This window comes from Mixophyes fleayi, chromosome 1 (assembly GCF_038048845.1).
Source record: "Mixophyes fleayi isolate aMixFle1 chromosome 1, aMixFle1.hap1, whole genome shotgun sequence".
Classification (NCBI taxonomy): Eukaryota; Metazoa; Chordata; class Amphibia; order Anura; family Limnodynastidae; genus Mixophyes; species Mixophyes fleayi.
This window is the reverse complement of record NC_134402.1, coordinates 430,087,684-430,211,168: the sequence shown is the minus strand read 5'-3', so window position 1 is coordinate 430,211,168 and position 123,485 is coordinate 430,087,684. Positions and strand designations below refer to the sequence as shown.

At 40.8% G+C, this 123,485-nt stretch overlaps 1 protein-coding gene and 2 long non-coding RNA genes across 4 annotated transcripts; 2 read left to right on the top strand and 1 right to left on the bottom strand.

Moving 5' to 3' along the window:
- Positions 1–5,278: 5,278 nt before the first annotated feature.
- DAB2 (DAB adaptor protein 2) lies at positions 5,279–63,341 on the bottom strand. 2 transcript variants are annotated; one of them, XM_075184169.1, is made up of 14 exons: positions 63,217–63,341; positions 56,252–56,391; positions 54,305–54,403; positions 46,930–47,061; positions 45,839–45,922; positions 40,666–40,692; positions 39,583–39,636; positions 32,218–32,280; positions 26,084–26,755; positions 21,853–22,045; positions 20,426–21,064; positions 17,726–17,838; positions 10,239–10,329; positions 5,279–8,685 (listed from the first exon to the last, which is right to left on the bottom strand). In XM_075184169.1, exons 1-13 carry the CDS (start codon positions 63,296–63,298, stop codon positions 10,261–10,263), a joined length of 2,367 nt encoding a protein of 788 aa, XP_075040270.1. In that variant the 5' UTR covers positions 63,299–63,341; the 3' UTR covers positions 5,279–8,685; positions 10,239–10,260. The 2 variants fall into 2 exon arrangements, with proteins under 2 accessions (XP_075040270.1, XP_075040277.1); XM_075184176.1 differs by lacking the exon at positions 26,084–26,755.
- Positions 48,166–63,440, top strand: LOC142100247 (uncharacterized). Its single transcript, XR_012678785.1, has 2 exons — positions 48,166–48,390; positions 63,244–63,440. It is a non-coding gene; the product is annotated as an uncharacterized LOC142100247 (long non-coding RNA).
- Positions 63,441–67,090: 3,650 nt separating this feature from the next.
- On the top strand, positions 67,091–72,149 carry LOC142109681 (uncharacterized). Its single transcript, XR_012680433.1, has 3 exons — positions 67,091–67,173; positions 70,036–70,120; positions 72,047–72,149. It is a non-coding gene; the product is annotated as an uncharacterized LOC142109681 (long non-coding RNA).
- Positions 72,150–123,485: the final 51,336 nt, after the last annotated feature.

The following is a 123,485-nucleotide window of genomic DNA, read 5'->3' as shown; positions in this document are numbered from 1 at the left end:
TGTAACTGTCAACCTTTAAAAAATAATTAGCAGCTTATCAGGTCTTCCAACACACCCATTAGGTGGCTGCCCAGTGTCGCTTTTGTTTTTATATTAAATGTCATTGAAATCCATCAAGTGGATGGCCCAGAACAGGCTCGCCAGGTCAAAGTTCTGCCCAATGGGAGGGACTGATGTGAATGAGTTCTCTGTACAGCGCTGCGGAACTAGTGGCGCTATATAAATAATTAGATGATGATGACTGGGGAGTCACCAGACCCATTGTGGTTAATAAGGCCACATAAGTAACCTTGAGCAAAATATACAGCATGGGTATATCCAAGTACTTTTTAACTTAAAATGTTAATTAACACTAAAATCTGTACATATCCTGGAGAGGTGGTTAAGTGTGAGGACGGAGGGGAGGGGAGGGAATGGTGTCATTTTGGTACCGCCCCCAATGATGCATTTAAGCAGTTGCGTCAATATGACCCAGGTGGCAAAGCCTACATTACGTGGTTTGCCGTGACTCACGTCATGGAGGTCCCCATCCTGTCCACTTCACTGTGAGCTGGCTAAATACCCTTCCAATTCATGACCCAGCCAGCAGGAGGTCAAAAAGGTACCTTCGGTGAAGGGAACTAGCTGGCTCACACTGGGTGTGCTATTTCCCATGCAGTGTATGTACCAGGTACCTACGGTGAAGGGTAACTAGAGACATAAGTCCAAGCTGGCTAAATCCCATCACTCAGAATGACCTGGGCTCTGTTGTAAAATAGCACATTATGGAGGTAATTAGTAATTTTAGTGTGAGGTAGCTGAATCCATCACTAAAAATGACTGCAGCTGTCTGATGTAAACTAATATAATATAAATGGAAAGGTGATTGTAGAAGTAAGGAAATAACCATTTTTATGTGGGCTGGCTAAATGCCTTTAACACAAAATTGCATCAGCACTCTGGGGTACATTGGTATAATATAAATGTAAAAGATGAGTCTTTAGGTAAATAAATAGTTATCCCCCTCTGAGCTGGCTAAATCCCCTTCCAATTAATACACTTTCAGTGAAGGGTTCTAGCTGCCTCACACTGGGTGTGCTATTTCCCATGCAGTGCATGTACCAGGTACCTACGCTGAAAGGGATTTAGACACATCACTGTGAACTGGCTAAATCCCCTTCCAATTCACGACCTGGCCAACAGGGGGCCTAAAAGGTACCTTCAGTGAAGGAGATTTATCCGGCTCACACTGAGTGTGCTATTTCCCATACAGTGTATGTACCAGGTACCTACGGTGAAGGGGAGTTAGTCACAACGCAGATTACAGCTGCACAAGCACAGAAGAATTGGATCACCAACTGACAGGTGTTCCGATCAGCAGGATGCCGGCGACAGGGGGCCCGGGGCACGAGCCCCCTTGGTCCCCCCCCCCCCTTAATCCGGCCATGACCGCGTATCCTGTGTATAGTCCTTGGGGTAACAAGTTCCCATGAAAGTTTTCTTGGCGAATTCTTAGACAAACTGCTCTGTAATGTCAAATAAAAAAACCTCTAAAGCGTTTGTGCTCATTGCAAATAAACTAGCAGACACTCCCCTAGTTCTAAGACTAGGAATAGGCACCTTTAGCTGCAATTATAGCTTTATTTGTGTAAGTGACAACCAGGTCTGCACATCTGGCTACTCCGAAACATGTAAACCACTCCATTGTTATAGAAACAGTTGTGCTATACTATATACTATATATATATATATATATATATATATATATATATATATAGCCACTGTATAATATTTGATATATATATATATATTGCTTCTCATTGAGCAAGAATAAATCAGTGAATGGATTAATCATTTTGACCGAAAATGATGTTCATGGCTCTTTCTGTTGAAAAATGATTATAACAGGATTCAGACGCTCACAAGTTAACCTGCGGGTGGCTGACTTACACATAAAGGGCCTGATTCATCTTTGTACGTAAGTCCCATTGCGTCTTGAGTGAAATTGCTCTGCACATGCTCTAGAAATGGACCTCACGCCACTGAGCGCAACAGCATCCAATCCATGTCCAAGCACAAATTACACTTTCACCTGCCTACGATTTGAAGGGCGACACTGGGGAGTGAAGGGGCGGACACACGTAGGCAATGTGCAGTAAGGGGATGCCGCAGTATAGCGCACGCACATTCGTCCGATTTGAGCTCTGGGCACCTCTACCGTACGTGTTTATCTGTATCGCTTGTACCAGCTACAGGGCAGGTGTAAGTGCTGACTGATAGTGATGACTGAGACCTATGCACACCAGAACATGAGAAACTATAACAATGCATTTTATGTCCAGTGGGGCAACACAGTGGCTTAGTGGTTAGCACTTCTACCTCACAGCACTGGGGTCATGAGTTCAATTCCCGACCATGGCCTTATCTGTGAGGAGTTTGTATGTTCTCCCCGTGCTTGCGTGTGTCTCCTCCGGGTGCTCCGGTTTCCTCCCACACTCCAAAAACATACTAGTAGGTTAATTGCCTGCTAACAAATTGACCCTAGTCTGTATGTATGTTAGGGAATTTAGACTGTAAGCTCCAATGGGGCAGGGACTGATGTGAGTTCTCTGTGCAGCGCTGCGGAATTAGTGACGCTATATAAATTGTGATAATGATGATGATGATGAAGTAAGAACACCCTGATTTACATATTTAATGTAAAAAAAAATGTAACATGTATTTTTATTAATGATTTTGGTCTTGAGAGTTATTAATTATTAATAGTTTCTTGCCTGCGTTCTAATATATTGCACATATGCATGTGCGTATCCTGCAGTCTGTTGTGTCTGTGCGCGTATGGCAAGTCATGTATACCCACAGCGTACTTATGCCCATATTCAAACGAAAAACATTTCTTGAGATTGTACTTGAAGACGGACGTACGTGTGTGCAAGTTGCGTTCACATTGACTTCGAAGGTGAATCAGACCCGAAGTGTATAGGTTAAAGTGCACACAATAGAGATGTTTTGTGCGCTGAAGCAATGCTTATAATAGCTTATCACTAGTTCCTAGTGACATCATGAGACATGTGACACCTTCCTGAAGGGACAGGCCGTAGCTTCATAATCAGTATACAAAATGGCTGCCTCCACTGTGTGGAGACCTATACATTTAAGTACAGGGTGATTCAAAAGTCGCGGTACACCCTTTTATTTCAAAAACTCTACAGGAAATTGGGAAACCTGAATACTCCAGTAAGGTATGGGTGACGTGGTCTATCTTTTACGGTATGTACCAAACATGGGCGCCATCTTGAAATCGGACAATCGGCCCAATTCCTGTAGAGTTTTTGAAATAAAAGGGTGTACTGCGACTTTTGAATCACCCTGTACAATAATCTCCTGTAGTGATACAAAAACGTAACAGCTTATTAAATGATATCTTTTAATACATTATATAAGGAACACAATTTGAGTTTATAAGAACATGTCAAAGCATAACGTAAGATTTCAAAGTGTATTATATATCCAGTTTAACAGAAAAAAAGGCAATTTAAACATCATAGATTTTCTTTTACAAAATAAAAAGTGCATTGCTAGGATAGGTATATGCAGGGTGTCACTTAGAACCTGCTTGACAAATCACTTTTAAAATTATAATGTTTCCAGTTTAGAAAGTGTTTACATACGTTTGATTTATTTGTAATTACTAGTTCAAGTTCATAGACTGGACTATTAGGAACCAAGAATGATTCTTCAGCTGTGTTTTCCAAACTGATACCAGATCAACTACAAAAAGCAACGTACTAAAAAATATTCCTTGTCTTTATTGGTTTTGGCTGTCATAGAAATGAAAGTCACTGTGGAATCAACTCAGAACATCCTGTGCCCGTGGATGAGTTTCATCGTTAAACCAATTACCCAGCTTAACAGGATAATTTTGTTCTCCTTTGACAAAGATTTTTAAAGTCCTTCAGTTAAAAAAAATTCCATGTGTGTTACACAATGTCTCCCACAATCCTGGAGGTATTTGAGAATAAAAGTCCATTAAAATCCAGAGGTCGGGTGGTCAGCAAATGATTTATCGGTGATATTGCACAGTGTTGGGGGGAAAAAAGAATATTTGTTGTAGGACCTCGTTATTTGAATGTAATTACTGTGAAGAAATGAGCTGATAGCGAGTTCTCATTTCCTAGTAATCCCAATGCAATTTCAGCATTTTACATTCACTGTACATACTGGTCTGAATTTTAACAGAATGTCTGTCGATAGGTTAATGGAATGAATATGTGATGAAAACTATATGCAGGTATACATTTCTTTATGTACATATAACTCATCGGAAAGTACTCATAGTTTTTTGGTGTTTTTTGGAGAGGCAAAGACAACTATTGCACTGACCAAATCCGTCTGCCAGTCAGCGTGAACTCAACCAACTGACCACAACTTCTTGTGACATCATTTTAAAGGCGTTTTACGATACGATGCATAGCAGAAACAACAAGCTTGAGACATAGAGGTCACAGGAGCATCATCGTTTTACCTTCTAATATGCTTAATGTTTCAAAATTTTAATTAACATTTTTTCCACAGAGTAATATGTTGCTGTTAAGAATTGCTGACAATGATCATTCACTTACTATATTTAGTAATGTGGATTACAACGATTACCATATAATCCATCAGACACAACCTGTTTATATTTAGAAAAACATGAGACTATGTTTATCTTTTTTATAATAACTGCTAACTGTGATCTGATTCATGAATAGACAATGCCATGATTACATTTACATGTAACAATTCCAAGGCATACATATATTACTTATGAGCAATTGTGTGACAGAGATAGATTTATCAAATTCACTAAAATGGAAAAGTGGAGGTGTTGCCCATAGCAACCAATCAGATTCTAGCTATCATTTTCTAGAATGTGCAAGGTAAATGATAGCTAGAATCTGATTGGTTGCTATGGGCAACACCTCCACTTCTCCTTTTCAGAATGTTTGATAAATCTTCTCCTAAAGGTTGATTCAACATTTATGGAAAATAAACATTTACAACTTTGAATTTTTTTTTCTTTTACAAAGCCTTACTGCCAGACATAACGCTTAAAATGTTATTGTTCATGTTGCAGGATAATTGTAAATTCAGCCATAAAAAACAGTGAAGAGCGAGATGGTAGAGCTATTCTCATTGGCATTTCACAAAAATGGTTAAACCTTGGCTTTTTAGTAAAAAGCTGACTGTACTCATGACCATTTTACACCGCTAAATTAAGCCTTTTTCAATTAGCAAAATAATCACTCCTTTATTGGGGGGGGGTTGGGGAGTAATCTATTCCTAATCCTTGATAAAATTTGTCTTTAATTATCCATTTTCTAAATAAAACATGAAAGCATTTTTTAACAAGAGATTTTTCTCAAACAAAAATGATATAGGGTCAGTTTAGATATATTTATGAGCCATTTCCAAATATAAGCCTGGTAATTTTTTACTTGAAATAGGAGAAATGTAATATAGGGATGGAAAAGTACTAGGACTCAACGCTTTATTTAAGTGCAAAAGTTGACAGACTTCTAGATCATGTAGGATAATTATAACATGGCTAGACATTGTCACTCGGGATAATTATAATATGACTGGATGTTGTGTTAGCCTTTCTGTAAAACTAGCTACGTCCTACAATTAGGTTAAAGGAATTAGTAGAGACGCTAACATTTTCTAGCCTGATTGAGATTCCAATGTTTTTACTAAAAAAAAAAGGCAGCGTTTTTGAATATGTACAATTATCGTGCAGCATTTAAATTGACATTGCAGGCATTCATGACACTGGGGAATGTATCTGTACTTAAACATATTAACATTAGAGACTCGGGCAAAATGACGTCCTACAGCCATCGTGTTGATCCCACCACAAGACCCATAGCGGTCGTGGGGTGCTCACTGGCATCGGTGATGGTGAGTGAACGGAGCTGCATGGCTTTTACCATTTGAAAAAGGGTTGTACTCTTAAAAAAAAAATCCTTCTTTAAAGCTTCAACTTGTTTAAGCAGAAAACCTGCTCACCCATGTGATATTAATATCCGCAAATGTCACTCGTTGCCTCCTTTTGGTTACCAAGCAAAGAGACACAGTTACAGGTGTGTATGGAGATACTTCTAGGAAAATTAGCAGAAACTGTTCCTGTTTTTAAAAAAATGAGACACATTGGAGTCATACCCATTGCACCAAGGATTATAATCAGAGATGGGAATAGTGAGCTGTGGGCTCCGGGGCAGGGAAGCGGGGAGGAGGGAACCGGTGCCCACTGCTCGCTAGTTAACAGTGCAGCGGGCCCCATAATCTCCATGGGCCCCGGTGCACCGCACTTGCTGCAACAATGGTAGTTGCGCCACGGATCTGTGTGTTATATGCATTGACTAGTGTAATTTGTGGACTTGAAAGGGACAGAGAGTCTTGGACAGCGAGCAAGAAGCATGTTTAGAGAGACGCTAGGACATAGCTCAGAATGATGTTATTTACTCTATCATTTTGGTTATATGCAAAAAAGTAGGTGGGGCTTATTTTAGGGAACTGCGTTTGCCCACAATTTTAGTGTTTGAAAGAAGTACAGAAATAACATTAACCAGAAGCAGCCGTTCTACATGGGAAGGACAAGGTTTCTGTAGACATAAGTCTGACATATTTACATTTTGTTTAACAATGAATCTCAGAAACACGGGCCTTTTATACATCCAAATTTTGTCTGCATATTATATTTTTTGAGTGCAAATGTTATTTAAATGTCCTGTGCTGTTTTAAAACAAACTCCACTTGATTTACAAAAAAAAGACAAAAAAAACCCTAAATAATAATTACCTATATAAAGTAGGTAATATTATGAAACTCTACTTGGGCAGCCAATCAGCCTATCACATGGTAGATGGGGGCAAATGTAGGTTCAAACATCGGATATTGCCATCTATGGTTGTCTTGGCAACAAGAGGAAATGAGAACAGATAGTATGACAAGGGACATATAGTGTAATCATGAATGGATAGAGCCAAGCACTGTAAGTATGATGACAGATGTTGGACATATTCTTACCTAGGTCAGGCTGGACATTTATAGTCAGGGTTTATTTTTTACTAAAGTGGAGAAAACAAATATGCTCCACAACTCAGCAGCCTTACATCCTTCCTCTAGACCAGGGTTTCTCCACCTGTGGTACGTTTACCCCCAAGGGTGGTATCAGACAGATTACAGGGGTACTGCCAGCAGTAAAACTAAATTCAAAGTAACTGTTTAATATATAAGTGATGAATAAAGCATCTTTAAAACAAAACAGAAGGGATATTAATTTAAGTAAAGACATAAAGGGTTACTTGGCAAACAGATTTGGAGGCTCTTGAAATAAATTTGCACTTTTTGGGATGGGTACTTGGTAATCATATACCGTCGCATAGGTACACGAAACAATAAGTGTGAGAAATCCTGCTCTAAACCACTCTCCTCCATCCTTTCAATATCACTGTTTTATATCCAGAGATGTCAGGCTTATGTTCGCTACTTTCTGTAAAATATTTTGGGATTGAGTAGATTTCAAACAGCCTTAGGCTGGGTACACACTACAGAAAATTTCTCCCAATGCGGTATCGTTAACGATTTTACCAACAACTGAAGAAAAATAAAAAGTCCCGATCAGCAGCCGATTCCTGTGTACACTCTTTATCTGTCATAACCATCGGCTGAAAAGATGGTGACTCTGCACACTCCATAGAGATCTATGGACACTGCCGGTCCTGAGTGCAGACACACTGCAGAATTGGAACGACATTGTTCCATCGTTGATTTTTAGTTTGGTTTAAAAGTCGAATCAAACGATACGATGAGCTTTAGAACGATAATCGTTCATCGTTGGAGCGTACACACTAATGCGATATAGGGCCGCGCGGTCGTTTATCGTGTGGTTGGTCCAATAACCAGCTGAAAAACCTGTAGTGTGTACCCAGCCTTACACATGATCAGATAATATGGTGAGATACACTGACTGAAGTGTAAAACAGATTTGCCTATAGGTAAATCATTGGCTCAATGATATTAATCTACATATAGTACATGCAATTGCAAATGTTTTCCATGAAAATGGAACTGGATGGGACAGTGCTATTTAGAGTAGGCCTGTTTCATGATTCTCTTTATTCTGTCCTACAATACTGGTGTGGTTTTCTTATAATCTTTACTTTCTTGTATTGTCCTTTATACGATTACTGTGTTCTCTCCTTATCCTGAAACCGTACACATCTGGTACTGTACATCTTGTCCTCCCGCTAGAAGACTTCTCCTGATACAAACTTTGCAGAGATGTTTGCAGGTGAGATGACTGAGCTTGGTAGAATGAGGGAAGGAAGAGGGTGGTTTGCTAAGTGACATGGGTAATTTTGGAGAATGAACAAAGGATGTGTGTGCGAGATAGAAGGGAGTGATAGGAGAAAGGAACAGTGAGTTTGGGATTGAAGGTGATGAGCGTTTAACGAGGAAGACGTAATGGACATATTCTGTTTTCCGGTATCCTGCTCAAAGTAGATTCAGTTGCACCTTATTATGAGTGTGAAAAATAAAAAAAAATATACGGAAATCTTTGTGATATCGGTGCAAATATAATGATCATTGTCACAGACAAAAGGCAAGGAGATAACGTGATGCCCCTGGAGGTTTCAGAGTACTTCTGGTGATTCGTGGCTGTAACAAACAGAAAGAGATTGTATGTAATTAACTTCATAGACCATACGAAGCAACAGGAACTAAGATGATGAGATTATCTAACACGTTGATCATCAAATCATTCAGACATGTAAAAATAACATACAATAAACCTTTAGACTCTAAATACACCTTTATACAGTATTGACAGACTGCTTTGTTCTGTTTGGATGTCTGTCAACATGATACTGGGAATTGTTTGATTGGGAATCAATCAGGATAAGGACAATGAACCATCGATAATATATCTATATCTTGTAGTGGGCCAACCATTACGATAAGTCAGATTTGCAAATGTTTAACCCTGCAGACATATCTCTATAATTATTAGAAGCTGCCAATACCTTGTTTACTGTCTGCATAAGAAACTGCAATGACAGCTTGCTGCAGATAAGCACACCGTAATATTACTTAAGCTAGGTACACACTACAGGGTTTTTGTCCAATAATCGGCTCAACCAGCTGACATACGACCGCTCGTTCAAAAGTCGGGTCAGTGTGTGCAGTGACACGATGGTCGAAAGTCTGCCCAAATGGACGATTGTCGCCTCATTTGGTTGGTCGTACCGTTTAATATTTTCGTTCCAATCTCGTTTCCGTTGTGTAGTGTCTATAAACTTCCGACCGATGTGTACGAAATTGCAATCATTGCTCACAACAACATGGCTGTAAAAAGTCGCTGAAGGGACGTTCGCTCTTCCCTTTATCTTCTTAAACAAGGCTAGCGTGTATGCAGTCCATGGACCAAATGATCGAACCATCGATCGCATGTAAAATCGATCGGCATAAAAAGTTGGTGGAAAATTCTGTAGTGTGTACCCAGCTTTACACATTGCAAATGAGAGTATCTTTGTATGTATGAAGCATGTCACCAGGGGCACCTAGGAGGGGGGCGGGGAGCAGGTACCAAGTACTAGGGCCCAGGCCTGCCTGCGTAGTGGGAGGAGCCACCAACCTGGTGTGAACACACCGCTTTCAGGGGCTAGTGAAGGGCACCAAGAAGTTGCTGTGCCAGGATCCGAAATTCTTTTCGGCGGCCCAGCAGGTGACGTCCACCATAAGGGAGTAGGTAGTATAGGGACCCCAACATACATTTTTTTATAGGAGGACTTCAGTCTCCTGGCTACATTTGGGCAAAACATTCCCCTACATGTAAATCCATAGGACTGGCTTCTCTGGAAAGTTAGCAGTTCCAACCACACATTGTTCTATTCTCCAGGCTGCAGTGCCTGGAGAATTTTGAAAATAAACAGGTCTTATGCTGATTGTCAGAATGCATCTGAATTCTGTGATTCGCCCAATCAGGCGCGACTTGAAATGTGAGCTGAAAATAAATCACTGCAGGAAATCCAGCAATGACTGACCAGAGTTTTGAATTAAGTTCATTAAAAACTGATCACGGTGAATCATTCTTATAACAACGTGATGAAACACAGTTATATGTTTGGCTTCTCATACGTCACTTTTTAAAATTCATACTGTTAAAGTTAAAAAAAAAAAATATTAAGCTGATAGTATTTCCGTTTACTTACAACAAAAACTAAAGACACATTCCTAAGCAAATGGATTTCCAAATGGATCCCCAAATGGATCAGAAGATGTTATTTGTTGCGCTGTGGGTTTCTGCAAAAGAAGAAGTATATTAGATTTTGCTACAAGGGATTACACATGCCAACATTAAAGAGAAATACCTAAAAATGCTAATTATTCCCATATCAGATGCTATTTTCTAACACTGGCCACACAAGCTGCAATCCAGTTCTTGAGCTGAAAATATACAAAGATGAGAGTCATTGACTGACCCAATTTTTAAGGACAAATAATTTGGTAGAAAACAACCAAATTTGCAAACCATTTTGGACAAAATGTATTTCTTTAAGCAGAATAGAACAAACTGAGAATGGTATATCAGACCTGCTACTGTGCAGCTAGTCAGTATGTAACACAGAAACATTTTTACATATAGGCATTCTATAGAAAAAAGTTGAATGTGTCAACTTCATCATCTAACCCTAAAAGCTCAAGCATACCGGAGGGGTGGGGGATAAACCGCGTTTCACTTCTATGTCATATGTATAATGCTGCTTAGTGTGGGAATACTAAGTGTAAGTTGTGGGTCCCTTCGCCTAATGGCCATATAGTAAAGAAGCAGTATTCCCAGGCGCAATGGATGTGGAATGGGTGAAAAAAATGTATTCAAACAGAAGAATAATAAAACATATACAGCATATATGGTCCGGACCACAAGGAACTTTGTATAAATAAATATGCAATAAAGTAATATTCAGAATGACCAAATTCCAATATTAGTCCAACAAGTTTAATACTCAACATATACATCCTCTCCGGAGGTAAAGGGAAAAAAATAGAAGTCCAACATCTCAATAAAATATGGCAAGTTCAGTAAGGATAGGTTTCCAGTGTTTAAGCCTAGAGTCCGGTTACAGTAAATCAATAAGAATAAAAAAGCTCAATCGACTAACTGGCCAACCAAGATACCCAGAAAATCCCTGATGTGTCCTAGTGCAAGAGGGCCCCACCTCCTACCCTATGTATACACAGATATAATATATGGTGTTGTGGTTGGAGAGTGGACTATTTACGTGCCCGCCCTCTGTGGGCTGACAACGCCCCCTCCGTGGACTGGCCACACCCTCTCCATGAACTGACCATAACTCTTCTGGCGGCATGCTGTTTTCCTAGTGGCTCCATCATACACCAGTCTGAGTGAACCTGTCATCTACATACAGAGGAGGCAGCCATTTTTGGGTTGAACTAATATTTATGAGAATGTAGCCTATGAATATACTAGAGACCAGTAGCTCATGAATATGTCAGGCCATGTGAATAGTAATCAACCAGTGCCTTAGAGATGTCACTTGTTCCTAGCAAATAAATAGGTGACATACTGGTTCTGGCCACAGAATGGATGCATCCACTGAACCTCATTTCTGAAATGCAAAATAACTGAGTAGCAGTGTGAAATCATCTATGTCAGATGTCTGCACCAATGGGTGAGAGTGAGAGGAGTTGTGGGCGGAGTTAGGGCGTCCCTGGGAAAGTGCGGAGTAGGAGTTTTGTGGTGCTTAGATTTGCGGAGCAGTGGAAAAATTAGATTTCAGATTGCATATCTTACTGTACTGAGATAAAGGGGTGGAGAAGGCTCTTTAGTAGGGGCGTTTCTTGATTTTTGAACGAGCATTTAGAGGTGGTAAAGGCTAATACAATAGAGCAATTTAAACATGCTTGGAATAGATATAAGGATATTCTTACAAAGAATAAAGGATCAAAGAGAGTTTAAGGTTACCATAGGTTGAAAAATGGGTAGACTAGATGGGCCAAGTGTTTCTTATCTGCCATCAGAACATTCAGAGATCTAGGGGTATATTTACTAAACTGCAGGTTTTAAAAGTGAAATGTTGCCTATAGCAACCAATCAGATTCTGGCTGTGATTTTGCAAAATGCACTAAATAAATAAAAGCTAGTATCTGATTGGTTGCTATAGGCAACATCTCCGCTTTTTTAAACCTGCAGTTTAGTAAATATACCCCCAAATCTCATCCTATACTTTTAATGGGACACCTCTTATGTCTTTATGTTGCACTTCAGTGGACAAGCACGTTTCTGGACACACTTTGACTAATGTAAAAAAATGCTTTAAGCACACAAAAGTGCCATATGTAATAACTACAATCCTCATTTATACTTACTCTGATAATTATCTTAAATGGTGCCTGCTGTTCTGTGAGCCATTGGAACTCTCTGAAATTCAGCAGCCTCTCAGACATTTCGGGAGAGTTGGTAAGTATGTTCTAATCACCTAGCAGAGAGTTTAAGAACTTATTGGCTGTTATCATGTGTGGGCACAAAGACTGCAGATCCCCATCAATGTCTGGTGAAAAATGTGTTTGAGTGATGATGACTACATCACATGTACTGTCATCCTCTGATCGCCATAGTTGCAGCTAATGGGATCCAGCCATCTTGGCACATCACACAACAGCCATATCTGTCCACTTTGGCAACATACAGTCATGGCCAAAAGTTTTGATAATGACACAAGTATTGGTTTTCACAAAGTTTGCTGCTTCAGTGTTTTTAGACCTTTTTGGCAGATGTTGCTATGGAATACTGAAGTAAAATTACAAGCATTTCATAGGTGTCAAAGGCTTTTATTGACAATTACATTAACTTTATGCAAAGAGTCAATATTTGCAGTGTTGACCCTTCGTTTTGAAGACCTTTGCAATTCACCCTGGTATGCTGTCAATCAACTTCTGGGCCACATACTGACTGATGGCCGCCCATTCTTGCCTAATCAATGCTTGGAGTTTGTCAGAATTTGTGGGTTTTTGTTTGACCACCCGTCTCTTGATGATTTACCACAATTTCTCAATGGCATTAAGGTCTGCGGGGTTTCCTGGCCATGGGCTTAAAAATGTTGATGTTTTGATCCCCGAGACACTTAGTTATCACTTTTGTCTTACGGCAAGGTGCTCCATCATGCTAGAAAAGGCATTATTTGTCACCAAACTGTTCTTGGATGGTTGGGAGAAGTTGCTCTTGGAGGATGTTTTGGTACCATTCTTTATTCATGGCTGTGTTCTTAGGCAAAATTGTGAGTGAGCCCACTCCCTTGGCTGAGAAGCAACCCCACATATGAATGGTCTCAGGATGCTTTACTGTTGGCATGACACAGGACTGATGGTAGCGCTCACCTTTCCTTCCCCGGACAAGCATTTTTCCAGATGCCCCAAACAATCTGAAAGGGGACCCATCAGAGAAAATGATTTTGCCTAGTCCTCAGCAGACCAATCCCTGTACCTTTTGCAGAATATCTTTGTCCCTGATGTTTTTCCTTCTTGACACCAGGCCATCCTTCAAAAGTCTTCACCTCACTGTGCGTACAGATGCACTCACACCTGCCTGCTGCCATTCCTCAGCAAGCTCTGCACTGTGGTGCCCCGATCCCGCAGCTGAATCAACCTTTTTGTGCAAAGCAATGATGACTGCACGTGTTTCCGTGCAGATAACCATGGTTACCAGAGGAAAAACAATGATTTCAAGCACCACCCTCCTTTTAAAGCTTCCAGTTTGTTATTCTAACTCAATCAGCATGACAGAGTGATCTCCAGCCTTGTCCTCGTCAACACTCTCACCTGTGTTAACAAGAGAATCACTGACCTGATCTCAGCTGGTCCTTTTGTGGCAGGGCTAAAATGCAGTGGAAATGTTGTTTTTGGAATAAAGTTCATTGTTTTGGCAAAGAGAGACTTTGAAATTAATTGCAATTCATCTGATCACTCTTCATGACATTCTGGAGTACATGCAAATTGCCATCATAAAAACTGAGGCAGCAGACTTTGTGAAAAATAATAGTTGTGTCATTTTCAAAACTTTTGGCCATGACTGTACATATGCAGTTAAACTGGAAACAGATCGGGCCCTATGGCAATCGTTGATCAGTTGGATCTGCCAGTGTATGTGTACCATAAGTTTCACACTATTGCCTGTCTGCTTACTCCAGAAATACAGCAAACGTGAAAGCTTGTATAATCTGTGAACTTTTTACACTTTGTTCTGTTATAGATGTATCCATAAATATATACAGGGAGTATACAAAAAGTGGAAACACCAATATAAAGTAGTTTATTAGGATGTCGGGCCACCAAGTGCAGCCAGTATAGCTGGTGTTAAGTCTAAAAGTGTACAGGAGGGATGCAGCACAATTCTTCCACAAGAAAGTCACTCAACTGACGCCTGGCGGATGGTGATGGAAAATGTTGTGCAAGGAATTGTTCCAGATGTACTGGATTGGGCTCAGATTTAGTGACTGAAAAGGTCATAAGTTACGGGTAACATTGGTGTCACACCAATCAAACCACTGGGCTATCACACATGCTCTGTGGTTGTGGGCATTGTCCTATTTGAAGACACTCCTCTCCACTGGAATGAAGTGCTTCGACATGGGGTGAAGATGATCACTCAAGGGAGTGACTGCACCCAAACAATGCCAGGGAGATGTGCCCACAACATTACAGAACCGCCAGAACTCTCCACTGTTGGAAACCAGCACTCAGGGCTGTAGAGCTCTGTAGGTTGGTGCTTGATTATCTCTATTTGTCGGGAGAGTGGTGAAGAATAATTCCTCTGACCATATCACTCCATCTTTTGGTAGACCATTGTCTGTGGTATATGCACTACTTAACTCACACATTACTAGTTGTGAGGAGCAGTTTATACACTACAACCCAACTCCCCTCTGGGGAGGTCTCTTGGAACTGGCCACTTGCAAGACAGAGTAAAATCTGCATTCAATTGATCTGCAGTTGCTCGCCTTGCAGTGCACTTCAAATCAATGCACCATGATCTTGGAGTATGTGCTACTGCCCACTGATGTCCGTTGGAGTTCTAAGGTGATCTCATCTTAGACTCCATTGCACGTGAAACATTAGCAAGTTAAGCTGCCTTGGTCACTGAAGTTCCAGCCAATTCCAACCAACAATCACCCCTTTTTCAAAGTCACTGAGGTCTTCTCTTGCAGCCATGCGAACATACTTATAGGTAACCACAGCGGTACAGCATGTTAATACATGAGTTTGACCATACTGAGATATTATTTCCTTCTATGCTTGGCATTCCTTATTTACCCACATGTTCAATTTTTTTTTTGTACACTACATGTATATACTGCATACTGTCTCTCACCCAACCTGCATAGCGAGCATGTAGGCCAGGGTTTCCCAAACCCAGTCCTCAGGGCTCCCCAACAGTGCAGGTTTTCCATATCTCCTTGCTGGAGCACAGGTGTATTCATTACTGACTGACACATTGTAACAGATCCACAGGTGGTCCTAATTATGTCACATGTGATCCAGAAAACCTGCACTGTGGACTGGGTTTTGGAAACCCTGATGTAGGCTAAAAAACTATCACAGTATCGCAGTTTTTTGTCATTTATCATTTCACTCAAATGGTCGCTGAAATATGTGGATGGCTTTCTAGGTTATGAAAAGCACGTACACAAATCTACAAAATCCACTGTGTACAATCTCAGCACCCTTTTGACCCCCTCCCACATAAAGTTATTTCACAAGAACAGTTTTGTCATCTGTAAACACCTGATTACCTGGCTAATACTGGAAAAGTGCATGTCTGTGTTTAAATATGATCCATGCGTGATCTGAGTATGTGATCACTGTGTTGATGTTTAGCATGAGCATTGGAGAACAAAGTAAACATAAAAAAAATTATTAAAGGTGGCTAATTCCAGTTAACTGACACAAGGGCTACATTTTTTTTTTAAGTATTAGCAAAAAAATAACTTTACCATGTCAGGTATTTTAACACAAGTACTACGCCACCTTTTAGCTTTGGATAACAGATTAAAAAGGACGACAAGCTCAGCCTCATGTGCTCTGCCTTCAAGATCTCCTACATCTGTATTCGTTTTTTGATTCAAGTTGCTGAAACTGTTTCAGCCACTCTGCCAGGACATGTACTTTAACCTTAGACAGTCTGCAAACAGACCATTTACTTTGCTCTGCCAAATAATGCATTTGCAGAAATGTGGTAGGAAAAGCTATTCAAATTTAAATTACACCGACTTTGGACAGACAATATGGACGTTGGGGAGGGCAAATACGCCAAAGTGATTTCTTTAGAAGGAAGATATTTTTAAATACAAGGATCTTAACTTGAGAAATGTCTTATTTCAGTCTCCTGGACAAAACCATGTTACAATGCAAGGGGTGCAAATTAGTATTCTGTTTTGCACATAAGTTAAATACTGACTGTTTTTTCATATAACACACAAATACTTGATAGCTTATTTGTACACTGAAATTTAAAGTTGATATTTGTGTGTTACATGAAAAAACAGTCAGTATTTAACTTATGTGCAAAACAGAATACTAATTTGCACCCCTTGCATTGTAACATGGTTTTGTCCAGGAGACTGAAATAATACGTTTCTCAAGTTAAGATCCTTAATGAATCAGGTCCAAGGTACTGATAAACTTACTCTGCTGAGAGTGTTTTACAAACTAAACAAGATAGACAGGGGATAAATCATTTCCAGAAATGACACTTCGGGCCTAATTAATCATCATCATCACCATTTAATTAATTAGCGCCACTGATTCCATTGGGGCTCACAGTCTAAATTCCCTAACATACACACACACAGACTAGGGTCAATTTGATAGCAGCCAATTAACCTACTAGTATGTTTTTGGAGTGTGTTAGGAAACCGGAGCACCCGGAGGAAACCCACGCAAACATGGGGAAAACATACAAACTCCTCACAGATAAGGCCATGGTCGGGAATTGAACTCATGACCCCAGTGCTGTAAGGCAGAAGTGCTAACCACTAAGCCAACGTGCTGCATGTCCATACCTTGCTTACAATAGCTCTGCGCATGCTCAGAAATGGGTCTCACGTCAATGATCGCGATTACAAATGACGATTACGACTGCCTACTATTCAAGAGGAGGGAAGGGTGAATGTAGGCCACATTCACTAAAGCCATGCCAAGGGTGCGCAGATGCAGATGAGGCGTTTCAAGTCCTGTGTTTCTCAGAAGTATGGCAGCTTTCAGCCATATCATTTTCACCAGGTGTAAGTGACGACTGATAGTGATGATTGACACATTGCATAGTCTTTATTTTATGCATGCATGCGTGCTACTAGATGGCAGAGAACATGTGTATGCAACGAAAATTGACTATATACACTAAATGTATGTACAGTATGCAATAAAAGCATCTTGGTTTATGTATTTAATGAAAAAAAATAAAATACTGTTTTTACACTTATACCCAGATTCAAATGAGATCGACTTGAACTTGAATACGGTCGGAACAGCGTTCAAGTTCCGTGTTATTTTTAAAACGCAGCTGGCATGCAGGTTGCGTACGAACTTGAATCAGGCCTTTGGAGTTCTATCAAATGCAATTGCAGTATAAAAAAAAAAAAGAGACATTGCCTTTAAACATTGAAAATACATTGTTACTTACAGAGTTTCCCAATGAAGCACCAAATGAGTCTAATCCAAATGGGTTTTCAAACAACCCTTCCGTGGCTTTGGATACTGGCAGTGTATGTGCTCGTAGGGCAGGCTTTGGTGGTTCTATCAAGCAAACATATGTATACAAGTATTATAAATTGGACTAAGAAAACGAATGAATGGGTTTATAGGAAGATACATAATTTGCAAATGTAACTTATTTACTATCTATAGTCATTGGATAGATACACTCCCTAGCAGAGTGTATCTAACTGGTACCTTCTACCGAATCTCCCTCATATGCTTGGCACCAGTGATTTGAAATTACTAGCACAAAGCTAGTAAAAGATATAAATACACTCTACTAGACAGCGTATCGAACCAACAACAGGGCTATATTTCCATATTGGGGGTCTACTTTGCACATATAACAAAAAAACAATTCCACAAAGATGGACTAATCCTTTAAACATCTTTAACGCTTATGGTTTATTCCTGACAGGATCCAAAATAATTTGACACGGAGTGACTGACAATATAGAACAGTATTTTCAATTCTCATTTATCTGTAAACTCAGTGCAATGTTATAAAACCTCCCCTAATTAATCTATACTGACATGAAAAAAGGGAAAATCAGAGTATACAAATCATACCTTCCAATATTATCCAACTGAAACGCAGGATAAACTGTGCGCGTCATCATGCAAAAAGGAGGCGTGGCCACTAAGCGATGGGGAGTCCCCTGGGGTCATGCCTAACTCTTCCAGCATGCTGTGCCACCCCCATCCCTAAAAACAACTGTGCTTTGCTGTGCATACCAGGGGCAGGTACGCATGGCATCTGCTCACCATGGTGAGAGGTGACATCCATCCCAACTTCTCAGGAGTTGGGACAAAATGTGACGACTGTCGGAGGTGAAAAGAGGGGTGCCGCTTAAAAATCAAAGTGCTTTAATGTAAACCCAACCCAACACCTAGTGTATTTTTGGGCACTCCTGGCTAAGGCAGCATTGGGGACACTTAGCAGCTCGGGCTTCAAGTATCTAGCCTTTTAGGCAGAGGATCAGGTGATGACCCATAATCTACAGGGGGCACCTTTATACCCCACTGCGTACATGGGCATCTACACCTGACCGTAGCCAACAGAAGGATGACACATATTTGTGTTAACACAGAACATCCACCTATAGGGAGAGCTTCCAGCCTTATCTGACCTCACCAGCAAGGCCTCACTAGAAATATGGGGAGATTGAGGGAGATTTTCAGGCTACACTCTTTTGGAACAATACGCAAATAAGCCTCTTAAAAAGGAGAAAGGAATTTTTTATCTTTAGAACAAGACCTAGAAGAATCGTTTTCGTTTTTGAAAGACGTATTTGCATATTGTATATTTTTCATAGGTAGAATAGCCTTTAAATCTCTCTACATCGTAACTGAGTTTACTGTGGTCAAGTACACGTCTCCTGATTCCTCAGCGGGAAATCATAAATAGGTACAGGCTTGTTGTAGTAAAGATCCGCTGAAAGCACAATAATGTATTATGTAACTTTTATAATTATCCAACGCTGAAAAGCGTGTGTCTGATTAAACATCAAATTCTGTCTAATTTTCACACTTTTTTTAACTGACTATTTTATCAGTTACATATACATATTATATATATTAGATTTCAGAATCTGGGTTTCTTTTGATTCCTAGGGAAAATCATCACATTGATATTACTTCCGGGGAGCGGGCGGCCCTAACAGCCGTGATTCTGAGCGGCCCAGGGGGGGCGATGCCCCCCTGCCCCCGGCCCAGCCCGCCCCTGACCTAGTTCCAACTCTCTCATTAAGCCAGTTTTATGAAATTTGACAATTTTGTGATTTCATAAATGGAAAAGGAGTACTAAATGCAAAAATGGAAAATGATTATTTGGAAAATCATGATTAGTAATATTTTCCTGTGCATCATACCTCTATATTTATATGCTCCTCCTGTTCCTCTGCAATAATAATAATAATAATAATAATAATAATAACTAACTCACAATAGATTTATATTGCTTCTATAATCTTACCTACTAAGCCCATTGACTCAGAAGTGGATTGTGACTATTTACTGGGAGGAACTGCAGGTGTGGAATCTTAAGACCCTTCAGCGCTATACAGAATTCAATGTCCTTGTTGGAACCAGTGAACTAGCTAATTTTTATTCAACTTTTTATTTCCAAATATACTATTATTACAGGTTATGTTTTTGGTTTGAGATACTAGGGTTTAGGCATTTTTTAAGGACATACTGGTAAATATCAAAGCAACAAAGCATCAAATTCGAACTTTTGCATTTTGGCTGTGCAACATTTCTACTGTCTGTGTAGTTCTACCTTTAGAATAAGCTTGTTATGCTTTTTTTATTTTCTGCAAATACAAGCTGGATTAGGCACAATTACAATTTGTATTATATTGATGCTGGGTGCTAAAACATGTAAGGTGTTCCACCTAACCCCTTTATGGGGTCAACAATAAAGTCATCTGATCACACTAGCCAATAGATAAGGCAGTGGGCCTTTTTAGTTTGCAAACGTATTTCGAAATGTATTGGGTGGATGTAGTATGAGAAGATTTTTTTTTTGTTCTTCAATACATTAAAACCATGATTTTATACTAGTCTTGAGGGCAAGTTTGAAAAACACAGTTCAAGTGTACCTATAAAGAGCATAGCATATTACCATTAATTTTAGAAGAGAGTTGACTAATTTCATAATCGTCGTGGTCCACGCTGTCTTGGGGAATTCCGACTTTACTGTTAAAATAATTGGTAAAAGCTCCAGATGTGCTGACAGCGTTGTTCTGCTGTTCTCCTCTCCTCGCAGGAACGGCTGGTGGCTTAGCCAGTTGATAGTCTTTGAACATATCCTTCACATTCTTCCTTTCCTTCTCTCCCAGTGGATCGAGAGCAGTGAAGGCATCACTTTCTTTCTTAGGTGACTCCTCCAGTGGAGCTGGTCTAGGTGGTATCTGAGGAGGGCTGGCTAAAACTGGACATGATTGAATTAATCCAGAGGGTAACGTTGTTGGCCTAGGTGGAAACATGTTCATTTGGAATGGGTTACTTGGTTGTTGAGGCCATCCGTGTGGCTTCGCACCTACTGGCTGGTTCCACAATGCAAGATTTTGTAGAGGTGGAAGACCTGCAACATTGGTTGGCTGATTCCAGGATACCATTGCTGGTGCCGATAGAACACTTGGTTGATTGAAACTAGTCTGAGCACCCAGTATTGGGTTAGGGAGAGCGGCTGCTGGTTGGTTAAAAATTAGAGGCTGTGGATTCCATTGCTGAGTCTGAGATGAGTTCAGTGGTAGAGGACCTACAGTCGAAAATAAGATTGTAGTTAAGCATATTGATTTAAACGCCTAAGCAATGTTATAAAAATATATTGCAGATCGATATGTACTTAACTAATCTGCTTTCTGAAAGACTATTTTAATAATTTCACATCTGCTTCAAGTACTACGACAAACTGATCTATGTAGGCTAGGCCAGTTGTGACCAGTAGGCAAGAGGATTATTGGCAGGACTAGTGGCAGCATAATATCAAATCTATATTAATAAGAAAGACATTGGGAGGGCTAGCATATTGGATCTGCAGAACCATGCTCTTTCCCCACTGTGCTTTTCATTAAAATTGGTCAGGGAGCAACAGTGGGTTCTTAAATTGAAAAATATATGTTTAACAGAAAAATAACCTTACTAAGAGTAAATGTAAGTCTCTTGAAGCAAATGTATATTTTATTTGCAACATATGAAAAAATTATGAATATTTGTATATTATATGGGGGAGGGGAAATGCTATAAAAGTTGAACAGGCAGAAAGTTGAGACAAACTGTCAAAATTATAGTAAGATATTCTATACAATAAATACGTCTTTTACCTTGGTGGATATGTTACCAAGGTTAAGGACAATTTACTGTAACTTTCTGTCACCTCCACTTTCAGAGAATTACCCCATGAAATGATCTGCTTGGTGGGTACAGCTACCACATTAGGATGAGTAGATAAGGAGTAGATAAGAACTGAGAAAAATATGGGCGTCAAAATATTAAAAATCCTTTACAGATAGCAGGTTCATAATATGAGCCAATATCTCCACTTACCAGGACCTCCTGTTGTTGGCACAGCGGAAAAGCTAGCAGAATTGAAAAGATCCAGAGGATTGGGTTGCAGTGAACTTGATGTGGGAGGAACGGCTACCGGAGGGGCTGGTCCGGCTACTGATGAGGCTGGTCCAAGATTTGTCCCAGAATTTGATGAAAAGAGGTTTGACCCAAATAAGTCATCAGAGTTTGGCTGTATAGAAAAATATTATTAGAGACTTCACAGAGTCCCCAATGAGCTACAAGTTTGATCGATCATTAACTAATACCAAAGGCAACACCAGAGGCGGAACTAGCAAGCTGTGGGCCCCGGTGCGGGGAAGTGGAAAGGAGAGAACCAAGGCCCACAGCTTGCTAGTTCCCCGTGCAGTAGGCCCCGTTATTTCCATGGGCCCCGGTGCACTGCATCTACTGCACCAGTGATAGTTCCGCCACTAGGCAACACATACTATTGGTCAAATAGTCATGGTTATATATAAAAATATTATACACACACACATATATATATATATATATATATATATATATAGTGTGTGTGTGTGTGTGTGTGTGTGTGTGTGTGTGTGTCAAACTACGCATGCAATCTATCTGCACCCCCAGTATTCTGCCTTCTTTTTGAAAGCTCTTTCTTTCTCCTTAACGCTTGACTTATTATACAATGCTTTAAGTCTTGTATCAAACTCCTTGAGCCAATTTGCTTCACTCTATTATAGTGGAGTATAACTGGTGGGTCAGACCCCATCAGGGTCCCAGACTTTACTTGGGGGGAGAATTCAGGGTCAGATATACGATATATTCTATTAGAAACTGCCTCTTTTGGTGTCCCAGAACAATTGCACACTGACACTTGGTTTCCCTGAACAATCGCACACCGATACTTGGTGTCCCGAGCAATTGCACACAGACACATGATGTCACAGAACAATCACACACTGACAATTGGTGTCCCAGAGCTATCGCACACTGGCACTTGGTGTCCAAGAGCAATCACACACTGACACTTGGGTCACAGAACAATCACACACTGACACTTGGTGTCCCAGAACAATTTGCACATTGACATTTGGTGTCCCAGAACAATCGCACACAGACACTTGATGACTCAGAACATTCGCACACTGACACTTGGTGTGCCAGAACAATCACACACTGACACTTGGTGTCCCAGAATAATCACACACTGACACTTGGTGTCCCAGAACAATCACACACTGACACTTGGTGTCCCAGAACATTCGCACACAGACACTTGACGATTCAGAACAATCACACACTGACACTTGGTGTCCCAGAACACACACTGACACTTAGTGTCCCACTGACACCTGGTGTCACAGAACAATCGCACACTTACACTTGGTGTCCCAGAACAATCGCACACTGACACTTGGTGTCCCAGGACAATCACACACTGACACTTGGTGTCCCAGAACAATCGCACACTGACACTTGGTGACCCAGAACAATCGCACACTGACAGTTGGTGTCCCAGGACAATCGTACAATGACACTTGGTGTCCCAGAACAATCGCACACTGACACTTGGTGTCCCAGGACAATCGCACACTGACACTTGGTGTCCCAGGACAATCGTATACTGACACTTGGTGTCCCAGAACAATCGCACACTGACACTTGGTGTTCCAGGACAATCGTATACTGACACTTGGTGTCCCAGAACAATCGCACACTGACACTTGGTGTTCCAGGACAATCGCACACTGACAGTTGGTGTCCCAGGACAATCGTACACTGACACTTGGTGTCCCAGAACACACACTGACACTTAGTGTCCCACTGACACCTGGTGTCACAGAACAATCGCACTTACACTTGGTGTCCCAGAACAATCGCACACTGACACTTGGTGTCCCAGGACAATCACACACTGACACTTGGTGTCCCAGAACAATCGCACACTGACACTTGGTGACCCAGAACAATCGCACACTGACAGTTGGTGTCCCAGGACAATCGTACAATGACACTTGGTGTCCCAGAACAATCGCACACTGACACTTGGTGTCCCAGGACAATCGCACACTGACACTTGGTGTCACAGGACAATCGTATACTGACACTTGGTGTCCCAGAACAATCGCAAACTGACACTTGGTGTTCCAGGACAATCGCACACTGACAGTTGGTGTCCCAGGACAATCGTACACTGACACTTGGTGTCCCAGAACAATCGCACACTGACACTTGGTGTCCCAGAACAATCACACACTGACACTTGGTGTCCCAGGACAATCGCACACTGACACTTGGTGTCCCAGGACAATCGTATACTGACACTTGGTGTCCCAGAACAATCGCACACTGACACTTGGTGTCCCAGGACAATCGCACACTGACACTTGGGGGTAAATGTATCATAGTCCGGGTTGTACAAGTCGCCGGAAATCGGCGAAATGACAGCTTAAATTTAAAGCGGCTCTGCCTTGTAAAGGGAAACTTCCCTTTACAAGGCAGCGCCGCTTTAAATTTAAGCTGTCGTCTCGACGATTTCCGGCGACTTGTACAACCCAGACTATGATACATTTACCCCTTGGTGTCCCAGGACAATCGTACACTGACACTTGGTGTCCCAGTGGCATCCCAGCTAAACTAAGGTTGAGCAACGCTGCCCTATTTTATATTTTTGTTATTCACTATCCATTGTACTTTGCTGTTTACCCCTGTTGATATCTATATATTGCATTTCAATCTTTGCTTCACTATGCTATGTCATGTTTTCTTGAAAAATCAAATGAAAAAAAAAATACCACAATGTATTACAGCAGTAAACTGAGAAAAACGCAGAGTAATGTTATTATTACTTCTGGTATTTCAGTAACGGGATGGAGTTTGTAAAGGATGCCACTCGGAAAATGCTTTGAAAAACATAAAAACTTTTACATTTTTAATATTGTTTTGCCTGGATATTCCCTTTAAAGGAAGTCACATACAATGGGGATGATAATTCAACATTAAAGGAAAATAAGACTAAACATATTGGAATAAGTACACAAAACCACTGTACTTACCATTACTACACAAGCATTGGAAGCATAAAGCAACAGATGTAAAATAAGTTATGAGTCATTTTTAAAAGAATTATACTAAGAATATTAAATACAATATTAACAAACCATACACATTAATTAATTTAATTAAAAGCATTAAATGATTGTTGGACTTTGAATTCATACTGTAGTTAGTGGCAAACATGTAAACAATCTATATCTATCGGTGTATTTGTGTTTTCACCAAAATGGTCCGACACCATAGATTTTAATAGTGGTCCAAAATTTTGGTCAGCCAATGAGTGTGTGCATGAGATCATCAGAGATCTAGAACCTAGATTTCATGTGATGCAGTCTGACCAAGCAGTGGCTGAATATGTGCAGTGTTGGTTATTCAAGAGTAAGTTCAACTACTTGGTTGGTCAACCTAAGGGGGGATGGAGACCCCCAGCCGCATGGTCATGTCTATGGCAGCTGGATGGTGGGCAAAGAGGGCATCCCAAGTTGCATTGTGGGTTTGTCTCGTGACACTCACATCCAGTCTGGGATGTCCTCGATGACTAGGGACATCCAACTGCTGCCAAGTCCCCCAGACACTCGCTATAACACTGTAATGTGGACAGAGGTTGTTATCCCCACTAGCTGTCATCAATTAACTCATCAACAAGATTATAACAAGTTTTCCATATTTTGATTATAATTCCAGGTAATGTCTGGGTAAAGGTATGTCTTTAAGGACATGTCCACTGAAACCAATATTATATTATTGACAATTTCTTCTCTCTACTAACAAATTTGTGATTCAAGTGTGCCAGGGTCAACGAGATATAGCAACGGAGTTTTCGGGAACTTCAAGTGTAACCACTATGCCATGAATTACTTCCGTTAGGTCAGTAACGGGAGGGAATTTGAAAAGGATGCCATGGCGAAAATGCTTTGACATAGGTTTTGCAATTTTAATATTGGTTTGCCTGGACATTCCCTTAACAAGAAGTTGCATGCAATGCGGATGATATGCACAGTAATTTCATGGGAAATGATAAGAATAATTAAGTAACATTGCACTAGGTTTTTAAGTGCTAAATATTTGTGCAATACTTTGATGCACACTTGATATCACAGAAGAAGGATGTCTCCGCAAGGTGGGGAAACACTGAGTTATTGTAAGTTTTTTACTTTTAGATAAAAAAAATTGCTAAAGGAAAAGTTGGAAAAAAAATCACCTTTACACTTCGCCTTCCTCTTCCAGGTTTGGCGCTTTGCGGCGGAGGACTAATGGCTATAGGGTCAGAAGAAAGTGGACTGACATTGTCTCTCTTGTAACTGGAATTCCCCTCTGAGTTCCTTCTCATTCCATTTGGCACACCCCCTCCATTGGATGAGCATTCGGTAAACGGGTTTGACTTTGGTGTGCTTGGTGAACCAACCAGTTTCTGTCCTGCTACGCCATTGTGAGTCCTTGTAATAGGAGCTGACTGACTAGTTTTAAAAGGCCACTGGTCCGACTTCACTTCCTGTTTACCGGACTGGCCAGTAATTTGGTCAAACTGCTGCCCAAACTCAATATCATTCGTTAGAATGCCATTGCTGTCGGGACCGTTTGTTACACTTTTTACATTTTCCATTCTACGATTGACAGATTTTGAAGAATCAAGTGAAGAAGAAGCTGATTGGCTGATAAAAGGATCATCGCAAAAGGGATCTGGATTAGGTGCAGGAAAAAAGCTGAGATTGGTAGAAAATGAGTTTTCAGGCAAGAAAGGTGACTGCGCTTTGGGATGAGGAAGAGAAGAAGCGTGGATGATGCCGTTTGATAAAAAAGGATTTCCTTTAACACAGTTTTGATTGGTGTCGATTTCAGTGTTTAAATCCACTAAAAGGATATCATTACTTTCCTATTAATGTGGAGAGAAATGAAATTAAACATTATGAAATTAAACATGCACGGCATAAAAATCATGCAGTACCATTTTACACCAGGGGGTAAATGTATCAAGCTGAGAGTTTTCCAGCGTGTTTGAAAAGTGGAGATGTCGCCTATAGCAACCAATCAGATTCTAGCTGTCATTTTGTAGAATGTACTAAATAAATGATAACTAGAATCTGATTGGTTTTTCAAACCGGCTGGAAAACTCTCAGCTTGATACATTTACCCCCAGGTAAAGATATATATATATAAATTAACACTAAAATTCAACTCAATGAATGTAAGCACAGTATTCAAGATAAAGCAAGAGAAGCAGAGGAAAAAGCAAAATAATTATCATAATTTTATAACAATAAATCAATTTATAAGATCATGAAATCTTTTTTTTAAGCTGGATTCATTAAATCCAAATGCAGATCAGACCATGCTAATCACAGTAGGGCTTTCATGCATAGCAACAATTTAATATCAATATATAATTTAGTAATAGATTGCTCATCTATAAAGTAACAAGGTGCAATCAGTGGTGCATTTAAGTGGAACGAGCAGGACCTGAGTTCCTGTATCTATAGAGAAGACACCTTCATCGGGTATGCAGTGAGGGCAGCATCTCATTGGCCAGACGTGATTGGCCGTCCAATCAGATGCCACTGCCATCCAATCATATGTCTGCATTCAACCAGGGCTTAGGACCATGGGTGATGACAGTGATTGCAAGGAAACAGGGAATCAAAGAGAAAAGATATCCAAGTAAGTGTTATATTTGTTGGGTAGTAAATAGCCACTAGCTAGTGAGAGGGTTTTATCTGAATACTTACAAGCCCTTACAAGGTGAAAATGATTTCTGTTTATAGGCTATTCCTGGAAAAGAAGTATTAGATGTTCTGCAAGGTATATTTGTCAATGGGTAGTTGGAACAAAGTGCTGGTGGTGTTGTTTGGGGGGTGGGGTAGGGTTGTTATTTACTAAAATTACTGAAAGTTGCAAGTAAATGACACGTCCCCTAGGTGTTCACAAACATTTATCTGTGCTTCCTCATCTCCATCATCTCCATAGACATCTACATCAGGATGTCTACACAGGAGATGACTTACAATAGTTGTATCTCAAGAAGCAGCAAAAATAGAGGAGTGTGACAAATGACTTGAGCTGCTATAAAACAGCACACACAATCTCATACAGTTCAGCTGAAGTGGTGTCATACTTTGGATTTTTAGTGAAATATTGGCTCATTCCAGAATTCCACATGTTCCTCTGGTGAAATGTGACCTTAAGTGAATTGCATCGATTCCCCACGATCAAGGGTGTAACTATAGCCATAGCAGCCCATGGAACTGCAATGGGACCCAACTACAAGGAGAAGCGGCCGTATGTAGTTATATTTCTGTTCCACATCACTTTTTATTCTGCCTGGGAATTCCTCTATCATTTCTGATCTGCCCAGACTGTTCCCCTATTGGTTCTATTCATGATCACAGTGTATCAGATTCTGTGCGGCAAAATGTGAAATGTAGAACACACTTTAAAAGGCTGAGTGACACAGACTGGGAAGGCAGGAGATTTACAAGTCTATTTTGGTTTTTATTTTGCCCTATACGTCATCACTGGCGTTTTCTCTGTAACGCTGTCTCGTAAAACTCTACGTGGATAGCAAAAATTCTCTCTTTTTGAAAAATGCCTCCTCCATAGCTAACGCCATCTCTGGATGGCAGTAACTATAATAGAGGATGTACAGACCCCGGAGAATCTGTGAGTCCTTGTTCCTCCTCTGTAGGGTGAGTATCACACAGCACAAAATAAATAATTTTATGTGTACAAAGTAAATATTGAAAACCAAAGAGAATGCTGGGAGTAGGGGTGAAGGTGAGGGGCTGATTATAGTATAGTAATATTTATATAATATGTATTCTGTGCTGTATGATACCGACCAGGAAGAGGTAACTTTTGGCTGGGTGATAAAGCTAAAGATAGTTTTCCCTGCAATGGGGCAGTGATTGATATATAGACCTGAAGAAGAGAAAGAGAGAGCGAGAGGGGAGAGAGAGAAAGAGAGAGGTAGAGAGAGAGAGGTAGAGAGAGAGAGAGAGAGAGATGTAGAGTGAGAAAGAGGTAGAGAAGAGAAAGAGAGAGAGGTAGAGAGAGAGAGGTAGAGAAGAGAAAGATAGAGAGCAAGAGAGGTAGAGTTGAAAGAGAGAGAGAGAAATAAAGAAAGAAAGAGAGAGAGGTATGGATGAGAGACAGGTATAGAAGAGAGAGAGGAAAGAAAGGTAGAGAAGAAAGGGAGAGGTAGAGGAGAGAAATGGGGCAGTGACTGATAAATAGGCCTGAAGAAGAGAAAGAGAGAGTGAGAGGGGAGAGAGAAGTAGAGAGAGGTAGAGAAGAGAGGTAGAGAGAGAGAGAGAGGTAGAGAAGAGAAAGAGATGTAGAGAAAATATAGAAAGGAGAAAGAGAGAGGTAGAGAAGAAAAAGAAGAGAGAGAAATAGAGAGCAAGAGAGGTAGAGTTGAAAGAGAGAGAGAGAAAGAGAGAGAGAGAGGTATGGATGAGAGAGAGAGAGAGAGAAAGAGAGAGAGAGAGGTATGGATGAGATAGAGGTATGGATGAGAGAGAGACAGGTATAGAAGAGAGAGAGGAAAGAAAGATAGAGAAGAAAGCGAGAGGTAGAGGAGAGAAATGGGGCAGTGACTGATAAATAGGCCTGAAGAAGAGAGAGAGCGAAGATAGAAATAGAGAGAGGTAGAGAAGAGAGTTAGAGAGAGAGAGAGAGGTAGAGAAGAGAAAGAGAGGTAGAGAAAAGATAGAAAGGAGAGAGAGAGGTAGAGAAGAAAAATAAGAGAGAGAAAAAGAGAGCAAGAGAGGTAGAGTTGAAAGAGAGAGAGAAAGAGAGAGAGTGGTATGGATGAGAGAGAGAGAGAGGTATAGAAGAGAGAGAGGAAAGAAAGGTAGAGAAGAAAGAGAGAGGTAGATGACAGAAAGAGTGGAGAGACAGAGAGAGAGAGAGAGAGAGAGTGAAACAGTCAAAAAGAGAGAGAGAGAGCAGGATAAATTAAAGGTGAGAGAAAAAGAGTGAACAGAAAAAGAAAAGTAGAGATAAAAGGGGAGAAAATAAAAGAGAAAAAGTGAATACAGTGTAAAATAAAACTCCATTTTTCAAAGTGGCCTATAGTACTGTGAGACTCCATTCATGCAAAAGTATTCTGATCATTCAGCCTGATCGCTTAATGACTGGATCTATGGAATCTGGCTTACCATATGTTTGGCAAAATTGGACACCGATCCTTTCATTCTGTGATCCATCAACATATCTCCAAGTATGGCCAGATTAACGGGTCTATTCATGACAAGGAGATGTGCCCTTTCTCCAGCAAAAATGGGAGTTAGGGCCCCTATGCATCAATTAAGAGATTAGCCGGCTTTCTACGTGCAAGACGTGGAAGCCTATTTAGGAAGGACATCTCATGAAGCGTTAGCAAGGAATAATCATAGAAAAAAAAATATCTGTTTATTTAAATATTTTCAAATATTAATAATGGTAAATTATTACAGTTTTTTAAAAATATGTTGTAACTATTTTTATTCTATAAATGGAACTGAAAGCCCAAGTCATGCATAGACATGTGCTGATGTATGCAGGGCTGGCTCGTCAAGCAGTGAGTCTCCTCTTCCAGACCATATCGCTGGGGAGCTGAGTATAATGCAGTTGCGCCACTTATATTTACTGCGTAAATTGCAGCAATGCAGATTTTCTATCACTGCGTTAAGTGGCGATAGAAAAATCTGTGTTATCACAACATATTGATATATAGTGATCTAAGTCATAGGGGGTATTCAATTGTCAGCAAGATTTTTTTTTTACAATGCCGTGTTAACAACAAAAATAAAAATATCCCGCGGGTTTTTGCTGGTAATAGCGACCGTTTTGAGTTAGCGCAGCGGGTAAACTCATGCAATTCAACTGAAAAACAGGGACTGCTGCCCCCGCGCGTTAAAACTTGTGTTTGCGAGATTTTAGGGGAGTGAAGGGGAATTTTAACGCGGTCATGTATAACACAAAAAAAAGGTTTTGCATACACTTCCATACATTAGATTGCATTACACATTGATAATATCTACAATACAGTACTTTCTTTAGCATATTTTTTTTATCATACAATCATCTATACCATGTCAAAACACATTACTACATTCATATTTGTATGAAAAACATACATAAATATAATTAATTAGTGATTTTATTTTTTTATATTTTTTTAATGGTTTTTTTATTTCAATATTTTTTCACAAAAAAAAATCAACTTATACAAGTTAGGCATTAGTGATAAAGGTAAGTTTAACTTTTTTCAACATTTTTACATGATTTCAAATACTTAGGGGCATATTCAATTGTTGTTTTTCCGCGCCGATAATACAGTAATTTGCTCAGGGAGCTGCGAGCTGAAATCCAGCGAGTAAATTACCGTATTAACGGTTTTTCTGCCCACGATTACTGTGATAACGGTAATCGTGTGCGGACCACGGGATTTTTGGCAATCCCGCCGACAATTGAATATGCCCCTTAGTTTTTTATTTTTAACACACCCCATAGAGGTGCGAGATAAAACAGCATATTTGCCTGTTTTACCAGCCGCGTTAAAAAACAATTGAACAGCTTTTAACGTGGCTGCCTCTCGCACACCCTATACTTTCAATAGACCTACTGGAGCGCGAGAGGACAGTTTGATGAAAAAAAACGTAGCGTTAAAAATGGAATTGAATTGTGGGTAAAGTTAACCCGCTCGAAAAGGATAAAAAACAGCGTTAAAATGACTTAACACGCTCAAAAAAAAAAACAACTCACTGACAATTGAATACCCCCCATAATGCAAGTATTGTGGGATAACAGAGCCTAGACATACAATATGCACACTGTGGGCCAGTAGCTACATTTTTCAACATATAAATGGCTGAATTTATGCAAGATTACACTGTAAACCCTCTTGGTTTATTCCCACTCATAATCTCTGAAGCCAAGAACAGTTACGCAAATATAAAATTAACCACACTTCTTGCTAACTTGAGCAATATGTGCCGTGTGAACTTTGCTCATTGCCCCAAGTACACAAACACCTGACTTTCTGAAAAATCACATGGTCGAAGGTTAATCAATGCCATTTGTAGTTACAAAGTTACTATGTGCCAGAGAACAAACATTAAAAAATAATTTTTGGGAAATGTGAAATGTTCATATTATTGGACTAGAGTAATCCTAAACTAACCTGACTGTCTAAAATTTAACAAGGTTTGCACAGATCAGATGTCAAGAACAATTGTAGTCTTCTTGGTATGATACATTTCCTGTACCACTACACGTTAACATTTAACAATCTGAAAATAACGAATCTCCGAGTTCTCCTAGATAGAATGACCTGGAAGATGATGATTCTATACTTACTGATGGACTGTTGAGATCTGGTGGTGTGGACATATCACCAAATAAATTCATCTGGTCAACACCCTTTAAAAAGAAGCAACATGTTAAAAATTGATTTACTACTAGGAAACACAATGATGAAATATTGCATGGATGAGACAGTAAGTGAATGGTATAGGAATCGGTGGATGAACTAAAAAAAGTAATTTTTGCCCTCTTTTTTAACTTGAAAGCACTACTGCAAATATAAGCGTACAATCTGGAGTTTAAGTTAAGTTCTCTGTGTATAAATTCAGGTAACTGAAACAACAACAGCTGAAGTAAGATCTTTTAGAGGGGTATAGTAGACAACTCAAAACAGGTCATACCGGATGTTTTCTTACAAAGTCTGGATAATGCAAAGAAGTTTTTCGACTCCCAATATAACCACTTTAAAGTGTATTTTGCTATACAGACAACAGAATTGGTTAGGGTGATGTACCCTAAATAATTGCTGATATCAGCGGATCTACTGATGATAGCACTTTTTGAGTATGTTTTTTTAGTGTACTACCTCTTTTAAACTAATAACATACCCTGTAGTATGACCAACACTTTTCTTCAGTTAGATTGTGTACTTGAAATAAAAGTCCTCCTGGGTCAATTTTGGACAGAACATCATATAATTACTGAATCCCCTGTTTCGTGGGATTGGATACCAAGAGCAAGGCAGTAGAATGTTCTGTGATGTGTTCTATCAGCAAAACTTGCATTCCGACAAAATATTATACAAGCAAGTCTTAAACAGAGCCAACAACACATTCTATAGCGGAGGCTATCATTTATCAGTTCATGATAACAAATAGAACTCTTGTCAGCAAATAGTTTATGTTCATAGAGAGAATCTTCTGTTTCTCTCCAATATGGGAGAGGAGGAACGACTGTGCTGGCTCTTTTTCCAGCAGCGAGCATGACACTAGAGGAAAAATGCTCGCTGCGCAGTTAGTCCAACCTGACAGATAACCACAAGAGTGCCTGCGCAGCACAAAACCAGCAGAGGAAGGACTCGGTTATGATGAATGGCGAAGGACAGTCATAGTTAGCAGCAGCTGACTGTTACAATCCCTATAGAGACTGGCACAAGTTTTGTGTCTCTGCCTTTTGATGTCTCTCCTCATTCCAACCACACTGTAACACAATAACGGCACAGGAACGCCAGACGCCCGTGACCGCTTTAGTAATTATTATCTGAGGCTAATAATGTTGTTGCCTAGCAATAGCCAACCGCACTTGCCCACTAATTGGTATTCTGCTACCTTCTGTATCATGTGTTCCCTAAACCTTTTAGATCGCAAGCTTATTTGAGCCATAATTTATGCTTTATGTCATTTGTTTGTGTCATGATCCACTCAATGTGTACATTGAGTGGATCATGGCACAAACAACGCTGTAGCTCTGCGTAATATATCATCACATTAAAAATAAGAAGATAATAATAATATGGTTGTGAGTTCCTCTGTGAAGTACAAGGTATTACAAGGAACTGTATATAGGGTCTGATTTAGACTTCGGTGCCAACCAATGGGCAGCTTTATTTTTTGAAGTTCGGCTAGGCCGTGGCCCTGTCACAACTCAAAATCAGATAGTGTAATTTCCATTTTCTCCCCTCTTGCACCAAAAGGGTTTTCCAGGTGCAAAATTTAGCTGTATCTGCTACTAAATCAACCCCATTGTGTCTACAAACTGCCTACATAGTGGAGGCAGCCATTTTGTGAGCTCGGCTCATGAGAATGCACATGGAACTAGTACTATCCCTGAGGTGGGACGTATAACGTCCCTACAAAATGGCTGCCTCCACTGTGGAGATGGGTACACTGAATATTGTATGACGTTTATACGATGATCCATAGGACAGGATGGGCAGTTACTTTGGTAATGTGTCTCACAGTTAAAAAAAAACAAAACAGTAGATGTTGATATAAAGTCAATGTTCCAATATCCTTTCTGCTCTGGTGGGTATGGTCATGTGTCACTGGGTGTGTCCAGTGCTTCCAAGCAATGGCCGCCCCCAGCCCCTTCAAATACACCTTTCGTGCACCAATGTCAGATGCTTTGCAGTGCAGCAGTGAATGGTACAACCTCCTCACCATGGAGCATCTGGGACAGTTGGGGGGAGGTAGGATATGCATTCATAGGTAACTGCGTGGAAAGGGTTATTGCCATAGCCTTTTCCTAGCACAGATTAGTGAATAAAAGAAAAAGTCTAAACGTATGGCAACATCACCTTTTCTGCACAGTCGCCCATAGAACAGTTTTTATAAATGCCCCCACCCCCCATTGTGACTTATCTCCACAGTTAAACCTGAAACTACTTTTCAAGAGTTGGACAAATGCAAAACAAATTTCGTTTAATCTGTACATGGATTGTAAGCTCCTCAGACGAATACGTCACATAGTAAATATACATATATATGCCACGCAGTAAATAACAATCTGTGCACAGAAGATGAGCATGCTTTAAATAAATGGAAAATAATGCAAACAAAAGTGAGGTGTCCACAAAACTACTAAAACCAGTGAATGTAAATGGTTCTCAGAGGTTCTCAAACTGCAATCTTAAAATGCCAAAACAAGCCAAACCCAAAATGGCGTCACTTCCTGGACCTTCCTTGTTTCACTGCCATGTTGCTGGCCTTTGAGTACTGCAGTTTGAAATCATGCACCCATGGCCTACAGACAATGGCAGCCGCTTTGTGGTAAAGAGAAAATGGCAGCCATTTTGTGACTATACCAGTATGCACGGGCAGACGGCTAAGAGTGACAGACACCGTGTGTAGATGATGAGCGCTCTCTATATTAGAACTGCCGTTCGAGATATTCTGAATGAGATCTATGAGTAAAAGCGCCAAATGAACAGAAAACAAAATTGTTTTAAGCATCCTCCTAAATAAAACATGTTAATAATAATAATGGAAACTAAAATTGTAAACGTGATCAGACCTGTGATACACAGCAGTGCTTAGTGCAATAGTGACATAAAATAGAAGAAAACATTTGTCTCCTAAGAAACATGGGAAGCTACACAATTGCCTTTCATTACAGATGGTTTAGGCTTCAGTGCACATTCCGCAGAAACCATTCCTTCCAAAGGAAAAGGCGTAATAACGATCTGATTGGTACTAATGCGTATGCCAAGCAAGATAAATGCACTAAACTGTAGATATCTCTAACTAATGCTGTGCATGTTAGGATCTTCATCAGGAAGGTCTAATTTATGCTGTGTTTAATACTATTAGAAAACATGTCATAAAATAGAGGCTCACAAGACTTGTGGCCTCCTTAAGTTCCATGAAGGATTTCTACCTCTTCCTGATTAGTGAAGGGCAATATCTGAATGCACGGTAGGTTTATCACATGTAAATGCATATGTGACTTCCGTGTTTGTGGCTTAGACCTCTGACTGTCATAATGACGGTTCTTCTCAATGGTTTTTAGCACTGAAGACAGGGCCAAAACATGAAGATAAGAATGCGATAAGCCGTTAAACCTATCCCCGCGGCATAGTAAATAGGCCTCTATGTGATAACATAAAGCTTCGCTAGTGATGTTGGGAAAAAATTATACTAGGGGAGCAACATCACCAAAGTTACTTCCTTGATGGAGAAAATCCATTTGATCTCGGACAATGTATTGGTAGATAAATGATTACAGGGTTCTTAATACACTATGAATGTGATTTAAATAGCAAACATTGTATCCATAGCTCAAGTAGCTAAAATTAATGTCTGGAGATCAGAAGAAGTAGGTAAGCAGCCTGGGTGTAATTAGAGGTGAATTTGGAGGAACTTATGTTGCCTGGTTGTTATCAGAGTTGATTAGGAGGGAATCTTGTGCAGCCTGGCTGTTTTCAATCAATAAGAGAGGCCTATTAAACATGAAGGTGCAAGAACTTGAGTTTCTGGGTTGACTGTAGAGTTGCAGCTACATAAAGGCAGTATTATTACTAATCAGACTTGATATTAAAAGTTTTTAATTTTGAGATGGCCTCATCTGCATAGATAGGTAAACATAGCTTGGAAAACAATAATTTTACCACTGTACCATGGAGAAGTGTCACATAATTTTCCATATTAAGCGTTGCAATTAATTTTCCATTTTTAGTTATGTCACTATTGCACTGTGTACTATTACACTTACCGACACATATTTGCAGCCTTAACAAGCTTTGTTTTTGTTCTGACAAGGGAAGGAGAGATTAGGATTTAGTAAAGAGATGGGGGACAAGGGCGTGCAAAGAAATAGCAATGACGCCCATGTTTGGGGAAGGAGAGATAAAAGGTGTTAATTTGCAAACAATGATATGTAACCAAGATTTATACCTGTTATGTAGAACATAATCTGACTAAGGAATAAAAACGTTATTACGTCTACAAAAGTCTAAGACACCAAAAGGTGTATGTCCACTTTCTGGTCTTTCAATCTAACCCAATAAAAAGGGGGGGATCTTTGTGGAAATGCAAGTGGTGGAAACAGTATCAACGTTACTTCAAAGTTCAACCTTTGCCCTCTTCAGGACCACCCCCTCATATTTTTAAAAGGTCACATTTTCCCCCCTAAAATATTATTTGGTTTAGCTTCAATTGTGTCTTACATTAATCATCAGAGTGAGGGGACATCCGGCTAGTCTTTATTACATATATTACTTATGTGTGTTCTAAAGATTTTCCACTTTGGTGACAGTGCGCCACGTGGAAAAGTGCAACTAAAAGGTGCAAAATGTATCTCATTAAAATTGTAAAAGGAGGATTAATGTCCGTCACCTCGTAACTGAAGTCCTTTTGTTGAGAACAAAAGGCTGTAAACTGTCCCGCAAAGCAGGGAAAGTTTCCCTAAATGTTCCTTCTCCGTTCCATAATCCCATTTAAATAATCTCATTAGCAAAAGTAGGTGCACTCATGTGCCAGATCCGCCCAACTCCTCATCGGACAGTGCAAACAAGGCCATCTTGGATGGCAAATTCATGCATTTACTTGGCCAAATTTTCACAAGAATCGGTGCTCGATATCACAAAACAGCATTTAGACATCCGTGAATTACACTTAGGGGCGTATTCAATTGTTCCAAGATCCCGCCGTGTAAAAACTACTACCGTTATTACGGTAGTAGTTAGCTGGATTTCAGCTCGCGGCTCAGGGAGCTGCGAGCTGAAATCCAGCGAGAAAATTACCGTAGTAACGGTTTTTCCGTGCACTAAATAACGGTAATAGTGTGCGGACCGCGGGATTTTCTGCGTTTCCGCCGACAATTGAATACGCCCCTAAGAGTGTAGTTGTTTATCTGCTGTCTCCTACTATCTAATAAATATTTATATTAGATTACCGCAAGTGCTGGCTGATGATTGATGGTATCCAGGAAGAACACATGACCTAACTGTCAACTGATGTTTAGACTCACAGAATCCACATAATATATAGGTGTAAGATCCTCTTCTAAGCAATATGTGGGCCACGCCCTCATCAGACGTGTGTCACAAGGGTTGGGCAATTTGTAGGAAGAGGCAAATACCTCTAAGAAACATGGCTGAGTTGCGATACTGCAGGTGAAGAGGAGTGACTGGGAGGAGCTGGAGGGATAACTGGAAGCAGCTGGAAGAGTTGCTGGGAGGAGATGGAGGAGTGACTGGAAGGCCTGGAAGAGCTGCTGGGAGGGGATGGAAGAGATGCAGGGGGGAGCTGGAGGAGTCACTGGGAGGGTTGAAAGAGATGCTGGGAGGAGCTTGAAGAGTGGCTGGATGGATCTGGAAGAGCGGCTGGGAGGAGCTGGAAGACCATCTGGGAGGATATGGAACAGCTGCTTGGAGGAGTGGCTGAGTGGCAAGATTTGAAAGCCTTGGGAGCAGATCCACTTGGCCATGGAGTGGCAGTCTGGGGTGCAAGAGAGGAAGTAAGTTCTATGGGAAGCTAATCTGCTGGAGAACACTGAGGATAAAATATTTTTCTTTTATCATTGCAAACGCTAAGCTACTGTATATGAGAAGGAGGAAATGTAAATGGATATTTAATTTCTGCAACTCATGTGTTGGAGGATTTACTTAAGTACAAAGTTTTCTTGGAGAGATGATTTGAGGCTTCTTTTTCTTAGCAACTGTGAAATGTGCTGCACTCTAGGCCTGTATCATACTAGTGGTTTAAACATACATTGTTCCGGGGCCCTTTTACATCAACACCTAAAGAGCCTGAGGAGGCCCAAGAGACTGAGTGAGCCAAAGGGGGAAGTTACATTCAACCCACTGCGGAAGGATCTACATAGGCAATGTCACGTGATCTCCTAATGCCAATCAAGACCTTGCACTGTACAATCTAGGTTTCAAGTTTATTCTTAGTGCCTGAGAAATAGAGGAAACATCACCATGGCACGTCCCTGCCCTCTTAAACGCCTGTCCAGGAGAGCTGCCCTAATCCTGGGGTTTCCTGGCCTTTCCTTAAGACTAGACAACTATCTGTAATGTACAGTTCAGAGATGAATATAAAAGACATTCTGTAACAGTATAGCTCAATTCTGAAGCTGCAAAAATGCTGATCTGCACCACAAATGATGCTTTGTGATGTCATGCACCTATTCTTGTGAAAACAGTTTTTACATGAAGCACATCAAGATGATAAAATGTTTCCTTCCCAAGAATTGGGTGGAGAAGGGCATCCTTAATTAATTGTGAGCTGGACGCACCTAGTATTGTGCCCACATTTAAAATTTCATTTTGTTTTGTCGGACAAAATATTGAAATTTGAGTGATTTTCCGGCACAGATGTCACCAGTGCACCTGTATATGCATTAGCCAGACAACTAGGAGCATTTAATCAGAAGGACATGCACTGTGCAGAAACAGGTTTCCTTTTCCTAAATAACCCCAGTGTAAAATAGGCTTATTTATATATATACCGTCTCTTCATAGATCTGTTACCTGTGTCCACTTTAACTAATTTAAACACATACTTTATCCATAGGGTCAATACAGCAAATGTCTTTGTGCATTTCACTTTCAAAGCATGTTAATTTGTCTTAATGTTTCTTTGATGAATTATATATGAAGGAAGTGTTTCACTAGCCCGCTAAGAATAGAACATTTTAAAATATGAAATTTTAAGAGTTTTTACTGAGGTTTATTTTTTAGATTAATAAAGTCATACAAGTGATGGCTATTTTTATATTTGTTACATGTGCCGTATATTCTAAGAGAGAAGTTCCGACATAGCTGCTTATTCTCAGTATGACTCTGTTACTCCCCATCAATTAAATGTTTCCATACTCTTAAGATAATTAAATTTGATCAAATATATTTTCCAAAACACAACCACAATCTCACAAAAAATAAAAATAATAAGTATATATGACCATCATTTTACTTACTAATTTGGTTTTGTCAACTTCCTCGCTAATACTGAGCAAAGCATCGCTTCCATTCTAGGAACAAAGAAACATCCTGTTAGCTGTGACAATGTATCACTGGTCTGTTCTAATGCTTGTAGAGTAGTACATCCAGATTCATTAAGTTAATGCATGAATTATTTTATTTAGAGACTTAAACATTACATCTGGCAGAAGTATGTACCGATTGTATGCGTTTCCATTTACATGTGCTGGGGCATTGTTGTGTGAACCCATGATATACTTGTACACCATAGACCAACATGACATGCCAATTTGTTTCATCGTGAGCCAGCAGGAAAATATCTATTTAACTGTTTAACTGCTTATACGGTCAGGGGCTGGCTGGCAAAATTAAGCCGAGATTCGGAACAATTTAAAGTAAATGCAGGTGACGCAGCCCAATATAGCCCGCTATGGGTTCATCCCAGGAGCAGATGCCCCCTTGTCCCACCAGCTCCTGATTAAAGTAGTGATTACCGTGTATTGTAGTACCATTTGGCTGCCAGGGATCCATGCAAAAATTTGCACCTCAGGGGGCCCCATCAACAATTTTCACACTGCGCTGAACCACAGTAGCTAGTAATTGCTTTTTTATTTGTTTATTCTGCCCAAACGACTTTAATATATTCTTCTCACGGAGACAACGCTTTATTTCGGTACCAGTTTAGAAAATATCTTATTCATTATGGTTATTTATTTTTAGAAAATACAGACAAAAATAATCAACCCCCAAAATATTATTTTGCAGGTTGTAACGATCCTAAATATGTGAGAGCTGGATCCACTTACAGTGACCCCCCCACCCTGTGATGACCTCCAGATGTATAAATAAAGACTCTACTCAAACACACTATAGAAAATACAGGTATTAGGCTGGGTACACACTATACAAAATTTCTCCCGATGTGATATCCTTAAATATTTTACCAAAGATGAAAAAAAAAAAAAAAAGTCCCGATCAGCAGCCGATTCCTGCGTACACACTAAACACGTTTTATCGTTTCATTGGCCCGATAATCGGGTGAAAACACTGTAGTGTGCGCCCATCATCAGGAGACTTACCTCAACTGGCTGACCACTTTCATCACTCTAAAAAACAAACAAATCAATTATATAAATATCACTTAACGTACATTGTTATATATAATTTAAAGATTTTTTTGTAAAATGATTTATATGTACCCGAGTCACATATTACCTTTAAACACCAAGGGGTAAATGTATTAATGTCCGGATTCTTCAACTCCGGCGAGTTCGGCGCTTAAATTTAAAGCGGCGCTGCCTTGTAAAGGGAAACCTTAGAAGGCAGCGTCGCCTTAAATTTAAGCGCCGAAGACGCCGAACTCGCCGGAGTTGAAGAATCCGAACATTAATACATTTACCCCAAATTGTTTTTACAAGTATTATTTATTAACATTTATTTTTGACATTAATTGATATAGCGGCAGTAAATTCCGTAGCGCTTTACAATTGGGAACAAACAAGGTAATAAAACAATACTGGGTAATACATACAGACAGAGAGCTTATAATCTATTGTAAAATAGGAGTTTGATACATAAGCCAAGTGCCACATATTGCATATAGGTCCAGCCAGATTGTTACATTGTACAGTGGCACTTGTAGTGCCCTCATTTTGAAATAATAAGTGTTGCCCCCAAAATAAATAAATTCTTATTGCCTCATTGTAAATCAAATAGTATTGCCCCCATAATCATATATTTATATTGTCCTGTTATAAAATAATACATTGGCTAAATAAATACATTACTATTGCCCCCAAAATTAATAAGTCAATGTTTACCCCCTAATAAATACCTTTACCCTATCCATTGTTCTATTCCAATAGCCCAGATAGATCAAATGTAAATGGCAACTATCATCGTCAATTTGAAAAACACCCCCATTTTGTACAGAGGCAGGAACGTACCTCAAAGATATGTGTCACCCAAAATAAGACACTTCTCAATGGGCCGTGTGATCTTATGTCTTCCTGCCCTTACTGCGCTCACACATGGAACCCACTGATCCACCTCTCCCAAGCGCCAGGGGCCGCAAGTGTCAGATATGGGGATGCATAATGTGGATTCAAAATATAGTACTAACCATACTCACAATCTATTGTAATGTAAGAATGTATTTATGCCAGAAGCCTGGACTAGTGTCATGACTGTGTGTGGCCAAAATTAAAATGATAGGTTATTGTTGGGGGAAAAAGAGAAGATACATATGGCTGTATCTATCTTTGAACGAAATGTGAATGCAACTTACGTTTCAAAAAAAAAAAAAAAAACAACACATGTAACTTGTATGCACGTATTCAAATACAACTCTGAATACTGTAATCATTAATAAAAATATGCTTGTTTATTTTTTTTTAACAAAAAAACAAACATTGTTTTGTTTATTATTTTTACATAAAATCCATAAATCAGTATATTCTTAATGCATATTGTACATAAAATGCATTTATACAGTTTCTCGTACTTGCATACACATGTTCTGGCATAGGTGTCAGTGATCACTATCAGTCTGCACTTACATCTGTCGTGTACCTGGCTAAAAAACTCGTACTCAGAAGACGCCCTGAACTTGATTGGGCCGGATGTGCGTACTCCCACCCTCGGTGTGTCCTTAATGTACATTGCCTACGTCCATCTGGCCGTTCCCACCCCCGTTCCGGCCTTCAAACCGCAGGCAGTCGGAAGTGTCCGTTGTGTTTGGACATAATTTGGATGCAACTGCGTTCACTGATGAAAGTCCCGTTCTGGCGCATGCACAGAGCTTTGTCATACAAAATACAGCACGTAACGGGACTTATGAATCAGGACCATATTGTGCAGGATTTATGTATATAAACAGAATATTATAAAAAATAAAATAAATATGGTAATTATACTGCCTCTAGAAACTCCAAACCTGGGCCTGTTTTGTGAAGGTTTTTATAGTTGAGTAAATCCCATGTCACTAAAATTCAGTAACCCCCAATTTACAGTATATATTATTGGTTGTCATATTGTTAGTGTACATATTACACATGTATATAAGTAATAAAATCTGGAAGTAGGTGTTGCTCAAACACACATCAACATAACCGAGTCCGCAGTCTGTATATTAAATTAATTGTCTCCCAGTTTTGTTCATAGTTCACAGTTGTTCTCTCTATGTCTAAGGTAATACCATGTCCTATGTACTACATACTAGGGCAAGTATGAACCTGTGTACACTGCTACTGATTATCATGGCTGTAAATGTCACCGTGAATGTTCTGCCCTTCAACGTGTTACTGAATCTCCCTTTTAATTATAATGAACAGTTTTACAGTAATTGTAAAAAGATTATCATGAAAATACACCCGCAATAAAAGATAGTTTGTGGATATCCCAGGCATACCTCATGACAATGCATAAGAACAGCACGTTATTTAATTATTGGTGGAATAGTCAGAGACGACTTAATTAGCAGTTGGGTAGAATCCCAGCATTTAAATCCTGCAGAAGCAACAACAGAGAACCTATATAGGACCTGAGTTGTAGTTGGATATAGCGGGTGTCTCACAGTGATCGCTTGTGATTGGCTGAGTGGGGTATCGACTCTCCAGGTCAATCCAGTTATATTATCATTAACCGTTTTTCATATAGGGCCTACATATTATGCAGCGCTTAGCAGAGAATATGTAATCATTTACACATGGTCCCTGCTCCAGTAGAGCTTACTATCTATATTCCCTACCACACTGGTCAGACTGGAACCCATAACCACAGCGCTGCGAGACAGCTATGCTAACCACCGTGCCACAGTTCCATCCATGTTATTTAGCAGAGGAGCTATGTAAGGAACTGCCACACTGTAAGTGAATGAGTTTTGTTTTGGGGTTTTTTATTACAATAAATAGTTTATTGCCAAGTTGGTGTTTCTTAAAGCTAATTCACAAGGAGGGGAACCAAGACAACCCCTTGGTGAGGGGACTACCTAAAGTACCGAGGGCAAAGCTCACAAGCTATTGTATGGTGAGAGAATTATCACACCTCTTTTAGACTTAAAGGAGAAGTGAAGTAATTCTGGAAAATAAAAAGCAAACAATGGAACTGTACTAAACGGCGAGTTCTGCAAGACAGCTTACTAGCACCATCACAGAAGCTAGGTGGAGGTCTATATAAAAATATTGTATACATTAGCTCCTTAATATTTACATTAAGCAGATAAAAAGGTAAAATAAAAAGAAACATAAAAAAATATATATTTAGGAAGGGTTCCTTGTGTTTGTAATCGTTTACATCTGCCACTTTTTCTGGCTAAATTTAACTTTTATTGTAAACTTCACTTCCTCTCCCATAATAAGCCAGAACCCCCTCCTTCCCCCTTGGAAACCCCAGCTCAGTATATAGAGAGACTTGTACTCTTAACACTTAGGTCGGGGGAAACTGAGGATGTAATTGGTGGAAGGAATGCAAGTCACTATAATGGTTGTATTCAAGGAGAGAACTCAGCTATGAAAGCTATGTGCAAGGGTATCATGAACTCTAAATACACATTTTAGCCACTTATATATACATTTTAATCATTGGAAATCATAGCAGCGTAAGGTATGAAATGAGACAATGATATAGCGATATTTGGGCATATCTTCCCACAGTCCCAATTCTCAGGCCCTAGCACTACCTATTCGAAGCGGGACATAGCTTCTCAGGAATGTGCTCATGGTTGGGTGGATCTCTGAGAAGTTTGGGTGGATTTGGCAAACATTGGGCGTTTCAGGGTTATTTTTTAAGGTTTAATTTTGTTTTTTAAATTGTTGAATGGTATGAAATGTTACCCTGGTTACATTATTATATCATACTTGCCAACATTGAGTTATGGAGCCAGAGGAGATCCCGGACAGGGGGCGTGGTGGGAGGGCGTGAGGGGGAGGGTCACGGTAAACCGTGTCATTTTGGCCCCACCCTCACGACAGAATCTTTTTTTGGGAGATGCTCCCAGCTTTCCGGGGAGTCCGGGAAACCTACCCGGATTTTGTGAGTCTTCCAGATATTCCAAGAGAGTTGGCAAATGTGTTATATACTATTATAAGAGAAGGTAAGCAAACAACTTATTGACTGTAACTGAGTGGTGCTATGGCAACTGAAAAGTGTCAGTAAAAGTGCTTGCTAAATGTTTTTACTGGCTGGCTGTATGATCTATTTGTAAGGTTACAATGTGCATAACGTGCAATCTGTTGTGATCTGTGCCATTTCCAATCAGTTTCTTCCATTCAGCATGAAATCTCTGTCTGAAGAGCTATATTTTCCATTAACTACATTATTTTAATGGGGCTGTCCACGTTTAGTCTCCAGCTGTTACCAGAACTAAGCCGTCGTCCGGCAGCCTCTGATGGAGCGGCCCAGAGAGGAGTGGTCAGTACTTGCAGATTGAACCCATTCTGGCTATTCAAGTGGCTCGGACAGGGGTGTGCAGCGTACGCTGGGCCTGATTGGACTGTTCGCTATGTCATGCTTCCAAACTAGCCAATCAGATGTGCTGACATCAGTCTCTGTCATGGAGAGAACCTAACTAGAATGTTTTTCCATCTTTCATTTAAATGATCTATTCTACAGTATTAGAGATGAGCAAGGTTGAATTAAACTGAAAATGAATTTCCCATAGGAACAGGCTGTTTCACAGACGTGTGAAGTTCCGGTCACACAATCTTGCAGTTGTGGTTTTGTTTACCCATTCAGCACTGTATTTGCAATTTCTGCATTTTGCAAACAACACAGTTTGTTAAAAGGCAAATTCAAAACTGGGACGATCAAAACTTAAAGAGTTAAATCCACGTGGAACACTTAAAGCCAAACTGCAGCACAGGAACATACACAATTTTGATGACTGAATGCATACATTGTTCATCTCTACGCATTATTTACTCTACTGAAAGGTATGAGAGATTGTACCTGGAGAGATTAGTACAGACAGCTGCATCACTAACACACCACAAACACAGCATGTTAGATAGCTCAGACACTAATCACTTCGCTTTCATCCTTAGCTGGTACAGAGGCTTAAACACCCAAAACATTGGTTCCGCATTATTAATCAGCTCTAGTGCTCTGTTCAGCACAGCTGTGGAGGTTGAGTTATTTTTAGGTTAGAAATGAACTGCAAAAACTTTCCCTCCCCTGTGAGTTATGTGAGGCTGTTTATATTGTATCTACACCTTACAGGGAATATTTTATTTAGGATGCTGTAGGTGAACATACCTTCTTCTTGTCCTCATCTTCCTTTTTCTTTGTGTTATATATGACCTGGAAGAGATCCTTCAGATCCACAACTAAAGGTTCAGCCTTGATATAAAAAAAAGATAAAAATAACTGAAGGTAAATTGATGGACATGATACACATATCAGACCTGGACCAAACAGTGTCCAATCTGCCATAATTCTTTAAAGCAACAATCCCACACTTTTTTTTCCTTAAATAGTAAGTTAGCTACCTTTTGAGCATGCATCTAACAGTCAATTTTTCGCTTAGCTATCCTCCTACAAATTTGTATCTCTTTTTCAAAAGCTCTCTGGTTGGTAAAGAAAAATGCCTGCCAGACGCAGACACAGTCAATCTGCTACACAGACACAGGCTCTCAGTATGTCATGTGATAGAAAAGGGGAGAGAATGGGAATGTCACAATGCAGAGAGAGCTCACAAGGGCGTTCCAAAGCCTCTCTGCTCACTGCATCGTGTGCCATGTGACTGTGGTTGCCATGGTAGATCAGAATCATGAATCATTATAAGCAGCCTGAAGAAAAAAAAACAACTATTTTTTCCATAGGATTGCTGCTTTAACTTAATAATTTTCCAGAATCCTGATTTGTAAAACTAAATTTATCAGATAAGCACCTGTATACACTACAGTTCCTGCACTATTATTTTACACCAGATCTTATAGTTTTGATTTGATTACTTTGAAAGTTATTTCCATATGTATTGAACAACTTGCATTATGTACAGATAGAGCTGTGTTTGTTGATGTATTTGGTTTGCTTGGCGTGTTCATTAGCACCAATAAGAGAGAGTTTTCACGTTGCTTTCATTGAAATCAAAAGGCTGCCTCAACAGAACAATGGGAAGGGTTAGGGAGATTGTTACACCATCAGGAGAATATAGGAAGTCTAGAAATAGGCTTCCTCAGGCTTTGAATGGGGAAGCATCACAGGAAGTTCCCGGTGATGGTTAATTTACTGGCCAGTGGTTTTGGTAAATAAGCAGAAGCCCTAAATCCTGTGAAAACTCCAGGTTTTTTTTTGCTCCATTTAATAAATATCTCAATACTATTGATAACCCTGCCATACTCTACCTGCTGTGCTGTTTTTATGGCAAAAAATTGATGTTGTCCTTCAGCTCCACAGACGTATCCAAATGCTCGGTTGTCTGTCACATCCCGGGCAATGAAAGAAATCTTATTAACTGGATGTTCATGCTCGATTACCTAGAAAGTAATTAAAAAGCAGACACCCTAAGGATTCACACAGCATACGATAAATTGTTTGAGTAATGACTAACAAAATTCTAAACGTAATTGTTGAACTGGAACTAAAACCCCCCAAAATGACATTTTTTAAACTCCATGTAAGAAGGTTCAGTGTTAACCGGTTATGACCTGCTAATTATAAGTCTCTCTGAAAGTGGGAAATAAAGACATACAGGGACTTTCATAATAACTGGCAACATGAAAAATGTACACTAGCCCCTAGCAACCAATCAGAATCTAGCTGCCTTTTTTTCTAGTAGAAAATGAAACCAAACATCTGATTGGTTAGTCTGAGTTCATCTCCCCAATGCTATTCTGAGCTCGGAAGAGTTAATCTGTAGCTCTCTACTCACACTCCAATATCTATCGAGCGTTAGTAAAAGATTTGTAAACCCAAAGGGGTATATTTACTAAACTGTGGATTTGAAAAAGAGGATATGTTGCTTATAGCAACCAATCAGATTCTTGCTGTCATTTTGTAGAATGTACCAAATAAATGAAAGTCAGAATCTGATTGGTTGCTATAGGCAACATCTCCACTGTTTTAAACTCGCAGTTTAGTAAATATACCCTCTAATGTTGCCAGATTATGCTGATTACACCACACGCCTGGCAAACAAACCAAGTACGATTCATCTGAAAAAAAAAGGTAACAAAAAGCCTACTACAGCCTCCACTGCTGATAACACGGACGTTTATAGGAAATTCTGATATATGAAATAAAACTTTCACAGTTGCCGAGTGATGTTCTCAACAAACAAAACTAATCTGACGAGGAAGACAGATCACCTTGTACTACAAAATGCACTTTTACTGTTTGATAAAACGCTCAGAGATTAATTTAAATAAAATATACACAGTTTTGTTGTCATTTGCTGCCACTTTTTCCTAGACTGGATACACCAAAAAAATCAAACATTGACCAGTTACAGTGTACCAGCCACTTGGAAAAGTGTTGGTGAGTATTTTAGAGATCAGTGACCTCCAAGCTGAGTCAGATTCCACACAAGTAAAATAAACACAGAAACACAAACTAAAACACAGATTAGTTTGTAGCATTAGCATGTAAAAACACAGGTTAGACGCATGTCTAACCATTGTGTGAATATATACTTATGGCTGAAATAGCAGAGAGATGCAACATTGTTGCGAGATAATAAAACACTCGCTGTAGTTGTTTCTGCCTGTCAGGCTGTCTAGCAGTGAAGTGGGAACAGGGGGAAGTGAGAACTCAGACAGAAATCTTTTTCAACTGAATCAAGACATGTTGAGAACTCCAGCTTACAAGTACATAGGTTAGAAAACATAATATATGTGCATATGTCTTTTTACAAAAAAAAACAAAAACAGAAAAGTTAACTACAAGAAAAAATAAAGCTAAATATTTTTCAATTTTGGGATCTGGATGAAAATTTCCTTTCAAGCAGGAATAGATGGAGTGGGATAAAACATACCACTCACTGGGAAAATGTGTTGAACTGGTGAGAGATAAATGCAATATTTACCTTTAATGGGACCATCAAAATGTACAAATTGAGAACAAAACTGTTCAACATAACCCTATACTAAGGGTAATAACCATAATATAACATTGCTGTGTTGCTCGCTTGGTCTAGGTGAAATGAAATATCAGCCAGAGACTTTAAAGGTATAGTTCCAGATGACAGAATAAACTTATTGCCTTTCATCATCATCAGCTATTTATATAGCGCCATTTATTCCGTAGCGCTGTACAGAGCACTCACTCACATCAGTCCCTGCCCCATTGGAGCTTAAAATCTAAATTCCCTAATATACACACACACACACAGACAGAGAGTCTAAGGTCAATTTAATAGCAGCCAATTAACCTACCAGTATGATTTTGGAGTGTGAGAGGAAACCGGAGCACCCGGAGGAAACCCACGCAAACACAGGGAGAACATACAAACTCCATACAAAAAATATATATATGAAATGAATTGCATATGAACCCCTGTCCATGTAAGACTGGAAGCCAACACTCCATATAGAAATAAATCTTTTCTATAGCTCCTAAAGTCCTAAGTGTAGCTGCTCCACTATACCGTCCATAGCAGCAAGTCAAAAAAGACAGACAAGCAGCATGAAGCACAATATGCTCATCTTAAGCTGGCATTGATGGAACAAAGCACAGTGTATATAATGAAATACCCAACAGCCGTTTCGGTGCTATTGTGGCACCTGTATCAAGGGGGGAAAGGTAGGTGCCAAGATCAATCCTAACTAGATTTTGATTTAATTAATAAACTCAGATGCACAAATGAAGTCCAGGTACCAGTGTACCCTGCTTTGCAGTTCTAATGATTGATAATTAAATTATTAAAAAGTAGAGGAAAAAAACAAAAAATAGTTTTAAAATGTTTACAAACTACCAAAAAACTCAGCTTTTAAGGGCACAGAAGAGACCGTGTTACAGTCAGCAAAGATATGTCCACAAATACATATTATTATTACAATAAATGATGTTTAAATATAATGGCCCTTTAAAGAAATTAATTTTTTTTCCCAAAAAGACATATGAGAATCTCCTATAATATGAACTTTACATCATCAACTGAAGCCGGCCCAGAGCTGTAGGGCAGCACAGGTGTTGGGGGGCACGTTGCTCACTTTCTATATTATTCATTTGTTTGATGTACTGAAGTAAGTATCCCAAGTATTTCTAAATCAGGACAAGCCCACAAGGAAGAAGGGGTGTGGTCATATTACTGTAGGGGTGTCACCAGGCCACAATGAGCTTGGTCACGCCCCCAGGTGTGTGTAGGGATTCTAAAACCGCCCCCAACCTCCAGCAAAACACCCTTGAATGGCCATGAACTCCAGAGGTACATTCCTCTGGTGTGTGCTGCACCCACGCGGCCTACCAACTACTGCGTGCTTAGACACAGGTGCCGATTGCGGGACGGAGGGGCAGTACCCTCATATTGACGCTGTCTGCTGAAATTGGGCAGCTTGGAAGCATATTATTTCCATCATTATAATTGTACAGATATAATGTAGTGGGAATAAAGTTGATGGAGAGATTTTATGGTGTGGATGTCATAGGCAAACCGAGGGTGGGGGGTATCCTAGTGCCTGGAAACCCCCCTCCAAGCATGGGGCACTGTATAATTGAGGTGGCTGCACCCTGCTCCCGCTTCACATGGCTCTGCTTAAAAAGAGAGAGCTGTGTGTACCTAACAGTAGTGCACGCAGCATTGCCTGTATAATATGGGCATAGGAAGAGTTGGAGAGCAGCCAAGCACTGTCTAACATTATAGCCATGCCCTCATGCATGCTGGTCATGCCCACTGGCGGCGTGGTGTGGAAACCCCCTCTACAAATCCTGGGTTTGCCCCTGGATGTGGGCCCTGGGGTGGTAATGAAAGAAGTGGCTAAGGGTGGTAAACGACTTTAAAACAATATCTGACTTAAGCATAGACATTAAATTCATAAGTAATTGAACCAAACACAATTTCAGTGGCTGCCTTACAGAACATGGAGCTGGTCTGGATTCCATACAATATTAAAACCAGCTTTCTTAAATACAAATTTTAAAAGGGTCATATAAATTGAACACAGCCATATTAGTGGAAATATAACATTATTGTACTGCCCAAAGTATATAATGTGGGTACATTACTGCCTTTATATGTTAAATCTCAAATGCCTTTTGAAAGCTGAATCCCTATTCACACCATCACTTGATGCAATATTTAAACAGCTGTGGACCATAAAAGTTAGTGAACTCCTAACAGCTAACGTGTCCAGTGACAGCATGAAGCTACATTTACTGGAATGTCATATTCCAGATGACTAAGGCTGTAGCTGGCGCAAGTGTTCGAGTATTTGTGTTAAAATGTTCTCCTACTTCATTTTTTATTCCAAAGAATGTAGAGGGTGGAAGTTTTGGACTAGGCTCTGTACAAATCTTAGCAAAGTCCTCAAAAACATAAATATATATTAATTCTAATACATCTGTTCTATCATTTCCAAAGTCCTTACAGACTTGCATAATGCAATTTACCGGTAACTGGAATTATTTTAATTACAAACATATTACACAGAAACCTTACACATTCTGAACACAATGTATAATGATCCTTTGGTCACTGCAGACATCATTTCAATGAAGCCTATGGTGATATCACATTTTAAAGGTTAAGTCCACTCAGTTGAACTTGAAATTTCAGGTGCGTGTGGAATATAGTAAGTAAAACCCAGCAGCAAAATATTACTTAGCTGGTGTGCAGTGGTTAGGCTATCAGACAGGTTCTCTGATGTCTTGTGTGCACCCTCTGCTAATCTGTTTAGGTTAATAGACAGCCCATCTGATGCCTTGTGTGCACCCTCCGCTAATCTGTTTAGGCTATCAGACAGGTTCTCTGATGCCTTGTGTGCACCCTCCGCTAATCTGTTTAGGCTATCAGACAGGTTCTCTGATGCCTTGTGTGCACCCTCCGCTAATCTGTTTAGGCTATCAGACAGCCCCTCTGATGCCTTGTGTGCATCCTCCGCTAATCTGTTTAGGCTATCAGACAGGTTCTCTGATGCCTTGTGTGCACCCTCCGCTAATCTGTTTAGGTTATCAGACAGCCCCTCTGATGCCTTGTGTGCACCCTCCGCTAATATGTTTAGGCTATCAGACAGGTCCTCTGATGCCTTGTGTGCACCCTTTCCTAATCTGTTTAGGCTATCAGACCAGTTCTCTGATGCCTTGTGTGCACCCTCCACTAAACTGTTTGGGCTATCAGACAGGTTACCTCATGCCTTGTGTGCACCCACCGCTAATCTGTTTAGGTTAATAGACAGCCCCTCTGATGCCTTGTGTGCACCCTCCGCTAATCTGTTTAGGCTATCAGACAGGTTCTCTGATGTCTTTTGTGCACGCTCCACTAATCTGTTTAGGCTATCAGACAGGTTCTCTGATGCCTTGTGTGCATCCTCCGCTAATCTGTTTAGGCTATCAGACAGCCCCTCTGATGCCTTGTGTGCACCCTCCGCTAATATGTTTAGGCTATCAGACAGGTCCTCTGATGCCTTGTGTGCACCCTTTCCTAATCTGTTTAGGCTATCAGAAAGGTTCTCTGATGTCTTTTGTGCACGCTCCACTAATCTGTTTAGGCTATCAGACAGGTTCTCTGATGCCTTGTGTGCATCCTCCGCTAATCTGTTTAGGCTATCAGACAGCCCCTCTGATGCCTTGTGTGCACCCTCCGCTAATCTGTTTAGGCTATCAGACAGGTTCTCTGATGTCTTTTGTGCACGCTCCACTAATCTGTTTAGGCTATCAGACAGGTTCTCTGATGCCTTGTGTGCATCCTCCGCTAATCTGTTTAGGCTATCAGACAGCCCCTCTGATGCCTTGTGTGCACCCTCCGCTAATATGTTTAGGCTATCAGACAGGTCCTCTGATGCCTTGTGTGCACCCTTTCCTAATCTGTTTAGGCTATCAGAAAGGTTCTCTGATGCCTTGTGTGCACCCTCCACTAAACTGTTTAGGCTATCAGACAGGTTACCTCATGCCTTGTGTGCACCCACCGCTAATCTGTTTAGGTTAATAGACAGCCCCTCTGATGCCTTGTGTGCACCCTCCGCTAATCTGTTTAGGCTATCAGACAGGTTCTCTGATGTCTTTTGTGCACGCTCCACTAATCTGTTTAGGCTATCAGACAGGTTCTCTGATGCCTTGTGTGCACCCTCCGCTAATCTGTTTAGGCTATCAGACAGCCCCTCTGATGCCTTGAGTGCACCCTCCGCTAATATGTTTAGGCTATCAGACAGGTCCTCTGATGCCTTGTGTGCACCCTTCGCTAATCTGTTTAGGCTATCAGAAAGGTTCTCTGATGCCTTGTGTGCACCCTCCGCTAATCTGTTTAGGTTATCAGACAGCCCCTCTGATGCCTTGTGTGCACCCTCCGCTAATATGTTTAGGCTATCAGACAGGTCCTCTGATGCCTTGTGTGCACCCTTCGCTAATCTGTTTAGGTTACCAGACAGGTCCTCTGATGACTTTAGTGTACCCTCCGCCAATCTGTCTGGTCCTCCATGCGCCAGCTTAAAGAGTGTTGTCAGTGGACAAAGCATTATTTGTCTGAAGAAAGACTGATTTGATAGGAGATAGAGGGTGTGGAACACCTCAGGTAAATTAATTTTGGGAGCAGGTTTTCAGTTTTGGGTGAAATTATCCTTTCATTTGTATTGCATTCAAATATGCATATTAATATGGTTTTCAATTTGGAATGACTTATGCCTATATGCTTTACTGAATATATACTAAATAATGAAGAAAATGTTCCTAGTAAATTATATTTACAATATACAGTATGTAGCTTATAATGTCTTTTAAAAGGGATGGAAACTCCCAGTGGGATCAAAATGTATTTAGCACTTGGCTGGGAAGCTTGGTAGCAACAGTGCGTGTCTGTTCGAAGAGGGAACGCCAAGATTTGATGTGAGCTGGTCACATGACACACACATCCAATCCCGGGGCACCCTATTTGGCCAGATGCTGCCGAGCCTCCAAGCCAATGCCGAAAAAATATTGTGATTTGGCCTGTTGTTTCCATCCCTTCAGGGAAGAACTACAAGCAAACTTATTTTATAAACTAACCTTCCTTCCGCAAAGGATGTCCATGTTCAGGACCCTCACAGTAACAGAGAAAGTTGCCCTGCCTCGAGAGGGAACCATTACTCTCCACAGCTAAACTCCATGGAGCAGGAATAGGCATAAGACTCACCACAACTAGACTCAGAAGTCTAACACTGAATACAATCCTGGAGGAGAGGTCAAGTGACAGTAGGGGGAGATCGCAAATCCTCTCATTTGGTGACCCCACTTCACTAGGAAGTGGCTGGGATCTGGTAGAAAGGTCTGCTCTTCCAGGGGTCCGGTAGAACTACCCGAAATTCGTGAGTATTACACCATGATGCAATTGCACCATATGTATGTATGAAGGCCTAGACAGATGGGTGTAGTTTTGACAGCTTTGTGTTGGGCGCCAAAACACTGTATCCAGCCACTGCTCTGAAGAGCCTAGAATGCTCCTGCTCATGGCAAATATATGAAACTGAGTGGACATCGCTGAGATAGAAAAAAATAATAGTGACATTCATTTTGCATTTGTATTACAAAAGGAAAACTTTCAAGAAAACAAGTTTTAAAAAAAATAACAAAAAAAATAACATAAATATAACTTACACCAGTTTTTTCATCAACTATTTTTATACCAGAAAGGGAAATGTTCACCCAGATTCTCTGCTTGTGTTGTCCCTGAGAACGAGCTGCCGCTGCCATTCCCTGGAAAGGAAAAGTATAATATAAAATAAGGAGGTCTCTTTATTTTACTGTGCAAAGAAAAACGTGCAACTTATTATGTATGATAAAAGTACTTACATCATTGCCAAAACATATACTGCCATTGTTGGATATATAAGTATGTACCCCAAGCATATGCCTAGGGTGCCTGAATGTATATCATCATTACTGCATTTATAAATAGGCACCCCAACCATTTGCCTAGAGAGCCTGAATATATGCCGTCACTGCTGGATTTATAAATAGGTACCACAAGCATATGCCTAGGAAGCCTAAATATATACCGTCATTGCTGGTTTTATAAACAGGCACCCCAAGCATATGCCTAAGAGCCTGAACATATGCCGTCATTGCTGGATTTATAAATAGGCTGTATTTTGTTTTACTAGCATACTGGGGAGAGTTTTCCGGTCTGCTTTAGATATTTTACGTTTAAGATAAGTATTGTTTGTAATCTATCCATATATAACCTCCACTACAAAACATTACTCCTCCAGAAGATTGTGCAATGGCCACAATTGCCAGAACAATATCCAGCGTGGCAAGAGGTAGGTTGGTAGTAGGTTAATTGGCTGCTATTAAAAATTGACCTTAGTCTCTCTCTGCCTGTTTGTCTGTGTCTCTTAGAGAATTTAGACTGTAAGCTCCTAAGGGGCAGCGATTTATGTGAGTGAGTTCTCTGTACAGTGCTGCAGAATTAATGGTGCTATATAAATAGATTATGATGATGATGGAAGGCTGAGGGTATTTTCCTGACCATCCCGTGGGTGCAGGCCTGGGGAACAATGGGGTGCTTCTTAGGGTGTGTGCTGCTTTTCAATGGCAAGTGCATTGGTGTTTCATCAAAATGTTCAATATATATATATATATATATATATATATATATATATATATTTATACATACTGTACAAATTCTCATATTTTACATATGATATACATCAACATCATCATCAACATTTATTTAGATAGTGGCAGCAAATTCTGTAGCGCTTTACACCTCGGGACAAAAACAGTAATAAAACAATACTGGGTAATACAGACAGAGGTAAGAAGGCCCTGCTAGCAATCTTACAATCTACAATTTTACAATCTATGGGATTTAAAAAAGTATTTGCAAACAGGAGCCAGTGACATTGCTTGTGCTGAGATACTCATGCAGGAGCTGTACTCTATATTTATGGCGCATTGAAATAACATCACACGGCTTCATTGTATTCAATCTTTATCTCCTGCTTATCCAAGATATCTATCTGAAAAGGACGAGGATAGAACAGCTTGAACCTTCAGAATGTTCACAGCAGCAGCAAGTATTTTGGGGATTATAAGTGCTGATCTCAGTGGTGGCAGCGATCTATCTACTGACGTGATTGTGTAATTGAGGACAGGGCTGCATGTGACAAGGGCAGGGTCATGATGTGGGGAGAGAATGGGGGTAAGCAGGAAGCCACCCACTGAGAGTTAGGCAGCAGAAGGCACAGGGTCCACTAACAACACAGAGAGGTGAAGTAAGGCTCATATCAACCTGATGCATGAAGATTGTTGTGTTCAACACACCTCTAATTGAAAGGAAGGTCCAGCATCCTTGATTAAATAGTATTTTGGTCTTGATGGGGTGTTGCAGGCATCTGTAATTCTTTCCTCTACACTTACTTATTCTGCCTGCTCTGTAAGTAAGCTGTGCAGGGAAAAACGCACAGCAGAAGTGGTGGGCAAAAGAAAAAAGCAAATCTGAGCGTCTTCCAAAAGGAAAAAAATGTTGTCTCTTTTAGAACATATCGTCTTTAATATTAAATATATTGTCTGTTATATAAAACATTCTACTACACTTACCTTTAGCTTCATCATGGAGTCCTGACTCATTTTATCTCCCCGTGCTTCAGGAACATCATCAATTCCAATTAATTTGGCTTTATAACGTACTCCATCTCCTTTAAATCTGGCCATAAGGAATTCATCTGTTTTTTCTGGACCTGCGATAATGCCGAAAACATTAGATAATCTTCCGAAATCACAGAGGATCTCAAAGGTAATATCCTAGTCAGTTGCTGCAACTGCATTGCTCCTTTATGTCTAGAGAACTACAGTGCCCAGCAGGCTCAACCGGTAATATTCCCAAACTATTGAAATGAGTTTAAAATGTGGTGATTTCATATGTCGTATAGTTTATAGTTTAAAAATAGATCTGGGACAATGGCAGTCTATTTATTCTGCTTTGTGGTGTTTTTGGGGTAACAGTAAGGTTACAAATGTACAACAAAGCATTGGATTAGTAATAAATACAGCTGCTGAAAATCATTCAGTTGATCTGGATTTGGTGTAACGGAGCTAAAATTACTAGTACTGTTTATTCATTTTTCTTGACAACCGGCTGGCAGGGGCACAGTATATTGTCAGTTCAGGATAGCACAGGTACAGCTGTGGTACAGCAGATGAAATTCATACGATTTTGATTTGGTGCACCACAATTAATAATACTACTGCTAATGATTTTTTGGGCCACTAGCCAGGACGTATTGATCACTGTGTAATTGCTGTGTGAGAATTGCTCTGTCCTGTTGTACTTAGTAATTATATTTCACAAACTTATAAAGGAGTGTCTGTGGTCAAATGCACTTGCAAGATGCTGGTCAGATTCACTGTTTCCGACTGTGTGCACAGCGTACTGCAATTTAATACTGCTAGTTCAGGACAGCATAGGTAAAGCTGTAGCACAGCTCAGTGGCGCACGCAGGGGGGGTTTCTGGTTCTCCAGAAACCCCTCCCCTCCGGGAACCAACGACACTGTACAGTAGCCGCGGCGCTGTCAAAGAAGCGCCCGCGGCAGTGCTGTATTATAGTATAATACAGCACTGCCACGGATGCTTCTTGACAGCGCCGCGGCTGCTGTAGAATTCAGCCTCGCTGAAATGGAGCTCTCTCTCGCTCTATTTTTTTTTTCCCCGGGGGTGGGGGGCGTTCGCCCCTGCAGCTGTATAGCAGCTGAAATTCATACAATTTGATCTTCATCTTTCAGTTTGCTCTATTAATACTAACATTAATTAAACATCCTGACAAGTTAAGAGTGTGACAAAAAGCAGGCCCAAAACATGGCTGTTAAATGAAGTCAGCAACTAAAATTTAAGCAATCAAACTCAAAGGATTACAGCAGCTGTACTGGCTGTAGCAGAAATTCATCTAGCTTTCGTGAGGTAAATGAGGAAAATGGTCAGGTGCATTCAAGTTTCATGGGACAAGCCGACTTGTGCATCTGGGACATTAAAATATTGCACGGCGTCCCCATCCTGCCATAGCAGGAACATTACCTGAAAACCAGAAGAGTATAATGGCCTTATGTAGTGTTGATAATGACACTAAAAACAGCAGCATATGGTTAAAAAGCAAGACATTTATTTACTGCAGGGACTAGTGACACATTTGTCAATCATTAGAAAAAAGTAACAGCATTGGCAGCCAACAGTGTACAAATCCCCAATCCTGAAAAACGATTGCAAAGGTTCTGATTCTGAAGGTGGTAATACTGATGATGATGTGGAGAGGGAGATTAGGAGGTTACTTACATTTGGATAACAATACAAATACAGATATACAAAGTGGGGGTTTTGGTGGTGATGATAATGAGTCAGTTAGTTTGCGATTATCTCCCTAGTCGTTATCCCGAAGGCTGGCAGACATCCACCCAATATCTCCCCCCAGCTTGTGATGTTGAAAGCATTTTGTTGCTGCACATAAACTCTGCTCTGACTGTAATCATTGTCATTGGACTGCTTGAAATTGTAGGAGCCCACCAGTTGGAATAACACATTCAATATGCTCGTAGTTCGGTTTCATGAACAAAAACCCATCAACCACTAGGGAACAGATTTATAAAAAAGACCCTAATCATGACGATTAGTTTGATACATTGCTGCTACAATTTATCAAAAGATATTGCTGAGGCAGCTGAGCGATACTCAGCTTCCCCGGCAATACTGGCCTGGAGTGGTAAGAGTTAACCTTCTCTAAATGTGCTGGCTCGCCAGTGAATGCATGCACAGATTTGGTCGTTAAGTTCCACTTGGAGGAAAAAAAATGTTTCAAAATAGATCAAATTTATTTTAAAAATTCCAAAAATATATTTTAAAACATTAATGCATTAAAATATATTCTTTGTTCAAAGAATACTTTTTTAAAATGTTTTTGGTCTGTTATTGTGGTTGTTCAAGGACTTCGGCAATACTTAATAAACTTCCACATTCAAAGGCAAACGGCGGTGAATATATCCGTCAGCTGGGTTAGCGCAGTAACCCCTTTGATAAATTTGGCAAAGTGAAAATAAGCCATTTTGCCGGCAAACATTCCAGGTTTCACCGTTAATAGGGCTCTCTGCCCTGTCATGAATATGCCCCATGTTATGGAGCATTTCAGGCTGCTGGATTGGGCTACTACCGAAACCCTAGGCAATGGCATTCCACTAGGGGAATTTTAACGTCTTCTTGAGATGCTGATCTCAGTATGGTGTGTTTGCAATGGATGAAGAATGTGCTGAGCAGCAGTAGTCATTAAGTCCATCCTGTTGCCAAATAAACAGCGACCACCAGGCTCCAGCAATATGCACTGCTCAAATAAACCCACAGATGTTAAATTTGATTCTGAATTGTCACCAAAACTATGGCCTCTACTGAAACCTAATTTCTTGTGTTAGCAAATAAATACTGATAGATTCTAAATGTGTGTTATCTGGAAAATTTACAAATATTGCCATTTTAGATTCTTAAACGAACACTTAGTTAACTTTCACATTTCTAGCTATAGGCATCTATTTTGAAACCCCAACTAAAATGATCAGACATCTTTATTGAAAATGTAATTCAGCATCTATTAGCCTAAGGTGAATAGTTTAAATAAACAATAATGACAATAATATGGTAAAATATGGTGGCCTAAATTGAGAAAGTATTTTGACTTCACGCCAGATGGCGCAGCAGAGGTCAGAAGAAAAGAGCATATTTGGCAGGATGCTGGAAGATAGAACAAAAGGTCATGGGAAAGTAACAGAAGCTGGCACAACAAGGAAATAGTGATTTCAGTAAAGTATGGGATTGAGTAATACCTAACACAACATAATTATAACCGGTACTTTATCCACCTCTGCAAAAACCAGAGACAGTGCTAGTGTCAACAGAAACAGATTCCACATCTTTAACACCTATGGCTCTTTCATATTTCATGTGTAACCTCTAGTGACAGCCTCATGCCTAGAAGCAAAAACTCACATTCTAGAGAGGCCTACTGGTCTTCGTCCACACCACTACTCCCAGTCTCATAAATTTGCTTATCAAGCTAAAAATCGTCTTTGCCTCATCTAGTACTGTTTCTAGTTGAAGCAACTTCTGCAAGAGAGACTGAACGAGGTAAAACCTGTTTCCTTAAATCAGACTTGACAACAATTAAAACAACTCAGACTGTTTGTCTGTCAACAACATCTCTAAAGTAGCCAAAGTCCCTTCTCATTCTACATCTCCTGCCAACATTTTTTGTTAAACATTTATTTAAACTTTTTTTAGTTTGCTTTTAACCGTCTTTTCCACTATTTCTCAGTCTTTTTTTTCTTTCACTTTTCCCCACACTTTTCTCTCTCATTGGAATCTATTTAACATTTTTTGCAAATTCAGCCCCATTAAGTTTTCACCGCGATGACAAGTGACATAATGGAGCAATTTATAGTCACTATAGTCATGGTGCAACAGTGCATCCGATAAGTGGCGGTCCTGGTGATGACTGTGTGCCATTGACATTTCTTCCACCACTTGTTTATTGCAGTGATAAAAGAAGGAAATTCCAGGTTATGACCCAGAGTCTTTGCCGCGTATACCCGCCCATCGGGAGTTCAGCGGGAGGGATCTAAAAATCCTTCTCTGGTGATGCTGTAGCCTGTAGGTCTGGACTTGGGCTTTCAATTCCACTTGTTAAAAAATGTAGAAAAATATTTTTAAAAATAATTATTTTAATATAATTTGCAGTTAAATAAATGTATTTATTTATTTACTTAAGTTTTATTTGACCATAGCAGAAGTATTGCGTCAGTACATGTGCTTTGCATGGGGAAGGCACGGATTCCAACTTCCATGAACAGAGAAAGCCAGCGGACCTTACCACCGGTAGGAGTTACCTCCCGTTGACCCCTTGATAGCGACAAGACCTGGTTTTCCGCTCTCTTCTTCACACTTTTTTGTCTCCGTTTCACTCTTTCTCTATGTCTCTCTGGTGTCTATTTATATGGTGTGGCAATATCATAGATTTTTTTGATCATCATCATCATCATTTATTTATATAGCGCCAACATATTCCGTAGCGCTTTACAATTGGGGACAAACATAGTAAACTAATAAACAAACTGGGTAAAACAGACAAAGAGGTGAGAAGGCCCTGCAGCAACAGCATACCTACTATTGACGTAATTTACCATAAACATATTGTCTGATGAGTGATACTGACTGGCATGCTAACTCCTACCACTTCGCCAGCCAGCCCTGGATCCCTCTGTGCATGCGTGATTTGGCTTAGCGGTTTCACCCATGTGCAGTGTAGTTGGCTTTCCAGTTCCACTGCCATCAAAATTAAAAAGTGTAAAACAATGTAAAACCATATTTATAAAACAACTAATTGAAACAAATAAAACATTTTTCCCATTCATTATTGGTGCTATCTCCATCCTCAGATGGCAATAGCGATAAGGGCATGGCAGGGGTACTTGATATGGTGCTGTGCTATAAGCCTTGACAGACAGCACAGACACTGTAAAACTCAATCACAAACAGGTCCGCCTGACGTAATCCGCTGCCTTCTCACAGCCGCAGTTAGTGTGACTGAGCCTTGTGTACTGCGTTCAGCGTGTTCTGCAGCCTAATGCGAAATAAGACGAACATTCCACTTAACCGCTTTGAAAAAGTTGTTCTACTAAACTACTGCATTTTCCACCTTCTCAAACTACAACCATGTGATATCACTTTCCATAGTTAGTTATTGTACAGAAATCTTATATGTCGTGTGTAAGTATCAAATACAAAAAAGTTTAGATAAAAAAACAACAAAATAATTTTCTATTTCTACGGAAGGTATAGTAATAGTCTAATGGTTAGGTGCTGTGCTATAAACCTGGACAAACAGCTCCGAGACTATAAATCTGCCCAGACAACCAGGGCTATCACATTTCTATGGTCTCAGTGGGTACTTCATTCAACACTTTACATGCAAGCCAGATGTTTGTGGGTTTCAGCAGACATGGCTCGGGTTAACTGTATAACTACCATAGTGATCTCTTTGCTATGTGTACTAACTATACTGTATATTGAACGGCTGCCCTCAGTCTCAATATGCTACTATCCCCATTCCTCATTCCTGCCACTGATGTAATGGCTGAGCAATGGATAAAAATAAGTAACAAATCATATGGTATACTGTATCTACAGTTATCAATAGAGTATATCGACACACATTACTTTATTGAAATATTGTGGTATAGTGATTTATTAATTAGCTATGCTAACACAGACAACTATATATATATATATATATATATATATATAGAATACTAGTGGGTGCATCTAAAATCTCAAGCAGGTAGGATGATAGTCCATACTTGCCAACACTCCTGGAATGTCCGGGAGACTCCCGAAATTCGGGCCAGTCTCACAGACTCCCGGGAGAGCTGACAAATCTCCCGCAGTCTGCTACTGGCGTCGCAAAATGACCCGATTCGCAGTGAATTGCATCACTTAGGCCCCGCCCCTGCGACAAAACGACACACCCCTCTCCCGGAAAGAACTTGCCCAAAATAGGCTAGTATGGGGTAGTCCCATCCTGAAAAATTATTCTCAGGATCTAATTTTTACCTTTGTGTAAGATACGGAAAATAATATCTATGTAAACAGTGAATTCTGATGTCATTGCATATAACTGGTGAGTTGTGATGTTATCACTTCAATGTTTATTAGGAAACAGCCCTGTGCTTATATAGTCACATAACTCCTTAGTGACTTCTAACAATCATATCATATACAGTGGCGAGTGCACTGTGCCATATATATATGTTTGGTTACAAGGTTTCTCCGTCTAAAAGGTAATAATTAGGTAGTACAAAATAAAATTATTCAAATCTCCCCTGTTGCTGCCTATGTATGTTTACTACAACTCCCGGGGGGTATATTTACTAAACTGCGGGTTTGAAAAAGTGGAGATGTTGCCTATAACAACCAATCAGTTTCTAACTGTCATTTTGTAGAATGTACTAAATAAATGACAGCTAGAATCTGATTGGTTGCTATAAGCAACATCTCCTCTTTTTCAAATCCACAGCTTAGTAAATATATCCCATGGTCTGTGTTCTTATGCTAATTGCACATAGTGAGCTTTAATGTGAACTAGAATTCATTGGACCCAGTACACCCGGTACACGGCTCAGATTATACTCCCATCTGTATACAGAGGGCTAGGATCTTAAACTGAAGCTATGCTGGCGTCTTCGCACCTAGATGCTTAGAGGACACCGCTGAATGGAACTAGCAGTGGCTCATAAGGCAGTCTAGCCATGTGTGATTATTTTACTATATGCGGCCCACGAGGGGGACAAAGGTCTTTTTTACTTTCGGGTAGACAGCTCTGCCTATAGGGGGGTTCAATCATGATTACCTACGGTAGTACAACCGCCGATGCAGCCATACCTGCATGTCGGCTGCCGATTGTCTTTTTAAAAGTTGACATATTTATAATTTTAGTCTTTGCGAAATATATCTCAGAATAGATGTTTGTGACAGTACCTTTTTTCTTTTCCTTCTTTACTGCAGGTTTGGCGACTGGAGCCACATCCGTGCTGGCGCTAGATTCTACGTCCGCGGACATGATTGGAGGAGGGTGTCACAATGCCAGTATCATTAAAAACACAATGTATCGGTGATAGAGGAAATCCCAAAAATCAACCCTCAGCAGAATGCCATATTTACACCTAAAAGACAAAACAAATAAAATCTGTTATGAGAAACTATTTACAACCTACACAGAATAATTAGATAAAATAATATAGATATTATCAGTTTTTGCCTAAAATACCAGTAACGCCAAGAAACAAAGCCGCACTTGTTATTGGAACTAATATCAGGACCCAGTAACAGGCCATGTGTGGCTTCAGAGATCGGCATGCCCAAGAAAGATCGGACTGATAGATCCCTTCAAAAAGTTTTTGGGCTAGATTTACTAAACTGCAGGTTTGAAGAAGTGGAGATGTTGCCTATAGCAACCAATCAGATTCTAGCTTTCATTTTGTAGAATGCACTAAATAAATGACAGCTATAATCTGATTGGTTGCTATAGGCAACATCTCCACTTTTTCAAACCCGCCGTTTAGTAAATATACCCCTTTGCGTTAAAATAACTACCAACATTTCTCAATTAAAGAAGGACATTTGTCAACATTTTTATGTTGTCACAGACTTAATCAAACCTTCTAAAAAGTAAAAGTGGAGGTGTTGCCAATAGCAACCAAACAAATTGTAGCTATCGTTAATCTAGTGCATTCTAGAAAATGATAGCTGGAACCTGATTGGTTGCTATGTGCAACACTTCCACTTTTACTTTTTAGAAGGTTTGGTGAATCTGCCCCAATGTGCTGTGATGGAGGTAGAGCTGGGAACATATAAGGCTAAATTTTGCAGGTGAAATGTCCAAAATTTTGCATCCAAATTCAGAATGAGACAAAAAAGTCATGCAACAGCTTTGAAAATGAACTCATCTCTATGCACCAAGAATACACATGTAAGTTTATATGCAGAAGTTGTATAACATTGTATCTAGGCAACAAAATACACAACACATCATTTTTATATTTGAATGTAGAGTCTGGTTTGGCAATATATATTACTAGATATGTAACTACACGCTATGTTTTGCCTAATGACGTAATCTAATAAAAACGAGTCTCTAGTCTTGAGCACAATTTCACACCATCATAGTAGACCCGGCTTACAGAATATAGGAAACATTCTGGGAAACAGAGAGATTTATGCTCCTTCATAAACGTCTGTCTGGTTTATATTAGTACTGAGCTGGACAGAATGACATCATACAAGCCAATATTTCTTGATTTATGTGCGAAATAAAAAAAAGGTACTACATGAAGATGGTTGCTATTAGTTATGGGTGATGTCAGAAATTACTACAGACAGGCAGAACGTGCACAGGGCAAATTCTGACATTGTTTTCCGCTATTTGATGTTGGTCATGAGAACAAGATGGCGTCTTTGTGTGTGAAGATGAAAGGCTCTTCTAAAAGAGGAAAAAATAGGGTTTAACGGGTGTCATTCTGGAACGTGCTGTAGACATTGCTATAAAGTCTGCCCCATCTGTATTTTTAGGGCCTGTTATGTCCAATCTTGCCTGCAGCATAACATTCTGAACAATATAATTAGGTTCTAAAGAAGCGCTTCTCCAAAATACTGTCCATGGGAATGAGAATGAAAGGCAATTGTCAGGCAGTGAAAACAGACGTCATATATTTATATATTGATATTTCTGAATCTCAAATAAGGCACTTAGGAAAAATATATTATTGTGGAAAGTGAAAAAAGAAATAGTTCTGTTCACTCTACTAAGTTAAAGGTCTGACTCTGTTGATTTCTAGTTCAATAGCACATTAGTGCTGGGGACATAAAGAGTTCACACATTAGTAGTGTAAAGGCAGGGATGTGCCTATAGTGAGTTAATCCATACATTACATCTGTCCTGATTTACTGGGCACAGATCCAACTCTGGAGGTCTGAATCGTCTTGCCGATAGCAGCACATTGGATCCAAATGCCTGGTAGCCTGTCCTGAGCAGAGGGAAGTGGGTGCCACACTCACATTCCACTGAGTCGGCACAGGGGTGTTCTCAAGGGATGGAAGGGTCTTAGAGACAGCCTGGCACTTCGGAGGTGCCAAGTACTACTAAACATAACTACACCCCCATCGCGACATGGCCACGCCCCCACAGTAAGGTAGGCACACCACTGTCCCAATTCCAAAAATGTTATGGTTGGGAGGTATGGGCAATCTGATCCTTTTCCATGATGCAAGTGTATAAATTAGTGGTATTTACCTTTTTAGTAGGGATGTTCAATGACCCCCCGTGTTTTGGTTTTAGCTCTGTATTAACTTCGTGTTTTGGCAAAACTGCCCTCACCTGTTTAGGTTTTGGATTTGTTTTTTGTTTTGTTTTTTAAATGCTAAAAAATGCTAAAATCACATAATTTGGCTCTTTTTTTTGTTCCTGCATTATTATTAACTTCAATAACATTAATTTCCAGTCCTTTCCAGTCAATTTTTGGCAAGTGACAAAAACACTGCTACCCCTCCTGTTTCTGTATGAGCAATGTCACTGGAGAGTGACAAGAACACTGCTACCCCTGTTTCTGTGTGAGAAACGGCACTGGAGACTGGAGAGTGACAAGAACACTACTACCCCTGTTTCTGTGTGAGAAACGGCACTGGAGACTGGAGAGTGACAAGAACACTGCTCTACCCCTGTTTCTGTGTGAGCAATGGCACTGAGCAATGTCACTGGAGACTGGAGAGTGCCAAGAACACTGCTACCCGTTTGTGTGTGAGCAATGGCACTGGAGACTGGAGAGTGCCAAGAACACTGCTCTACCCCTGTTTCTGTGTAAGCAATGGCACTGAGCAATGTCACTGGAGACTGGAGAGTGACAAGAACACTGCTACCCCTGTTTCTGTGTGAGCAATGGCGCTGGATCTCCTGGGGAGGGAGGTACTTATGGAATCCAAAACCTGCGAGATCTTACAACGCAATGATGACTTTTGCCTCGATTTAGATCCAGGAAGCGGGAAAGTAGGTACTCAGACTGGCGATGTTCGGGAATTTGGTTTTCGCAAAACCGAGCTTGAGCATCTCTACTTTTTAGCTTATCTAATATTTGTGCACACAACTTTATTTAAATCTGTTCATGGTAGTTTGTATAGAGGATGAGAACACTATTTCAGTTGCCTTCTAATTAAACAGGAAGGGTAGCACAGCCCTTGTTTATGTTTTACCATATATTCAACACTTAGACCTTATATCTACTGTAGTTTGATTTGTTTAAATACGCAAATGAAAACAAATGTTAAATGCGGTTAATTATCACTTAAGTTGCATTGGTGAAGACATTGGAGGATGCTTCATTGACCTCCACGTCTTTATGTGGGATAAGGGAACATGAACAGTCAGGAAGAACACAAGCTGAGTAGGAGAATTTAAATAAAAATAAGAAATAGAAAATGTTGGTGATAACAGCCTTCTGCCAATTATCTGAACCAAATGAATCTGTGACAAACTGCACTATGCAGTCAGGAAAACATAACAATTAGAAAAAGGTTTTTCACTGAATTTGAAAAAAATGTATTAAAAAGATTCTTTCGAACTCCTTAAATTTAAAAACTTCAATTTACAGGGATAGTAAAAGCTCCAAATTGAAGTGTCTGCTCCATTCCCTGCCGCTGACAATATAAAGAGAGGGGTAGATTCACTAAAACTTCTAAAAAGGAAAAGAGGAGGAGCTGCCCCTAGCAACCAATCATATTCTAGCTATCATTTATCTAGTACATTCTAGAAAATGATAGCTAGAATCTGATTGGTTGCTATGGGCAACACTTCCACTTTTCCTTTTAAGAAGCTTTACTATATCTACCACAAAGTCTTTTACTTCGTGTAGCTCCACATTACATTTACTACAGAATGACACACAGGTGGGCAAATAATTCAGCCATAATGGTAGCCAACCTCTAGTAATGAGTGTGACTGATAAAACTGAGAGTCTGGCAACATCGTAGGGGCAACTCGATCAATTATGTCAGGAATGGTTATACCGATATTATTAGACAGTATAGAGGGACCTTACAGTCTCTTTGACATGCTTATCAGGTGCTCATATAATATGGCGGGAAAACAGTCATTTCTAATGGATCCCTGAAATGTCAACTTAAGTCAATATTCTGAAACATAGGTATGTGCCCAAAAGCCGAGCACATGGTAAGTTGGAAGTCGCAAAGGGCATCACAAGCTGTCCAGTGATGGCGCCATCGGAAGATCAGGGTAGCACATACTTACCAACTTTGTAGTGTTGTTCTCTGGGAGATCCCGATGGGTCAGGGGGTGAAATGGGAGGGTGGAAGTGGGTGAGGCGAGGCAAATAGCGTCATTTTGGCCCCGCCCTTAGACGCAATGACGCAAAAGCGTCAAATTGCCACGGGGACACGGACAAAATTACGCCATTCACTGCAAACTACGTCATTGAAGCTCCCATCCTGCCCACTTCACTACATCCTACCCTTACATAACTTTATTAGTTTGTACAACCCTTCGTCATACTTGCCAACTCTCCCGGAATGTCCAGGAGACTCCCGAAATCAGGGTCGGTCTCCTGGATTCCCTGGAGAGCAGGCAAGTCTTCCGCATCCCGCAATTTCCTGGGCAAAATAACGCAATTCGCAATGAAACGCGTCATTTTGGCCACTATGACGCAATTGACCGCGCCCGCCCCCTAGTCACGGCCCTCTCCCGGACTGCACTGCCTGAAAGTAGGCAAGTATGCCCTTTATGCAACTTTAACTTAACCTATAGCTCTATTTTTATTGGTTTCTTTTTGCCTTTCAGATAGGCTTTTATATATAATTATATCCACAGATAAACTTTATATAATATATAAATTGAAAGGTGGAAATTCCATTTAAGTGCGCTTGTTAGTTATTCCACAATACAAACATCATCTCACATATTGGGCATACTGTACCTGCTGTACTTTTATGATATTGCAGAGATAACCCATAAAGAAATCCCTTTGCTCTCTCTGCTGCTTGGTCTTCTGTTACCTCAGGAAACTGACTGGAAATTTCCAAGAATTACCATTCAGACTGAAACTGTGCATAACAAGAAAACCATGTTACACCGCACACGGCAATAGTGTGGTAAACAATCCTCAGCACAACTGAATTGCAGGAGATGAACCCCTGAGACTGAGACTTCAGAACAGCTGTCAGTGTTACGTAAGAATCCTCCTTTGAAACATTCTGTACCCTCCAGCAATACAACAGAAGTTCCCTTGCAAATTGAATATCAAACTCCGATCAACCTTCAGGAAAAATATTTCCGCATAAATAAGCAGAAAGTGAACACGATGATGACTCGAGAGGTCTATGAGACGACTTTGATAGCATTAACGCTTTCATTTCTTAAAGTACCGTTTAACTCCAATTTGATATTTACAGATATAAATCTTGAATGTCATATACATAGTGCAGTATTAAGGGGCCTAGGTATCATTATAGCCCCTTCAGTTATTGCCAGCATTTCTGAAAGCAATACTGACAAGACTGCTGAGTATTTGCCCTTCTGTCCTCAATGAGCTCGCCTTAGTTCACCTGCATTATGGTCTAGCGCAGTGGATCCCAAACTCCATAATTTTTTCAAGGCACCCCTAAGCCAAAATAATTACCAAGTAGTCCCGCACCTTGCTTAGCACCGCCCTGTCCGTGGCACTCCTGTGACATCACTGAGACACCCCAGGGAACCACTGGTCTAGCACATACTTGCCTACTTTCGAAGGCAGCTGCCTGGGAGGGAGGCCGTCGAGGGGGCGTGGCCACGCGTGGTGCACTGTTAGGGCCACAATGGCCCATTTTGCTCCTCCTCCACCCTCTTTAACAACGAAGATGGCTGGATCCAGGATATTTGCCTGCTTTCTTTGGAGTCCGGGAGAATTCCCAAAAATTCGGGTGTCTCCCAGACATTCTGGGAGAGTAGGCAACTATGGTCTAGCAGGTTTACCTCCCCAGTCAAACTCCCCACATGCCACTGGAGTGCTACTCAGATGCCCCATCTATACTGGCCAGGAGCGGTAACAGTGAGGGCCGTCTTAACAGCATTATAGGCCCCCGGGCAACGCAGAGAACTTTGGCCCTAACCGTAGCATGTGTGTGTGGTGGGGGGAGGGTCAATTATAAGGAAGGGAGAAACAGCAGATTTAAAAACATTTTTGCATCACAGGTTGCAGAGCAGAGTCAAAGAAAACCGAAACAAAGCCACTGTCACGTTTTTATTGCGCTCTGCTCCATTTCTTTCATTATTTACATTTATAGTGAGAAGTCGGCAAGCCTATGGGGCCCCTATGCTCGTGTGGCCCCTGGGAAACTGCCCAGCGTGCCTTTGTGTTAAGACAGCTCTGATAACAGTGACCCCCCATAAACTACACAATGCATTTCTGCACAGCAAGTCTGCAAACCTGCCATCCACACTTGCTAGCACAGATAGAGTAGCTCTGTCTTAATAGGATAGCATCTGCAGAGGGGTGAAGGAGATCATGATGGAACCCTTAGATTATAAGCTTGCGAGCGGGAGCTTTTTATCTCTTTGTCCGTATTATCCAGTATTGTATATTATTGTGTTTGTAAAGCGCTATATAATTAAATGTTGTTGATGGATAGAATTAGCATTCCAGTTATTTTTGTATAATATTCAGCTTAGTATACCACAGCCTTTGATATCTATTATTGTAAAATAGTGATTTTATGTTTTTGCTTTTTTTCAAAAAGTAACATTTTTGATGTACTTAGATATCAAAACATAAGAAAGGAGAACATACCTTCATTGTCCCGATGCTAGGAACCCACCAATCGGATGAGGATCAGGGTAGGACAGGTAAATACAGTTTTCTAATTTTAAGACTGTTACATAAGTCCACCAAGAACAAATCCTTTTGTTGTGGGGGGGAGATATATGTATATCATCATCATTTATTTATATAGCGCCACTAATTCCACAGCGCTGTACAGAGAACTCACTCACATCAGTCCCTGCCCAGTTGGGGCTTACAGTCTAAATTCCCTAACATACATACACATACACACACACACACACTTACACACATACTATGGTCAATTTTGTTAGCAACCAATTATCTACCAATATGCTTTCGGAGTGTTGGAGCAAATCGGAGCACCCGGAGGAAACCCAAACAAATATATATATATATATACTAGCTGAAATGTGTGTATATATATATATATATATATATATATATATATATATAGAGAGAGAGAGAGAGAGCTGAAGTATCCAGCGTTGCCCAGGTTTAAATCCTCAAGTTATTAAGTTATCAATGGATTGGATGTAACTGCCAACACTTTAAAAATAATTAGCAGTTTAGATGTCATCCAAATCGATCCAGAGGAAGACCCAGAACAAGCTCCATGTTTTAAAGTGCCAAACGTACACCAACGTACAGTGGTAGGGATCCGACCGGGACCCCTACCACTCCATTAGGCACCCCAGACAAATTTCCACCCCTCTGTGAAGGTGTCATCCAAATCGATCCAGTGGAAGGCCCAGAACAGGCTCCCCTGGTCAACGTTCAGCCCAAGGTACACCAACAGAAAGTCCGTCCAGGACCCTAAATCCACTAATACCTGTCCAGGATCCAACTGGACCACCTCGCATTGGTTTCATCCCAATCAGTGCAGGGATGTCCGAATGCATAACCAGACAGAAAAACATACCAATGATTTTATACATAAGATATATATATATATATATATATATATATATATATATATATATATATATAAATATATATATACAGTGTTTAAAGTGGAGGTGTATACCACCACTTCTAAATCTGCACAATATTTATATGTACTCCATACTGTAAATTATTACAGATATTGTAAGTCACTTTGCAGTTCCATGACCTATATAACAGGGTCATGGAACTCCTCAGGCTCTTCTAATATACTTAAAATTTACCCTAAAATGTAGCCCATATGTATTATGCAGTATTTTTACAATGTTTACATAACAATGTACAAATACAGATAGATGTGAACAGACAGTGCATATACAAGTACAATCCTGAAACAAGAGTGTATAGAGGGCTGTGTTTGTGAGAGATGTCAATCTAACCCTTATTACCGTGGGTACAGATCAGCTGCATGGAACGCTCCCTAAGGGCGTGTTTGAAGAAGTGGAGATGTTGCCTATAGCAACCAATCAGATTCTAGCTTTAATTTTGTAGCATGCACTAAATAAATGACAGCTAGAATATGATTGGTTGCTATAGGCAACATCTCCACTTTTTTAAACCCTCCGTTTAGTAAATATACCCCTAAGTGTAAGGAAAAATGTAAAGTGATTTCAATGGATGGCTGAGGACTCGTTCACATATATGCCCTGGGAAAATGGATAAAAACAGGAGAACTAACACAAGCTTCAGATGTGTTTTAGTGCTGTGTTTTCAATGTGCTTTTAATGCACTACACTTTTACCAATGCAACCCCCTGCTCTGAGAAGCAGGGAATGCCCTGTTCTAAAATTTTAGTACGTAATGGTGAGGAGAGCACCATCGACTCTCATTTATTTATTGTTTGTGCTCTTTTAAAATGTGTGAAGAGCGCCAAAAAACAAACGCAGAATGATGTAAATCAACATCAAAGCTGTACGGGGAAATATATCCCTTTTGCATCCTTCTTGAAACAGACTTTACTTGCAATCTGTATGGTAGCGTGTAAACTGCTGCATGAGCTAAACACTGCGATACTGTCCTGTACATGACTGTGTATTTTCCCACAGTTCTATGGAATCTGGTTCTTCACGGCGGTCATGGTAAAAGGCTGAGTCATCGTAAAACCTACAACGCGTGAGATGCAAAATGTAGTTATTGAATAGAGGACAAAACCACAATGTTTTGAAATTATGTTAATGAAATCAAAACGATTAAAATCTTTCCATTGGCACCGAATCTGAGGTATCCATTTCTGCATGCCTACATATGATTATTCTAAGTATGCCTTTATACTTATATATTTGCAGTGTATAAAAACTGTTGAAGTGAAGCATGGAAAGTGGCCTTAATGGTGGTAGTGGCAGCAACAAAATAAATCAAAATAGCAAAGAAGTTCAGATAGTAAAGAAGTATTTATTGCAGACTTGTCCATGTCTGGGAGACTCTCAAATTCCAGCTAGGGGCTAGATTTACTAAGCTGCGGGTTTGAAAAAGTGGGGATGTTGCCTATAGCAACCAATCAGATTCTAGCTTTCATTTATTTAGTACATTCTACAAAATGACAGCTAGAATCTGATTGGTTGCTATAGGCAACATTCCCACTTTTTCAAACCGCAGCTTAGTAAATCTAGCCCTGGGTCTCCCGGCTTCCTGGGAGAGCAGGCATCTTGCCAGTGAAGTGGGCTGGACGGGACGTCGATGACACAATCACGTCATTTCTCTGCAGTAGGTGGAGCCAAATTACACAAATCTGGGCGCCCCGCCCTGTTCCACACTTGTAATTCACCTGCCCACCAGGATCTCCCGAAGGGGAGAAATATAAAGTTGGCAAATGATTTATTGTCTTGTAAGCGGTGTGATATTTTTAGCTGACCTTGATGAATGTATTCTTGTCAGTGAACAATCAGCTCATGTTACAGAATATAGAGAATATCTTAGCACTGGACTCTACGTTGTGTTCCATGGAATGCTGCGGTAGATCAGGGCCGCCGAGAGGAATCTGTAGGTCAGATGTGGATGGATCTTGGCCTAGGAGTGTGACCATACAGGTCAATCGAAAGCTATTGGTTAGCTCAGTCACTCTCCTCACCAATAATCCATACTTGCCAACTTTATTAAGTTGGCTTCCGGGAGCGGTGGGCGTGGCTACAAAATTTGCGTCAACGTAATGACGCAAATGCATCATTTGACAGTAGGGGGCTGGGCCAAATACCGCAATTCACTGTGAATCGCGGCGTTTTGGACCTAATTCTGCCCACTTCACTAGGAAGTTGGCAGAATTTTGCCACATGCAGGAGATTGCCACACTCTCCCGGGAGTCCGTGAGACTCTCGCAAAATGCGGGAGTCTCCTGGATATTCTGGGAGAGTTGGCAAGTATGCAATAATCTGGCTGAGCTCCGGGCGTAGATGAGTGGATAGGCGAACATAATTTTCACCCCATGCCCTCAGCCTGTGACTTCGCTCCATTCCCCTCCTAAATTCACGCCCCTGCTCCTGTCACATGCAGACCTGTCCTCACTAACATTAACACACAGGTCACCAGCTTCCAAGATCAGCACACCTACCTCCTGAACACTCTGTACTGCTGTAAACATTCTGATTATCTGATGGATAATTGTAGGTTTCCAGATTATCTAGGCATGTGCAAAACCTTTTTAGCAGTGTAAAATATCTCAGCCCCCAGCCAAACCGGAACTGCCTCCATAAACGCACACATTGGCCACCCATGAATCTCATTTAAATATTTTGCCCTACAAAACAAAATCCTATGGCGGATCGCGTCATTGTAGCTTTGCAGCGAAATGCGTGATGCATCATAGCATTGCGTGACGGAACCGACATAAAGTGATACACATAGCTGCCCCTTCTCTCAGTCGCACTTTGCCTCCCCTCCGGGATCTCCCAGAGGGGTAACAGAAAAAGTCAGCAAGCATAAAGTAAATTTTAAGGCAAACAATAACCGCAACATGAGATACTTCAATATTTCATCAACTGAATGTCTTATATGAGCCTTTGAATACAAAAATGCAAATACAAAGTGTTGGTGTTGCAGCGTGCCATTAAACAGTCAAGGAAAACGAGCTTCTAGTTTAATAGGATATTGGTAACAAATGGAATTCTGATGGTGAAAACAGCAGGAAGAGTAGGTGGAGGTCAGAAGATGTTTTTGCAGCTGGACATAGGTACAAGCAGCTGTGACATTACCCCTACAGAGACAGGTTACAGTGATGATTAGGAAGTGTATTGAGAGGTCTATTTATTAAAGGGTGAAAGCCCTATCTCCGGAGAAAACATCCGCTTTCACCCTATACCTCCAGAGGTCACCGCCGGTGATAGCAGTAGATGTGCTGCACAATATTTCATTCAACAGAACTACTTGTAAAAGGAATGCACAGTGTGCACATTTTATATGCACACATAGCTAATTGTCCAAGTTTCACTGTGACTGTCCCTCTGTTATAACCCCACTAATGTACCTTTAAAAATTTTTATAAAAATATATTTGGCTGTATATATACAACCACAAGAGTTATTCTGGCATAAGAACGAGTTAAACAGAATTTACCTTCTATATAGTGTTGGGCAACCAGATATACTTCAGGGTCCGCATGGTGCAGACCTCTAAGATTTAAAAGGGCCTCATATTACAGGGCAGGACGGTGGCTAAGTGGTTAGCACTTCTGCCTCACATCAATGGGGTCATGAGTTCAATTCCCAACCATGGCCTTATCTGTGTGGAGTTTGTATGTTCTCCCCGTGTTTGCGTGGGTTTCCTCCAGGTGCTCCGGTTTCTTCCCACACTCCAAAAAAAACATACTAGTAGGTTAATTGGCTACTTTCAAAAATTGACCCTAGTCTCTCTCTCTGTCTGTATGTATGTTAGGGAATTTAAGCTCCAATGGGGCAGGGACTTATGTGAATGAGTTCTCTGTACAGCACTGTGGAATCAGTGGCGCTATATAAATATATGGTGATGATGATATTACCCATAATATCAGAAATAAGTTAAAACAATCAAAGAAACACTGATCTATAATAATACATCAGCAGACATTTTATACAAGTGCTACAAGCTATAACAAACAAATCTGTCACTACAGCAGGAAGGAGCTGGGGCCGCAGGTGATGGCTCAGAGAGCTGCCTGTCGCCCATAACTGCTTGTTTATTTTAGTGTTTTCTGGTTAACTTACCTGTTGGACGAAAATGGAAATGTATGTAAATTTGTAAAGTGCATTTATTTATGATGCAACTCATGTTAATCAAGGCACATAGGGTCTGATGCAGCGTTGACAATAATTCACCAATCGCAAGTGCAAATTGCATTCACTAAAAAGAGTGCATCTGTGGGCATTAGGAAAGCTGCAACTATCGCCAGATAGGCCTACACCAGTAACATATGCGCGCGGTTACGTCAGGCATACGTCACATACATTTACGCCCATGTTTATGACCATTTCTTTTGTTTGTAAAATAAATATTCACTATCATGTGTCAATAAAACTTCAGAAACCTCTCTCATACAGGAGGAACAACTCCTTTTCTCATGTATGTGAAAATAAAATTTTCACATAAACAGCAAAATACTGGATATGTACATACAACAAAGAAAGCACCTATCAGAATCAGCGGAGCATTCACAAACAGCCAATCATAAGAGGCCCGCTATTGTTGGTGACCGTTATCATCCGCTTTTTGCGCCAGCCCTTGTCCATCCTCAAATAATAAGGCTTGGACAGCCATATATGAGCCAGTCTCCCGGTTTGCTTCTGGTCACAGGTGTGTAAACACATCCTTACAGTACTCAGCCTATGTTAGTACACCCCTTCCCTTCCCTGGGCAGCCTCTCCAGATGCAATTGGGCGTAAGTGCCAGAATCACGCAAGTGTGCACTGGTGCATGTGCGTACAGCCTCTTTTCTAGGCGTGCACAGACTGATTTCATCCTATGCACACTAGAGTAGTACTCACCCTGTATCAGCCCCATAAGGTGTATGAATTCTAAAATTGGTGGTTTAACCTAATCTAGAGCTTCTCTGCCTATACCATAGTTGCCTACTCTCCCGGAATGTCCGGGAGACTCCCAAATTTTTGTGAGTTCTCCCGGACTCCCGAGAGAGCAGGCAAAAATCCCGGATCCAGTTGTCTCCGTTGTTGAAGATGGGTGGGGACGGGGATAAATGCGGCATCGTGGCCCCGCCCCCTGCTGCTTTTGGCTGAATTACATAAGATTCACAGGGGCGGAGCCTAACGGTGCACCACGCGTGGCCACGCCCCTTCGACGGGCCCCCTCCCGGACAGCTGCCTTCAAAAGTAGGCAAGTATGGCCTATACCTGCCAGATGTTCCGGACCCATGGTCTAATTAACAAGTGGTGAAGGGCCAAAATACCGGCATAAACGTTGGCAAAAGGCTCTTTCACCACTTTTTGTTATTTAACAAGGAGTTAACACTAATTAGAGATTTCTCTGGCCTTAACCTAATAACCGACATATCTCTGTCTCCATAGACCTCTATGGGAACAGAGGTTTATTAAAAGCTTCAAAAAGTTTGTGTACATCGGGCATTACTTGACTGTTAAAATGGGATCCAGCTAAAGCATCTCCAGATTTGCTGGATCCCTCACTCGACACAACGCTATGCTCATAGTACTTCCCCTATTCACCGGCAGCATTAGGCTGCTGGTTTACAGGAATAAATCTTCCTGGAGCCCCGGCATGGTAAACAGCAGTAGTACTAAATAATAATAATAATAAATAAACCCTTTAGGCTTTCAGTTGCACTTGATGGAAAAAAAAAAGTTAAAAATAGATTTAAATTTTTTAAAAAATAATAAATATTTAAGGAAATAATAATAAATACGTTTTCATAATGATAACAAAAATGCTTTATTAAAGACGGGGCCCCTAAGTATTGCTATCCAAGCTCTTAGTTACACCCTGAATTTATATCTATAATGAATGGATTGTACAACGATACACTCGACGGGCCACGATCGCTGCTTGTGGCCTTCATAGTCAGTTAAGCTTTGGAGAACTTGTCAGTGAGTACTGCCATACCATTCCCTATAGAGATCAATTAGCTCTATTTTCACAGTCGTTTAAGCAAAGCAAGTGGCGTGTGTCTCTGACCTAATTGCAATCACCGGCACAAGCTGCCTCCCTGGCTCTTCACATTTCCCTTTCTAGCATTGTGTCCGACAAAGAAATAAAATTCAAAATCATCATCATCATCATCATCACCATTTATTTATATAGCACCACTGATTCCGCAGCACTGTACAGAGAACTCACATCAGTCCCTGCCCCATTGGAGCTTACAGTCTAAATTCCCTAACACACACACACACACACAGACATACAGAGATAGGCAGACAATGGTCAATTTGTTAGCAGCCAATTAACCTACCAGTATGTTTTTGGAGTGTGGGAGGAAACCGGAGCACACGGAGGAAACCCACGCAAACACAGGGAGAACATACAAACTCCTCACAGATAACTTGAACAAAATTTGCCCTATACAGTCATTACATAAAACCGCTATTCATATCCCCAAATTGTATAATATGAACACAGACAATATAAGCTGATATAACGTTTAATATTACAGTATTATTATTGCTCTTTAGTTTGTAGCCCCTATATATTTTGCAGCACTGCACAGCAAAGGTTTATTCATTGACATCAGACCCTGCACCATTAGAACTTACAATCTAATCTCCCACAAACACAGACACACACAATAGGGATACTTTAGTTAGAAGCCAATTAACTTTCCACCATATTTTTCGTCCCTGAGAAGAAACCCAGAGGAAACCCACATGAGAACATACTGGGCCTGATTCATTAAGGAAAGGAAAGAGAGAACATAGGAGTAACTTTGCACTTTGGCAAAACCATGTTGCATTGAAGGGGGTAAATTTAGTTGTTACAGGTTTATAATTGGGGTAGGACATGTCCCAGTTCAACTTTAAATTTCAGTGTAAAAATAAAGCTATCAAGTATTTTTGTGCTATATGAAAAACAGCCAGTATTTATCTTATGTGCAATATAGTAAACTAAGTTGCACCCCTTGTAATGTAACATGGTTTGTCCAGGAGAAAACATACTGCTTTTCTTGCCTTAGGCTAGGTACACACTAGAGTGTATTTGTACAATAATCGGGCATATCAGCCAACATACGACCGTTCGGTCGGAAGTCGGGTCAGTGTGTATAGTGACACGATGGTCGAAAGTCGTTCCAAAGTGTCGATTTGCACCTCATTTGGTTGGTTGTACTGTTTAATATTTTCCGACCAATCACAGACCGATCATGTAGTGTGTACTCATGCTGACGATCTCCATAGAGGTTACAGAGTCGGGCTCTTTTCAGCCGTTGCTAGCGATGAATGTCCCAGTGAATAAATGTAGAGAGTGCTGTAGAAGGAATATTTCATTTGTTCGTTCTAAGACAGAATGTTTCGTTTCAGAGTCACAGAAGCTAACGAAATTTGTTAGGACATGTGGATAGCTATAACAAATCATTTAATCAGTGTGACAATGCGACAATAATGAATGAATGAATATTGTGCTGTCATTCTCTGAAGACTGGAGGACCAGATGAAGAGCACAGATCTGAAGGTAAATCGGGTCAGTGTGTATGGATGAATCGTCAGACTGATCAGACTTTCAGTCATAGGTACAATCATTTGAGATAACACATCGGTCGGAAAATTCTTCAGTATGTACGTTTACCTTCCTTAATGAATGAGGCCCAATAACTCCATGAGAATAGGACTCCTGTCTGATTCTACCATACTTGTCTACTCTCCCAGAATGTCCAGGAGACTCCCAAATTCCGGGTAGATTCCCTGGAGTGGACACTTACAGTGATCTGCGTCATTTTGGCACTGTGATGATGGGATTATGGCATGGCGTCGCAGGGAGTGGGGGCCAACATTTCATAAATTACATGGTCCTCCCCTCATGATCTCTCAGGGAGTACAGGAGTCAAGTTGTCAAGTACAGAGTCTACCCTAAAGGCCAGTTTCACAAGGTAGCAATGCTAACAAATGTGCCACAGTATAGAATATTTCTACATTAAAATGCAGAGGAAATCTACTCGCAGAATTTGGAATGTTCTCACTTCATAACGTACAATTACTGTAAATTTTATTAGTGGCAATTTGGGGTTGTTCTCATTATGAGTTGTCACAACACAGAGCAATAAATACACAGTACACACTGACTTCCATTGAAAAACATGTCTAGAGAGAAAGATTTATGACTTAGATTACATGACAGTGAGAGGAGATTTACGTCCTATCCTCATGTTTGTCTGCACGGTGCCGAAAAATACTGCTGATTATCCGGTTTTAAAATGTATCCTATATCCAGGAAACAGCCCTGTTTTTTCATGGTTAACCTGCCGTGCCCCCGTTTTACACACTGTCAGCAAAAGACTTGCAAAAAATGTGATGACTAAGTTAGCGTTATGGTAAAATACAGTTAATAAGTGAATCAATGGCCACAACGATTACTAAATAATTGTCACAAACACCTACGTTACCCAGACTTCTAAGTCACACTTTAAATCTGTTATTGTAATAGAAAATTGTATATAACCGTAAATATATTTCACTGATTGCTTTATCACATGTTAATGAATAATAACACACACACTTTTCAATTATGTATTAAGTATAAACACTTTAGTTTAGTGTATTTGGCTCCTAAGTTTAATGCGACTGCAATAAGCTTTGTGTAACTTTTTACATTTTGCTCTTTTGTAGCTGTGTATAGCAAGATGTGTCTTATAGAAATTTCTATACAAAAAAAACCTTAGGAGGGTTTCTCTCTTGTGCCCCTAGGCAAGAATGAAAGTACGTGTCCTTGTAGACAATTTAATTTTCTACTTATAACTTTACAGAAATTTAGAAGGTTACAATTAAGCTGTGTACACACTACAGACAATTTCTCCCGATGTGATATCTTTAACGATTTTACCAAGGGCTGAAAGTCCCGATCAGGGACTCTGCACACACCATAGAGATCTGCCTACACTGCTGGTCCTGAGTGCAGACACACTGCAGAATTTGCCCGACATCATTCCATCGGTTGTAGTGATTTTTAGTCCAGTTATAAAATCAAATGAAAAGATATGATATGCTTTGATGTGATAAAACATGATGGTGGTAGCGTACACACTAATGCAATATAGGACCTAACAGTGTCTATCGCATTCATGCCAATTCTCCCGGAATGTCCAGGAGACTCCTGAATTTCGGGTAGGTCTCACGGACTCCCGGGAGAGCTGGCGATTCTCCCGCATCTGGCCCATCTGCTCACTTCAATAAAATTAAAGCCGGAATGTACGGGCTGAGGGAGGCGGGGCTTCACGATTTGTGTCATTTTGGCCCCGCCCCCAGTGATGTAATGCTTGTTTGGGGTCTTTATACACTGTTAAAAGACCCTTAACAGGCTTTACGTTACCGGGGGCAGGGCCAATGTGACACAAATCACGAAGCTCCGCCTCCTCCTCCCATACACTCCTCCTGCCCTCCAGGATCTCCCGTCCCGGCCAACATAAGGTTGGCAAGTATGGTTTATCGTGTGATTTGCACAATAATTGGATGAAAAACCTGTAATAACATGAAAGACATATGGAGTACAATAAAAGTGATCATACCAAATAATAGTATTGACATACTTGGGGTGGTCAAGTGTGAATTGCAGGGAGAAACGTGATGAAGCTAATCGTGCCATTTTGCCCCCATGTTAGGCACTGTCCCCGAATCTCATCCATAGAGCGGAGACTGCTGCCTGTCATTTCCATCCGAGGAAGCCCTGTTGCTAAGCAACAGGGACACTGTTCCCCCGGTCGTCTGTTCGCTCCCAGGAGAATGTGCAGTAGCGCGTCCTGTTGCTAGGCAACGAGACGCCAGTTCTAGACCCGTCGGCGGTCAGTGACGTCAATGACGGCCGGCCTATCACCTAGCTGGCACCTCTATGTAAACCAGTCTCTAATGCCATTAGGGTCTATCAGGTCTATTCCTGTCTCCAGCGTTCCATGTGCTACCTAATTGCTTCTGACCTCCAGTTTGACCCGGATTGTACTCTGATTTCTCTCCTGGATCCTGATTCCATTTGCTTGCTCTTCAGGTTTGACCTCGGCTACCCTGACTACACCTCTGGATCACCCTCAGTACTGCATTGTCTGATCGGCTTGACCAGGATTGTCCTGACCACTTTCACCACTACTACACTGGTAAATGTCATGGAGAACCGCGACCTGCGCCACCCTTTACAGCAAAGCCCAAACCTCCTTACGAGGATCCCTGGTGAATACCGGGGGGTGGGTCAGACTCCACGCCTCCTTGTTTAGCAGCGCAAATACCAGTTAGTAGCTCCAAATTCACTATCCTGACACCCCATGACCGTGGCATTGTGCTGTGGTCGGAGGGATGACACAATTTGCTGCGAAACGCGTCATTGTGGTCTGCTATTCTGGAGTCATTCCGGGAGCAGAGGCAAGTATGAGTATTGTATAGGAGTCTCTCAAAGGCTAAGGGGAAAGAAGAGTCAATCAAAAATGGGGATATAAGAAATGTAAGTGCTGATCATATATGTCGTGGTTTCCCAGTCTGCATTCATCTGCCATAAATTTGGGCAGCTCTTGTCTTTGAACGTATCAGTTGTTGGAAGTAGGAAGCTGTGATAAAGATTCACACACCCAGAATTTACTTTACTATGCTATGAACTTAATAACAAAACACAGAAAGTAAAAGCCATCCCATAGATTGTAAGCTTGCGAGCAGGGTTCTCTTACCTCTCTGTCTGTATCTATTACCCAGTATTGTCTTATTAATATTTGTTCCCAACTGTAAAGCGCTACAGAATTTGCTGGCGCTATATAAATAAATGTTGATGATGATGATTGCTGTGTACCTATTTTCCACAATAGCAGCGTACATTGATGCACTAGTGTTTATTTTAGAAGTGTCTAATTTGGTTAGTAGCTCAGAATGAAGATAATGCACTTGGCAGGAAAGTGAAACATTTATATAGCTGACATCAGCATGTCCCGTTTGCAAATTATAGATGCAATCCCTAGGAACACAGAACGTGTCCTCCCTTTTCACATTCTGTCAGCGTTACAATGCAGCTACAGCAAAACACAAACTGCATCACCATCATCATCAACGTATATTTAAAGGATGCTGTAGCGTTGGACATTGCACACATGATGTGACATACATGAACACAATAAAGACAATAACAGATATATGGATATAGCTGAGTATAACAACACATCCATGGATATCCATAAGCTAACAACTACATCCAGCATGGATACAGGTATGAACTCAATGTATGTGAGTGCGCCGACGGCAGAAGATTCAGCTTACGGTATGACAAGAGGGTCGAACAAGGGGGACAGACATGAGGCATAGAGGGACTCTGCCCATGAAAGACTGCATGGCTACATTTCCCAGTCCCCATTCCCGGTTACAGGACTTTTTTCGGGCTGCACCCACTATATGGAATTCTCTCCCTCGTACAATAAGACTCTCCTCTGGTCTACAAACTTTCAAGCGTTCTCTGAAAACCCACCTCTTCAGACACGCTTATAATATTCCTCAACCACCCTCTTAACCTCACTATATTGCCCTATTACCACCCGTTACACAATTTCACACAAGACAACTACCCCCTGACCAACATTGTTATGTGACAGGATCATTCAGCTTATGAGTCACTTTTACCTTTGCAGTCTGGCTGGGCCGAAATGCAAAATGTAGACTTAACCTCATGTGTCAAACTCCCATTGTCCCATAGATTGTAAGCTTGCGAGCAGGGCCTTCTCACCTCTCTGTCTGTTTTACCCAGTTTGTTTATTAGTTTACTGTGTTTGTTCCCAATTGTAAAGCGCTACGGAATATGTTGGCGCTATATAAATAAATGATGATGATGATTTCCCAAGGAAATTATACAGTATATTTTGTCATTATTATTTTTTTTTAAAGAAGAGCAGCCATTCAGCCGCAGTGGTCACAACACTATAAATATAGTTTAATTACTGGATGGACACATTATTAATCCCTTCCAGCCATCCGGTGCTGCAAGACCCCCCCTAGCATCTGTTCCTGCTCCCATAAACCACAAACGCTGCTGTTCCTGAGATAGAACAGTTACTACTGAATCCAGCATTGTCATACACCATTCTGATACTGCTGGCTTGGGGACTGGAAAGAGGCTGTCTGCATGGAGACACATCCGATGCTGCAAGACCCCCCAGCATCTGTTCCTGCTCCCATAAACCACAACCACTGCTGTTCCTGAGATAGAACAGTTACTACTGAATCCAGCATTGTCAGTCATTCTGATACTGCTGGCTTGGGGACTGGAAAGAGGCTCTCTGCATGAAGACAAATGTACTGTCAGGGTGTAACGGGGGTAATTGGGGTAGGGTATTTTTTGACTAAATAAAAAAAAATTATAATACATATTAATATGGTCATATTATATTTAAAGCAAAATTAGAAATCTGCGAGGTTACTGATAGATCAGCGCTTTCTGAGATTAGATATTATCAGGCGTTTGTTATCTAATTATTATTAACAGCCCCTTCATGGCAGTTAAAATGTTTATTGCCACACCTCGCGTCATTAATAAATATTTTATCGCCACGATTTATAAAAAAAAAAATCGCCCGGGCGGCTAAGAGATGTTCACCTGATCCAGTGAGACTGGCCCAAAGCCGTTAGAGTTAAGTATCCTCTTTGCCAGTCCAATCTCACAATTGTGCACATGTGCGGTGGAGGGGATGGGCCAGATTTGGGCTGTAAGCTCCACTTGGAGAAAAAAATAAAAATAAAGTCTAAGAAAATATTTTGAAACTACATTATTGAATTTTTTTTTTTAAAAAAAAAGGTTTTATTCATACTTGCCAGCTCTCCCGGAATGTCCGGGAGACTCCCGAAATCCAGGTTGGTCTTCCCTGGGCTCCCAGGAGAGCAGGCAATTCCCCCACAGCTGGCAAATACCTGGCCAAAATAATGCGATTCGCTGTGAATCACGTCATTTTGGCTCCGTCCCCCAGAACAAAACATCATTTTCGACGCGGGGGAGGGGCCAAAATGACACGATTGACCGCGCCCTGCCCCCTAGTCACGCCCCCGTCCGGGATCTCCTGGACTTCTGTGCCTAAAAGTAGGTACATGTAAGTATGGTTTTATTCTCGGAATAATGCATTTTTGTAATGACTCTGATCTGCCATCCTCCCTGTGTTTGCGTGGGTTTCCTCCAGGTGCTCTGGTTTCCTCCCACACTCCAAAAACATACTGGTTAATTGGCTGCTATCAAATTGACCCTAGTGTCTTTCTGTGTGTGCGTGTATGTTAGGGAATTTAGATTGTAAGCTCCAATGGGGCAGGGACCAGGGGCGGATCTAGATAATTGGTGTACCGGGGGGGCGATGTATGGGGGGGGGGGATTTAGGCCCCGCCCCCTTTCTGCCTTCTGAGGCTGCCTGCGGCTGCACACTATGTGCAGGTCCGCTCGGCAGTGACAGTGTGCTGCCCCGCTGCTCTGATTGTGTTTAAAACACAATCAGAGCAGCCGGGCAGCACACTGTCACTGCAGAACGGACCTGCACATAATGTGCAGCCGCCGGCAGCAGCCCCCCCCTGAATCCGCCACTGGCAGGGACTGATGTGAATGAGCTCTCTGTACAGCGCTGTGAAATTAGTGGCGCTATATAAATAGCTGATGATGATGATGAAGATTTCTTCAGATGTAGACATAAATTATAGATGCCATCCTCCCCCCCCCAACTAGTGACATCTAAGAATAGGATTTCCCCTCCATTACTTGGTAAACGTCAAGCAATATAATCAGAAAGGATAGAAAACATGACTGATCTGTCACTGCTATAGAACATGGAATATATAAGACTTCTAATACTGAGTGGACATTATAGTGACTGAATAAAGGTAGAGCTGATTGTCCCTTGCAGAGTAAATGCAGCTACTAAGGTCATTCCTTAAGGTCCTTTTACACGATCATTATATCTATGTATGTCAGCATTGTATGGCAGCTCATAATACTATGACCTATAACACACTGTCTTCATGCATACAGCGACCCCCTGCATATGGAAAGTGCAAGTGGAATTCACAACACAACAGCACATTAATGCCGTACAATGTGGGGCGTGACCTGCACAGAAGTCATAAAATACTTCAGTATAATTCATTCATTCATTATTGTATAAGCAGTGATCAGACTAGATAATGATCAGGCTATTACCCCTCCTGCTCCTGCATTCCACCCACTCCCTTAGTAAAATCTTTTATTGACTAATAATACAGCTCAACGCTTACCATACATAAGTTCCTAATGAAGTGGTAATATCATAGTATATCATGTATCATAGTAAAACTCCCATATTTTTGAGCTCCCGCATCCTGCCCATTTCGTCAGTGAAGTGGGGGTCGGGCTAATCACGTCATCCTGGTCCTACCCCCTGCTGTAATAGGCCAAAATTGGTATAGTTTGACGGAGGGGCGGGGACGAGATGATGCAATTTTCATGGACACCCCCCTAGGATGTGGCAGCTTTGGAGAGCTCCCCTCGGGGAGCTCTCCAAAGTTGACAAGTGTGGGTAATATGTCAAGTAGCGGTTTAGAGAGATATAATACACATGTGATTAAACACCAGAGGTCATTTAGAAAGTGCAAAGTCAGCAATATATACGTACACCTAGATTTTCGCCAGGGTGCATGGATCTGCGGAGCAAGATGGTGGCTTTTGTAGAGGAACAGAAGTTTGCACAGGTTCATACACATATAGCAATAAAAAGAGAGCCTTACATGATTCATTTAACCCATATATGAGGTTAAACCAACCAGTATTTTAGGAGAAGAAAGGAAGAGTTTAACTTGATGATACAGGTGGTTTTGAAAAAGCAGGAGGTTGATTGTTGTGACGTTTACAATTTTGCACGGTGGAGAGTTTCCTGCTTTTCCCCACTCCTAGGTGTTCTTCACCTGAGAGCAGAGTGTAGGGGCCTGATTCATTAAGGATCTTAACTTAAGAAACTTCTTATTTCAGTCTCCTGGACAAAACCATGTTACAATGCAGGGGGTGCAAACTAGTTTTCTGTTTTGCACATAAGTTAAAGACTGACTGTTTTTTCATGTAGCACACAAATACTTGATAGCTTATTTGTACACTGAAATTTAAAGTTGATATTTGTGTGCTACATGAAAAAACAGTCAGAATTTAACTTATGTGCAAAACAGAAATCTAGTTTGCAGCCCTTGCATTGTAACATGGTTTTGTCCAGGAGACTGAAATAAGATACCTCTTCATTAAGATCCTTAATGAATCAGGCCCTAGGTGTGCACCTACTCCAGGTGCAAAGCCAGAGTAGTGTAATACACATCCAGTGCAAGTCGCAAGGGACGCCAATGGACTTTTAATCTTAACGCCTATAATCTGTGATTTGTCATGTTTTCACCTGTGTGTTATAAACTTATCTTCCAACATTTAAAACTTTAAAAAAAAAAAATGAATAAATAAATAAAAAATCGGGACACAAATAAGCCCATCAAATGATCTGCCCAAACCACACCCTGATCCACCTGAGCCACGCCCACATCCATCCAATCCTCTCCCAGATAAGCCCAATCATACCAAGATTGTTTAGTTACCACACCCCTTCCTGAGTCCACCAATTGGTACAGTCCTGATAAATTAGGTACTGTAATAAAGTATATGGTCATAAATCTTCTATTATATCCTTATCATTTATAGTAGGGGGGCATATCCCATATATTAATTACAGGAATTGATTTTCTTGTTATCATCTCTTGTATATAATGATAATAATAACAATAATAATAATAATAATAATAGCAGTTTCAGTAAAAGCTGTATAATCTAAATTCCATAATAAAAAGAAAGAAGACAGTTTATTTATACAAGCAGAACTCCTGCTAGTCTAGTTTTCTTCCTACAGGGCCAACACGACCTATTGTGTTAGGTTAAAAACGCTTCTTTAATGATTCTCTGGTAAGGAGCGTATTTACTGTAGGTTAAGAACAGCACTTGTGCCGAATTAGGAAGGAACTTCTGACCACAAATTCCTTCCTACACACATTCTTGTGCGCAGCTTTGTCTCTTAAATAAAACCCTGAGTCTATAATAGTCACAGGGTGGATAAGTGCTACTGATTGTGAAAGAACAGTGAGGTGCGTAATACAGGGAGGGAGTACACACCTGTAAGATGTCATATGTAAACCACACTTCTCTCAACGCGTGTTCATGAGCAAACCTCCTGCTACTTCTACTATATACATTTATTTATCATTCTTTCTTCTGTGCTTCTTAGCCATGTGTTTATGTTATCATTCAGAGATGTTTATTTTAGTTTCCCTGGGATACGACACAGGTCACTTGTGCGCTCTGCATTGGATATAATTGTATCCCACGGCAACGGAACTAAAACAACTCTGCAGGGAGATATAAGGGCATGGCTGAAGAGCACCGAAGGAAGGGAGAAAGCTAAAGTAATGTTGTCAGCACAAGCAGCAGTAAAGTATTTACAAGCCTCTAAAGCGACGCATGCTGCCCCCCGATCCCTCACCTGTCAGATGTGCTTGTTATAGCGTGTCACACGTGTTTACAATACCCGCTGATGGTATTACAGAGACATGTCTCCTTCTTTGATTAAATGGTTTGTTTGAACTTATTACTGATATTAAGGGTAATGTGCGGCCCTATTGAAGATTACAGGGCCGTCCACGCTACCCCTGTAGTGTATCAGGTTGACGGTCACTGCTATAAATAAAAGTCATCACAGGGTGGGATAACCCACTAAGGTATTGTTTTCAAGCCCAATGTTCTCAAAAACTGATTATATACTGTTGTATTTTCACCTGAAACAATAAGTGGATTTAATTAGCTGTGGTGTTCCATAATAGACTTTCTCATTAAGTTTCTGCAGAAATTATGGCAATTAAGGTAATGATAACATTGCCCATTTTTGCTGATACTCCTATGAGGCTCAAGCAAAAATGACCGAATATCTTGTATCCAAACATCAAACAGAAACATAACACGTAAGACTACTACGGGACCTCGCGGCTCACTGAATTGCCCCCTTAGGGTCCTTTAATAGGTTATAAGACATAATAAAGCTTCTATCAATGTGATCAAGCGTGTTTGTGTGTATTCCCATGTGGTCGAGAGTCCTCCTGATGGAAATGGCTGGTTGTAGATGTTTAAACAAGTACACCACAAAAACAAAGTCCAGTCTAAGTACTGGCTGCCTCTGCGCCACTTCCAACAAATCTTTATGATTGGGATTGTTCATTTAGAGGGGGATTTATATCGTAACCCATTGTATTTCCACACTTGTACACCAGGTGGCCTCGTCCTCATGGGCCTTTTGCGTGATGCATTATAGCCGTCTGAAAATGGAGCAGTCTGCGGCTCTGGTAGATATATGACCCCTGGTTCGTGTTTGGCATTGGCGGCATCATACCCTGCGGCTTTCAGACAGCTATCCTAAGTGTGAGTAGATGAGTTACCTGCATCATGCAAATAGCAGAGATCCCAAGAAAAATAAATAAATAACCTAAATAACCCTTGTCCCCAAAAAGTAGGGATCATTTTAATATGTTTATTATTATTTTAATGATTTATTATTAAAGTCACATTTCATCCTATGACTAATACTAAAGGACGCATGGGAGTTGAGTTGGATGTATATCAAGACGCGTTGAGAGGTGTACAAGTGTGTATACTTACGCCTAACAGTAGAGTAGAAATGCTGCTGGACAGCGTTAGCAGTAAGTGCTAAATTCACCGTACCCTATTTGTACACAATATAATAATGTAATGCAGTGTCATATACAGAGAGAACAGTGTCATGACTGTTATTAATAAAAGCAAATGACGCATTTGCCATATAAAATATAATTAGATACAAACACTGCCACATCCTATGTTTACCTCATTACAAATCCAATGGGAATATTCTTTCCTGCAGTAATCTAAATGCAAATGACAATTAAGTAATGTGAATAAATGGCCGCAACTTAGCAACGCTAATAAGTTAAGTACTGCCAACCGGAGAGGTGAATAAGAAGCCGCTAGATAATACTACTGCCATCAGGCATCTTTGCACCAGCCCTTAAAATCTTACATTTGTGGATGTGTCCATGTCTAATTGTGTCCCATATATTGTTAGTCACATACAGGGGCAAGGCTGTACAAGTGCCTGTTTTGGTGCACTGTTCTAGAACTCCAATGTGTTCCCTTTGTCCAAACTAAATAGAACAGGTAGGCAGGTTAAGTGGGTAAGTATGGATTATAGAGAAGAGGGAAAAGAATGTACTTTATTGTGGTGTACAAATCAAAACATTAATTACTAAGGTATACAAATATAGACACTACCAGTAACATCTGATACAATGTGTGCTTCCTTGTAAAAGCTGGGCACCAGTAACAAGCATGTATATCCAGTGCAACTAAGAGAGACCATACTCAATGCTATTGCAAAACCATTGTGATCTTTTAGGAAGGAGCTGATTGGTTCAGAAATGTTAGAATTAAAGTTAACAATCATTTCACAATAAACTGGGGGGCCATTGCTTCTTTACAGGGTACAATGAATACAATAGTAGTTATATGAATTCAATTCGGCTTTAGTCCCAAGTTGTCCATTCATAAATGATTTCCATTGTCAGTAAAACATTTTTGATTTTGTCTCCATACATTGTCCCACTCAGAACTGTAACAGTTACCATAAAAACCAACTAGTGCCGAAAGCAAACAGATCATCATTGAGCACAGAATGTAGGTTATAAAGAAATGGCTGTTTTCTTAAGGAAATGCAGTAATGGGTGCGGAATTTACAAAATGTCTCGTAAATTTTCTGCAAGTCAATCCCCTCATTCATTTAAAGAGACAACACTAATAGTTCCCCACAACAGCTACAAACAGCGGCTGCTCCTGTAGATATTTGCCACGTCATTATTGGGATCCTTGGGAGAGAATCCCCAAACCAGAAAGGGTTTCCCAAAGACAACCAAGTGGTAGAGTATGTATTAATATACCCTAATATTGGTTAGACATGGCTCATGCAATTAGAATATAGGAAAACCAGACCACAAGTAATCAAAAGTACACCCATAAACATATAATAAACCTTACTGTGTTCCACATAAGATAAGAATATTCTTGGGCCCTGACCACTTCTTGGCCCACCACCTAGGCTGCCCGCACAGCCTCTGCAGAAGTCGGTGCACAGCCAAGGATGTGTATGACCGGGCAGACCCAGAGGCTGTGCTCACAGTGGTCCGCGCGGACCAATAGTAAGCTATTGGTTTGCACACTCAGGACCAATAGTAAGCTATTGGTTTGCACACTCAGGACCAATAGTAAGCTATTGGTTTGCACACTCAGGACCAACAGTAAGCTATTGGTTTGCACACTCAGGACCAACAGTAAGCTATTGGTTTGCACACTCAGGACCAACAGTAAGCTATTGGTTTGCACACTCAGGACCAACAGTAAGCTATTGGTTTGCACACTCAGGACCAACAGTAAGCTATTTGTTTGCACACTCACTTTCTTTGCCAACCATCTAGTCCTCAGATGGGCGGATGAAACCAGAGCCTTGAACACCCTAATTCGGCACCACTGCCCCCTCTTGATGCCCTTGCACATAAGTAAACCAGAGGACACATGGTTGGTAGTCATTCATTGTGAAAATCTGCAGAAGTGAACCCTCTGTGCCTATGGTAATTAGCTGGGGTGCATAGTCTAGTGGCCCTACTGGTTTTTACCAGAAGACCCAGTAAGGTGACTGAATTCCACTACAGAGAACCAATGCTTTCAGCCATCAAAGGAGTCTTACCAGGATGCTGTCAACTAACAAACAAGCCAGGTACACTGTTCCAACTCACAAGAGAAGCTAAACTACAAGACAAGTCAAAGGCAGACAGCAGTGAAGCACAGACAAAAATAGTCCGAGGTCAGGGAAGGCGGATATCAGGCGAAGTCAGGAAACAGCAAGGAAATGTTTATGCACTTTTACCCAGCCAAGTAACCTGTTGCACAGGCTACGGCAGTGTGATATTGAGGGCTTTAGACAGCCAGAGAACTTCTTTGATTGGCCACATGGGGACTACAAGTACAAACAATGGATAATTGTATTCCACAAAAGACTTAACAGAGACTTGAGAACCTGTGGCCGATCTGTAAGACCGCGGCCCATGGACAGCGAGACCATGGTCCAAACGGAAAGAGAAAGAAAAGCAGGGGAATGAGTATAACAAAATCATGACAGAAACCAGTGTATGACATTAATGTAGAAAGTCGCACAATACACTAAATGTGCTGTAAGATTTCACTAATTAAGAGTCTTTATAAATCAAAACAATTGTGCACCCTTAGCGCTAATGAGGTTTGAAGCATCAATGTGTCTATGTTTGTGCAATTGCTTCAGTTTATATAGGATTGCTCATGGATTAGTATTTCAAGATGTCATCGATTGTTGGGGGAGAAATGTTGTACTCCTTCTGTTAGGAGAAGTTGGTTAGATGGGGCATAATTTGCTGAAATGGGCACAGACATAGAGCCCAAATAGGGTCTAATTTAGCATTGGACACAAGTTACAGTTTCATTGTAAGCGGAAATTATATAGGATTCCGGAGCTAAAGAGACGTGGGATTCGGAATACTATGCACATTGCACACACTTGGTAAGACACACCTCTTACAGGCCGCTGCGCATGGTAACAGCAAACTCGAGGGGAGAAAACATGGCCCAGCATGTCCCAGCATGCCCAAACACTTAATGGCAACCTGGGCATGCTGGAACCTGTAGTGCACCAAGGACATAATGGATTTAGACAGCTAATAATGTAATATTACCACACACACACACCGCCCCAGGGGTGTGGAAAGAGCCCTAGTGCTATCAGCTTGGAACTGGTTAAAGCTAGGTGGACGGGATAGGGGGTTCTCCACCCGATTTTAGTAGTAACAGGCTAGGATGGCAGCACTGGAGTTGGTTAAGCTGTTGGGGGAGGAGGATACACTGTATTTGTATTTATTTCTATGTATTTAAATGTATATATATATCTTACTTTTTACTGGTCATCATCTTCAGCACAGATGTTGCACCAGGAGAAAGCACCTGAAACAGATACGTCCTCTAGAGACCTACCTGTAACTACGTCCCATTCAGCACATAAAGAGCATGAACTGCTTTACATTACCAGGCTCGCATTCTACCTCCCCGTCTGCCCTCCTCTCTAATCACAGAGAGGTGCAAGGGGTGATCTGTCTCTGTCTGAGAGGAGACTGAGACGAATTATACCCCATTCATACTGCGCCAAAAACCCGGGTTCTTGCTAGGGCAAGCCCAGACGACCCGGGTCCAGGCGCAGTATGAATGGTGTCAGGTCTCATTCCGGGGTCTGATGACCCGGGAATTAGACCCAGGACTTTTGGTAGGGTAATTCCCAGGTCTGACTTAAGTCGCCTGCACTATGAATGGCGACTCTTGGCGAGACCCGGGTTTTCAACCTGGGTCTCGCCAAACACAATTATGAATTTGACAAAAAAAAAAAACACACCACAAGAGGAGCCAATCAGAACTCCTCTTGTGATGTTGCCATGGAGACCGGGGCAGAACCGTGTTTTATATGAACATGGTCTACACGGCAATATCCCGGGTTCGTATACACGGGATATTGCTGGGGCGGCAGTAAGAAAGTGGTATAATTGGATAAAATCGCTTTCTGCACTTACGACTCGGACTTAAGTCCAACTCTACACCAGGCCCATACTGCTCACAGGTATATATTAGACATTTACAAGATCCTTGAAAATTCAGATTAGGGATAATTTTCTCAGTTTGGCGGTGGCAGCAGAACCTCTTTCCCTTCAAAAATAAAGTCCTTTATTTTTACAAATCCTCAGACAATCTAGATAATTGGACATTGGCCTATATTTTCAATGGGACACCTTTTTTGCTATTTTATCTATATAATCCAGAATTACAATAATGTCATTTATTACAATATGCTAATAAAAAAAATCTCTGCCTTCCCTACCTAAAAATAATACTAATAAAAAACAGAAATAAAAAAACCCTGTGAGAATGTGGTCTGGTCATGAAGGTACAAACTGCATTTTGGCATAACCAGGGTTAAGGGGCTTTAGTGTAAATCTGATGACTATTTCCACTTTGCACTCACATTTTGCACAGGTTGCAAAATGCAGATTCAGGGGGCAAAGGAAAAAATTCTTTATACTGTGAAAAAATTAAAACTATGAAAATATTCCTGGTACGTTCAAACTTTAGAATAGTTTTGACCAGAGTTCACCTAAAGACACTTTAATTAAAATTAGTTCAATATCCTATTACAATGAAGTCTGTTATCTGTGCTCCAATGAACTATGCAGTTGCTTGAAAAATCCACATTTTTGGTGAAACAAAATATCCAGTTTCCTGAATTTTGAGCATTTTAGAGTTTTATCCTGACCTTTTTTGAATTACCATATGATGCAATTAACCATGTGTTTTTAATATCCACTTGTATGCTCTGTGTCATTATTTCAGATAATTGAGCTGTCAGTGTAATGTGGAGAGATGAGCAAATTTGTAGCTTTGCACAAATGAACAAAAGATAAATTGTTATTTTTCTCTTAGATTGTAAGTTATTATGTACAAGGTCTTTATACGTTTTGTCTCAAGTTATGTTCGCGCAGTGAAATTGAAATTGTATGAATAAAGAACAATAACAATGTTCTCATTAAAAAAAATTGTACAAATATATATTTTTTTTTTGATCCTTGATTAGTTAGAGCCAAAACCTAAAATCATTTACATTTCTTGCTACTCCAGGAATTGTATGGGATATGTTAAAAATACACCATCCATAGTTGGAATAAGAGAAGCATTAGGAAGTGATCAATTTGTTCATAAGGCTAATGCTGGGAACACACTGGTGCAATTATCTTGCAGATTACACAATAAACGACCGCTTGGCCAGATATCGCCTTAGTGTGTATTTTCCTACGATCATGTGTTATTGTACAAAATCACATCGCATCTGTTTGATTTGGTTTTAAACTTCCTAAAAATCACGGTCAACGATTGAGCGATGTTGGGAAAATGTGGAAGTGTGTACGCACTCACGGCCAGCAGTGTAGGCAGATATCTGAAGCGTGTGTACAGTGTCACAATCTTTTCAGCAGATGGTTATGACAGATGGAGATCTCAGATCTGGAGGTAAATCCTGTAGGTGTGTACACATAAATCTGTATGATCATCGGGACTTTCAGATGTTGGTAAAATCGTTACAAAAATCGCATCTGCAGTAATTTTCTGTAGTGTGCACCCGGCTTTAGACCAAGGGCAGGAGAACTGCAGAGGCGGAAGGCTGAGTGATAAGTTCCTGATACCTTTTAATGATTCAATTATCTTTTTCAAACTCTTGATTCCTATTTTTCCTATGTATGACTCTGCCGAGGGAGAGTTATGGTCACAGCTGCCTACTCTGCCAAAATGTCCGTGAGTGTCCTGAATTAGCGAGAGATCTCCTGGACTCCTGGCAGAGCGGGTAATTCTTCCGGAGAGGTGATAACCAGCCGCAAAATTGTGGGGGACACAATACAAATCAAAATGCATCCCCCACGTGCCGCTCAGTGATCACTGAGGTAGGCGGGGCATCGTGACACAATTACACCGCCCACTTGATGACGCTAATCGCATCATCAAGCCAAGCCCATCTCTTCTTCTCCCAAGTAGGCAAGTGTGGTAGAAATGGAAGCACACAATAATTGATTATAATCAATCCCCTATGTATGATGCTAAAATATATATATATATATATATATATATATATATATATATAATTACCATTTATTTATATAGCGCCACTAATTCCGCAGCGCTGTACACAGAGAACTCATTCACATCAGTCCCTGCCCCATTGGGGCTTACAGTCTAACACACACACACACAGACACACAGACTAGGGTCAATTATATATATGTATATATATATATATATATATATATATATATATATATATATATATATATATATATATATATATATATATATATATAAAACAGCTGTCAAAAGGAGGCTGCCATCTTTTTACAAGACGCAAAACACAAAACATCTAAGACAGCACTAATACATTTTCTGGGATATAAATAATTATGGAAACAAATCTACTTGTGAAACAATATCATAGACAAACATTTCAGAGACGTACAATTAATTGCAAGAATTGCATTCTTTAGCTCCTCCACTTAACTATTATTAGGATCTACCCCGGGGGACTCTGGTAATTACTCTTCCATTCGTGCCGGACATATTAGTGTCATTTGGGACTTTTATGTTACTAATTTATTCCCTGGGCCTTTCAATGTTTTAAATGTGGTCTTGTGGTTATATATATGATGCATACAGCATTTTATATTCGTGATTTACTGTATTAATATGCATATTGATCTTTCAGTGGAGTCCTATTATCATTTTTATGGTTATGGTACAAATGCCCGTCAGCATAAAAATCCACAATAAGCTTTAATTATTCACTCATTTACATATATTTCTTTTATACAGCTGAAGTTTGGGGTCGTGGAGCTCTGCAGCAAAAGCAGCTTAGAAAGCACAAAAACTTAATTCTAGGTTTAGCTGTAGGGTCAGTTTTGGAAACCAACCAACATAAAAGTGGTCGTAAGATGCCAAAATGCCACATGTTTATTGGTAATAACTATGAGGAATCTTCACTCGCTTTGTTTTCCTGAACAGTTCTCTGGTTCAAGCATACTTGCCAACTCTCCCTGAATGTCAGGGAGACCCCCTGAAATAGGGGTGATCTCCCTCACTCCCTGAAGAGTCTGGCATTCTCCCTGACGCTGAGCCAGTACAAGACGTGGTTGGATTCACCATCTGTGGCATGATGACACAGTTCAGAAATTGTGTCCTATGTCCATGTAGATTTAATCAAAGACTGACAGGTAAGACAACATGACTACAGTAATGGAGACAGAAATGTAAAAGACATTTCAGTCTCTAGAGATTCATTAGCTGCTTTTCTTTAACGCATAGTTGCCTACTCTTCGGAAATGTCCGGGAGACTCCCGTATTTCTGGGGGACATTTCTGGGGGCAACCTCCCCCAGTTCTCGCTCCCACAATAGTTAATTGATGGGAGGGCGTAATGACACAAATATCGCGTCATCTTAGCCCCGCTCCCTGCTGTAATTGGACAAAATTGTGACAATCGTTTAGGGGACGGGGCCAAAATGATGTGATTTGTCAAGCAAATCCTCCCCCAGGATCTCCCTGAAGCCAATAAGAAAAAGTTGTCAAGTATGGATTAAAGACCAGAAAACTGTTGAACTCCAATATCTTTGCCAAATGTTTTGTTCACCTATATCTTCGCTCACCTATATTCATTTAAAGTGCATAGCAACGAAGGGTTCTGCTTGGTGCAGGATAACGCCAATTTCCGGCACCTGAGAGGGATTGGTCTCAGTCACTTGGGGGAGTGGCCTAGATTAAATGTGGGTGTGGTCTGGTGGATCAGGGTGTGGCTGGGTAAATTTGTTGCATGGGCAAATGTAATTCTACAGTGTACAATTTGTACATCCACCTACTTCTAACACACTGCATATCAACTAATCATGAATGGAGTGCAATGGCGCTCGTGTCCATGATCAGACATCTAATAGCAGAACAAACATATAAAAAAACACAGCTGAATAATAAAATTAATATGTAATAAAAAATGGAATTTACTAAGGGTAATATTGATGGAAGAGGATAAGCCAGAAAAAAAGATAAAGAAAATATGAAGATAACTGATATCTTCTTCCATGCACTACAAAACTGAACAAAAACATTACATTTTATCCTTAATTAAAAGAATAAGAATGAGAACAAATGGGTGTTTGGAAGGTTTTGTTATCTCATTAATTGTATAATTGCTGCAATCTTATGCCTATTTCATCACTGACACATTAACTGTACTGCATACGCCCACAGGGGGTTTGGAATGAATGTTTATCTGGCTCTGATGGAAACAAATGGTTTGGCCAAACAAAGCTTTCTCCCCCCCACCACCCAATTATTCCCAGTGTAACAGCAAAGGAGGGGTAGAGAGCGGCTGTTTTACAAGAGCAGAAATACAGTCTGCTGCACACGAGACTAGTACACAGCCGGTGTGTTGTAACAAAATAATAAATGCATAACAATTTTCAACTACAGTGATGGGCAACAGGTGGGACGCGGGCCACCACCATCCTTCACCTGCCCTCCCCCCCCCAGCTCTATGCCCCTCTCTGATTTAATCTCTGCCTTATCTCATAAATCAGAGAATAAGACAGAACAGGAGAGAACAGTCACCTGCTGCATCACACGGCCTCCTCTCCACATCTAATCCTTCCTTTGCCACCTCCAGACCAGAAGGTAAGTAGAAATAAAGCACTTTTTTTGGCTGGAATAATAAAATTAAGAGACTAAAGGTAATGCGCAGACCTTTTTAAAATTGGAGAGACGGATACGACCCTGGAAGTGTATCAGGTTGCCCATCACGGTTTTACACTGATTCATCCCTTCCCTCATTGCAATATCACTTATGACCACCAGGTGATGATGGAGAGCTGTTCCATTCAAACAGACTATCTACTATGTTTGTAAACTATACTAGGGCAGGATTCCAGCATCTTTTTGCCTGTGCACCCGTTTTCATAAATATCCCCCACATTTGAGAGGCTTAAAATCTACGAGAAGTATTATACTTTGTGATTATAAACTACATTTTCTATTAAGTTACTTCTTTGCATTGACTTTTGGCATCCTTACTCTTGCTGCACCATTAATCCCTCGATACATACCCTCCAACTGTCCCGATTTTGGGATAACATACTCATATGAGGACGAGACTGTCCCGGGAAGTTAGGAACTATTTTCTCTACTCACCATGGTGAGCAGGTGCCATGCCCACATGCCACCTGTGCGTGTGGCATTTCAAGGGTGATTTCAGGACAGAGAAGTTGGGGACAGCCTAGCTCTTCTGAAGCGTTAAGCACATAGCAGGGGGACGTTGGATGCCCCCCAACAGAGCCCTATTAAAGACAGACAGATTCAGTTCCCTGTAGGAGGATGGCGTGACGGTGTTCCCTCCTCATTAGGAAGATTCCAAGGAGACTACCTTCCTGCTTGGTAAAGGGGAGGGCAGGTTAATGTTAATATGCAGTACATTGGGCATAACCCCTTTTCAAGTCCCAGAACAAATGCACACTGACACTTGGGGTCCCAGCTGAACGATTTCCCATGGTGGCCCCATTGAGAGAAGAGAAGGTGACTGTGTATAAAGATAGTACGTGATTCAGCTCTACATCTGTTTTTTTTTTTGTGATCCTCTATTAACCGCTCCATAAAATATGATTTCTTTACAGCTAGAACTTTTTCTAGTTGAACCAGCATTTTTTTTTTTCTCTGTCGCTCGTTAAAAAGATATTCGCCAGGGGCTTTAATTTCTAGGTACAAAAAGATATTTCACTTTAATTTCTTTGTAATAAAAATATGACATCCTCTTTAGCTTAAATTTAATAGGCGAACTAGCTGTCAGCCATGAGAACGCAGTTGTTCCAATAACACTAATTTGCTTAAAAGTATCATGTTCAAGTTTTCACAGGAAAGGCCACGAAAATGTTACAAATCTTCTGGCCTGTTCTCAATAAAAAAAATAAAAAAATCATTATATGTCTCGGGTATAACATACTATAGAAATAACTGGAACACTCAGACTAAATGTAGGGGAGTATACACATCGCATGAACTCAAAGGGCAGGGAGTTAACATATGCTGCTATGGTTTTAGTCCCATCTAAAAGGTAGCTATTGCCTGAAAACATTCTATGCACTAGTTATGTGGTCTTGGGGCCTGATTCATTAAGGATCTTAAATTGAGAAACTTCTTATTTCAGTCTCCTGGACAAAACCATGTTACAATGCAAGGGGTGCAAATTAGTATTCTGTTTTGCACATAAGTTAAATACTGCCTGTTTTTTCATGTAGCATACAAATATCAACTTTAAATGTCAGTGTACAATTAAGCTATCAAGTATTTGTGTGCTACATGAAAAAACAGTCAGTATTTAACTTATGTGCAAAACAGAATACTAATTTGCACCCCTTACATTGTAACATGGTTTTGTCCAGGAGACTGAAATACGAAGTTTCTCAAGTTAAGATCCTTAATGAATCAGGCTCTTAATCAGTATTCATAATTATGCTGCTATCATTCCTGAGAACCAGACATCACTTGAGGTGTGAGGTATAGAGCATGAGATTCTCAGTGATGTCACTAGTTCCTAGTAAACTCATTGGTTACATTCTAATGAATATTGGATCAGCACAAAAATAGTTACCATCACTGTGACTGGGCAAAATTTACTGAATTTTGGGTAACTCTCCCAGATCCTTGGGACTTTCTCCTAGATCATCATCATCAGTTATTTATATAGCGCCATTAATTCCGCAGCGCTGTACAGAGAACTCACTCACATCGGTCCCTGCCCCATTGGAGCTTACAGTCTAAATTTCCTAACACACACACAGACAGACAGAGAAACTAGGGGCAATTTGATAGCAGCCAATGAACTTACGAGTATGTTTTTGGAGTATGTGAGGAAACCGAAGCACCCGGAGGAAACCCACACAAACACGGGGAGAACAAACTCCACACAGATAAGGCCATGGCCAGGAATCGAACTCATGACCCCAGTGCTGTGAGGCAGAAGTGATAACCACTAAGCCACCCTGCTAACCACTAAGCCACCGCGATCCCACACACTTCCTAGTAAAGTAGCTTGGACTGTGGCCTCAATGACTCCATTAGCAGAGAATTGCAACATTTTGGACCCACCCTCGCGACGAAAGGCCGTGATTATTCATTGTTCATGTCTGTTTTGAAACCATTATGATTACTCATAGTCATTATTAGATTATTACTATATTTTGTTCCATTGTACAACAGACAAATTCAATCCTGATTTCCCCAGGTCACTCCTCGTTTTCCACCAAATATTTTTTAACTCGCAATACTTTGATGAGCACAAATTAACAGGACAAGTTTGAATAACTGTTTTACCTTATTTGGGACCTAGAGGGAAATAAGGGATGGATTTTTAGGGCTTAAGCAAACTTCCAGGCACACGGGTGACCATTTTTTTTTTCATTTCAAAGTTATAGCTGCCCTCTAGACGTGAACTTTTAATACTTTAATCTTCATGCCGCGTGTTTAATAAAAGATGCTTATGAAGAAAATGCATCATGTAGGTTTCATAAGCTACCTAAATTACCATAAACACTTAAAGACGGTAGTTTTAGAAGGTATATAAGGCTGGTTTGTTTCTTCAGATATTTTTTTTACAGTAATAAGCATGTAATTTGCCCACTGTTATATCAACATGTTGCCTCCGCGCAGAGTCCTGTAATCTGGTACTAGGAGAAAACACACATTATGAAAACTCCACAGATGTGCTGACATTTTATTTTGACAGCTGATACTATTCAGCGTAGCGTCTGCTTACATGAATATAAAATACTGAAAGTATTTAAGAAATGCAGAAAATGTATCTTGCATAATAAATGGGAAAAAAAGTCAAACATGAAAAATAACCCTCAAATAGAAGTTGATTTCCTTCGATCACTGTTGGAACTCAAACAAAAAGATCAACCTTAAAATAGACAAGAAATGATTTGTATTTTATATAAAGTCAAATTGCTTAATCCTCCCCTATTCATTTAAAAATTATTATTTACCTATCCACTGCCCGATCTTAAACGCTTCTGTTTAAAGGGATTGTCCACCTGGAACAACAACCCCCTTTACTTGTACACCAGACCCATATAGGAAGTCAGTGGGAGTTCTCGATTATCCAGGTGTCAGAAAAGAGAGCTGGATTAATGGGGGCAGCTGATTGGACAACTGTGTTCAATCCAATCATGAACCACATTCAAAACGCCCCTCCCATCCATGAATAAATGTGTGTCAACAGCACAGCAAGGTATCCTCATGGCATGTACACCATTCATCATCACCATTTATTTATATAGCGCCACTAATTCCGCAGCGCTGTACAGAGAACTCATTCACATCAGTCCCTGCCCCATTGGAGCTTACAGTCTAAATTCCCTAACATACACACACACACACACACACACAGACAGACAGGGAGACTAAGGTCAATTTTGACAGCAGCCAATTAACCTACCAGTATGTTTTTGGAGTGTGGGAGGAAACTGGAGCACCCGGAGGAAACCCACGCAAACACAGAGAAACTCACACACAGATAAGGCCATGGTCGGGAATTGAACTCATGACCCCAGTGCTGTGAGGCAGAACTGCTGACCACTATCCTAAAGTAAAGGTTCTTTAATAAAACTAACTTCATTCCATAATCAATTAAAGACCAAGAGTGATTCTGCATAACAGCCGAACCACTCCAAGCACCTTTCTTAGCACGTAGTTTTCAAAGATCACGCTATCAGTATTGGTGGGAGATGGTCTGCGAGTGGTGTGACTGGCAGCATTAGTTAATGGTTCTTTACTGCGTGCAGGCGCTGGTTCTAATCCAGGTACAAATGTAGTTATTTGTATTCACTGGTGTAGAGGTGTCAGCAAGCCAGTTATTGAATGGCCTATATTTGCAGGTTTTTAACTTAATGTGCCCTGATTTAACATGTGTTATAGATCCACCACTGGACAATAGCAGTGTCAGAATATGGATCCACCATTGGCATTCTCTATGCACTTTTCATGAGAGGTGCTTTTACCAACCCAATCTATAGTACTGGTTGCGTCTGATAGCGGAGTGGAAACAGGATGCGCTGAGTTCTAAAATTCTAAATGTGGCCGTTACAATTTTATAAAGCAGTTGTGAGCATGGCATATAGACTCTCCTCTCTCCTGTTTCCAATGCCCTAACCGTACACTCATTAATCGTGAAAAGAATAAAAGAGCAGAAATTAGTGTACAAGCCCTTAAGAAATAAAATCTAATAATGACAGCTGAAGCTCCTCCCATACACAGTATCAGGTCTTATACACAGGTCAGAGAGCTGAGTACACAGGCAGTTGAGTTGGTTTGAGATGGACCTCACCTTGTGCATGAATCCACCAATATCCACAGAGCATTTCACTGTCACTCACAATCTGCCAACTAACATGACAGCAGGAGGGTGACAGGAAGCATGGCGGGTGTATGTATTTAGTATAAATACTGCAGTTATTTCATGCATATGATTCAGCACAGTAATACACAATGATATATATATAAATATATAAGCGCTACGGAATATGTTGGCGCTATATAAATAGATAATGATGATGATATATACTTATTATAAACAGTGGCTTTACTTGCGCTTTAAATTATTGCATACAGTTTGTAATTGTAAGTCTCCTTGAATTTCATTCTCAATAATGTTATATCTATCTGTATTTCTAAGTGGAAATGCGTAGAAGAGCAATGAAGTAAAACCACGGCTTGGCTTAATGGACAATGCCCACGTTCCTGCGTACAATATGTGATATGTCATGTGACAAGTGCTGCCACTAAAACGTGTCCTTAGTCGTGGCTTCTTACTGCTCCTCACCGCTCATACCCCCCGCCAATCGTCACACAGCCCCAGTTTTCAGTTGGGGGCTGGGGAACTAACCAGGAAGCCCAGGGGGAAAGCTGCTATAATGTAGAAGGAAAGAAAAGCGTATGGAAACTACGGGATAAATGTATCAAGCTGAGAGTTTTCCGGCGGGTTTGAAAAGTGGAGGTGTTGCCTATAGCAACCAATCAGATTCTAGCTGTCATTTTGTAGAATGTACTAAATAAATTATAGCTAGAATCTGATTGGTTTTTCAAACCTGCTGGAAAAATCTCAGCTTGATACATTTACCCCCACATGTCTAAATGTGAAAACATCCATTCTACAGCACTATGGTTGTCTTTCACCTTTGTTTTGGTGGCTTTTGGCCGCTAAGCATAGTACAATATAAAGGCTGTGATGAAAAAGCCACAAAAATCAAGAGATATAGATAAAGTTTTAGGAAGTATTTACAAGTCAATAAATTAAAGGTGTCTGAAGGTGGAAAGCCCACTTTAAGGTCCATGAAATTGGCTCACGTAACAGCGACTGCATGAGGCTCTGTTACTGAGATCCGCATTGGTGAGTGTTCATAACACAACAAATTCCGGTGATGGATTCCAAGACTTCAAGTCATGTTTATAAATAATTCTGACACGGTCACCAAGTTACTGTATTGTAACTAATATACCTGTCTGTGACATAATGTGCTATAAACTCTAAAATGAATGCAAATCTATACAGTTCATTTATCGAAGGGCATCTACTCTTAATTAAATGTTTTGCAATAAAATTCAGAAGTTATCTTTCTATATTAAAGTACATCTATCAACCTCAATGTATCTGTGCCTGTGTACATGCATGTAAGTTTAATAGTAATGTGTAGTGGTACCCAAAACCATTTAACCAGATATATTAACAATACTTTGCCACATTACGAGACTTGGATATCGATAGTCTCTTAATAGGTAACATTGAATAGCATAAAACTATATAAAAACATACAGTTAAATATGGTTAAAGAGTCCTGCATAGCCCTCGAAGCTTACAATCTACCCTCTATTACACAAGTGTGACGTAACATATTTCAGAGGTACTGTTTCACATTCAGCATTAAGACAAACTGATGCATATTTACTTTCATATATAATAGCTGAAGATGTAAAAACAGTAAGAGAAATATAAAATAAGAGATTTATATCTTTGCCCAGAGACTGATGCGCAGAATATAATCGGAGGAATTCATAAAATGAAATATATATAAATTAAAAACTAAGATTGTGTAATCTATCCCCACTGACACCAAACACCTAATTGTGCACCATTGTCATGAGCACAAAAACATGAAACATTGTTCAAAATTATTTTGTGAAATCTGTGCATTGCACATAACACCTCACACAGAAGATCACAGGGTACATCCACAGTCACCATCCCGAAATAAGGAGCTTGTATTGGGTACACACAGCAACCCCCTTGCAGATGTCACAATATCATGAGACAAAACAACCAGATGTGTCACATTTCCTAAAACACAATCACACTTTCAAATGTACATTGAACATTCTGAGCCGTTTCAATGCAGCAGTCAAAGGCAAATATTACATTCCATACAGATGAGTATTAAAACTGGTTTTCTATAACAAATATGCCCTATTTCCTGAATGCTCTGGAAATAGCGCAGCACATATCATTCTGTTTCAATGAACAACAGAGATGACACAAAGGCGACAATGCATGGAACACAGTCCATAGATGGATGGTGGCAGATTTGTGTCTGCAATACTGTGAAGACATGAATGACAGGGGCTAAAGTCTGCTGCTAGCACTTTACACAGGCTGCATCACACAGCCCACTGCCCTGGCAGACCTAGAACTATTGAGGAATGCCTGAATGGATGGTTTAATATAAGGAAGGGGGAAAAAAAAGGGGGGCTTTGTGTAAAAATAATGGAGGAGGGATTATTTTGGAAGCAATTAAGAATATGCAACCCCCATATTTTCAGTAAAACAGAGGGAGATGTGAGTGAGTATAATGGAATGAGGGGGAGTTGGTCTTAAATCACTGTCTGCACTCTTCCTCTTGTGTACAGTGAAATTGTGTATAAATTCAGTTATATGTATGTCCCAGAAAGCTTTAATGTATGATTATTATTTTGGTTATATGTTATTTTTGCAGCAGGCATCACCTCTAAGCTGAGTTTCTGCTGTGTCTCTATTGCGTATGGACGTCCTACAGCCAGGTCACAGCTCCATAGCCATCAGGCTGATTCTGTAGCTTCCACAAGGTCACTATTAATAGATGAGCAGAAATGTACTCACGAGTTAGCTACTGTGAGCTCTGGAAATGTCCTTTTGCTGAGGTCTGTGGCTGCTGTCAGTGCTGTGCAGTCTGCTCCCTCCTCTCTCTCTCTCCTTCTCTCTCTTTCTCAATCCTCCTCTTCCTCCTCCTTAGACCAGCTCAGCTCAGCCACTCACAACCCCTTGGATACTGTATGCTTCTAATCAGATGCTGGCAGCCCACTAAGCCCAGGAATGTGCTATGATGTTACTGCTGCTTAGGCTGGCTACTCCCCCACGGTGAACGTGTCCCCTTCTCCTCCACGTTTAACTATTAATAGGCAGCAGCCCAGGGAGAGTGCGCACAAGCGCAGCAGACAATCCGAGCGCATGTGGCATGTGGCTCTGCGTGACTCAGGCAATGTAATGACATTATGGGAGGGTGCAGAATATCTAATAGCCGCAGTGTCAGCAATATCAGCATCACGAATCAGCCGGATTATGCAGTTTGGATTATTTCAAATGACCCAAGAAAGGAGGAACACTTTTTTTTTTTTTTAAAAAAAGAGGCACTGTATTGCGTTAATATTCATATATATATATAACAAAAATGAACAGTCGAGTTCAGGCCCACGGGAGGCCAGTTGGCTGTTAATCACAACATACTATGACAGATCACTGCAAATACAGTTTATATGCAATTATTATTATTAATAGTATTACTATCTGTAACAGTAATCCTTGTATCACTGCATGAAAATCTGTTTACAGATATTTTTAGTGTTATGTCAGCAAATATGGTGTAATATACATACTGATAATATATTCAACCTTTGTGGACGACTTCTCTATAACATCCTATAAACAAATATTTTCTTTTGCCTTCATCCATGACTGACTTTAAGGGGGGTATTCAATTGTCCGTGGGATCAAGCGCGGAAAAACTATTACCGTTAATACGGTAATCTCGCTGGATTTCAGGAGCTGCGAGCTGAAACCCAGCGAGTAAATTAACGTATTAACGTTTTTCCGGCAATCCCGGATTTTCGGCAATCCCGCGGACAATTGAATATGCCCCTAAAGTGGAGATTTAATTGCTGGAGAGGTGGTTCGCCGACATCGCGCTACGCACGTTTCCGGCAATTACGGTAAGAATCTCCGCTTATTTTTCCTCGCTTCTTTATGGAGCGCAAGGAAAAATTAGCAGAGAATCGGCACGAGGTATCTTTGAGGACATTCCGAAGACCCCGAGCGCCAAATTGAATCTCCCTCTAAGGGGCATATTCAATTGCGATTGCGGTCCGCGGGATCGCGCCGGAACGGGCTGCGAAGTTAATCCACGGTACTGCAATAACGTGGATTTTTGTTCGCAGCCCATAGGGTTGAGTATGAAAATTGACGTTATTGCGGTACCGTATTACCGGCAATACTGCGCACTTTCTGTTACCGCGGACTGGAATCATAATTGAATATTTGGAGTATATATTTGGAGTGTGGAACGAAACCCCCAAACACACGGGGAGAACATAAAAACTCCACACAGATAAGGCCATGGTTAAGAATTGAACCCCAGTGCTGTGAGGCAGAGGTGCTAACCACTAAGCCACCGTGCTGCCCATCCCTATGCAGATCTGGACTCATCTGACACGTAGGCTTCATTCACTAATTACCTACATTGTATCAATGTAGTGCAATAGTGACCAGGTGCAGGCTAGGATGGTGGGCAGGGGAGCATCTGCCCCCCAGGTCAGTCCCGTAGTGGGCGACCTTGGGCTGGGTCACTAAGTCACCTGCATTTTTTCCTTTAAAATTTTCCTAATAGGCTGCTGAGTTGAGTCTTGGTCCCCGTTCTAAAATTTGAAAGTCCTCCCCTGATAGCAGCTGAACCAACTGCTAATAGTCATTCATCATCATCAACATTTATTTATATAGCGCCAGCAACTTCCGTAGCGCTTTACAATTGGGAACAAACATTAATAAGACAATACTGGGTAATACATACAGACAGAGAGGTAAGAGAACCCTGCTCACAAGCTTACAATCTATAGGACAATGGGAATTTAAAACACAAGGGCATGTGCTACATCATATTGCACAATGGACCAGCTAGAATGCAAAGGTAAAAGTATTGAGTGGGCTGTGTGTGTGGCAATGTGTGGTCAGAGGGTTGTTGTCTTGTGTTAGCTGTGTAGAGGGTGTTAATAGGGTAACCTAGGGAGATTAAGATGGTGGTTGAGGAATATCATAAGCTTGTCTGAAGATGTGGGTTGTCAGAGAACGCTTGAAGGTTTGAAGACTAGAAGAAAGTCTTATTATGCGTGGGAGGGAATTCCACAAACTGGGTGCAGCCCGAAAAAGTCCTGTAACCGAAAATGGGAGGATGTGATGAGAGTGGATGAGAGACGCAGATCTTGTGCAGAACGGAGGTGTCGAGTTGGGATATATTTTGAGACAAGTGAGGAAATGTATGTCGGTGCAATTTTGTTGACGGCCTTGTATGTTAGTAGAATAATTGGATTAGTTGAAATACAGGCAACCAATGTAGATACTGACAGAGTGGTTCAGCAGAGGAAGAACGGTTTGCAAGGAAAATCAGTCTAGCCGCTGCATGCATAATAGATTGTAGGGGTTCAAGTCTGACTTTGGGAAGACCAGTAAGGAGGGATTAGCAATAGTCGATGTGGGAGATGATGGGTGCATGAATTAATGTTTTTGCGTTGTCTTGTGTGAGATATGTGCGTATATTGGAAATGTTCTTTAGATGTATGTAGCATGATTTAGATATAGAGTTCATGTGGGGAATAAACGATAGGTGTGAGTCAAGGATTACACCTAGGCAGCGAGCTTGCGGGTGGGATTTATGGTCATGTTATCAACAGAAATAGAAATGTCAGGCAGGAAGCTTCTGTTTTTGGGTGGGAATATTATTAATTCAGTTTTTGAAAGATTGAGTTGGCGAGAAGACATCCAAGATGAAATGGCAGAAAAACAGTCAGTAACGCAAGACAACACAGATGGTGAAAGATCAGGAGAGGATAGATACATTTGTGTATCATCTGCATAGAGATAATACTGAAATCTAAAGGAGCTTATTAGTTTTCCAAGAGAGGTGGTGTAGATAGAGAATAGCAGAGGACCTAGGACTGAACCTTGTGGTGCTCCAACTGATAAAGGAAGTGGAGGAGAGGTGGGCACTGAAAGAGCGACTAGATAGGTAGGATGAGAACCAGGATAGGACAGTGCCTTCAAGCTCACCCGCTCCGGCGCGCCGCACTTCCGGGTAGTCCCGGCGGCGATCACCTGACCTAGGGGCGGGGAATTCAAATCCTATTTCCCCCTGCTCTGACACACTATCTGTGTCAGAGCAACGTGTTCACAGCGCCTGGCTTCCTCTCTCGTGTGTCCTTCCCCTGTGTGCTCCTAGCGTTGACAGGATTTGTATTACTACTGTGTACCGACCTGGCTTGTCTCCTGGCTACTCTTCAGTCTCTCCCCTGGCATTATTGTTTGGATCATACTGTGTACCGACCCCGCTCGTCTCCTGGCTATTCTCCAGTTACATCCCTGGTGTTGCGGACCGGAGAGATTCCTGCATACCAACCCAGTTATACCTCTCAGGATACCACGGTTAGTGTGTCTCACTGTTTACATCTTGTACGCTACTGTTACCTTGCTTGTCCATCTCATAGAACTATATCCTTACGTTGGTAGGCTAACCTGCGGGCCGTGACCTGTGGTTTTCTGGCAGTGAAACCCATCCTGCCTTGCGGCGGTTCTTGGAGAAGACCGGGAGGGCCGTTAGACTCCGCGCCCTGGGGAGGCCGGCACAAATACCGACTAAGGTAATTCCCGAATTGTAACAAAGACCTAGGGATTGTAGCATTTGTATGAGGAGAGAGTGGTCAACAGTGTCAAATGCAGCAGAGAGATCCAGGAGAATTAGAAGAGAGTAATGGATTTTACTTTTTGGTGTGATCAAATCATTGACAACCTTGGTCAGCGCAGTCTCTGTGGAGTGTTGAGAGCGAAAGCCTGACTGAAGAGGATCCAATAGGTTGTTTGCTGTAAAAAAGTGTGTGAGGCGAGTGTAGGCAGTTCTCTCGAGAAGCTTGGAGGGGCATGGGAGCTGGGAGATGGGGCGGTAATTTGAGAGAGATGGTCAGAATATTTTTTTTCTTTAAATGGGAGTAATCACTGCATGCTTGAATAGTGATGGAAAAATACCAGTAGAAAGAGATAGATTACAGATTTTAGTTAAAGGGGAAATGAGCACAGGAGACAGGGACCTACTAATTTGTGAGGGAATTAGATCAAGAGGACAGGAGGTAGAGTAGGAAGATGAGAAGAGAGTTGAAACTTTCTCTTCATTTGTGGGATCAAATGAAGAGAGAGTGTCAGAGGGTGCTACAAAGGAATTGAGCTGATTGCTTGTCAAGGGAGATGATACCATTTCAAGTCTGATCTTATCTATTTTGTCCTTGAAATAGGAAGCAAGATCCTGGGCACTGATGGTAGTTGGAGGATTTGGGGCGGGAGGATTCAGAAGAGATTAAAATGTGTTAAAGAGGCGTTTGGGGTTAGAAGACTGAGCATAGATGAGAGATTAGAAGTATGTTTGTTTAGCAGTGTCCAGGGCATTTCTATAGGAGTGGTAGATATCAGTATATGTGATGATACGAGGAAGTTTTTGTAGAGTTCGTGTGACTTTAGGTTGGCAACGAAGTCTACGCGGAGTATGTAGTGTTGCTGGAGCCACATGATACAGGGCAGTTGCTAGGGTTTGATGAAAATGGGGTACTGCCCGATCAGGGGAGGAGAATGTAGAAATTGGGGAGAGAAGGTGTTGGAGAGAGGTGGAAAACTGTTGAAGATCAATAGAGTTAATATTACATCCTTAGGATGTAAGCTCATTTGAGCAGGGCCCTCGTCCCTCTTGTCTCCATACCTGTTCTTTTGCTCCGTCGTTACTGCATTAGCCTGCCTGGAGTCTCTGGAGTTCTGGTATTTTATTTTTACTGTTTGTAATGTTTCTCCCTGTTTAGTCTACTGTTTGTGCTGTGTACGGCGCTGCGGAACTCTTGTGGCACCTAACAAATAAACAATAATAATAATAATGTCCCTGCGGTTGTGAGGAGGCTTGGAAGAGTTTGACACTAGGGAGGGTAAAGAACTGGGGGTGAGCAAGTGGCTAATAAGGTGATGATCTGAGAAGGGGAAAGGAGTGTTAAGAAAATCAGAAACTGAGCATAGTCTAGAGAAAACAAGATCAAGACAGTGGCCATCCTGATGAGTAGCGGATTCAATCCACTGGGAGAGGTCAAGTGTGAAGGTTAGAGAGAGTAGTTTGGAAGCAGCATTGGAACTTGAATTAGAAATAGGGATGTTGAAATCACCCATGATGTTGGTTGGGATGTCAGAGGATAAGAAGTGAGGGAGCCACACAGAGAAGTGTTCAAGAAATTGTTGGTGTGGACCAGGGGGGCGATAGATCATAGCAACACACATAGAGAACAAGTTAAAAATCATAACAGTATGAACTTCAAAAATGTGAACGTGAGTGATGGGACATTTGGTAGAACTGTGAACGTGCACTGTGGGAAGAGAAGTAGTCCACCCCCCCCCCCCCCTCCTTGTCTGCATCCAGGTCTGGGGGTGTGGGTGAAATGGAGTGTTAAATGGAGAGTAATAAATAGCAGGTGATTGAGTAGCTGAGTTCTTGCAGAGTCATGAGAGAGGAGAGTGGTTTAAAGTCAGTATCATTTCTTCCTACTTGTGATGGCAGACAAAGCTTAAAGTAGAATTGAAAGTACAATGCTGAGGTAGGGGACTGAAATAACTGTAGCATGGGTAGGGAGTGGCTGAGCAAGTAGTAGAGCAGGCTGATTAAACAGAGGGGAATTTGCAGGGCAAATAAACTGCCAGATGAAACAAACGTTCATGAGATCATCATCATCATTTATTTATATAGCGCCAACATATTCCGTAGCGCTTTACAATTGGGGACAAACATAATAAACTAATAAACAAACTGGGTAAAACAGACAAAGAGGTTAAGGCCCTGCTCGCAAGCTTACAATCTATGGGACAATGGGAGATTGACACATGAGATTAAGGCTACATTTTGCATTTTGGCCCAGCCAGACTGCAAAGGTAAAAGTGACTCATAAGCTAAATGATCCCGTCACACAACAATGTTGGTCAGGGGGTAGTTGTTCTGTGTGAAATTGTGTAACAGGCGGTAACAGGCTAAGGTAGTGAGGTTAAGATGGTGCTTGAGGAATATTATAAGCTTGTCAGAAGAGGTAGGTTTTCAGAGAACGCTTGAAAGTTTGTAGACCAGAGGAGAGTCTTATTGTGCGAGGGAGAGAATTCCATAGAGTGGGTGCAGCCGAAAAAAGTCCTGTAACCGGGAATGGGAGGATGTAATGAGGGTGGATGAGAGATGCAGATCTTGTGTAGAACGGAGTCGCCGAGTTGGGAGATATTTTGAAACAAGAGAGGAGATGTATGTTGGTGCTGCTTTGTTGATGGCCTTGTAAGTTAGTAAAAGTATTTTATATTGGATTCGGTGGAAAACAGGCAGCCAGTGTAGAGACATACAGAGTGATTCAACAGAGGAATAACGATTTGCAAGCGTGCAAAATAGATTGTAGGGGTTTGAGTCTGTTTTTGGGAAGACCAGTAAGGAGAGAATTGCAATAGTCAATGCGGGAGATGATAAGTGCATGAATTAAGGTTTTTGCAGTGTCTTGCGTGAGATATGTGTGAATTCTGGAAATGTTCTTTAGATGTATGTAGCATGATTTAGATATAGAGTCAATGTGGGCAACAAAGGATAGGTGTGAGTCAATGATTACACCTAGGCAGCGAGCTTGTGGGGTGGGGTTTATGGTCATGTTATCAACAGAGATAGAAATGTCAGGTATGCTCTTGTTGGTGGGTGGAAATATTATTAACTCTGTTTTAGAAAGATTAAGTTTGAGTTGGCGAGAGGACATCCAAGATGATATTGCAGAAAGACAGTCAGTTACACGGGACAACACAGATATCGAGATATCAGGAGAGGATAGATAGATTTGGGTATCAACCGCATAGAGATGATACTGAAAGCCAAAGGAACTTATTAGATTTCCAAGAGAAGCAGTATAGATAGAGAACAGCAGAGGACCTAGCACTGAGCCTTGTGGTACTCCAACTGATAGGGGAAGCGGAGCAGAGGTGGCTCCAGAGAAATTAGCGCGATTAGAGAGGTAGGATGAGAACCAGGATAGAACAGTGTCTTGAAGACCTTGGGATTGCAGCATTTGTATAAGAAGAGAGTGGTCAATGGTGTCAAATGCAGCCGAGAGATCAGAGCCGAGAGATGAGAAGAAAATAAGATCAGATTCCAAAACAGTCCACGTGTTTCGTGTAGCTCGTAGCCAGGGAGAGTTGAATACATCAGGAGTAGAATATGGAGTTTCAGGTGAATACTGTTGTCCTTGTGTAGCTGTAATAGGCAGAATGTTCTTCTCCTGTTTCCTCCTGTTTAACTCCGGTATAACTCCGAATTATGCTATTTAAATTTTTTACACTTGTAACTAACACACATAAAACTTATACACACTAACCATGCAGCCATCACTCAGACAGGGCCTAATTATCCAATAGGCTGACTAGGCTGCAGCCTAGGGTGCAAGGCTTTTGGGGGGTGTAAAAACTTATTGGGGTGAAAACTTGTGATAGGAAGAGGTATAAACTGAAATCAATTTTAAAATAGAGAATAGTTGTTCTCCAAAGTAAAAAGAGGACATGAAAGAAAATTGGAGTATGGTAAAGACAGAAGACAATGAGCCATTCTGGGGTGGGTGCTTGAGGACAAGCCTGTCCCCTAATCTTAGCTCCTTGAAACGGGCTCTCAGAACCCATCTGTTCCTCAAGCCCTACCAGCCATCCTCATAACCTTCTCAATCCTTGTTCTCCTCACTTCCCACCTCCTGCTGTGCTTGAACCTCTCTACTGATTCCTCTTGTACCTGATGTCTGTTTGAGTATGTAAGCTCATGTGAGCAGGACCGTCTTCCCTTCGGTCTCAGTTCTGTTTCTTCTACTCCTACACCATTGTTCTTGCTAAGCCTGGTGATTTTGAAGTACTCTGTTCTGTTGTACCCTTGTATACTGTTTGTATTGTATTTTTGTGTTCTGCACGGCGCTGCGGATATCTTGTGGCCCCATATAAATAAAGAAAAATAATAATAAGCAAGTAGGAGAGACAAGGATGGCAACAGACAAAGACGTACCGTCCCCCTCCCATGCACATATTGCCCCTCGGAAACACTCCTTCATGGCTATGTTCTGCTATACAGTTCTAATTTTAATGAAAAAAAATGTGTGACAAAGATTATGGTGATCCTGTCGAGTTGAGCGATGAAAACACAGGAACATAAACAGTGGTGAGGGTTGAAGAAGCTGGATTTTAAATTAAGGACGAGTTTGTTTTCACCTACCAGGTATTAGCCTAGTGTGGAAGGCGAGGGAGCACCACGAACGTACTGGCCTAGAGTAGCCTGAACCCTTATCAGACCCTGGAGCAGCTTTCTCAAGCAAAATCGCTCTGTTTGGTTATTAGGGACAAGTCGGGAAGCTTGTCATTCTCGTTGCAGCTCCTTGCTCAGCGCTGTTCAAATGTGTTTTTATTTGGAATACCATTGCATTAAAAGCTGCACGACAGAAGAGGGTGCCCTCTGGATTAAAGTGGTAAGAGAGGGTTTGTGGGTAAGTATTTTAAATGTCTTTCATTATGTGTATTTCTTTTTCACACACACACACACACACACACGTATGGTTTTTGGCATATGGACGGAAACCGGAGCACCTGGAGGAAACCCACGCAAACATGGGGAGAACATACAAACTCCACACAGATAAGGCCATGGCTGGGAATTAAACTCATGACCCCAGTGCTGTGAGGCAGAAGTGCTAACCACTAAGCCACCGTGCTGCCCATGCAGCAGTCACATTTAGTGTAGTATGCTGAGTCACATGTATCGTAAGCATCCACACGTAACTGAATCTATTTTTTGGACACATTTTACCTTTGGGTTTTTATTTAAAATGCGTCAAACCCACAGTGACTACGGAAAGAAGTGCATGTTGATTGGTCTAGGTGTCATATTGAGCTTATTACTGTCATGAGTATATGAGGAGGGCAAGTACTAGAGTGAGGATTCATATTTTAGTTGAAGGGAGGTCAGAGGACAGCTTAAGCCACATATGAGGCATCCTGACAATGACAGCAAATATTTGCAGAATGTCATATACATTGTGCTATGCATCATATATGTACAGTATTGTAGTACAATAGGATATAGTACAATAGGGTATAGTGTCTCTTTTTGGTGGCAGAGGATCAGCAGCAGAAACACTAGAAAACGTTTCTACGTTGATCAGAACCAAGTATGGCTAAGGTGAGGAACCTTTCATTTTGCATTGAAATTACAGGAGGTGAACCAATTGACCAAGACACAGGGCTATAACCAGACCAGCCTGTACCACACTTACCAAGGATGTATAAAAACTATGTATAATTTCTCATCCAATCGCGCATCAACTGTACTGAGGTTGCATGATTGCAATTTCTTGCCTACTTGTTCAATTACTATTATATCTTCCTTCCCTTTGTTGGAAGTCCTTATCTAATGCCCAGGTTATAGGCAAGTTGGTGTATTTTGAGAAAGAGCAGCTTTTTTTATGATGGGTGTTAGTTCAGACATTGATCTAATAGCAATTATGTGCCAGTCTGCACGTCAAAAGGCAAAAATTTGATTATGATCTGTGCACAAAATGCTAAGGTCAGACAGCAGGTCAACTGGAAAACATCTATTATTATGAAATTCTGTCTCTGCAAAGATGGGTTATGAAGTTATGTAATACTGTAATGAGAGTGAAAGAAGTAGTACATTGGGAATAATCAGGGAAAGTTCAATTTAATGGTGGAGGGAAAGTATTCTACATGTTGGAGTAGTGATTTCACCTTACCTTTCCAAATGCAACCACAGTAAAGTCATGGAGGGAATTCAGTTCAGACTAAAGTGTCGCATGAGACTGCGCGGCCATGTTCTGGGTGGAATCTCCACTCATATTTTTCTCTGAGATGCGAGGAAAAATTGTCTTAAATCTATATCTTATTCTTGAAGAGATCTGGAATTATGCTGCAGAAACAAGCATGCAGATTGGAGAACGGAGCAGAGAACCCGGATCTACAGCTGTGACTGACAGCCTGGTTGTACGTTCTCTAGCAAGAAGTAGAGCCTTGAGCTCTTATTAGAACCAGACAGCTATTCCCACAGTGTCCCTTTTGTATGAGCAAGTTAAAGTTAAGGTTAAATAAACCTCACTTACCTCCAAGCAAATATTTTTGCACTGTAAGATGCTTGGGTGCATATGACACACCAGAAATGATAGTGAAAAATATTGAAAGAAAAATGCCACCTCCGCCCCCTGTGTCCTGTTAAGAAAATAATGTTACCAGCTATGAAGCATGTCATCCATGGACATGGCTGTATAAGTGAGGCATGTAGTGAAAGAATAGTGTAGAAGTGGAGAAAGGAGAGGACAGAGGATGTATTCAGCAGCAAAAGTGACATCCTCATATAACATATCACATGACGGGATTCGAGCATTGGGCGGGGGAGTTGGGTTTTAGGCAACTGAGGGAGTGGGGATGGTGATGGCAGGTTGCACACTATCTACAATGCCACAAAGGCTACATTAAACCAGGTTCATGACCTGGTTGCACAGCGTGGTACCAACTCTATGTAGGTATAGAAGCTTCTCAGATGAATTGGAGGAGCATGTACAATGATGTCAGCACACAGTGCTCCAGCAGTAACACAAAATCTCAACAGCTTCTGATCTCACAGAATGGGACGCATGGCTCACAGAAGAATACATGCAGGTTCCATGCAATGGAGAATGCTCTTATGAAGTATAAAGGGAAGGAAGGCCAGGCAGGCATGGAGGAGCACATATGGAGGAGCACACATGGAGGAGCACATATGGAGGAGCACACATGGAGGAGCACACATGAAGGAGCACTCATAGAGGAGCACACATAGAGAAGCACACATGGACAAGCACACATGGAGGAGCACATATGGAGGTGAACACATGGAGGAGCACACATGAAGAAGCACACATGGACAAGCACACATGGAGGAGCACTCATAGAGGAGCATACATGGAGAAGCACACATGGAGGAGCACACATGGAGGTGCACACATATAGGAGCACACATGGACAAGCACACATGGAGGAGTACTCATAGAGGAGCATACATGGAGAAGCACACATAGACAAGCACACATGGAGGTGCACACATAGAGGAGCACACATGGATAAGCTCTTATGAAGTATAAAGGGAAGGAAGGCCAGGCAGGCATGGACAAGCACACATGGAGGAGCACATATGGAGGAGCACACATGAAGGAGCACTCATAGAGGAGCACACATGGACAAGCACACATGGAGGAGCACACATGGAGGAGCACACATGAAGGAGCACACATAGAGGAGCACACATGAAGAAGCACACATGGACGAGCACACATGGAGGAACACACATAGAGGAGCACACATAGAGGAGCACACATAGACAAGCACACATGCAGGTGCACACATGGACGAGCACACATGGAGGGGCATATATGGAGGAGCACACATGGAGGAGCACACATGGACAAGCACACATGGAGGAGCATACATGGAGGAGCACACATGGACAAGCACACATGGAGGAGCACACATGGAGGAGCACACATAGAGGAGCACACATGAAGAAGCACACATGGATGAGCACACATGGAGGAGCACTCATAGAGGAGCACACATGGAGGAGCACACATAGACAAGCACACATGCAGGTGCACACATGGACGAGCACACATGGAGGGGCATATATGGAGGAGCACACATGGAGGAGCACACATGGACAAGCACACATGAAGGAGCACATATGGAGGTGCACACATGGAGGAGCACACATGGACAAGCACATATGGAGGAGCACACATGGAGGAGCACATATGGACGAGCACACATGGAGAAGCACACATGGCGAAGCACACATGGAGAAGCACACATGGCGAAGCACACATGGAGGAGCACACATGGAGGTGCACACATGGAGGAGCACACATGGACAAGCACACATGAACAAGCACACATGGAGGAGCACATATGGACGAGTACACATGGACAAGCACACATGGAGGTGCACACATGGACGAGCACACATGGAGTAGCACACATGAAGGTGCACACGTGGGAAATAATAAAATTATGTTACAAAATGGAGGTTCCATGCAATGGAGAATGCTCTTATGAAGTATAAAGGGAAGTCAGGCAGGCATGGATAAGCACATATGGAGGAGCACACATGGACATGGAGGAGCACACATGGATATGGAGGAGCACACATGGACATGGAGGAGCACACATGGACATTGAGGAGCACACATGGATATGGAGGAGCACACATGGATATGGAGGAGCACACATGGACATGGAAGAGCACACATGGATATGGAGGAGCACACATGGACATGGAGGAGCACACATGGACATGGAGGAGCACACATGGACATGGAGGAGCACACATGGATATGGAGGAGCACACATGGACATGGAGGAGCACAAATGGATATGGAGGAGCATACCGTGGGAAATAATAAAATTATGTTACAAAAGGCATGAGAGAGCAAACTAAAACTGTACAATGTGTGAGAACACATTGTAGAAATGAGGAGAAACCATGTAGGAGCGTACAATAGGAGCATGCAAGAGACATTTCAATCAGACATGGGGAACCTATATGTGAAATATAGGAGCAAACACAGACGAGATGACTTGCAGACGCCCTCAGACATGAAACTAACATGATAATAACATAGAACATATACCATGGAGTACATACCTTAGAGTACATACCATAGTGTACATACCTTAGAGTACATACCATAGAGTACATACAGGGCCGGATTAAGGGAATGGAGGCCCCTGGGCTAAGGGGGCCTCCATTCCCCCATGAGGGCCCCCCGTGACCCGAGCTGCCCATGCCCCCCGTGATCCGAGCTTCCCGCGCCCCCCTTCCCCTGGCACTTACCTCCTCCGGCGCGCTGTACGCTCTTTACTGAGGAGATCTCGTGAGAGTGAGACTCACGAGATCTCCTCAGTAAGGAGACTACAGCGCGCCGGAGAAGGAACGCAGTGAAAGTGCTCAGCAGCACTGATCGCGCCCCCGCCCGATCAATACTGCTGCTGAGCACTTTCAAGGGCCCCCTGGATGCCATAGGCCCCTGGGCTGTAGCCCAGTTAGCCCTATGGTTAATCCGGCCCTGAGTACATACCATAGAGTACATATCATTGAGTAGATACTATAAAGTATATACCATAGAATACATACCATAGAGTACATACTATAAAGTATATACCATAGAATACATACCATAGAGTACATATGATACAATACACACCATTGAACCTTTGCTTGAAGTTGTGGAAGTAAATAAACTCATCTCTCATGGAGAGGTGGGCATAGGAGTGAAATTTGTCATATTTCTTATGGACCGCCCTACATAAGGAGAATATAAGAGATATGGGCTGCATTCATATGAAGGAACACATGGGAGATGTAATGTGGAGATGCAGACAATAAAGATGTGGACAATAGTAATATGAGGAGAAATGTAGATAATTAAAGGAGGTGGTTTAGATTAGAGATATGAGATTCATTTTTTTTAACTTTAATGTGAATTAGGAAGTGCCTCTAATGAGTCAGGGACTTGTATATGTTCTTAAGAAATTTAGCAATGAATACCACAAACCCATCATCAGTTAGTTAGAATTGTGCTTTACGGTATTACTGCTTACATATTCCAGAGGCAGCATAAACTCTAAATATGATTAGAATGGCTGATGCAATGTTTGGGCGTTCTTGCACATGAGCCACTTCGAAAATATTTCACAAATTCATCAACTATAGATGTCCCAAATTGCTCATCAGCTGCCTATGGGGTGCAGCTGGACATGGAGCCGGCAAAGTGTGCAACGGGGGCTGGCAATGTGGTTCCTATACAATGGGGTGGCAAAGGTGTCCATGGGTATTAGGTTCTGACAGTGGTTCTCTACGTAACTGGGGCTGGCAATGGGATCTTTGTCTATGTTTAGGGCAATGGAGTTTTTGTAATGCAGCTTCATTGAGTACTACAGGCACAGGCTCCAGTATATAATGGGCAATCAAGGACTGGTTTGGGGGACCAGGCTCAGATTTTTCACCTTGTCTCAGATTTCCTCAGTTTCGCAATTTACTGATTTCTGATAGAGAGCAGCAATACACAGCGGCTCAATACAAATGTATTTCTTGGGTATGGTGTTAAGGTTTTTAAACCTCAAAGGTTCCAAACACATTCCCATTGTTGTACTAGAACCCACAATGCATGCACAATCCAATCAGTGGAATACCAGGGTCAGAACACTCTGTAAAAGAATCAGGAAGGTCAGTCCTGCAGATTGGAATTCATATGCATAAAGATTGGACTCTACACTGGTAACTGAAGATTCTGTGTTGGAGATCCCAAGTGGCTTGTCAGTGCTTTAACCATGCATAAATAGCTATACATATAGAATATTATTTTGGATTACCTCATTATTATAGCTGAATAGTGTCTCACAATGTTTCAGGGATCTCAGACCATCCTTCTCCCTGCATTGGCAAATTTGGCACCCACTCGTGAGTAGACATCAATTTTGACCTTCACACCAAGAAAATGCAACTATACATCTCTCTGTCACAGGCAACTTATTGCTAAGTTACTAAATCCCTCCTCTAAAACAATCTTATAAATGATTGCATCATGTTAACTAAGATTGAGTATTTCATTAATAATAATGAATAATGATATAAACTAGACCACAGTGTAAAAGACCATAGAATCATCATCATCATCATCATCATCATCATCATCATTTATTTATATAGCGCCACTAATTCCGCAGCGCTGTACAGAGAACTCATTCACATCAGTCCCTGCCCCATTGGAGCTTACAGTCTAAATTCCCTACTATAGACACACATTCACACACAGAGACAGACAGACAGAGAGGGAGAGACTAGGGTCAATTTTTTTTTTTTTTTTGATTGCAGCCAATTACCCTACCAGTATGTTTTTGGAGTGTGGGAGGAAACCGGAGCACCTGGAGGAAACCCACGCAAACACAGGGAGAACATACAAACTCCACACAGATAAAGCCATGGTTGGGAATCGAACTCATGACCCCAGTGCTGTGAGACAGACGTGCTAACCACTAGGCCACTGTGCTGCCCCGATTATGTCCCCAATTGTAAAGCGATACGGAATATGTTGGCGCTATATAAATAAATGATGATGATGATGCCACAAACAAGTTCCTTTGTTCAGGTAGATAAATAAGATGCTATATATAGATTATTTTTTTTTTAGTACCAAGACTCACGGACAGAAAACTGGCTATATAAGTGACACAGAGTCTTCTGCTTAGTGAATTTATTCACTAAATAGCTCATTGTTCATATAATCCTTTCTTGACCTAGTTTAGAATGGCTTATTTCAGACCTTATAAAATGTAAAGGAGAACTAAAGCCTAAACATATCTGTTTTGTGCCTTACTTCAGGTAGGTTTCTTATTATATCATTTAAAATGAAAATTGTCCTTTGCAGTGAGTGGAAACTATTAGATTTACACTACATAACTAACTGCTCCCATTTTCTAAGCAATAAACCTGCTACAGAAATATGTTCTTATTTACTTGCTCTACCAGAGAGTATTTGATAAATCAATCAATCAATAAATAAATAGCATCCATCCGCTTACTAGTGACAGGTCCCCTTTGTGAAGTGACGTTAAAATGAGCAGGTTAAACAAATCACTTGCTGCCCCCCCACCCCAGTAAAGTGTATTTAAATCAGTTTGCCCTGAAAAACTTTGGAATTTAGATAAGAGAGTTTTTTTAAAAGTTGTTTTTTAAATTAGTGATCTTTAACAGGAAGTTCTATTTAGAAAATAAAGCGCAAATAGCAAATTGAACAGACTCTACACTTTAAATGTACTTTAAGCTACTTTTTATTTAACCCAGCAATAACATATTTGTGAATCGATTTCAGATATTTCGTTGGATGAGAACAGACCTCACAGGGTAATTGTATCAAGCTGAGAGTTTGCCGGCGAGTTTGAAAAGTGAAGATGTTGCCTATAGCAACCAATCAGATTCTAGCTGTCATTTTGTAGAATGTACTAAATAAATGATAGCTAGAATCTGATTGGTTTTTCAAACCCGCCGGAAAACTCTCAGCTTGATACATTTACCCCCCACGTCTTGATAATCCCAACACCTACACACTTTCAGACGTCTAGCAGTCTTGTACCACTGTATCAGTGGGTACTTAAACAGGTACAGCCCCAAAATCGTACAAAAGGAACAGCCCATATTCAAATGGAGAGTGTACCTAAAACCAAGAAGTTATGTTTTCAAGTTGTGTATAGTCAGCAATACCACAGCTGTTTGGAGACAGCCCCTGCTTGAAACAGCTGTCGGTTTTACTGTCTATACAGGAGCATGTCTGTACTAAATTGTATGTACCTATATATGTCGAAGGATTTTAACAATGGAATAGATAACTTAAATATAAATGTACAATGCATTGTTCTTCACTTTTTAACCTCTTCTACTTGTATAAAGAAACTAAAGTTTGAAAGAACACTCAAAAAAATTTGTCAAAAAGGGTTTGATATTTCTCTTTGATATTAATTGTCACATTTCAATACATCTTTCAGACACCTGCTGCTGTTAAGAAAAACTGGAGATGTGCTCTAAAGACTTCACTGATGTCATGACAAAGCCTCCCGTTTGTCATCTCTCAGTAAAGACTGTTAAACTTCAGATAATGTATTTGTAAAAGTTCCATACCTTGAAATAATTGGGGATATTTGAGATTGTAGGTGTAAATGCTTTGCAGATCAGTGCATGTTTGACCGCACACAAACGGGTAGATACAATTGATCTCCATGATGATTTTCCATGCAAATCAGGGGTCAGGGAAATTTTTACCTTTTACCTCCAAATATATTTAGATACGCCAACGTTACCCCCTTGATTTGAGAGGAAGGAAATCATATATTATTAATTATTGGAATTCAAAATTTTATTGAATCTATTAAAAATTTCTTTGAAAGCTTCAACTTTTAAACTTCAGGTTTTGGAGAAATGATGTTGCTTCATTTTTGACACGAAAGCATCAATATTGGGGCATTTTGATGTCAGAGTAATTTGGATACAGTCTTCAGCGTCCAATCGATTTCTCTGCTTTGTTTTTATGTTCGTTAGAGTGAAAATCCTTGTTCACAAAGGTAGGTTGTTGCACAAGGCAGCAACTTTTTAACTGCCTCCTCATGTGCAATTTTGAATGTCTTTGCAGCTGTTGACATCCAAAAATGTGACAGATCTGCTTTGTTTTCAAATGCTATAAGTGCTTCATTATTGCATCGAAGCTCAAGGAGTGCATCTGCCAACCCTTGAGGCTCTTCTGGTACAACAGCAATTTCACATTTAAAGGGGTCTACAATCCAACTGACAGCATGTGAATCGGCAGCATTACCCCCAGGAATTTCATTTTTACCCCATTTGGGGTAATTTACCCCTGTTCCCTGACCACTGATTTAAATAATTACTTATTGTAAGGTTGTATGAAGACCCTGTTTGCTATGATTCGGGGCAAATTTGCGCTCAAAATGTGCTAAGTGCTTAAAAGCAGGAGTTTAGTGCCAGTGTGTAGAGTATGTTTGAAAAATATTAGCCAAAAGGTTCTTCATCTCAATTCTGAACAAGCCATCCATTCCCAAAATGATGGAGGTTCAACAATCTTGAAAGGTATAATGTCTAAAGCAATAATATTTGCTAAGTGTGCATTTAGGAAGAGTGCTCTAGGATGTGTCCTGCTGTACTTTTTGTCCTCTGTTTAATACTTCCAGCAGTGATGATTGGGGGTGATAGTTGTGGCTTGTGTGAAATGTCACAGCAGAATTATTACAAACATTATTACTAGTACAAACATGATGCCTGATAATTTGCAGATTAGACATTACAATTTTCATTAGGTGTAGATTCAATGAGTTTGAGTAATCAGCATGTTCATCATCTCCATGTTCACCACCATCAGAAAAGACAAAAACGCTAAATGTACAATTAATATTGCAATTTTTTTTAATTTTCAGCTGGTTTACAAAGCCATATGTGTTTCTTCAACATGAGACTGTGATGTATTTTGTGATGTTGGATCAGGAATGATGTTCTAAGCTTTGTTCATTGGTGACCATGACTTACCCTTTGTGTACATACTATGCACTTAATCATTGCTTTATGTATGAGGCACCACAAGATTTCCGCAGTGCCGTACAGAATACAAACTGTAGACCATACAGGGTAAAACAGTACAAAGCAATAAATGAGTTATAACCAGAGTACAGGGGCTCCAATCATAGTTA

Excerpts from the sequence above, each read along its gene's own strand:
- DAB2 (XM_075184169.1), bottom strand. The coding sequence starts at position 63,298 with ATGTCCGCGGACGTAGAATCTAGCGCCAGCACGGATGTGGCTCCAGTC. Across the intron at positions 26,756-32,217 it reads CAGATCTCAACAGTCCATCA|GAAAGTAATGATATCCTTTT; the intron begins GTAAGTATAGAA and ends CCACATTAATAG. Across the intron at positions 10,330-17,725 it reads GTGCTTCATTGGGAAACTCT|AAACCCACAGCGCAACAAAT; the intron begins GTAAGTAACAAT and ends CTTCTTTTGCAG.